The sequence below is a fragment of the Pristis pectinata genome, chromosome 4 (assembly GCF_009764475.1).
Source record: "Pristis pectinata isolate sPriPec2 chromosome 4, sPriPec2.1.pri, whole genome shotgun sequence".
Lineage (NCBI taxonomy): Eukaryota > Metazoa > Chordata > Chondrichthyes > Rhinopristiformes > Pristidae > Pristis > Pristis pectinata.
In genome coordinates, this window is record NC_067408.1 from 58,253,678 (window position 1) to 58,397,856 (window position 144,179).

Sequence of the window (144,179 nt, forward strand, 5' to 3'; positions counted from 1 at the left end):
CTTTATACAGCAGTTGTGTTATCCTAGTAATCAGTGGGTCAGGAGACCAAAACTGCACAGACCACTTTAGGGGTGAGGTCTGACCATCCCTCCCTGCAGGATCTCCCTGCAGATCCTTTCTCCTGTACTCACAGCTGCGAGCCATGGAAGCCAGTGTACCACTTGCTGCCTTAACTGCTTCCTCTCCCTGTGTTTGCTTCCAATGACATGATGTTCAGGTGATGGTTTGAGTTATTAATACTGATGGTAGGACTAGTTTTATGATGTTAGCATTGATTTACTGATGGTGGTGTTGGGGTTAGGGTTTGTATTAACAACGAGAAATATATTGAAGCAGACAATGGAGGAAATGCTGAACAGCTCAGGCATTGTCTGTAGACAGTGAGGCAAGCGCATTGGCTTAGGCTGAGGAACCTACATGAAAAATTACCATTGTTGAGTTATAGAGACACACAGCATGGACACAGGCCCTTTGGCCCACCGAGCCTGTGCTGACCATCAAGGTGTTTCAATGATCTGTTGCTAATCAAAAACTGCAAATGCTGGAATCAAAATAAAAAAATAAAATCATTGGAAGTGCTCATGTTCCACAGACACCACCTGACCTCCTGAGTGTTCCCCACACCCACCGTTCCTCTCTCCTGTTGTTAGATCAGATTTCCAACAACCCAGGGTTTAGACTTTGAATTTTGGAGAGTTCATCACAGTTCTCTGAATTATGAACGTTTTTTAAGCAGTGAGTAGTTATGATATGGAACATGTAAGGGGGAACTAAATCAGCATTGGAGGGAAAATGATTCTGAGGGCTCAGGGCAAGTGTAGGGAATGAAACTAGATGGGTGTTCTACCAAAACTGGGATGAACTCGATGGGGACACCCACATTCATATCACACAGCCATTGTACACACACAATGAGCATTCCAACTGATGTAATGCTGCCAATTACACACCAGTGTTGCATACAGGTGCACATACACACTGCCACAGACTGTTATATACATCACCTCATACACCACGAGTAATATTTCCTGTATGTTTTACAGTTCAATATAAATCTTGTTCTACAATCTGCCCACACATACCACCTCAGGGTGAATGTAGGCGGGGGGGGGGGGGGGGGGGTGCAGATATACAGTGTGGAGATTCACTGTGTGTGGATACAGAGTGCAGATACACAGCAGGGAAAGGGAAGAGGGCGGTTTGTGGAATGGGCAGCTGTATATTAGCTAGCGTGTGTAATATGGTTGAAGTGGGACTGGGGTCAGTGAGGTGTGGGAGTGTGGTCACGTTGAATGGCAGGTGTTGAGCTGTGTATCTCCAACCTGTGACCCAGTAACCGGTGAACTGTAACTGGGTGGTGTGCAGCTGTAGACCCCTAAAGTGGTGATACTGGGACCCTGTGTTTGACTATCTGGGCAGGGCAGGAACAGAGGAATGGGACCCTGAGACCACTTCAGTGACCGTGTGATCACCCCAGTGACGACGTGACCACCCAGTGACCGTGTGACCATCCAGTTTCCCCACATCTCCAGGGACTGACCCCGGGGATAGTGAACCCCAGCCCCTGACCCACAGTGCGATGGGGAGTAATGACTGTCGCTCTGCCCTGACCCCCTCACCTGTACCGGGACTACCTCGTCAACCACCGTCCCCCTCCTGTCCCATTGATTTAACCCGGTCCGGTTCCGCAGGGACTGAGCCGGAACGGGGGTGGGGTGGGGCGGTGAATGCTCGGTCCGCCCGCACCCACAGGATGGGCCGGGGAGGGGGTGTGAGGGGCCGAGTGGGGGGTTGGCCTCGGGCCGGTGGGGGGAGTAGACACGGCGCTCACTCCCATGCGTCAGTCGAGCGGCGCTGACAGTCGCACCGTGCGGCTCCACACCAAATCAACAGCGCGCGGCGTGGCCGGAGCAGTAGGCGGGGGTTCACCGGGTCCGGACCAGGAGCAGAACCAGACCCAGATCCAGTGCAGCGGGCGGGTATTCACTGGGACCAGACTCGAACCGGACCAAACCCGGAGTAGGATCAGGACCCCGTGGTGTGTGTAGTTGCCGCCGCCGCGGGAGCCGGGACGATGGGGGCGGTGATGGGGACGTTGTCCCTACCGACCAGACAGAGAAGACATTCCCGAGGTAGGAGCCGGCGGGTGGTGGGATCTCGGCACTGATGCCTCATTGGGATGGAGAGCACGTTCTTGCTGCCGGGCTGGGCTGGGGGAGCGGAACCCACCTGTGCCCTTCCCCCGTGCCCTCCCCCGGGGTATGTCCCGGCTCGGCAACCGGGCGAGTTGTCCAACCGGATCCCGGACCCGGTACCGAGCTCATGGGAGCACCGTCCGTGCCGCGGTGTGCCGCCCACCCCCGGGTCCCGCTCACGTCCGGTTCACCCCCGGGTCCCGGGAGCGGGCTGGCGGTGTGATGTCTCGTTGTGAACCAGGTGCCGTCCACCCAGATCCGGCGGCGTAAGTGTAGCGGTAGAAACAGGGCGGTCAGTGCCGGGTTCACTGCGCGTCTCTCATTGGAATGCAGAGAACCCTCTCCAAGTTGTCCGAAGGCAAAATACGGGAGATGCTGGGAACGTGTGGTGAAGCAGGTCACTGACCCGACCTGTGAACCCGTCCCTGTGTGGCCGCCTGACCCGCCGAGCGCTCACAACACCCGCTGCCTGTGCACTCCCCGGGTCATGGCGTGAATGTCAATTACTCTGTATTTTTAAAGGATGCTATTCAAAACTTATCAAAAGGCAACAATGGATGTCCCTCTGCCCAGGCGATGTAAACACTGTGGGCTCGCTGGAATTGTGTACAGAGCCGAGGCTCTGCCGGCCGAGTATAGTCACACGTTGTGTGGCTCCTGCAGCCTTCCACCGTGTCCCGGGACCACCGTGCTGCTGGGCTCACACACACAAAGCGGCAGGAGTCACAGGGAGACGGAGCGTGGAATCAAGCCCTTCAGCCCACCGACCGACACACCCGTTTACATTAATCTGACACTGATCCCATTCCGTGTGCAGGATCATCCCGGTGTGTGCCACTGTGAACGTGTCACCAGGCAGCTGGGGGTGTTACTAATGACATCCAGCCCGAGCCAGTGAGCTCAGTGTGTGGATCCTCAGACACAAGCACCGGACCCTGACCTGATCGCTCGCCAACACTCCGCCCCAACACCTGGTGGCAAGACCCCAGCCGGAATTCCAACCCCAAGTCCCCCTCCCCAGCCCTGGATCACAGAACCGTGCAGTGTAGAACCGTGTAATGTGGTGCAGAAATGTGCAGCGTAGCACTATGCATTACAGAAACGTGCAGTGCTGGATGAAACCTGTGTGACGGAGGGAGGGGGGCGATGGGGAGACCAGGGGCTGATGTGACGGGGTTGGGAGGATGGGGAGATGTTCCAAGGAAGCTCAAAGGCAGAGGCATCACTTGGACACCGACAGCACCACCTCTGGGAGACGGTCTGGAGGTGGAATTTGTGATCAGTTTGAATAATGAGACAGCTGGATCACGGGAGCCATGGAATCATGGCGTTACACAGCACGGAAACAGGCCATTCGCCCCAACGGGTCCACGCCGACCAAGTTGTCTTACCTGAGCTAGTTCCATTTGCCCATGTTTGGCCTATATCCCTCTAAACCTTTCCTGTCTATGAACCTGTCCAAATGTCTTTTAAATGCTTTAATTATACCTGCCTCCACCACTTGGACTGGCATCTCATTCCACATCACCACCACCCTCTGTGAAGAACCCCTTTAAATCTTTCACCTCTCACCTTAAACTTTTGCCCGCTAAGTTTTAGACTTCAATACACTCGGAAAAACACTGTCCATCCACCTTATCCGTGCCCCTCATCATTTTATGAAACTCTATAAGGTCACCCCTCAGTCTTCTTTGCTCCAGGGAAAAAAGCCCCAGCTTTTCCAGTCTCTCCTTATAATTCAAGCCCTTCAGTTCCAGTAATATCCTTGTGAATATTTTCTGCACCCTTTCCAGCTTAATGATATTCTTTCTATAGCTGGGCAACTGAACTGTACACAATACTCCAAGTGTGGTCTCACCAAAGACTTGTACAGTTGTAGCATTACGTCCCAATGCCCTGTCCAATGAAGCCAAATGCGGTCTTCACCACCATGGATTGCACAAGCTTTGGGATAACAGCTGATCGCAGGAGCTTCAGGACCACAGCTGGATCACGGGAGCTTCGAGACAACAGCTGGCCCGTCGCAGAGTCTGGAAATGAACTGAGAGGCAAAGGGCTGTGCTGTGGATTGGGACGGGCACAGGCAGGACTGTGTGAGTTCTGGGAGGTGTTTGCTGTCCCAGTGTTTAGTCACTGCAGGGCCTGACTCCTGCAGCTTCGGCTGGATATGTTGAGAGGATGCATTGCCACATGGAGGCAGTTCAAAAGCACTGAAGATGCTCTGTGGGACATCACAGCAGTTGTGGACCTAACATCAGGTCAGGAATGCAGCTGCAGGGAGGAGGCTGAGCTGGGAATGGTTCCGACTCAGATGAAAGCTTCAAGAAGGGAGTTAGAGGAGGTGACTTCAAAAGGCCCAGATGTCTGGTTTCCATAGCGAGTCCATGGGGGTCGGGTGCAAGGTGGTGTGAAAGACACAAAGATGGAGAGCCTTAGGCAACCAAAGGAGAGATTCTCACAACTGGCTTTATGTATCCAGCAAGGTTCCAAATAGTGTGTATTTGTAGCTGCTGTTGTAGGAAGAGGTGTCAGCCTCTGGTTGTATCACAAAATTGTAATGAATTTATAACCTGGAAGGAGGCTACTTGCTCCATCCTGTTCACATTGATTGACCTGGAGGTCCCCATCCTAACCCACTTCCTTTAATGGTCCCATAATCCAAATGTAGGCTGGGTTTTGGCCTCTCCCGCCTTTAAGGCAGTGAGTTCCAGATCTGCACCATCCTTAGTTTCCTCTTCTCCCAAGTCCTTTGATTAGAAATGTGCCCAGTAAAATAGAATCTAACAGGTAATCTACTGTGGAGACACAAGAGACTGCAGATGCTTGAATTTGGAGCAACACTGTGGCTGTGTAATGTACTGAGACTTGGTATGTTATGGAAACTTGACTAATAATCAAACTTGCCCTTTAAAATAAGGAACTTATATTATTAAAAACTGAAACTTCTTAAGAAAATGCCAAAATATACATGCTGCTATATTGACACTTATTTAATATAAAATTGAAGTTACACTATGACATATAATGCAACTTTATCTATCAAACACTGACACTAACATTGTAAAATGCCTTACGTATCTAGTGATATAAGGAGGCTTTCCCAGTAAAATATTGACACAGTTCAGGACTATGAGTTAGCTCTGTAGCTGTTACACTTTATTCTGCATTCTGCATTGCTTCATCTTGTACTACCTCACAATGCACTGTGTAATGAATTGATCTGTACGAACAGTATGCAAGACAAGTTTTTCACTGTACCTCAGTACAAATGACAATAATAAACTAATTCCAATTCCAATTCCATGTAAGGTGTTGAAGATCACCTGGCAACACAGTGTAACTTGTAGATCTGTGGAGTAGCTGGTAAAAGCTCACATCCTGAAATTACGCAATTGGAGATACAGAAGGGTTTGGCAGATCTGGTGGGGAAGGTTCTGAGTTAGGAGAACATCAGACCCCACCATGATAGTGTACAGATTTAAATTTGGTTGGCAAGATCAGATTAGAATAAGAAATTCATTTTTGTAACACATTAGGGTTAGGGTTAAATAACATCACAAGCAGTCCCGGGTTACATAAGATTTCTGTTCCTGAGAATGGTCTGTAAGCGACTCCTCCATAATTCAGAAACCTCCGTTTTCTATCGTAACCCATATCGTATCGCTCTACATACACTTGCTGTAGTTTTATTATATCATTGAATATTTACACTCACACTACCCATAATTAACTAATGTAATATATACCTATCCAGTCATTAATGAACATGACAAAACCTTTTATTATTGTTATTACTATCTTGAAAAATGCTTTAAATATGTAGGGGACAATTTGTGTAAAGTTGGATTGCCATGAGTCGGGTCATCTGTAACCTGGGGAACCCCTGTATTGTCTTGTAAAAATCCAACCAAGGTTCCTGCAGAAGTTGGATCAACCATGGCATTGGTTGGGCTAGACCTGGCTCCAGAACCCCAGTTGCGTGGAGTGAAATCTCTGCCAGGGTTAGGGATGGAGAATTTTTGGCCTGGCATTCACTGTGTGAATGAATATGCTGGGGATCCTTCGTGGGCTAGACACAGCACCCATGGAAAAGGAAACAGGGCTAAGGGTGTGGGTTAACAAGCTTGTTCATTATCTTGGTTGAGATCCCCAGGTTTACTATCTGTTTCTGTGTGTGAATGAAAAATGAAATGGCTAGCAATTCACAAAAGTAGGGCATTTGGGAATGAAGATGTTTTGACAGTGACCAAGTGTGAGTCAACTCTAGTCAAATGTGACATTTAACAATGGCCAGAAGCTGACAGAGCCAAAGTAAAGAAATGGCAGAGGGTGTGGTGGGTAGTGAAACATGATTTCTGAATACTGTTGCGACTCTGGAGAATATTGGGAAGTACCTGAATTCAGCCAAAAATCCACACTGAGTATGAGATTTGAAGCAAAGGTTAGTGTGTGATCTAGACTAGCAGTTGAGAACTGTGCTGGCAAAGGACTGGTGTGCATTGTTTAACTTTAGTTATGGCCTGTTGCAGAGTGGAGTGGATGGAGCTCCACCCAGACACTCACTTTGCTCAGCTCCTTCTTTGTTTCATCTTTTCATCTAACGTCACCTCCAAGTACCTGAGTATTTTTACTTTGCTGCAACTGAATGAAAGGATTCTTATGGATCTTCCTCGGCTAGATGACACACTTCCTTTTCACTTTGTTCTTTACTTTCTAAATCCTACAGTATAAACTAGAACCATAGAACCATAGAACACTACAGCACAGAAAACAGGCCATTCGGCTCTTATAGTCTGTGCCGAAACTTTATTCCGCTAGTCCCATTGACATGTGCCCAGTCCTTAACCCTCCAGACCTCTCCCATCCATGTATCTATCCAATTTATTCTTAAAACTTATGAGTGAGCCCATAATTACCACGTAAGATGGCATCTCATTCCACACTCCCACCACTCTCTGAGTGAAGAAGTTCCCCCTAATGTTCCCCCTTTTACCCTAAAGCCATGTCACAAGATCACAAAACAAGGGAGCAGAAGCAGGCCATTTGGCCCATCGAGTCTGCTCCAAGGGATAGGGGAAAAAAAAGAAATGAGAAATGGGGAATGGGGGGGGGGGGAAGGACAAAAAAAAACCTATTCTAATCCTAATTTCCGGCCTTATCCCCATAGCCCTTGATACCCTGACTATTTAGATATATATCTATCTCCTCCTTGAATGCCCCCACTGATCTGGCCTCCACTGCTGTATGTGGCAAGGAGTTCACAAATTCACCACCCTCTGGCTAAAGAAATTTCTCTTCATCTCTGTTTTGAAACTGTATCCTCTAATTCTGAGATTGTGCCCTCTGGTCCTGGACTCACCCACCAAGGGAAACAGCCTAGCCACATCTACTCTGTCCTTTCCTATCAACATTTTAAATGTCGCTATGAGGTCCCCTCTTATTCTTCTGTACTCCAGTGAGTACAGTCCAAGAGCCGACAAACGCTCATCATACGTAAGCCCTTTCATTCCTGGAATCATCCTCGTAAATCTCCTCTGAACCCTCTCCAACATCAGCACATCCTTCCTAAGATGTGGGGCCCAAAACTGCACACAATATTCCAAATGAAGCCTCACTAGTGCCCCGTAGAGCCTCATCAACACTTCCTTACTTTTATACACTATACCTCTCGAAATGAATGCCAACGTAGCATTCGCTTTCTTTACCACCGATCCGACCTGGTGATTAACCTTTAAGGTATCCTGCACGAGTACCCCCAAGTCCCTTTGTACTTCTGTGCTTTGAATTTTCTCTCCTTCTAGATAATAATCTGCCCGCTTATTTCTGCTTCCAAAGTGTACAACTGCACATTTCTCAACATTGAATCTCATCTGCCATTTCCTTGCCCATTCTCCTAAACTGTCTAGGTCTCTCTGCAACCTTCCTATCTCCTCAATACTCCCTACTCCTCCACCTATCTTGGTGTCATCCACAAACTTAGCCACAAAACCATTTATTCCATCATCCAAATCATTAATGTACAAGGTAAAAAGGAGCGGCCCCAACACCGACCCCTGTGGCACACCACTAGTAACCGGTAGCCGACCAGAACTAGATCCTTTTATTTCCACTCTTTGCTTCCTGCCAACCAGCCAATGCTCCACCCATTCTGTTATCCTACCCGTAATTCCATGACCTCTCATCTTACTAATCAGTCTCTTGTGAGGCACCTTACCGAAGGCCTTTTGAAAGTCTAAATACACAACATCTACCGCCTCTCCCTTATCCACCTTACCTGTGATTTCTTCAAAAAACTCCAATAGGTTGGTCAGGCAGGATCTTCCCTTCACAAAACCATGTTGGCTAGGACCTATCTTGCCTTGCACCTCTAGATATTCCATAACCCCATCCTTGAGGATAGATTCCAATAACTTTCCCACCACTGACGTCAGACTAATAGGTCTGTAATTTCCTTTATGCTGCCTCCCTCCTTCCTTATACAGCAGAACTACATTTGCGACCCTCCAGTCCTCCGGAACCATGCCGGAATCTATCGATTCCTGGAAAATTATCACCAATGCCTCCGCTATCTCTAAAGCCACCTCCTTCAGAACCCGGGGATGCACCTCATCCAGTCCGGGAGACTAATCAGTCTTTAGCCCATTTAGTTTTCCTAGCACCTTCTCCCTAGTAATCTTAACTGAACTCAGTTCCATTTCGTGAGACTCCTGACAAACCGGCACATTGCTGATGTCCTCCATGGTGAAGACCAATGCAAAATATTCATTCAATTCCTCTGCCATCTCTCTATCATCCATTATAATATCTCCTGCACCGTTATCAATTGGTCCTATATCAACCCGTGTCTCTCTTTCACTCCTAATGTATTTAAAAAAACTCTTAGTATCCTCTCGAATGTTATCCACCAACTTCCTTTCATAATTCATCTTTTCTTTCCTAATGACCTTCTTAGTTTCTCTCTGCAGGTTTTTAAAAGCTTCCCAGTCTTCTGTTTTCCCACTAATTTTTGCTTCTTTGTACGCCGCCCCTTTTGCTTTTATTTTAGCCTTCACCTCTCTGGTTATCCACGTTTGTGCCTTTTTTCCATTCAAAAGCTTCTTTTTTCTTGGAATATATCTATCCTGCATTTTCCTTATTTCTTGTAGAATTTCCTTCCATTTCTCCTCCGCCGTCCCTCCAGCCAGCTTACTCTTCCAATCAATTTGGCCGACTCTTCTCTCATACCTATGTAATTTCCTTTGTTCCACTGAAATATCGATATCCTTATTATCAGCTTCTCCTTCTCAAACTTGAAACTGAACTCCATCATATTGTGATCACTGGTTCCCAGTGGTTCCTTTACCTTTAGTTCCCTAATCACCTCCGGTTCATTACACAAGTATGTCCTCTCATACTTATCTCTCCTAATCTAGGTGGAAAGAGCCTACTCGCATTTACTCTGTCTATAACCCTCATAATTTTGTAAACCTTTTTCAAATCTCCCCTCATTCTTCTGTGCTCCAAGGAATAAAGTCCTAACCTGTTCAATCTTTCCCTGTAACTCAACTCCTGAAGACCCGGCAACATTCTAGTAAATCTTCTCTGCACTCTTTCAATCTTACTGATATCTTTCCTATAGTTAGGTGACCAGAACTGCACATAATACTCCAAATTTGGCCTCACCAACGTCTTATACAACCTCACCATAACATCACAACTCCTATACTCAATACTTCAATTTATGAATGCCAGGATGCCAAAACCTTGCTTTACAACCCTGTCTACCTGTGATGCCACTTTCAGGGAATTATGTATCTAAACTCCCAGATCCCTTTGTTCCTCTGCACTCCTCAGTGCCCTACCATTTACTGTGTATGTCCTACCTTGATTTGTCAAAATGCAACACCTCACATTTGTCTGCATTATATTGCATCTGCCATTTTCTGGCCCATTTTTCCAGTTGGTCCAGATCCCTCTGCAAGCTTTGAAGGTCTTCCTCACTGTCCACAACGCCTCCAATATTAGTGGCATCAGCAAACTTGCCGATCCAATTTACCACATTATCATCTAGGTCATTAATATAGACAACAAACAACAATGGCCCCAGCACTGATCCCTGAGGCACACCACTAGGCACAGGCCTCCAGTCTGAGAAACAATCATCCACTACCACTCTCTGTCTTCTCCCACACAGCCAATTTCGAATCCAGTTTACAACCTTTCCATGGATACCTAGTGACTGAACCTTCTGAACTAACCTCCCATGTGGGACCTTGTCAAAGGCCTTACTAAAGTCCATGTAGACAACATCTACAGCCTTTCCTTCATCTACTTTCTTGGTAACCTCCTCGATAAACTCTACAAGATTCGTTAAACACGATCTACCACGCACAAAGCCATGCTGACTATCCTTAACCAGCCCTTGGCTGTACTAATACTTGTATACCCAATCTCTCAGAACACCTTCCAATAATTTACCTCCTACTGATGTCAGGCTCACCGGCCAGTAATTACCTGGTTTACTTTTAGAGCCTTTTTTAAACAATGGAACAACATGAGCTACCCTCCAGTCCTCCGGCACCGCACCCATGGCTAAGGACATTTTAAATATATCTGCTAGGGCCCCTGCAATTTCAACACTAGTCTCTCTCAAGGTCCGAGGAAATATCATGTCAGACCCAGGGGATTTATCTACCTTTATTCTCTGTAAGGCAGCAAGCACCTCCTACTCTTTAATCTCTATATGTTCCGTGACACCACTGTTTGTTTCCCTTCCTTCCATATCCACTATGCCAGTTTCCTGAGAAAATACTGATGCAAAAAAAGCTGTTTAAGATCTCCCCATCTCCTGAGGTTCCACACATAGCCGACCACCCTGATCTTCTGGGGGACTAATTTTGTCCCTTACTATCCTTTTACTCTTCATATACTTGTAGAAACCCTTTGGGTTTACCTTCACATTATCTGCCAAAGCAGACTCATGTCATCTTTTTGCTGTCCTGATTTCATCTTTAGTATTTTCTTACATTTTATATACTCTTCATTTGTTCCTAGTTGCCTATGCCTGCTATACAGCTCTCTCTTTTCCTTAACCAGATCGCCAATATCCCTTGAAACCAAGGTTCCCTATGCCTGTTAGCTTTGCCTTTAATCCTGGCAGGAACATGCAAACTCTGCACTCTCAAAATTTTGCCTTTGAAGGCCTTCCACTTACTGAACACATCCTTGCCAGAAAACAACTTATCCCAATCCACTTTTTCTAGATCCTTTCTCATTTCCAGAAAATTGGCCTTTCTCCAATTTAGAACCTCAACTCGAGGACCAGACCTATCCTTATCCATAATTAACTTGATACTAATGACATTATGGTCACTGAACCCAAAATGTTCACCAATGCATACTTCTGTCACCTGACCTGTCTGGTTCCCTAATAGGAGATCAAGTATTGCATTCTCTCTCATTGGTACCTCTATATGTTGATTTAGAAAACTTTCCTGAACACATTTGACAAATTCCAAGCCATCCAGCCCTTTCACAATGTGGGAGTCCCAGTCAATATGTGGAAAGCTAAAATCCCCTACTATTACAACTTTCTGTTTCTTACATCAGTCTGCTATCTCGCTACAGATTTGCCCCTCCAATTCTCTCTGACTATTGGGCAGTCCACACCTTTCCCGTTCATCAGCTCCACTCATATGGCCTCTGCAGACGAGCCCTCCGGGCTGTCCTGTCTATGCACAGCTGTGATATTTTCCCTGACTAGTAATGCCCCTCCTCCCCCTTTCATCCCTCCTCCTCCATCATGTCTGAAACAACGGAACCCCAGAACATTGTTTGCGAGGGGCATGGGAACCAGAAGAGTAGGTCAGAGGAAAAAGGGGATGGGGAAAAGTCAGATCTAACAGGTAGAGAGGCTTTGAGGAAGGAGAAGCAGAGTACAGGGTATAAAAGTAGTAAGGCAGATGGGCTAAAGTGCATTTACTTAAATGCAAAAAGCATCAGGAATAAGGGAGATGAACTGGGAGCTTGGATAAGTATATGGGACTACGATATTGTGGCTATCACAGAGACATGGATGACATCAGGGCAGGAATGAATATTGAATATTCCTGGTTTTCAGTGTTTTAAAAGGGATAGGCAGGGGGGGAGAAGAGGAGGAGGGGTGGTGATACTGGTCAGGGACACTATTACAGCTGCAGAAAGGGTGGATAATGTGGAAGGATCCTCTCTAGAGTCAATATGGGTGGAAGTTAGGAACAAGAAAGGAGTAGTTACTCCACTGGGAGTATTCCATAGGCCCCCCCGGTAGCAGCAGGGATACTGAGGAGCAGATTGGGAGGCAGATTTTGGAAAGATGCAAAAATAACAGGGTTATTACAGTGGGAGACTTCAACTTCCCAAATATTGATCAGCACCTGCTTAGTGCCAGAGGTTTAGACGGGGCGGAGTTTGTCAAGTGTCTCCAGGACAGATTCCTGTTACAGTATGTTGACAGGCCAACTGGAGGAAATGCCATATTAGATCTAGTTTTAGGTAATGAGCTGGGTCAGGTGACAGATCTATCGGTGGGTGAGCATTTGGGGGACAGTGACCACTGCTCCATAACCTTTAGAATTGTCATGAACAGGGATAAGAGCAAAGAGGATGGGAAGATATTTAATTGGGGAAAGGCGAATCATGAGGCTATAAAGCGAGAGCTTGAGAGTGTGAATTAGGATGACATTTTTGAAGGGAAATGTACTATAGAGATGTGGTCGATGTTAAGGGATCTCTTACAGGATGTTAGAGATAAATTTGTCCTAGTGAGGCAGAGAAGGAATGGCAGGGTGAAAGAACCATGGGTGACAAGAGAGGTGGAACAACTAGTTAGGGAGAAGAAGGCAGCATACATAAGGTGTAAGCAGCAAGGATCAGACAGGGCTCGTGAGGAATACAGAGTAGCAAGGAAGGAACTTAAGAAGGGGCTGAGGAGAGCAAGAAGGGGACATGAAAAGGTTTTGGCGAGTAGGGTTAAGGAGAATCCCAAGGCTTTTTTCTCGTACGTGAAGAGCAGAAGGATAGCCAGGGTAAAGGTAGGTCCGATTAAAGACAAAGGTGGGAAGATGTGCCTGGAAACTGTGGAAGTGGGTGAGATTCTCAATGAATACTTCTCTTCAGTATTCACCAAGGAGAGGCGTCTTGATAACGCTGAGGACAGTGTTGGGAAGGGTAATGTTCTAGAGTATGTGGAAATCAAGAGAGAGGATGTGTTGGACTGTTAGAAAATATTAGGACAGATAAGTCCCCGGGGCCTGATGGAATATTCCCCAGGCTGCTTCACGAGGCTAGGGAGGAGATTGCTGAACTGTTGGCTAGGATCTTTGAGTCCTCGTTGTCCACGGGAATGGTACCGGGGGATTGGAGGGTGGCAAATGTTGTCCCCTTACTCAAAAAAGGTAGTAGAGATAGTCCAGGGAATTACAGACCAGTGAGCCTTATGTCTGTGGTGGTTAAGCTGCTAGAAAGGATTCTAGGAGATAGGATCTGTGATCATTTAGAGAATCATGGACTGATTAGGGACAGCCAGCATGGATTTGTGAAGGGAAGATCTTGCCTCACTCGCATGATAGGGTTCTTTGAGGAGGTGACCAGGAAGATTGATGACGGTAGTGCAATAGATAGAACATAGAACAATTACAGCACAGTTCAGGCCCTTCAACCCACAAAGCTGTGCCGAACATGTCCCTACCCTAGAAATTACTAGGCTTACCCATAGCCCTCTATTTTATTCAGCTCCATATACCAATCTAACAGTCTCTTGAAAGACCATATCGTATCAGCCTCCACCACCGTTTCTGGCAGCCCATTCCACGCACTCACCACTCTCTGAGTAAAAAACTCACACGTGACATCTCCTCTATATCTACTCCCCAGCACCTTAAACCTATGTCCTCTTGTGGCCACCAATTCAGCCCTGGGGAAAAGCCTCTGACTATCTACCCTATCAATACCTCTCATCATCTTATACACCTCTATCAGGTCCCCCCTCATCCTCCATCTCTCCAAGGAGAAAAGGCCGAGTTCCCTCAACCTGCTTTCATAAGGCATGCTCCGCATCCCAGGCAGCATCCTTGTAAATCTCCTCTGCACCCTCTGTATGGCTTCTACATCTTTCCTGTAGTGAGGTGACCAGAACTGAGCACAATACTGCAAGTGGGGTCTGACCAGGGACCTATATAGCTGCGACAATACCTCACGGCTCCTAAATTCAATTCTCTGATTGATGAAGGACAATACACCATATGCCTTCTTAATCACAGAGTCAACCTGCGCTGCCACTTTGAGCGCCCTATGGACTCGGACCCCAAGATCCCTCTGATCCTCCACACTGTCAAGAGTCCTACCATTAAGACTATATTCCGCCAACATATTTGACCTACCAAAATGAACCACTTCACACTTATCTGGGTTGAACTGCATCTGCCAATTCTCAGCCCAACTCTGCATCCTATCTATATCCCTCCAAACTATCCACAACACCCCCAACCTTCGTGTCATCCACAAACTTACTAACCCACCCCTCCACTTCCTCATCCAGGTCATTTATAAAAATCACAAATAGTAAGGGTCCCAGTACAGATCCCTGAGGTACACCACTGGTCACTGACCTCCACTCAGAATACGCCCCCTCAACAACCACTCTTTGCCTTCTGTGGACCAGTCAGTTCTGGATCCACACTGGAATGTCCCCTTGGATCCCATGTCTCCTCACCTTCTCCATAAGCCTCGCATGGGGTACCTGATCAAACGCCTTACTGAAATCCATATACCTACACCTACTGCTCTCCCTTCATCGATGTGCTTAGTCACATCCTCAAAAAATTCAATCAGGCTCGTAAGGCAGGACCTGCCCTTAACAAAGCCATGCTGACTATTCCTAATCATATTATACCTCTCCAAATGTTCATAAATCCTGTCTCTCAGGATCTTCTCCATCAGCTTACCAACCACTGATGTAAGACTCACCAGTCTATAATTTCCTGGGCTATCCCTACACCCCTTCTTGAATAAGGGAACAACATCCGCAACCCTCCAATCTTCCGGAACCTCTCCTGTCTCCATTGATGATGCAAAGATCATCGTCAGAGGCTCCGCAATCTCCTCCTTCGCCTCCCACAGCAACCTGGGGTACATCTCATCCGGTCCTGGTGACTTATCTAACTTGATGCTTTCCAAAAGTTTCAGCACCACCTCTTTTCTAATATCTACATGCTCAAGCTTTTCAGGCCGCTGCAAGTCCCCACTACAATCACCCAGATCTTTTACCGCGGTGAATACTGATGTAAAGTATTCATTAAGTACCTCCGCTATTTCTTCCGGATCCATACACACTTTCCCACTGCTGCACTTGATAGGCCCTATCCTTTCGCATTTCATCCTCTTACTCTGCACATACTTGTAGAACGCCTTGGGGTCTTCCTTGATCCTGCCCGCCAAGGCCTTCTCATGTCCCCTTCTGGCTCTCCTAATCTCTTAAGTTCCTTCCTTTTAGCCTTGTACTCCTCCAGATCTCAAACATTACCTAGCTCTCTGTACCTTTTGTATGCTTTTCTTTTCCTTTTGACTAGATTTATTATAGCCTTTGTACACCACGGTTCCTGTATCCTATCATGACTCCCCTGTCTCATCTGAACATGTCTGTTCAGAGCTCCACACAAATATCCCCTGAATATTTGCCACATATCTTCCGTACTTTTCCCAGAGAACATCTGTTCCCAATTTAATCTTCCAATTTCCTGCCTGAGAGCCTCATAATTCCCCTTAATCCAAGTAAACACCTTTCTAGCCTGTCTATTCTTATCCCTCTCTAGTGCTAACGTAAAGGAGATAGAATTATGATCACTATCACCAAAATGTTCACCCACTGAGAGATCTGACACCTGACCAGGTTCATTTCCCAATATCAAATCAAGCACAGCCTCTTCTCTTGTAGGTCTATCTACATACTGTGTCAAGAACCCATCCTGAACACACCTAACAAACTCCACCCCATCTAAACCCCTCACTGTCTGGAGATGCCAATCGATGTTTGGGAAATTAAAATCCCCCATCACAACAACTCTGTTATTCTCACACCTTTCCAGGATCTGCTTCCCTATCTGCTCCTCAATAACCCTGTCACTATTGGGCGGCCTATAAAAAACACCCAGCACCATTATTGACCCCTTCCTGTTCCTAACCTCCACCCACAGAGACTCTGTAGACAATCCCTCCACAACATCCACCTTTTCCGCAGCCATGACACTATCTCTGATCAACAGTGCCACTCCCCCACCTCTCTTGCCTCCCTCCCTGTCCTTTCTGAAACATCTATAACCCAGCACTTGAATCAACCATTCCAGCCCCAGAGCCATCCAAGTCTCCGTAATGGCCACCACATCATAGCTCCAAGTATTGATCCAAGCTCTAAGCTCATCGCCTTGTTCATAACACTCCTCGCGTTAAAATAGACACATCTCAAGCCTGTCTGAACACGTCCCTTCTCTATCACCTGCCCATGGCACCCACTCCTAGCCTCCTCCACTCGAGAGCCAAACACCTCCTCCCCAGTCTCTCCAATACAGATCCCACCCCCCCCAACAATTCTAGTTTAAACTCTCCCCAGGAGCCTTAGCAAACCTCCCCGCCAGTATGTTGGTCCCCCTGGGATTCAAGTGCAACCCGTCCTCTTTGAACAGGTCATACCTGCCCCAAAAGAGGCCCCAATGATCCAGAAAACTGAATCTCTGCTCCTTACTCCAATCCCTCAGCCACGCATTTAACCTCCTCCTCATTCTATTCCTACACTCACTGTCGCGTGGCACAGGCAGAAATCCTGAAATTACTACCTTTGAGGTCCTGCTTCTCAACTTCCTTCCTAACTCCCTATAGTCTTTTTTCAGGACCTCTTGCCTTTTCCTACCTATGTCATTGGTACCAATATGTACCACGACCTCTGGCTGTTCTCCCTCCCCCTTCAGGATATCTTGGACGCGATCCGAAACATCCCGGACCCTGGCACCTGGGAGGCAAACTACCTTCCGAGTCTCTTTCCTGCATCCACAGAATCGCTTGTCTGCCCACCTAACTATAGAGTCCCCTATCACTAGTGCCCTCCTCACTCCTTCCCTACCCACCTGAGCCACAGGGCCGGACTCTGTGCCAGAGACATTGCCACTGTTGCTTCCCCCAGGTAGGCTGTCTCCCCCAACAGTACTCAAGCAGGAGTACTTATTGTCAAGGGGTACAGCCACAGGAGTACTCTCTAGTACCTGTCTCTTCCCCTTCCCCCTCTTGACTGTGACCCAATTGCCTGATTCTGATGGTCCCGGTGTGACCACCTGCCTATAACTCCTCTCTATCACCTCCTCACTCTCCCTGACCAGACACAGGTCATCGAGCTGCATCTCCAGTTCCCTAACACGGTCCCTCAGGAGCTGCAGCTCGACACACCGGGCGCAGATATAGCCTTCCCAGAGGCAGGGAGACAGAGAGTACAGGAAGCCGCACTCATACTCCTTCCTTAACTCAAGTCACCTACCTTTCCTTGCCCCTTTACGCAGAAGCCCCTTGAGCCAAAGCTCAGAAAACTCTGCTCCCTCTCACTCCGCTAACCGCTCCGACGCTGCCCGCTGGATATGGCAGTTTGCTTTTTAAACTGCCTGCGCCGCGCCTGCGCAGTCCAGCCCCCACTCTACCACTTAAAACTTTTACAACCCTTATAAAAACACCTTATAAAAACACTAACCCTATTAAATTACAACCCTATTAAAAACCAAGCTTTATACTTAAAACCCTAATAAAAAGATAAAGAAAAACTTATCTGCTCCATGTAGATGTGGTCTACATGGATTTTAATAAAGCGTTTGACAAGGTTCCAAATGGTAGGCTTCTTCAGAAGATCGGAGGCCAAGGGATCCAGGGAGGCTTGGCCGTGTGGATTCAGAATTGGCTTGCCTGTAGAAAGCAGAGGGTTGTGGTGGAGAGAGTGCATTCGGATTGGAGGGCTGTGACTAGTCGTGTCCCACAAGGATCGGTTCTGGGACCTCTACTTTTTGTGATATTTGTTAATGACTTAGATGAGGGGGTGGAAGGGTGGGTTAGGAAGTTTGCAGATGACACAAAGAGCGGTGGTGTTGTGGATAGTGTGGAGGGCTGTCGAAGCTTACAGAGGGGTATTGATCGGATGCAGAGCTGGGCTGACAAGTGGCATATGGAGTTCAATCTGGAGAAGTGTGAGGTAGTACACTTTGGAAGGACAAACTCCAAGGCGGAATACAAGGTAAATGGCAGGATTCTGGGCAGTGTAGAGGAGCAGAGGAATCTGGGGGTTCATATCCACAGATCACTGAAAGTTGCCACACAGGTGGATAGGGTAGTTAAGAAAGCTTATGGGATGTTAGCTTTCATAAATCATGGGATCGAGCTTAATAGCCGCGAAGTAATGATGCAACTTTACAAAACTCTGGTTAGACCACACTTAGAGCACTGTGTCCAGTTCTGGTTGCCTCATTATAGGAAGGATGTGGAGGCATTGGAGAGGGTGCAGAGGAGATGTACCAGGATGCTGCTTGGATTAGAGAGTATGGATTATGAGGCAAGACTGAAGGAGCTAGGGCTTTACTCATTAGAGAGAAGGAGGATGAGGGGAGACATGATAGAGGTATACAAAATATTAAGAGGAATAAGAGTGGACAGCCAGTGCCTCTTTCCCAGGGCACCAAACCTTAATACAAGAGGGCATGGCTTTAAGGTAATGTAGGGGGAAGTTCAAGGACGACGTCAGAGGGAGGTTTTTCACCCAGAGAGTGGTTGGTGCATGGAATGCGCTGCCTGGGGTGGTGGTGGAGGCTGATACATTGGTCAAGTTCAAGAGATTGTTAGATAAGCATAAGAAGGAATTTAAGATAGAGGGATATGTGGGAGGAAAGGGTTAAATAGTCTTAGGAGTGGTTTGAAGGTCGGCATGACATGGTAGGCCGAAGGGCCTGTATTGTGCTGTATTGTTCTATGGTTCTATTAAGCTGCCAGTCCTGCCCATCCTGCAACCAAGTCTCACTAATAGCAATAATGTCATAATCACATGCCAATCCATGCCCTAAACTCATCTGCCTTACCTACAATATTCCTTGCATTGAAATAGATGCACCTGAGAACATTTCTATCACGTACAAACCTTTTATTTCTGTCTATACACGCAGCCCTCGCATGACCTTTAACCTCCTCCACTTCACAATCTGCTCTAACACTCTGGTTCCCCAGCCCCTGAAAATCTATTTTAACCTCCCCGGAGCAGCACTAGCAAATCTACCCACAAGTATGTTAGTCCCCCTCCAGTTCAGGTGCAAACCATCCCGTCGGAACAGGTCCCACCTTTCCTGGAACAAAGCCCACTTGTCCAGAAACATGAAGCCCTCCCTCTTGCACCATTTCCTTAGCCACATATTTAGCTGCATTATCTTCCTACTTCTAGCCTCACTAGCTCACGGGTAGCAATCCTGAGATTGCAACCTTGGAGGTCCTGTCCTTCAACTTTGCACCTAACTCTCTATACTCTTTTTGCAGGACCTCCTCCTCCTTCCTATCCACGTCATTGGTCCCTACATGGACCACGACATCTGGCTGCTTACCCTCCCTCCTGAGAATATCGATAACTCGATCCGAGATATCACAGACCCTGGCACCAGGGAGAAGACAGGTGATTTACAAAATTGTCAGCAGCAAACGCTCCCTGGGAACGTGCAGTATGAGCTAATGCTGCACCATTCCATCAACATTCCCAGGATAGAGACTGCAAGGTTTGGTGCAGAGTAAAGCTCCCTCTGCACTGTTCCATCAAACACCAGGACTGCTGGCCACTGCTAGCTCCATCATCAGGGAACTGGAGAGAAGAGGAGACTGGAGCCGCATCTACAGTGTAGCTCTGCTCTCTCTGGATCCATAATGTGAGGATGTGCTGATTCAGTGGGAGGACCTGTTGGAGGTCAGCCCATTGGGTGCCAGTCAATCAGATACAGAGATGACCATTGCCCTCACAGCTCTGCCCAGGGTAAATCCCTGGGGCTGGGTGACTGACCATAGTTATTCAGGGTTTTCTGGGATTACAGAGAAGTACAGCAAGGGTGTGGCCAGGGGGTTCCAGCCGAACCCCCGATCAAACCCTAACTGGAACTGGTCACAGAAACCCTCCTCAAGGACCAGCCCCTCACAAGTTGAGCCATCTCTTGGAAATGTCCTCCATGCTGTTCCACATTGCACAGAAGGTCTCTTGTACAGGGTGCTCCTGTACCCTCTCCACACCTGCTCCTGTACGCTCTCCAAACTCTTCACACCTGCTCCTGCATGCTCTCCACACCCAACGCTGGGACCTCTGCTGTTTGTGATAAATATAAATGACTTGGATGAAAATGTAGAAGGGTGGGTTAGTAAGTTTTCAGATGACACAAAGATTGGTGGAGTTATGGACAGTGTGGAGGGCTGTCAAAGGATACAGCGGGATATAGATCAGTTGCAGATATGAGCAAAGAAATGGCAGATGGATTTAATCCAAGCAAGTATGAGGTGTAAAGGGACAATACACAGTTAATGGCAGGACCTTTAACAGCATTGATGTACAAAGGGACCTTGGGGTCCAAGTCCATAGCTCCCTGAAAGTGGACATGCAAGCAGATAGAGTGGTTAAGAAGGTGTATGGTATGCTTATCTTCATCACAAGGAGCATTTTGTGTAAGAGTCAGAAAGTCATGTTACAGCTGTATAAAACTTTGGTTAGGCTGCACTTGGAGTATTGTGTGCAATTCTAGTTGCCCCATTACAGGAAGGATGTGGAGGCTTTGGAGAAGGTGCAAAAGAGGTTTACCAGGATACTGCCTGGATTAGATATAAAGAGAGGTATTGGTATTGGTTTATTATTGTCACTTGTACTGAGGTACAGTGAAAAGCTTGTCTTACAAACCGACCGTACAGGTCAATTCATTACACAGTGCAGTTACATTGAGTTAGTACAAAGTGCATTGATGTAGTACAGATAAAAACAGTAACAGTACAGAGTAAAGTGTAACAGCTACAGAGAAGGTGCAGTGCAATAAGGTGCAAGGTAACAACAAGGTAGATCGTGAGGTCATAGTCCATCTCATTGTATAAGGGAACCGTTCAATAGTCTTATCACAGTGGGGTAGAAGCTGTCCGTAAGTCTGGTGGTACGTGCCCTCAGGCACCTGTATCTTCTACCCGATGGAAGAGGAGAGAAGAGAGAATGTCCTGGGCGGGTGGGGTCTCTGATTATGCTGGCTGCTACACCAAGACAATGAGAGGTAAAGACAGAGTCCAAGGAGGGAAGGCTGGTGTCCGTGATGCACTGGGCTGTGTCCACAACTCTCTGCAGCTTCTTGCGCTCCTGGGCAGAGCAGTTGCTGTACCAAGCCGTGATACATCCAGATAGGATGCTTTCTATGGTGCATTGGTAAAAGTTGGTGAGAGTCAAAGGGGACAAACCAAATTTCTTTAGCCTCCTGAGGAAGTAGAGGCACTGGTGAGCTTTCTTGGCTGTGGCATCTACGTTATTTGACCAGGACAGGCTGTTGGTGATGTTCACACCCAGGAACTTGAAGCTCTCAATCCTCTCGACCTCAGCACCATTGATGTAGGTGGGTGCATGTACACCTCCCCCTTTCCTGAAGTCAATGACCAGCTCTTTTGCTTTGTTGACATTGAGGGAAAGGTTGTTGTCATGACACCATTCCACTAAGCTCTCTATCTCCTTCCTGTACTCGACTCATCGTTGTTTGAGATACGGCCCACGACAGTGATATCATCTGCAAACTTGTAGATGGAGTTAGAGCAGAATCTGGCCACACAGTCGTGAGTGTATAGGGAGCAGAGTAGAGGGCTGAGGACGTAGCCTTTGGGGCACCAGTGTTGAGAATAATCGTGCCAGAGGTATTGCTGCCTCTCCTCACTGATTGCGGTCTGTTTGTTAGAAAGTCAAGGATCCAGTTACAGATTGGTCAGTCTTGGATTATTTTTTTCTGGAGTGTTGGAGGCTGAGGAGATTCCTAATAGAAGTTTATAAAATGATGAGAAGCATAACTGGGGTAAACAGAGATTTTTCCCAGGGTAGAAATGTCAAATACTGGAGGGTATGCATTTAAGGTGAGGGGGGAAAGTTCAAAAGAGATGTGCAGGGCAAGTTTTTTACACGGAGAATGATGGCTGCCTGGAATGGGCTGCCAGGGATGGTGGTGGAGGCAGATATGATAGAGGCACTTAAGAGGCTTTTAGACAGACACATGACTATGCAAGGAATGGAAGGATATGGATCATGTGCAGGCAGATGGGATTAGTTTAATTTGGCATCACGGGCTGAAGGGCCTGTTCCTGTGCTGTACTGTTCCATGTTATATTCTCCCCCTCCCCCTACAGAATATTTCATTTATGATCCCAAAATAACTTTGGGATTAAAGCCTTAAAAGCAGGCCCTGTCTGCACTGTCCCACCAAACTCTGTCCGGGTAGGGACATCACAGTGTGTTTAATGTAAACTGCCAGTGCACACTATCAAGTAGGGTGCTGTTTGCCACCCACCCTGTTCTCCCCACCCTCTCCCCATCCTGTCCCGCCCTATGTACCCCTCTGGTACCAATCCAATGGAAGGGAAGTTGATGTTGAGCCGTCGATCCACTGATGCCTTTGTCCATGTGCCGGTGGGGGTGGGGCTGGGGCTGGGGTCGAAGTACGGTGTTGGTACAGTGGACAGGGTCGACATTGATCCAGCTGTCTGGTGTTCATTGATGGGACCTGGTGTTGGGTCAATGATGATGGGATTGATGACTCCTGCGGTAGCAGGACTGGGGTATGGAGAGAAGTTGGGATGATTGGGCTGGGATACTGTGGAGGTTGTGAGGAGACATCATTGAAACTGGTAGGGTCCAAATTGGACCAGAGGAGTGAATGCAGAAAAGATGTTCTGTATGGTGGGGAGATCTAGGCTGTGTAGGACTGAGATGAGGAGAATGTGTTGGCCCAGAGATTGGTGAACCTGTGGAGTTCTCCAGCCCACAGAGCAGCTGAGGCTGAAGACAGAATGTTTTCAAGGAGTTGGAGGCTAAAACACCAATTGTGAGGAGGAAGCAGGTGTAGGGACTAGGAGTGGACATGGAAGGTCAGCAGTGATCACGTTGAAGGTGGAGCAGATGAAGGCCAAATGGTCTCCCGCTCCGAATTTCTCTGCTGATGTGATCCAGTGAGATCAGTGGACAGGATTCAATGGGTCACGGAGGTTGGATGGGATCCAGTGGGTCACGGGGGTTAATTGTTGATCCAGATATGAAGTTGAAGATCGTAGGAGTGCTGTTGATTCAGTCAGGGTCGTGTTTGTGCAATGGGGTTGGTGTAGATCCAGGAATCAAATGAAGTTTGATCCACTGATCCAGCCACTAAAGCAGGGTTCCTTTAGGTTGGTGCTGATCCAGTGGTTCGGCACCGATCCAGTGGGATTGGTACTAATCCAGTGGGTTTGGTGCTCATCCAGTGGTTGGGTTGTTGATTATCCACCAACATTCCTCTCGGTCCACCGGGGTTAGTCTTACTCCAGTGGGATTGGGGGTGACCCATTTTGGGTGGTCTGGGGCAATGGAGCTGGTGTTTACCCAGTGATTTGAGTGGGGTTGATGTTGAATCACTAGAATTGGTGATAATCCAGCAGTTCATTCGGCTCAGATTTGGTCTACCGGTTCACAGGTGATAGTCTTGAACCGTTGGGTTGAGGTTGATATTTTGGGAATTACAGTGGGATTGGTATTGATCCAGTGGGGTTATATTTGTCCCATGGGCCTGTTGTTGAACAACAGCCTCTTTTTTAGAGTCATACACCATAGAAACAGGCCATTCGGCCCACCACATCCATGCTGACCATCAAATACCCATTTACACTCGTCCTACTTACCAGCACCTTGGTGATTCAAGTGCTCAACCAGATGCTTCTTCAATTTTGTGAATGTCTCTGCCTCCACCACCCCTCAAGCAGTGTGATCCACATTCCAACCACCCTCATGAAATAAAGGTTCTTCCTCAAATCCCCTCTAATCCTCTTGCTCCTCACCTTAAACCCAAGTGCCCTACTTTTAGATGTCTCTGTTATGGGAAAAAGTTCCTCACTATCACCCTATCTCTGCCCCTCATAATCTTTTACACCTCTGTTAGGTCCCTCCTCCACTCCAGTGAAAACAAACCCAGCCAGTTCCAAACCCATTCCAAATCCAGTGTCTCCTCATAACTGAAATGATCCGTCCCAGGCAGCATCCTGCTCCTATATTCCCTGCGTTGGGCTAATGAAGGCCAGCATGCCGCATTCCTTCTCCACCACCTTATTGACCTGCGCTGCCTCCCTCAGGGATCCTTGGACTTGTATCCCAAGGTCCCTCTGTTCCTCACTACCCCCTAGGGCCCTACTATTCGTCTGTGACCCACCTTGATAAACCCCCACCAAAATGGAGAACCTCACATTCATTGGGATTAAATTCCACTTGCCACTGCTCTGCCCAACTTACATCCTGTAGCCTCACTGTCCTCCTCATTGTCAACTCTACCAATTTTCATGTTATCTGCAAACTTACTCATCATACTTCGCAATTCATATCCAAGTCATTACCATTTAGTTGATGGTAATCTAATGGGATTGGTGGAATTAGTGTTTATCCAGTGGGTTTGTCTTGATCTACAGTGGTCCACCAGGCACTGCAACTCCAATAAGTGGAACTGATGTGGATCCAGTAGGACTGGTGGAGATCCAGTTGTTCTGTGTGACTGATGTTGAATCACTGGATTTGCTGTTGATCCAGTGCTTCGGAGGAATGGGTGGTGGAGAGGAGTTTGGATTTGAGTGGACTGGCTGTGGGTTGTGAGATTCAGCCTGTTCTGTGCAATTGTTACCTGGGCAAGGGTCGACCCGGTTTTCAGATCCTTGTGTTAACGTCAGAGCAGGTTTATGAAAAAATACAAAATAAGTGCAGAATGAAACTCCATGGAGTGCCTGTGACTGAGGTGGGAGTTATTGGGGCTTCAGTGTCAGGTGTAATATTTACTATCATACATGGTGTGTGCCCTGAGTTGTGGGGTGGTTCCACCTTCACTTGGCCTCCTCCTGTTCCTGGCAATGATGGACAATGCCCACTGTGTAACACTGGATTGCATCCAGCTAACGGTGCGGTACAGCCCACTGTGTAATAGGTGGAATTCAGGGGTGATCCCAGCCCATTCAGTAATGGGCTGCATACAGATGCCAACAAGACTGTACATGGGCCTAGTAATGGCACAGTAACACAGCGTTAGTGCAGCTGGTGAGGGGGTGGCTCATCTTGTGGTGAGGACCACACAGTGGAGAGTGAGAGTGAAATGGTGGGGTGTGGATACATGGTGGAGTGTGGATACATGAGGAGTGTGGATACACAGGGGTTGTGGATACAGGGTGGGGTGTGGATACAGGAGGTGTGGATATGGGGGTATGGATATGGGGAGTGTGGATACGGGGGTGTGGGTGCAGGGGGTGTGGATATACGATGAGTGTGGATATGGGGGTGTGGATACATGAAGGGGTGTGGATACAGGATGGGGTGTAGATACATGGTGCGGTGTGGATGCAGGGGAGTGTGGATACATGGTGGGGTGTGGACCCAGAGTGCGGTGTGGATACATAGAGTTCATAGATAGTTATACAGCACGTAAACGGGCCCCTTGGCCCAACTTCTCCATGCTGACCAAGAAGCCCCATCCAAACTAGTCCCATTTGGCAGCGTTTGGGCCATAACCTAAATCTTTCCAATCCATGTACCTGTCCAAATGTCTTTTAAATGTTGTTATTGTATCTGCCTCAACCACTTCCTCCAGCAGCTCGTTCCACATACAGACCACCCTGTGTGTAAAAAAGTTGCCCCTCAAGTTCTCATTAAATCTTTCCCCTTTCACCTTAAACCTATGCCCTCTAGTTCTTGATTCCCAACCCTGGGAAAAAAGACTGTGTGCTATTCACCCTATCTATGCCCCTCATCATTTGATACACCTCTGTAAGATCACCTCTCAGTCTCCTACGCTCCAAGGAATAAAGTCTTAGCCTGTCCAACCTCTCCCTATATCTCAGTCCCTTAAGTCCTGGCAACATCTTTGTAAATCTTTTCTGCACTCTTTCCAGTTTAATAACATCTTTGCTACAGAAGCACAACAAAACTGAACATAATACTCCCAAGTTCGGCCTCAACAGTGTCCTGTACGACCTCACCATGACCTCCCAACTTCTATAGTCGACGGCCTGACTTATGAAGGCCAGCATGCCAAAAGACTTCTACAGCACCCTGTCTACCTGTGACTCCACTTTAAAAGAACCAAGTACTTGTACTTGAACAAGTACCTGTTCTGTAACACTCCCCAGGGCCCTACTGTTTAATGTGAAAGCCCTACCTGGATTTGACTTTCCAAAATGCAACACCTCACACTGATCTGAATTAAACTCCATTTGCCATTCCTCGACCCACTTACCCAGCTGATTAAAATCCCCTGTAGTTTTTGATAACCTTCTTCATCGTCCACTGTACCACCTATTTTAGTGTCATCTGCAAATTTACTAACCATGCCTTGTATATTCTTATCCAACTCATTGCTATAGATGACAAACAACAATGGGCCTAGCTTCGGTGCTAGCGTAGGTCCCTGACGCACACCACTAGTCACAGACCTCCAGTCCAAGCAATAGCCTTCCACCATTACCTTCTGCTTTCTACCATCAAGCCAACTGTGTATCCAATTAACCAGCTCTTCCTGGATTCCATGCGATTTAATCTTCTAGAGCAGTCTACCATGTGGAACCTTATCAAAGGCCTTACTGAAATCCATATAAACCACGTCTACCACCCCGCCCTCATTGACTTTCTTGGTCACGTCATCAAAAAACTCAATCAAGTTCGTAAGACATGATCTCCTGTGCATAAAGCCATGCTGACTGCCCCTAATCAACCCTGTCTTACCAGATGCATATCTATCTTATCCCTCAGAATCCTCTCCAGTGACTTACCTGCCATAGATGTTAGACTTACTGGTCTATAATTCCCATGTTTTTCTTTTCAGCCCTTCTTAAATAAAGGCACAACATTTGCTACCCTCCAGTCTACCGGCATCTCACCTGTGGCTAATGATGATGCAAATTTGTCAACCAGGCATCCTGCAATTTCTTCTCCAGCCTCCCACAGTGTTCTTGGCTATACCTGGTCAGGCCCTGGAGATTTGTGTACCTTCATACCTCTTAAAACATCCCGCACTTCTACTGTAATGCAGACTATCCTCAAGACTTTTCCTAGTTCAGAATTCTTCATGTCTTTCTCCATGGTAAAAACAGAGGAGAAATATTCATTAAGGACCTTGCCCATCTGCAGCTCCACACAAAACTGTTCCCCCCTTGGTCTTTGAAGGCCTTATTCTCTCTCAAGTTACTTTTTTTCCCTTAATATACTTATAAAATCTCTTTGGATTTTCCTTCATCTTCTCTGCCAAAGCTATCTCCTGCCCCCGTTTTGCCTTCCTGATTGTCTTCTTGAGTACACTCCTGCATCCCCTTTATTCGTCCTGGGATTCGCTTGATCCCAGCTGCCTGTACCTGAACCATGCCTCCTTTTTCTTGGTCAAGGCTTCAATATCTCTCGTTGTCCAGGGTTCTCTACTCCTGGCAGCTCTAACAGGAACATGCAGAACTTGAACTCTCACCACTCACCTTTAAAAACACTTGCCTGTGGTCCCTTGGCCTACAAACCACCTGCTCCAATCAATTTTTGCAAGCTCCTGTCTCATACTGTCAAAATTTGCCGTGCCCCAATTTAGAACTTGAACCTGTGGACCAGTTCTGTCCCTTTCCCATAACTATTATAAAACTAATAGAATTATGTTCACTGGTCCCACAGTGTTCTCGCACCGTCACCTCAGTCACTTGCCCCACCCTATTACCCAAGAGTAGGTCGAGCTTTGCCCTCTCCCTGGTAGGGCCCTCTATATATTGCCCAAGGAAACCTTCCTGAACACACTTAAGAAATTCTATCCCACCTAAGCCCTTAGCACTGTGGCAGTTCTAGTCTATGTTAGGAAAATTAAAATCCTCTACTATGACAACCCCATTATTCTTACAACTCTCCATAATCTCCCTGCATATGTATTCTTCTAATTCCTGTTGACTATTAGTGGGCCAAAAGTACAACCTCAACAAGGTGACCACCCCCTTCTTATTTTGCAGATCCACCCATAAAGCCACACTGGACGATCCCTCAGTAATTTCGTCTTTGACTACTGTCGTGATGTTCTCCTTAATCAGAAATGCAACTCCCCCTCCACTCTTCCCTCCACCTCTATCCTACCTATAGCATCTGTACTCTGGAACATTTAGCTGCCAATTCTGTCCAATGGTGGGTGTGGATACACAGAGGGGTGCAAAATGTGTGTGTGGTTGTGCTGGTATAGGGGTGTCTGGGCACTGGGGTGTCTGGGAGGGGACTGATGGAATCAGCCGCTGACACGTCACATTTTGTTGACCAGAAACCTTGAGGCTCCATCTGAGCACAATGGGGAGGGAGAGTTTGGGGATTTCTTCCCCTCCCCCAATCCCCTGGGCTGTTAACCCCTGAGCCAGGGTGGCAGCACCAATCATCTGCCCACCAAGATGACATCTGGTCTGGGTGGAGGAGTGAAGCACCCGAAGGTGGGGTTGGCAGCAACACACCTCCTGCTCTGCACAACCCTCCACCCCCTCAACCCCTTCATTGGGCAGCCTGTGCTTGGAGCTGCCAGAAGGAAGGCCCACTGCCTCCCTCCAGCATTTAATGGAGCAGTTACCCCACCCCAACCCCTCCCTACCACCCCTCCAAGCCCATCCCCTCCCCTTCCCTCATTCCCTCCCCACCCCACCCACTCCTGCCCACTCATCCCCTCCTGCCCCTGCCTCCCTACCCCATCCCCTCTCTACCCCCTCTCCCTCTCTCCTCCCCACCATCCCTCCTCACCCCACCCCACCTCCCTACCTCACCCCCTCCTATCACACCACACCTCCCCCCACCTGTACCCCATCAGTTACTCAGTCCTCCAAGTCGAAATCGATCAACCTGCAGATGCTGCAAACCTGAACAGAGAATGCTGGAAATACTCAGTAGGTCGGACAGCATCTGTGGAGAGAGAAACAGTGTGAACGTTTCAGATGCAAGAGCCTTCCTGTCCCCTGACCAGTATACAGCAGTCTGTCCGTTGGCTTTGGGCTGTAAGGTCTGGGGTGAGTGAATTCCACACTGGGCATTGGGAACAGATGTTGGTGAACACGTCCTGCCAATGGAGAATTTCCATCACTTTGCTGATGTGTGCTGTGTGTGAATGTGTGCGATGTGTGATTGCGAACTGGATTTGCCAAGCTTGTTGTGGACCTTACATCCCTGGGTAATTGTCCACATTGTCAGATTGGTGCCAATAATGTAACTGCACTGGAGCTACTGGTGGAGGTGTGACCGTCCTGGTGCTCACTGGGAGCCGACAAGGTTTGTAGTTCCACTGTCCTGATATCACCCAGTGACTGTTGTGTGCAGACAGGCTGAGAATGTAACAGGACGCAGAGCCCTGGTTATATCAGAATGGAAGAACCACCAGCAGAGGAGCCACCTGTCTCCTGAGCCTGTCCCACCATTCAGCAGGACCACAGCACATCAACCTCAGCACCACTTCGCTGCACCCTCCCGGATCCCTTGATTCCCTTCGTGTACAGAACTGTTTCGGCCTCTGGAATGAAGAGTGATGGAGCTCCAGCACTCTGGGATAGAGAATTCCAGAGTCTTCAGTCCTGAACAACCTGAGCCTTGCCTTGAGAGAGTGACTCCTGGATCTAGCCTCCTCGGTCAGGGGACACACCCTCTCTGCACCCACCCTGTTGAGCCCTGTGAGAGTTTTGTAAGTTTCAGTGGGATCTCTCATTGTTCTAAACTCTGGGAAATTCAGTCCAAGTCCGCTCAATAACTCCTCATCCCTGGAACCCATCTAGTGAATCTTCACTGCACCCATCACTGGCAGCAATTTATAATCTGCTGGAAGAACTCAGTGGTTCAAGCAGCATCTATGAGAGGAAAGGAACTGTTGATGTTTCGGGTCGAAACCCTACATCAGGACAGTGATGTGTGTACAAGTACACTAGCTCCCCTTGTACATCAATTTTGCCCAATCTCTCACCACTTCAAAGGAAACACTCAGTTGCTGTTTCATGTACCAAACTGGACAGCAACACTTTTCCACATAATGCAGCTCCCCCACCCCTGAAGCCACTTCACATCCTCGCCTAGAAACACAATCCCACCTAAATTTTGTACAGTCCGTTAGAGATGTAACATCTGATCCGTCAGCCAAATCACAGAAAGGTGGTGGATCACTGGGGCCCAAGCACTGATCCCACTGGTAGCCCACTAGTCACAGCTGCCAACCTGTAAGGATTCAATTATTCCTTTTATGGATCATGGTGGAAAACTTCTGTTGGTGGCATACAGCCTCTCAAGGATACCAAGTTCTACGACAATAAATACCAACAAGGTGAAGGGTGTCCCCCTGCCACCAACCCAGTCTGGCAGCTCACCTCAGGACTTGGGCAGCTTGGTCCGTGCTGGTGCCACCGAGCTGATGGCCATTGATGTCCCCACCCAAAGCACTCTTTGTGTCCCTGCTACTCTGTGATTCTCCCAAATGTTGCCTGACATAGAGGAGCACTGATACATCAGCTGAAGCAGGATGGGAGGAGGTTTCCTTGCGCACATTTCACCCAGTGCTGAAAATCATGGTGTAATGGGCAGCTCCTTGCTGTGGTTTGACGGTCTCCATTAATGAAAGGAGCTTTTCATTCAAGTTCAAATTCATCATCTGTGGTGGGGGTGGGGGGTGGGGGGTATTGGTATTCAGGAAGCAGGTGACTAACTTAGGTCCTGGATTACCAGTCTGGTAACCTAGTCACCACACGAAGATGAAGACATAAACCCCTGAAACAACATGCGGAGAAGTTTGCCTTTGTTGCAAGCATTGACTTAAGTGGAGCAAGTGTGTGAAGCGGAGAATTCTCTGCAGGGTCTGAGACTGTGTGTTAGTGTTTACCTCAGATAAGGGCTTGACAATGCAGTTTATAAGCTTATTCATGCTCCTGTGCCCTACTTTCATTCTGTTTGCTCACCTGATACATTGCTTTGTAAAAAATCCTAACTATTCTAGGACTCAAGCTGCAAGTTACAAAGTCAAGCTCCCGTGCTGTGCAAGCACATTCAACAACAGTCTCCAAACATTGTGTTCCCAGAGTTTAATGTGAGCAATGAGCTCCAGGAAGCAGTGAGCATTCCCTGAGGAGTGGAGTGTAACAGACCTGTGCTGTGCTTTGTGCTGTGAATCTGGGTCACTCGAGAGCCTGCACACTGTTACATCACATCCACTCCCGAGTGCGAGCAGTGTGTTGAGAAGCTGTCAGTCTCCCCCACCATTGGCATTGGCTTCTACACCATCCATTTCTCCCCCTCACAAACCTGTGCCCTCTAGTTCAAGACTCCCCTGTCCTGGGAAAATTTTACCCCTCATAATTTTGTAAACCTCTATAAGGTCACCCCACAGCCTCTTCCTTTCCAATGAAAATAAATCCAACCAATCCAATCTTGCCTTATAACTACAGCCCTCCATTCCAGGCAACATCTTGGTGAATCTCTTCCACATTCTCTCTATTACTACCATCTCTGTACATCAACGTTCCCAAGTTCCCTGCCATTCACTCTATATGCCCAGAATTTCACCTCCCAAAGTGCATCACCTCACACTTGTCTGGATTAAATTCCATCTGCCACTGCTCCACCCAACTTCCAGCTGATCTGTGTCCACCTGTATCCTTAGATAACCTTCTTCGCTTTCTATGACACTACCAAGTTTCGTGTCATCTGCAAACTTACTAATCATACCCTCTATATTTTCATCCAAGTCATTTACATATACCACAGAACCATAGAACACCACAGCACAGAAAACAGGCCATTCACCCCTTCTAGTCTGTGCTGAAACTTTATTCCACTAGTCACATTGACCTAAACCTAGTCCATAACCCTCCAGACCTCTCCCATCCATGTATCTATCCAATTTATTATTAAAACTTAAGAGTGAGCCTGCATTTACCATGTCAGACGGCAGCTTGTTCCACACTCCCACCACTCTCTGAGTGAAGAAGTTCCCTCTGATGTTCCCCCTAAACCTTTCCCCTTTCACCCTAAAGCCATGTCCTCTCATACTTACCTCTCCTAATCCAGGTGGAAAGAGCCTGCTTGCATTTACTCTGTCTATACCCCTCATAATTTTGTAAACCTCTATCAAATCTCCCCTCATTCTTCTACGCTCTATGGAGTAAAGTCCTAACCTGTTCAATCTTTCCCTGTAACTCAACTCCTGAAGACATGGCAACATTCTAGTAAATCTTCTCTGCACTCTTTCAATCTTACTGATATCCTTCCTACAGTTAGGTGACCAGAACTGCACACAATACTCCAAATTTGGCCTCTCTAATGTCTTATACAACCTCACCATAACATCCCAACTCCTATACTCAATACTTTGATTTATGAATGCCAGGATGCCAAAAGCTTTCTTTACAACCCTGTCTACCACTTTCAGGGAATTATGTATCTGAACTCCCAGATCCCTTTGTTCCTCCACACTCCTCAGTGCCCTACCATTTACTGTGTATGTCCTACCTTGATTTGTCCTTCCAAAATGCAACACCCCACACTTGTCTGCATTAAATTCCATCTGTCATTTTATGGCCCATTTTTCCAGTTGGTCCGGATCCCTCTGCAAGCTTTGAAAGCCTTTGTTGCTGTCCACAACACCTCCAATTTTAGTGTCATCAGCAAACTTGCTGATAACTTACCACATTATCATCAAACAACAATGGTCCCAGTACTGTGCCCTGTACCACTTGTAACAAGTACCACTTGTTACAGACTTCCAGTCAGAAAAACACCCATCCACTAATACCCTCCGCCTCCCATTACCAAGCCAAATTTGGATCCAATTCACCAAAATGCCTTGTAACCCATATGCCTCAAACGTCTGGACCAGACTACAATGTGAGACTTCTCCAAAAGCTTTACTAACACCCATGTACACTGTATCTACTGCTCTGCCTTCATCAATTTTCTTAGTTATCTCCTCAAAAACTCAGATTTGTGAGACATGATCTCCCCCGCACAAAAGCAAAGGTCCAGCTGTTTTCCAACAACTTCCCTACCACCGATGGAAGGGGTAGAACAGGAGGAAGTTGTAAACCAAGCGTTGCAAGGATGTGCTTTAACAAAAATGGATGAGGAGCAGCCCAAAAGATGTGAATCTGTGGTAGAACAGTAGGATGCATTCTACATATAGGGGCAAGAACAGGCCATTTGGCCTCTCGAGTCTGCTCTGCCACCCAATAATGTCATGGCTGATCCTCTACCTCAACACCTTTCCCTTGCCTGATCTCCATAAGAAGGAGCTGGTCAAAAGGGGGAGCTCCCAATTCCGTATCCCCATGGATGTGAGGAACGCACTGGCCAAAATAGAGCAAGAAATGGAGGAATTGGAATTGGTTTATTATTGTCACATGGACTGAGCTACAGTGAAAAACTTTGTTTTGCATGCCATCCATACAGATCATTTCATTACAACAGTACATGGAGGTAGTACAAGGGAAAACAAGTGCGGAATAAAGTGTAACAACTGCACAGAAAGTGCAGTACAGGCAGATAATAAGGTGCAGGGCCATAATGAGGTAGATTGTGAGGTCAAGAGTTCACCTTCACGTACTAGAGGAGCGTTCAATAGTTTTATAACAGCAGGATAGGAGCTGTCCATAAACCTGGTGGTACATGCTTTAAGGCTTTTGTATCTACTGCCTGATGAGAGGGGGGAGAAGAGAGAATGTCTGGGGTGTGGGGGGGGGGGGGGTGTGGTCTTTGATTATGTCGACTGCTTTACCAAGGCAGCAAGAAATATAGAGGAGAGGCTCATTTCAGTGATGTGCTGAGCTGTGTTCACAACTCTCAGCCGTTTCTTGTAGTTTCGGGGAAAGCAGTTGCCATACCAAACCGTGATGCATCCGGGTAGGATGCTTCCTATGGTGCATAAAAATTGATGAGGGTCAAAGACGCCATGCCAAATTTCTTTATCTTCCTGAGGAAGTAGAGGTGACGGTGACCTTTCCTGGCCATGGTGTCAACATGGTTGGACCAGGACAGACTATTGGTGATGTTCACTCCTAGGAACTTGAAGCTCTCAACCCTCTCGACCTCAGCACCATTGATGTAAACAGGAGCATGTGCACTCCCCCCACCACCGCCCCCCCCACCCCACTTCCTGAAGTCAATGGCCAGCTCTTTTGTTTTGCTGACATTGAGGGAAAGGTTGTTGTCATGACACCATGTCACTAGACTCTCTACCTCCTTCACATCATTATTTGAGATCCAGCCTACTACAGAGGTGTCAGCTGCAAACTTGTAGAAGGAGTCAGAGCAGAATCTGGCCAAGCATTCCTGAGTGTATAGGGAGTGGAGTAGTGTCTGAGGACACAGCCTTGTGGGGGATCAGTGTTGAGGATAATCGTGGCAGAGGTGTTACTGCGTATCCTTACTGATTGCAGTCTGTTGGTCAGGAAGTCAAGGATCCAGTTGCAAAGGGAGATGTTGAGTCCCAGGTCAAGGAGATTGGAGATGAGTTTGCTTGGAAATATAGTACTAAAGGTGGAGCTGTAGTCAATAAACAATAGTCTAACATAGGTGTCTTTACCGTCCAGATGCTCCAGAGTGTAAGCCCAGGGAGATGTGGACCTGTTTTGGTGGTAGGCGAATTGCAGTGGGTCAAGGTTGTCAGGAAGGCTGGAGCTGATGTGTGCCATGACCAGCCTCTCGAAGCACTTCATCATGGTGATGGCAGGTACTGAGAGCTCAGCATTACAGAAAGCTGGGAGGGACAGAGTGTGTGGGGGAATTAAAGAGGAAATGGAAATTAGGGAGGCAAAGTTGGTGCCTGAAAAATGGTGAAGCTAAGTACATGGAAAAGCCAAGATGTCTTAATGAATGCACGGAAAGAGGATTAGAAAGCAAAGAGCAGGTTTCACCGGACGTCCAAGGCCAAGAATGGAAGGTGTCTGGAGTCCTGAGTGAACACTTTGCCCCGCCCACACTGGGAGATGTTGTCAGTGGCAGCAAGGAGCTGGCGTGATAAGTGATGGAAGTAATGGGCTGAGACAGCATGTTAATGGAGGTACATCACCAGGCCTGGATTATTACAAGGAGAAGTAGCAGTAATAGTGCAGGATCTGGTGATCATTTACTCATCCCGTGACTACAGGAGTGGTGCCCGAGGGCGGGAAGAACACCAGGGCAGTGTGGTTGTTCAAGAGTGGAGAAAGTTGCAGAGCACAGAAGTGGTCAGGAGCAGCTGGTGGAGTGGGCAATGAAGTTTAGTGTGGAAGAGAAAAGGAGCAGGGACAACATGGATATTGTTGTAAAAGGGGTGCAGGTGCAGAGGGACCTGGGATGTGGGGACACAAATGATTATAAGTGGCAGGGCAGGTTTGAAAGTGGTTAAGAAGGCAGACAGAATTCTGGGCTTTGTGAATAGTGGCATAAAGAAAAAAAGCAAGGTGAAGCTGAACTGTGATGAAACACTGAACTGGAGCATTGTATTCAGTTCTGGTCACTTCATTAGAGGAAGGACATGGAGGCACTGGGGAGGATCCAGAGGGGAATGATGTGAGTGGTTCCTGGGAAGAGGGAGGGCAGTTACAGGAGCAGCCTGTACAGAAGCAGCCCGGGAGACATTGGAGCAGCAGTTCCCTTTCAGGTCCAGTGAGTGTATTTAAAAAGCTTAATGTGGAGGGCAACTGAAGGGTTAAACAGAGTGTTGAGTGGTTGATTAGAAGGAGTGTGTACTTGAGGTAATTGGCAGGGACAAATATAAGCAGGGGTAACTGAAGAGGAGTGGCTAGTATGTGAGTGGCTCAGGGTAGGAGTGGAGCTTTGAGGCTATGGCTTGGGAGGCTTTAGTGAGCAGAGGATGAGCTTGCTCCCAGAGTGGTAAGGCTGGGTAAGTTCTGTTAATTAATTTAATTCACATAGGAATAGGTAATAAAGGCAGGAGTTATGGCAGTTGAGTGCTCTGTATGCAGTATATGGGAAGTCAGGGATGGCACACTTGTCCCTGATGACTACACCTGTAGAAAGTGCATCCACCTGCAGCTCCTGACAAACTGAGTTAGGGAACTGGAGCTGGATGAACTTTAGAGCATTTGTGAGGCAGAAATACAGGAGTTTCAGGGAGATAGTCACCCCTTAAAGGTCATGAGGCAAGTAGCTGGGTGAATGTCAAGAGAGGGAAGGGGTATAGACAAAGAGCAGACCACCCCTGTGGCTGTTCCCACCAACAATAAGTATACTGTTTTAGATACTGCTGGTGGGGATGACCTACCAGGGACAAGTTGTAGTGGTTGTGTCTCTGGCACTGAGACTGGATCCTCAGCTCAAAGGAAGGAGGGAAAAGAGGAGAGTAGTAGTGATAGGGGATTTGATAGGGGGACAGATAGGAGGTTCTGTAGGAGATATTGAGAATCCTGGATGGTCTGTTGCCTCCCTGGTGCCAGGGTCTGTGATATCTCAGATTGAGTTATCGATATTCTCAGGAGGGAGGGTAAGCAGCCAGATGTTGTGGTCCATGTAGGGACTAATGATGGGGATAGGGAGGAGGGGGTCCTGCAAAAAAGAGTATAAAGAGTTAGGTGCAAAGTTGAAGGACAGGACCTCCAAGGTTGCAATCTCAGGATGGCTACCTGTGCCATGTGCTAGTGAGGCTAGAAATAGGAAGATAATGCAGCTAAATATGTGGCTAAGGAGATGGTGCAGGAGGGAGGGCTTTGTTTCTGGACAATTGGGCTTTGTTCCAGGGAAGGTGGGACTTGTTCCAATGGGATGGTTTGCACCTGAACTGGAGGGGGACTAACCTACTTATGGGTAGGTTTGCTAGTGCTGCTCTGGGGGGGGGGGTTTAAACTAGATTTGTGGGGGGAGGGGAACTGGAGTGTTAGAGCAGATTGTGAAGTAGAGGTTAAAGGTCATGTGAGGCTGGCATGTTCTGATGGCAATCAAAGGTTTGTACATGATAAAAATGTTCTCGGGTGCATCTATTTCAATGCAAGGAGTATTGTCGGTAAGGCAGATGAGCTTAGGGTGTGGTTTGGCATGTAGGATTATGACATTATTGTTATTAGTGAGACTTGGTTGCAGGACTGGCAGTTTAATGTTCTGGGGTTCTGTTGTTTCAGATGTGATAGAGGAGGAGGGGTGAAAGGGGAGCTGTGGTGTTACTAGTCAAGGAAAATATCACAGCTGTGCATAGACCAGACAGCCCAGTGGGCTTGTCTACAGACTCCATATGGGTGGAGCTGAGGAACAGGAAAGGTGTGGCCACACTAATAGGGCTGTACTATAGATCGCCCAATAGTCAGAATTGGAGGAACACATCTGTAGTGAGATAGCTGCCTGATGTAAGAAACAAAGTAGTCATAGTAGGGGATTTTAACTTTCCACATATTGACTGGGACTCCCACACTGTAAAAGGGCTGATGGCTTGGAGTTTGTCAAATGTGTTCGGGACAGTTTTCTAAATCAATAGAGGTACCAATGAGCGAGAATGCAATACTTGATCTCCTATTAGGGAACCAGACAGGTCAGGTGACAGAAGTATGTGTAGGTGAGCATTTTGGGTCCAGTGACCATAATGTCATTAGTTTCAAGTTATCTATAGATAAGGATAGGTCTGGTCCTCAAGCTGAGGTTCTAAATTGGAGAAAGGCCCATTTTGTGGAAATGAGAAAGGATCTAGGAAGAGTGGATTGGGATAAGTTGTTTCCTGGCAAGGATGTTCAGTAAGTGGAAGGCCTTCAAAGGTGAAACTTTGAATGCAGAGTTTGCATGTTCCTGTCAAGATCAAAGGCAAAGCTAACGGGCATAGGGAACCTTGGTTTTCAAGGGATGTTGGCAATCTGGTTAAGAAAGAGGTGTATGGCAGGTATAGGCAACTAGGAACAAATGAGGTATTTGAAGAGTATAGAAAATACTAAAGGAAATCAGGAAAGCAAAGTCATGAGGTTGCTGTGGCAGATAATGTGAAGGAAAACCTGAAGGGTTTCTACAAGTATATGAAGAGTAAAAGGATAGCAAGGGACAAAATTGGTCCCCTAGAAGATCAGTGGTCAGTTATGTGTGGAGCCTCGGGGGATGGGGGAGATCTTAAACAGTTTTTTGCATCAGTATACCAGGAAACTGGCATAGTGGATATGGAAGGAAGGGTAACAAGCGGTGTCATGGAACATGAGAAGAGGTGCTTGCTGCCTACAGTAAATAAAGGTAGATAAATCCCCTGGGTCTGACATGATATTTCCCTGGACCTTGAGAGAGTAGTGTGGAAACTGCAGGGGCCCTAGCAGATATATTTAAAATGTCCTTAGCCATGGGTGTGACACTGAAGGGTAGCTCATGTTGTCCTGTTTAAAAAAAAAAGCTCTAAAAGTAAACCAGATGCTAGTGAGCCTGACATCAGTAGGAGGTAAATTATTGGAAGGTGTTCTGAGAGATCAGGTATACAAGTATTTGGACAGCAAAGGGCTGATTGAGGATAGTCAGCATAGCTTTGTGCGTGGTAGATTGTTTAATGAATCTTGCGGAGGTTTTTGAGGAGGTTACCAAGAAAGCAGATGAAGGAAAGGCTGTAGATGTTGTCTACATGAACTTTAGTAAGGCCTTGACAAGGTCCCACATGGGAGGTTAGTTCAGAAGATTCAGACAATAAGTATCTATGGAAAGGTTGTAAACTAGATTTGAAATTGGCTGTGTGGGAGAAGACAGTGGTAGTGGATGATTGTTTCTCGGACTGGAGGCCTGTGACTAGTGTACCTCAGATCTGTGCTGGGTCCATTGTTGTTTGATATCAATATCAATGATCTAGATGTGGTAAACTGGATCAGCAAGTTTGCTGATGACACTAAGATTGGAGGTGTGGACAGTGAGGAAGACTTTCAAAGCTTGCAGAGGGATCTGGACCAACTGGAGAAATGGGCCAGAAAATGACAATTTAATGCAGACAAGTGAGGTGTTGCATTTTGGAAGGACAAATCAAGGTAGGACATACACAGTAAATGGTAGGGCACTGAGGGGTGCAGAGGAACAAAGGGATCTGGGAGTTCAGATACATAATTCCCTGAAAGTGGCATCACAGGTAGACAGGATTGTAAAGAAGGCTTTTGGCATCCTGGCATTCATAAATCGAAGTATTGTGTATAGGAGTTGGGATGTTATGGTGAGGGTTGTATAAGACATTGGTGAGGCCAAATTTGGAGTATTGTGTGCAGTTCTAGTCACCTAACTATAGGAAGGATATCAGTAAAATTGAAAGAGTGGAGAAAATTTACTAGAATGTTGCTAGGTCTTCAGGAGCAGAGTTACAGGGAAAGATTGAACAGGTTAGGACTTTATTCCTTGGAGTGCAGAAGAATGAGGAGATTTGATAAATGTTTACAAAATTGAGGGGTATAGACAGTAAATGCAAGCAGGCTTTTTTCCACCTAGATTAGGAGAGAAGTATGAGAGGACATGACCTTAGGGTGAAAGGGGAAAGATTTGGGGGGGGAGCTTTTCACTCAGTGGTGGGAGTGTGGAATGAGCTGCCACCTGATGTGCTAAATGCAGGCTCACTCAAGTTTTAAGAATAAATTGGATAGATACATGGATGGGAGAGGTCTGGAGGGTTATGGACTAGGTGCAGGTCAATGGGACTAGTGGAATAAAGTTTTGGCACAGACTAGAAGGGCCAAATGGCCTGTTTCCTGTGCTGTAGTGTTCTATGGGATAGACTGCAGAGACTGGGAATGTTCTCTTCAGTGAAGGAAGGGGAAATTTGAGAGGTGTAAAGTGATGTGGGGTCTAAACGGTGAACAATGAGTGGCTGTTCCCTTTGGTGGGTGGGTCAAGGACTAGAAGTAAAGGTATAAAACAGAAGAGAATCCGGAGTGACATGAAATTGGGAATGCACTGTCTGGAGATGTGGTGGGGCAGTTTCCATTGTGGACTTCAGGAGGGAATTGGATAAAAATGTGGCAGAGAAACATTTGCAAGGTCAGAGGGCCAGTAGGTGGACTGAGTTGCTCTGGTGGAGAGCTGGCATGCACACTGGACTAAATGGTTTGTGCTTGCAGCCATTCTGTGATTCAGTGGTGGGGAGGATTGAGGGCACAGTATAATTGGAGGAAGTCAATATGGGTTTAAGGGGAGCAGGCTGTGTGAGTGTGGTTGGGTTTAGCGAGCTGTTTGAGTCCATGGAGTGGGTGGAGGATTCAAGCAGGAGCTCTTGGTGAGTTGGGGTTCCACCAGGCTCAGCATGGTGTGAATGGAGGCCAGGACTGAGGGTGTGGTTCACTGCAAGAGCCCTAGACTGGGAGAACATCAACAGGCAGGGTGTGTACAAATTCAACTAGAGAAGTGTTGCTTTAATGATGGTGAGCAAGAAGGATTACTGATGAATATGGAGGGATTGGGAATGTGGAATCATGATGTAGATTGCTTGAGGTTAAAGACACATAGTTGGGTTCAAAGACAGTTGTTGGGCTGTCAATTACATAGGGAGGTCATGCTGGAAATATATATAAGGCTGTGGCCGTGACATTTTTAAAATGGAGGCCTGGACAGGGTGAATAGGAAGATGTATATTTGTGTTAGAAGGGAGATGAGGGAAGCTTTCCTTACCGGAACAGTAATGGGGCTGTGGGACTGGTGTCACAAGGGCAGTGGAGGCTGGAATCCACGACCTGTTTAGTCATTCCTCAATGGACATGTGCCTATAAGGTGGTAGGCTGAGAGCTGGGGAATGGTATTAACCTTAGTTCCTCCTTTTTCTGGCTAGCATAGACATAATGGGCCAAATGGCTTCCTCCACATTATATGGTTTTATGATACTCCTCCCATCTCCCTTAGTCCATGAACAGTATGCCACAACTTGGTCAAATCAGATTAAGATCTTTGAGGAGGTACCTAAGAACAGTGAAGACAGTGGTAGACATGATTTAACATAGAGTACAGCATGGGACAGGCCATTCAGCCCATGTCAATCTTGATGCCAGCTTGTACTAAATGTCCTCCTGTGTATCATCCATATCACTCCATTCTCTTCATATTCATGTGTCTATCTAAGAGCCTCTTAAACTCCTTAAAACTGCCTGTTTCCACTACTACCCCAGTAACCCATCCCAAGGACCTACCACTGTTTTTAAAAAAAACTTGCCTCTCACATCATATACTTCCCTCCCTCTAACCTTAAGTGTGTCCTCTGGTGTTTGACATTTCTACCCTGGGGAAAAGATTTGGACTGTCTACCTTAATGCCTCTCAATTTTTTAAAAACCTCTGTCAGGTCTCCCCTCAGCCTCTGCTGCTCTAGGCAGAACAATCCAAGTTTGTTCAACCTTTCCTGATAGATCAGACCCATGATTCCAGGCAGCATCCTGGTAAACCTCTTCTGCACCCTCTTTGCAGTCTCCACATCCTTCCTATAATGGGGAAATCAGAACTGCACACAATACTCCAAGTGCAGCCTGACTAAAGTTTCATACAGCTGCAGCATGACTTCCTTGCTCTTGTATTCAACACCCCTACCAATGAAGGCAAGCATTCCATATGCCGCCTTTACCACCTTTATCCACTTGTGTAGCCACTTACAGTGAACTATGGACCTGTACCCCCAAGATCCCTCTGTTCATCTATGCTATTAAGGGCCATTAGTTGCATACTTTCTCCTTTTCATTTGATCAAACTGCAACACCTCACCTGCCCAGATTAAACTCTATCTGCCACTTTTCTGCCCATATCTCTAACTGATCTATATCCTGCTGTATTCTTTGATAGTCCTTTACACTGTCCACAACTCCTCCAGTCTTGGTGTCATCCACAAACTTGCTAATCCACCCATCTACATCATACAATTCATTGAAATATATCACAAACAGCAGAGGTTCCAGCACCGATCCTTGCGGAACACCACTAGTCATAGACCTCCAGCCAGAGTAACAGCCTTCCACCCCTATTGTCTTCTATGGTCAAGCCAGTTTCAAATCCAAACTTGCAATTCACCCTGGATCCCATGCAATCTGAATCTTCTGAACAACCTACCATGAGGGAATTTATCAAGTGCCTTACTAAAGTCCATGTGGATAGTATCCACTGCCTTACCCTCACCAAGCTCCTTTCTCACCTCAAACTCAATTAAGTTTGTAAGCATCACCTGCCCCACAAAGCAATGCTGACTGTCCCTAAGCAGGCCATGCCTTTCCAAATGGGCATATATCCCATCCCTAAGTATCCTCTGCAATAGCTTCCCTACCACTGATGTGAGGCTCACTGGCCTATAGTTACCTGAATTATCCCTATTTTCCTTGAACAAAGGCAGAACATTTGCTCTCTCCAGTCCTCTGGGACCTTGCTTGTTGCTAGTGAGGACATAAAGATCTTTGTCAAAGCCCCAGCAATCTCCTCATCTGCTGCTTTCAGTATTCTGGGATATATACAATCAGGCCCTGGGGACTTATCCATCTTAATGCTTGTCAGAAGACCTAGCACTACCTCCTCCTTCATCTCAATGTCCCAGCACATTAGCATGCCCCATTCTGCCTTCACTATCCTCCTAATCCTTCTCTTTGGTAAATACAACACAAAGTACTCATTTAGTACCTCAGCCACTCCCAGCATAAATTTCCTCCTTTATCCTTGAGTGGACCTATCCTTTCTTAATACAAGTATTAAATGCCTTGGGATTATCCTTGAGCCTGCTCGCCAAGAACATTTTTTGGTCCCTTTTGGCCTTTCTAATTGCCTGATTGAACACTTTCCTGCTGTCTTTGTATTTCATAAGGGCCCAGTCTGATTTTTAGCTTCCTAAATGTTACATATGCTTCCTTTGACTAAATTGGGACCCCTCTGGTCATCCAAAGTTCCCTTACATTACCATCCTTGACTTATTCCTTACCCCTTACCAGAACCTGCTGATCCTGAACTCTGCTCAGCTGGTCTTTAAACAGCTCCCACACATCAGATGAAGATTTGTCTGTCAGCAGCTGCTCCCAATCAATGGCCCTTAGCTCCTGTCTTATCCTATTGTAATTTGCCCTCCCCAATTTGGTATCTTCCCACAAGATCCAATTATATCCTTACTCATAACTATCTTAAAATACAAGTTGTGTTCACTATCAGGTCTGTCACCTGACCTGGCTCATTTCCCAAAACTAGGTCCAGTATGTTCTCTCCTCCAGTTAGACTCTCCACATACTGTTTCAAGAACCCCTCTTGGATGTACTGGAGAAATCCTGCCCCATCTAAGCTTGTATTAAGGAAGTTTCAATCAATGCTGGGAAAGTTGAAGTCCCCCACTATGACAATCCTGTTTCTGCACCTTTCCATAATCTGTCTACACTTCTGTTCTGCCATCTGTCGGTGGCTATTGGGAGGCCTGTGGTATAATTCCATCAGTGTAATTGCACCTGTCCTATTTCTGAGCTCCACCCAAATCCCCTCCATGGATGAGCCCTCCAGTATATCCTTTGAGTACTGCTGTGACACTCCCTTATCAGTAGTGCAACCCCTCCACCTCTTTTACCTCCCTCTCCATCACATCTAACACAACAAAACACAAGAATGTTGAGCTGCCAGTCCTGTCCATCACCAACCAAGTCTCTAATGACAACAACATCACAATTCCATGTACTGATCCAAGCTCTAAGTTCCTCCTCCTCACCCATAATACTCCTAGCATTGAAATAAACACATTTCAACCCATCATGCTTATTAGCCTGCCCCTTTAGATGGACTTCAGTAAGGCTTTTGACCAGGTCCCACATGGTAGGCTGGTCAGGAGGTTAAGACAGAAGGGAATCAAAGCATGTCAGTGAACTAGATCCAAAATTGTCTTGGTGATATGAGGCAGAGTCACGGTGGAAGGTCATTTCTCTGACGAAGTCTGTAAGCAGTGCTGTTCCACAAGGATTAGTTCTGGGACCTTTGTAATATTTTGAAATGACTTGGATGAAAATGTAGGTGGTCCGATTAGTAAGTTTGCAGATGACACAGAAATTAGTGGAATTGTGGATAGTGAAGAAGGCTGTCTAAGGATACAGTGGGACATAGATCAGCTGGAAAGTTGGACTGAGCGATGGCAGATGGAATTTAATCAGACAAGTGTAAACAATCTGCTGGAGGAACTCAATAGGACACAGCACCTATGGGGGGGGGGACATCTATGGACAGTTGATGTTTTGGGTTGAAATCCTTCATCTGGACTGAAAGAGAAAGGGGAGATAGCCAGTATAAGAAGAATGGAGCATGAACTGGCAGTTGATGGGTGGATCCAGGCGAGGAGGGGTGATAGGTTGAAAAGAAGAGTGAAAATAGTGATAGAAGCTTGGAGGTGATAGGTGGAGGCAACAAAGTGCTGCCCATGATGGAATCTGATAGAGGAAGGTGGAGCCTGGAACCAAATAAGGGATGTGAGGAGGGCAAATGGGAACAAGTGGGGTGGGGGGGGGGGGGAGAGATGGGATCAAGTTAGAGGAGTGTGTGGGTGATGGGCAGATGGAGTACACGGGGGAGGGGAATGGTGGGTGAAAGAGGAACTGGATAGATGCGAGGTGATGCATGTTGGGAAGTCAATTCTGATAGGACATATAGAGCAAATGGCAGGGACCTTAGGAGTGTTAACGTACAGAGACCTTGGGGTACAAGTCTGTAGTTCACTGAAAATGATGACACAGGTGAATAGGGTAGTGAAGAAGGCATTTGCTCAGTTTGCCTTCATAGGCCAAGGCATTGAGTATGAGTTGTGATATAATGTTGCAGCTGTTAGACTACACTTGGGGTATTGTCTGGTCACCACACTATGGGAAGGATGTGGTGCCAACAGTGTGGAAGGGATTCACCATGGTGTTGCCTAGAATGGAGGGTTGTATTTATAAGGAGAAGTTGGATTGGCTGGGTTTATTCTCACTGGAAGGTAGGTGACTTTAGAGGTGTATAAAATTAAGGGGATTAAATAGGATAGATAGTCAAATCTTTTTTTCCCAGGGCAGGTGAGTCTAGAGTGCACAGGTTTAAAGTGATGGGAGAAATTTGAAGGAGATCTAACGGGTATGTTTTTCCACAGAGGGTGGTGGGTATAAAGAATGAGCTCCCAGAGGAGGTGGTCGAGGCAGATACAATTAGTGTTTAAATGGCATTTGGACAGTTACTTGGATCAGAAAAGATTGGAGGGATACAAACCTAATGCAGGCAAATGGGATTAGTGTAGAAAGGCATCAGGACAGTATGGATGAGTTGGGCCAAAGGGTCTGTTTCTGTGCTGTACTATTCTGATTCTCAGATTTTCCCAGCAGCTTCCCCAACAGTAGCAAGAAATTCTCCATCCCACATCTCAGTTTGGCCCCACCTGTCCATCCCCGGGACACCATTCCTTTCCCACCTGTCAAACCCAGGGACACAGTTCCCCCCCCTCCCCACCTGTTGACCCCAGGGACACAGTTCCCCCTTTAGTGCCTTTGCTGTACACTACCGTGCCTTTGCTTGGATTTCAGCTCATAGTGAGTTTTTTGTTTGTTGGGGTCTCCTATCTTCCTGCAATGAGTGGACAAACCAGCTGATGCTTCTCACTTTAAAGGGCCAGTCACCCTCTCAATTGTTTACAGCTGGAACCAGTAACAAACCATTGACTAAGCAAGCAGTTATTGACTGTACCCATGATGGAATGTTTCCAAAGTTTTTGATCTCCTTCAAATTCTGAGACAACTGATGGATATGTCAGGTAAAAAATTTCACTGGAAACCACCCATTGTTGGATCCTCCAAGCTGGTGCTAGAAGGGACCATTACAGCTTTCTGCACAGAGAAAGCCATGACTCTCAATGCTGTTCTACCTGGAACCTGGCTCAGTGGCTAGCCAAAACAACAAACTGGTGAAGTCCACTGCTTTATGAATAGAGGGAGGACAAGCCCAAAGCCTTTGTTAAACCTTTGTTATATACTGGATCTGCCTCAGTGTATTGGGGTTCAGTAGCTGAGGGAAGAGAACACCTTATCTGTGGAGCAGAAAAGTGTAGCACGGCAGAGGTAAATCACTTGAGGCCGCAGGGGCTGGGCTGCTCTCCCTCATACACCCAGGGTCAAGGGAACACTGGAAATCTGAAACAAAACTGGAGGTGCTCAGCAGGTCAGGCTGCTCCTGTGGAGGGAGAATGGAAGGTCGTTGACCTGAGACATTAACTCAGTTCCTCTCCCTACAAGTGCTGCCTGATCCACTGAGTATTGGGTTTTGAGATGAGAGAGTGAGAATGTTGGAGTAAATGAAGGGAGTGTTTCTTGTTGAAGGTTGGAAGGAGAATGTGTGAAGGGGTTGGTGGAGGTGATGGGAGTGTGCAGGAATTCCAGGATTGTTGCAAGGCAAAGGAGCAGATTCAGTAGTAAAGATAATTGGAACAAATCCTGAGGCAATGAGACTAGGATTAGCTGGACAACTGAAGCATGGCATTGGTATATTGAGCCAAAAGCTTCCATTTCCCAGTTTGGGATCCCAAACAAGGAAAAATATCCTTTGTGTTGAAGGGCTGCAGGTCCTTAGAGAACTGAACCTGAAACTACTTGCAGCAAAGATGGTTCCAAACCCCTCAAATGCAGCCTAGCTTGGGGAGGGGGGGTTTGGGATTGTGATCTGGGGAGCATGTTGACCAAGCCTTGGAGATGGATGGTTTCACACACAGTGGAGGGAGAGCAGGAGGTGGTGTTGTGGCCCAGACTGCATCAGTGATGGATGGTGGGGCAGGTTGCAGAGACTAATCACCCTCCTGCTCCTGTCTCTGATATGCTGGGCAGTGTCCACTATCAGTGCAGACCAGGAGCAAGTGATGTGGGATCTTCCTGTATTAGGTGACCCCTGACCTTGGCTGCAAATGTCACCCTCTGGAACACATCTGTCTGTAACAGTGTGACTTTGGTGGAAGGACTCAGAACAGAGCTGGCAGCTCAGAGTGCGACATTTGTCAGGCTCTGTTCACCCCCACACTCTGTAACCTCACAGGCCAGTGTAACCCTCACTCCAGAGGGTCTGCTGGGAACAGCACCAGGACTGCTGAAAGATGGAGCTGCCACACTTGACTTAATTTTGCTTTTGTGAGACTTTCCCTTCCAGGTAACTGATCACTTCACTGGTTGGCACAGGCATGGTGGTCCAAAGTGCATCTTTCTTTACTGTAAGTCTCCATAATTAACCAGGCGACAGGTGCTCCTTGCTCTTTGGGCTGCTGGGGAACTTGGCTGATATTCTGGGACATTCCCAGACTGTCTGACAGGAGTTCCCCTTCCCAATGACTTCCTGAGGCTCCAGGATCAGTTTGCCCTTGATCACTGACAGGTGGTAGGTCAGGCAGGGTAGACCCCAGCCCTGACTCCAGGATCAGCCTGCCCTTGGACACTGATGGTGGGCTGGAGTGTGGAAGGGAGAAGGACTAGGTGAATTGGCCATCAGTGCAGCACTGCTTGTTGTTTGATGAGAATCACCATTAACATGCAGTGAGCAGCCTAGCAACTGGTGGTTACCATGCAACAGCTAGCCCAGCAACACTTGTTGCTATGGAAACACAGCTTGGACCAAGGGTATTCTGCTTTAGTGTTCAGGGTAGAGGTAGGGTGGGGGTGTTTTAGGGGATGGTGGGGGGTGTTTTAGGGTTGGGGAGATGTGTTCAGAGGGGGTGAGGTGGGGGTGAGTTGGATGTTTCGGGGGAGAGGTGGGGTTTTTCAGGGGTTGAGGTGGGGGTTGCTCCATAGGCTGAGCTGAGACCAGGTGTGGACTACAACACCCACCTCAGTGTTGGCTGGGAGCTGCCTCACTTCTTCCCCAGCACCCCCCCCCCCCTCCCAAAACCAGCAATGAACCCCAGGTACTGGGGCAGGGCAGACTGATCCAGTCTTTACATCACTAAACCTGTGTTGTGGGCTCCCAGGAAATGAGTCGGAGCAGTAAAATGGGCACTTCAGCCCACCAGGTCTGTACTGACCACTAAACAGCCATTTACACTGATCCCACACTGATCAAGCTTTATTTATTCTCCCCACATTCCCATCACTCCTTACCCCCTTCCCCCTCCTCCCCCCCCCCCCCCCCCCCCCCCCGATTCAACCCATCACCCACACAATGGGGGCAATTTAGTAGCCAATTAACCCACTGACCTGCATGTCTTTGGGAAGTGGGAGGAAACCAGAGCACCCAGAGGAAACCCACACAGTCACAGGGAGAACCTGCAAACTCCACACAGCACCAGAGGTCAGGATTGAACCAGGTTTCAGGCACTGGGAGACGACAGCTCTACTGGCTGCACCACTGCAGCCTCATGCAGCATTTGTAAAAATGGAAGCTTTGCATTTTTAGCACCTTCTGTAACTGTGGCAGCCCAAAGGGGTTTGCAGCCATTCTAAAAAGCAATGATTGAGCACAATGAGATCCCACTAACTGTTTTGAAGTTCATGACTAATTGCATAAAAATTGAACTTCAAACAACTTTGGTGCACAAATGCCACTGAGTTTGCTGCAAAGGCCAAACCTGAGATTACTAATGCAAATCTTTGCTTTAAGAACTTGCCCTGTAGTTTTCTTGCACAGAAGGTGGCTGCTTACTAAGCTTGCAACTGCTATGTCATTTGCACACTGCCCACTGGTAACAGATTAGTGTTTTTTTTAAGTGTATTCAAGACAGCAATATGAGAGAAGAGGGAAAATGGAGAGTGAGCAGGGAAATCAGGAGGAAGGCTTAACTGACAGTGATGCATGATGTAGCTCATGTTGAGGCAGCCCCTCAGGCCCTGTGCCACAATCAGCCTAAACCCACAGTGATCATGGATGAGCACCTCACAGTGGGGGAGACATATCAGTGTTGCCTGTTGCAAAAAAGCAGGGAAATCATTATGGGTGAGTCAGTGTTCATGAAACAGTGGAGATGACTTTAGATCGTGTAGTTCCCCATTTGCTGCATAGTTTGGTCCTTGCTCTGTGAAGTAAAACTGAAGGTCATGGGTCACAAACTTCTGATCTGATTTCTGCTTAAAAGGTCAGAAACAGACCACATACATTAATGGCATCATCTGCATGAAGTACAATGGGGAAATAACATCTGTGCTATGGTAAATCATGGAAGTCCCAATCCAATTTCTCACTGGAAATGGTCAGACAGCTCATTGTACCTGTCCACACTGATCCCATTCCCCAGCACAGGTCAGTAGCCTTCAACTCCCACAACCAGGTGCAAACAAACAGAACACACAGAACCAGGTCCAAAGACACAGGACTAGCTGCAAACACACAGAACACAAAGAACCAGATGTACAAACACAAGTGAAAACACACAATACACAAGACCAGGTGCAATCACACAGAACAGGACCAACTGTAAACACAGAGCCAGGTGCAAACACAGAACCAAGTGTAATCACACAGGATCAGGTGCAAGCACAGAACTAGGTGTGAATGCACTGAACCAAGTGCAAGCACACAGGTACAAACACACAGAACAAGGTGCAATCACACAGGACTAGGAGCAAACCTCTTCTGTGTGATTCACAAGCAGTAGGGACAACTGTTTTTGCTGGCCCAATATTTGGTGATGTTGAGTGAGGGGTGCACCATAGGCAGCAGTGATCCTGACACTCAGCACCTTCCACACATACCTGCGATGAAGTTGAGGGCTGGTCTGCCCAGCCCACCAGGACACCGAGGATTGACCTGAAGATACCAGCTTGTACTCAGGATCCAGACTGGCATTTGGCTTTGGAGAGGGCATATTTCTATAAGGGTATGTTGGACAAATTAGGGTTGTTTTCTGTGGTGTGGCAGAGGTTGAGGGGAGACCTGATAGAAGTTTATAAAATTGAGAGGCATAGATAGATTAAACAGCTGTTATCTTTTTCTCAGGGTCTAAATGTCTAATACTAGAGGGCATGCACTTAAGGTGAGAGGGGGTAGTTCAAAGGAGATGTGCAGGGAAAGTTTTTTTTTACACAGTGGTAGGTGCCTAGAATGCGCTGCCAGGGGTGGTGATGGAGGCCGATTTGATAGAGATGTTTAAGAGGCTCTTAGGCACATGAACATGCAGAGAATGGAGGAAGATGGACCATGTGCAGGCAGAATGGATTAGGTGTCGTTAGCTTAATTAGTTTGGCAAAATGTTGTGGGCTGAAGGGCCTGTTCCTGTGCTGTGTTCTATAGGACTTGAACCCAGGGCCTGGCGAGGCAGATAGGAACACATGGGATTTGTGTTGTCCAGTGTTGTGGACTGTGTGTGTGATGCACAGATACCAGGCCCCCATCTGGAAAAACAGGTTAGCTGGTGGGCCAGTTACTGACCATTCTCAGGCCTGGGGGACAGGCAGCTGGCTGATCTGGAGCCATGTGACCACTCTCCTCACACCTGATAACTAAACATGGAGGTATTAAACATTGCCCATTATCTCCCCATTGTCAGTTGCTTCAACTCCCCTTCCCACACTGTCACTGATATGTCAGTCCTTGGCTTCCCCCACTGCTAGGAGAATTTCAAGCACAGACTGGTGGAACAGTGCCTCATTTTCCGTCTTGGAACCTTGTAGCCTAACAGCATGAAAATTTAATTCTTCCATTTTAGGTAATCCCCATCCCCAAACCCAACCCCCAACCCCCCCCCCCCCCACCCCCAACATGCTTCTCTTCTTCCCTTTCCCAGCCTCCTTTTTTTTCTACCTTTTTTCCTTTCTCCCCTCACCTTTGACCCATCCCCTGGTGGATCTGCTCTCCCCTCCTTCCCTGCACCTGCCTGTCTATCTCTTACCTGCATCTCCCTATCACCACCTTGTGCCCACTCTGCCTCTCCTCTTTTGTCCACCTATCAATGCTCTGCTTTTCCCTCCTATACATTAGGCTTCCCCTTTTCCTATCTTCAGTCCTGAAGAAGGGTCCTGACCTGAAACATTGGCCACCTGCTTTTCTCCATGGATGCTGCCTGGCCTGCTGAGTTCCTCCAGTGTCATCATGTTTTCCATTTTGGGGTTCAACTACCCAGCTGAGTCCTGAGGGTATACTTCAGGCTGACACTCTGGTGTCCCCATACCTTCCATAGATCCATCTGAAACCAAAACCCATCAGGGGTGTAAGGGGTGGAACCGTGGGGCTAAGTAAACTGTACCAAGGAAAGCATCATTTCTGTGCTGAGTGCTGAATACAGGGGCAGCTCTGTGACCCCTCCTGCAGTCATGGGTCATCTGAGAACTAAATAGAATGGTATATGTAACTATTGATTACTGAACAAGTTATAGGAACAAGTTAATCAGGTTATCAGGTAGACACTGACTTCCTTCTGACCTGAAACTCAGGCCAAGGTTTTAACTCAAGCTGGAGTAACACAAATGTGGGGTCTGTGCATGCAGGCAGTACATAGGACAGGTGGTATTGCCTACCTGAGTGCAAGGCTGAGGAGACACTGGAAGTGGAACGTTTCACTGAGCTCGGGAGCCTCCACAAGCTGCTGGCCCATGGGGAGGGAGCTCTGAGTTCAGTGGGTATAAGGGAGCCATGGGGAGCTACCAGGTGGCTCTGGCAGTGATGCTGTGGGGACAAAGGGTGTGGAGGGCAAACCAGGCTGAGGAGGGTCTGGCACCACTGGTGACCTGGCAGGGAAACGGGTGAGCCAGGTATTGCAGCTGGGTCAGTGAAGGAGGATGGGGGATGAGGGTAGGGGTGAGGGGGATGGGGTGGTGGGGATGGTGAGGCAGTAAAGGGCCCATCAGTCCCACCATGTTTATTAGCCTGTCCCCTGTTGTCCTTCCCTTCAGTCTTACTTGTTATGCCACCCTTCTTGCCCTCAACCCTACCACCTGTTGCCCTGCCCCTGTGGTTCCTATCCCTTTGCCACTCCAATTTAAACCCTTCTGAGTAGCATCAGCAAACCTCCCAGTGAGGATATTGGTTCCCCTCTAGTTCAGATGCAAACCATCTTGTTTGTACAGGTCCCACCTGCCCTGGAAGAGAATCCAATGATCCATAATCCTGAAATCCTCCTTCCTGCACCAGCTCCTTCACCACTTGTTGAACTGCACAATGTATCTGTCTCACCTCACTAGCATGTGGCACGGGTAGTACCCTGAGATTACAACCCTGGAAGTCCTGCTGTTTAACTTTCCACCTAGCTCCCTAAAAACACTTTGCAAGACCTCATCCCTGCTCCTGCCTATGTCATTGGTACCTATATGGACCATGACCTCTGGTTACTCACTCTCCACTCTCAATGTCCTGTACCTGCTGCGAGATATCCTTGACCCTGGTACCAGGGAGGCAACACACCATCTGGGAGTGTTGAATGCAGCCACAGAAATGCCTATCTGTGCCCCTTACTATCGAGTCCCCATCACTGTTGCTCTGCCTGACTTTGCCCTTCCCTCCTTTGCCTCAGAGCTGGGCATGGTGCCACTGACCCAGCTTCTGGTACTGGCCTCTGAAAGGTCATTCCCCAACCTCCACCCACCCCCCCCCCCCCAACAGTATCCAAAGGGGTATACCTGTTAGTGAGGGGAATGGCCACAGCAGAATCCTGCACTGTCTGTTTACACCCCTTATTTCCTTTGGTGGTCACCCATCTATCTGCAACCTGCACCTTAGGTGTGACCACCTCAATTAAACTCATCTTTGGTATCCTCAGAATTCCAAACAATCCTGAGTACATTGAACTCCAGCTCCAGTTCTTTGACCTGGTCTGTCAGGAGCTGCAGCTGGGTGCACTTCCCATATCTGTAGTCATCAGGGATGACTAGGCCTTCATTGTAATTGTAGAATCCTAGGAATCGAGGAACCTCTGTGATCTGCACTGCCAATTCATCAGCAGGGCACTGGGTGAAATGGGGACTTCCAAGTAGCACAGGAACACAGTGAAATAGGAGCAGGAATAGGCCATCAGGTGCTTCAAACCTGTCCCACCATTCAATCTGATCATGGCTGATCAATGCTGGCCTTAACTCCTCTGTGCCATTTCTCAATACCCCTCTATTCCTCAATCTTTCAATTATTTATCCACCTTCACTTTAAATACTTCTAATGATCCAACTCCCACCACCTTCCAGGGCAGAGGATTCCAGAGACTCACCACCCTCTGAGCAAAGAAATTTCTATGTATCTCAGTTATGTTCCCTTGTTTGTCAGTCTCCCACTGGTGGAAACGTCCAAATATCTACCCTGACAAATCCCCTTAGGATCTCATGTATGAATAAAGTCACCCCTCATTCTTCTGAACTCCAAGGAATACAACCCAAACTGTCTACCCTCTCTTGCTAGGACAACCCTCTCATCCTGACATCCTTACCTTAGGTAAGGGGACCAAAACTGTAGTCCAGGTGGGATCTCACCAACACCCTGTACAATTACAACAAAACCTTCCTATTCTTAAACTCCAACCCCTTTGCAATGAAGGCCAAAATACCATTTGCCTTCTGAACTACTCATTGGACCTGCCTGCTAACCTTATGTGATTCATGCACTGGAACACCTGGATCCCTCTGAACTTCACTCACTTGCAGTCTCTCTCCATTCAGATGATGATCTGCCTTCTGATTCCTCTTACTGAAGTGCATGACCTCTCAGACACTTCCCCACATTAAACTCTATTAGCCAGTCTTTTGTCTACTCAGTCATTCTATCTGTATCCTGTTGCAGAATCACTGTATCCTGTTTCTACCCACCTCACAGTCTGATGGAGGATCAGCAACCTGAAATGTTAACCCTGTTTCTCTCTCCACAGATCCCACCTGACATGCTGTGAGTTTGCAGCATTCTCTGTTCTTGGTCCTGCAGTATCGTTACCAGGCTGTATGGGAGTCTGGCAGGTTGTCACGGGGATTAGGTCAGCTCTGAGGAGCTGCACAGCTATTGGGGCCACTGGAGAGTTTGGGTTGAGTTTAGGATGTGCTGTTGGAGGAGTCCCCAGCTCCCATCCACCTTCCTCGTCAGTTTCCATGTGACTCTGGTCTCAGCCATGCCCTGCAGAGAATCCTGGTGTCACACCCACTGCAAGACACAGGCCGCTCCCGTTGTGCAGATTCCCATATCCCGCTGGTCCCTACCCCAACAGTGAAAGCTGGTGGTCTGAGCTGCTCTCGAGATGGTCCTTCTGTCTGTGATGTTCTGTCAGTCCGGGGGTAACCTGTGGCCCCGGCACTTCCCGGTCTTACACACATGGGACACCCACTGCCAGAGCCACTCCCAGTCCCCGGTCCAGCTCCTGGACCCACCCCACCCCTGCTCCCGGTTCTGATTTTACACACCCCCCCCACCCCCATCTGCTTCACCTTCTACCTGGGGACTGAGTCGACCTCCTGTTGCACAGAAGTGGGACAGGATCCCAGAACTATGTTGTAGATGAGAGGTTCGGGGCAGAAACCATCTGCCAACGCTGGGAGCAATGGGGACAAACCGGGGTGATTCAGTTCCCCAGGGCGGTGAATGAGGGAGACAAAGATGGGGAAGGAGGCGGGCAGGGTAAGGTGGGAGGGGTTGGATGCTCCTTGTCCATGCAAGGAAGATCAGGATGAGAAAAGTCAGGCAGTGTCTGTGGAGGGGAACGGCCATCCTACACTGCCTTTTCACTAGAACAATATTTTATTGACTTCACACCTAACAGCTGTATCAATGATTGGTGATTCATGCACAGTATGAATCTAGCTCACTGTAAAATCTTGACAGTGCATGGTCCAGCCCGGGGAGAGCTGCCACCTCACAGCTCTAGAGACCGTGGTTTGATCCCGACCTCAGGTGCTGTCTGTGTGGAGTTTGCACGTTCCCCCAGGTGCTCTGTTTCCTCCCACATCCCAACGGCATGCGGGGGTCAGTGGGTTAATTGACTGCTGTGAATTCTGTGTTGGACAAGAGATCGGGACTGAGGAGGTAGTTTGGTAGGATTGGACACCTGCCTGCTAGGCTGGGGCCAGGAGAAGGCCTTTGACAGCATATTGCACACGTACATGATGGACATGCTCTCCAAGATGGGCTTTGGGAGGGAATCGGGAATTGGATCCAACTGATCCACACAGACATCTGTAGCAAAGTCCACATTAATGTGTGGGAAGCTTCCCATCAAACCTGGAATCTGTCTCTCTTCTGTCCTGTGTGCGCTGCATGAAATCCATCAGGAAGGATGCAGGTAAAAGAGGGGTGACAACACCAGGCAGTGGGGGAACTGAGATCAAAGCCTCCTTGTACACAGATGTCACTATCTTCTGCTCAGGCCCATGGGTAGTGCACAGATTGATCTGTATCTGTAACCAGTTTGAACTGGACTCAGGGACGGCATCACTGGCAGCAAGAGTGAGGCCATGTTCTTTGGTAACTATAGAACCATAGAACACTACAGCACAGAAAACAGGCCATTCATCCCTTCTAGTCTGTGCTAAAACAGTATTCCGCTAGTCCCATTTACCTGCACCCAGTCCATAACCCTCCAGACCTCTCCTGTCCATGTATCTATCCAATTTATTCTTAAGAGTGAGCCTGCCTTCACTACATCAGATGGCAGCCCATTCCACACTACCACCACTCTTTGAGTGAAGAAGTTCCCCCTAAACTTTCCCCTTTCACCCTAAAGCCATGTCCTCTCATACTTATCTCTCCTAATCTAGGTGGAAAGAGCCTACTCACATTTACTCTGTCTATACCCCTCATAATTTTGTAAACCTCTATCAAATCTCCCCTCATTCTTCTATGCTCCAAGGAATAAAGTCCTAACCTGTTCAATCTTTCCCTGTAACTCAACTCCTGAAGACCCGGAAACATTCTAGTAAAGCTCCTTTGCACTCTTTCAATCTTACAAATATCCTTCCTATAGTTAGGTGACCAGAACTGCACACAAAACTCCAAATTTGGCCTCACCAATGTCTTATGCAACCTCGCCATAACATCCCAACTCCTATACTCAATACTTTGATTTAAGAATGCCAGGATGCCAAATGCCTTCTTTACAACCCTGTCTACCTGCAATGCCACTTTCAGGGAATTATGTATCTGAACTCCCAGATCCCTTTGTTCCTCTGCATTCCTCAGTGCCCTACCATTTACTGTGTATGTCCTACCTTGATTTGTCCTTCCAAAATGCAACACCTCACACTTGTCTGCATTAAATTCCATCCGCCATTTTCTGGCCCATTCTTCCATTTGGTTCAGATACCTCTGCAAGCTTTGAAAGCCTTCCTTGCTGTCAACTACACCTCCAATCTTAGTATCATCAGTAAACTTACTGATCCAATTTACCACATTATCATCTAGATCATTGATACAGACAACAAACAACAATGGCCCCAGCACAGATCCCTGAGGCACACCACTAGTCACAGGCCTCCAGTCTGAGAAACAATCATCCACTACTACTCTGTCTTCTGCCACACAGCCAATTTTGAATCCAGTTAACAGCCTTTCCATGGATACCTAGTGTCTGAACCTTCTGAACCAACCTCCCATATGGGACATTGTCAAAGGCCTTACTAAAGTCCAACTGACCCAATCGATCCTCTGTTTCCTTCACCATCAGCTGCAGGGGATTTTGAATCAGAGGAGCTGGGACAAGTGGCAAGAACTGGCTGACATGGATAGCCAAGGTAGAACAGGACTGGGAGCAGGGCAAGGTGCACTTGGTGTGGCTGTATTTAGTGTAGGTGTAGTCCATGCCCGTTTCTGCACATAGAATCATAGAACAGTACAGCACAAAACAAGCCCTTCGGCCCACAATGTTGTGCTGACCTTTAAACCTCACCTAAGATTATCTAACACCTTCCTCCCACATATCCCTCTATTTTAAATTCTTCCATATGCTTATCTAGCAATCTCTTGAATTTGACCAATATACCTGCCTCCACCACTGCCCCAGGCAGCGCATTCCATGCACCAACCACTCTCTGGGTAAAAAACCTCCCTCTGATATCTCCCTTGAACTTCCCACCCATTACTTTAAAGCTATGCCCTCTTGTATCGAGCATTGGTGCCCTGGGAAAGAGGTGCTGGCTGTCCACTCTACCTATTCATCTTAATATTTTGTATACCTCTATCATGTCTCCCCTCATCCTCCTTATCCTCCAAAGAGTAAAGCCCTAGCTCCCTTAGTCTCTCCTCATAATCCATACTCTTTAAACCGGACAACGTCCTGGTAAATCTCCTCTGCACCCTTTCCAATGCTTCCACATCCTTCCTATAATGAGGCGACCAGAACTGGACACAGTACTCCAAGTGTGGTCTAACCAGAGTTTTGTAGAGCTGCATCATTACCTCGCGGCTCTTAAACTTGATCCCACGACTTATGAATGCTAACATCCCATAAGCTTTCTTAACTACCCTATCCACCTGTGAGGCAACTTTCAGTGATCTGTGGATATGAACCCCAGATCCCTCTGCTCCTCCACACTCCCCAGAATCCTGCCATTAACCTTGTACTCCGCCTTGGAGTTTGTCCTTCCAAAGTGTACCACTTCATGCTTCTCCAGATTGAACTCCATCTACAACTTCTCAGCCCAGCTCTGCATCCTATCAATGTCCCTCTACAATCTGTGACAGTCCTCCACACTATCCACAACACCAAGAACCTTTGTGTCATCTGCAAACTTGCTAACCCACCCTTCTACCCCCTAATCCAAGTCATTAATAAAAATCACAAAGTAGAGGTCCCAGAACTGATCCTTGTGGGACACCATTAGTCACTCTAAGAATTCTTTCCAACAGCTTGCCCACCACAGATGTAAGGCTCACTAGTCTATGATTCCCTGGACTATCCCTACTACCTTTTTTGAATAAGGGGACATTTGCCAACCTCCAATCCTCTGGTACCATTCCCATAGACAACGAGGACTCAAAGATCCTAGCCAATGGTTCAGCAATCTCCTCCCTCACCTCGCAAAGCAGCCTGGGGACTATTCCATCAGGCCCCGGGAATTATCTCTCTTAATATTTTCTACAACTCCAACACATCCTCCCTCTTGATATCTACAAGCTCTAGGACATTAACCCTACCAACACTGTCTTCAGCGTTATCAAGGCCCCTCTCCTTGGTGAATACTGAAGAGAAGTATTTATTGAGGACCTCACCTATTTCCACAGCTTCCAGGCACATCTTCCCACCTTTGTCTCTAATCGGTCCTACCTTTACTCTCGTCATCCTTCTGCTCTTCACTTAAGTGAAAAAAGCCTTGGGATTTTCCTTAACCCTACTCGCCAAGGCCTTTTCATGTCTCCTTCTTGCTCTCCTCATCCCCTTCTTAAGTTCCTTCCTTGCTACCCTATATTCCTCAAGAGCCCTATCTGATATCTGATCCTTGCTGCCTACACCTTACGTATGCTGCCTTCCTCCTCCTCCTAACTAGTTGTTCCACCTCTCTTGTCACCCATGGTTCCTTCACCCTGCCATTCCTTCTCTGTCTCATCGGGACAAATTTATCCCTAACATCCTGCAAGAGATCCCGGAACAAGGACTACATCTCCATAGTACATTTCCCTTCAAAAATGCCATCCCAATTTACACTCGCAAATTCTAGACTTATAGCCTCATAATTTGCCCTTCCCCAATTTAATATCTTCCCGTCCTCTTTGCTCCTATCCTTGTCCATGACAATGCTAAAGGTTATGGAGCGGTGGTCACTGTCCCCCAAGTGCTCACCCACTGATAGATCTTTCTTTCTTTTTCAATCTTTTTATTAGTTTTCAAATTAATACAGATTAATATATAACATCAATGTTTGTACATGTAATACAAAGAGATCAGGAGAACAATCATGGCATAGATAATCATAAAGAACAATAAAATATAAAAAAATCTGTTGATCTAATGATCTTAGTAAATGAATATAATATAAAGGAAAGGAAAGAAAAAGATTTATTAAATAAATAAATAAAAAGAAAGAGAAAAAAAATCCCCACATCAATAAGAAAAATTATAAACAATATATCAAACCAAACGAAACTAAACAGAAAAATTTCAAAAAAAAAGAAAAAAAGACTGGACTAAAATTTCTCAGTAGAAACAGAGCAATATTATGTTGTCAACTCCGTTCCTCTAAGTTGGAAAGTTATAGAAAGGGGCTCTATATCATGTGAAAATATTGAATAAATGGACTCCAAATATCTTCAAATTTAAGCGAAGGATCAACAGTACCACTCCTAATTTTTTCAAAGTTTAAACATGATATAGTTTGAGAGAACCATTGAAAAATAGTAGGGGGTATTGGATCCTTCCACTTAAGCAAAATGGATTGTTTGGCCATTAATGTAACAAAGGCAATCAGATAGATCTGTCACCTAACTCGGTTCATTACCTAATACTAGATCTAATATGGCATTCCCTCTAGTTGGCACCGTCACACTTACCCTGAGCAGATCCAAGGTGGAGCGTGTTCATCAAGTCTCCAGAGGAAGGGGGGAAGCACACCCAACATCACCCTTGTCCTGTTGGCCCCTCTGTGTGTGGCTGCATCAATCTGTGTGCAGAACTGAGGTACGCAGACACCAGGTGTCACGGTGCTGACGTTCTTCCTCACGGTGTTACAAATGATTGGCCAGGACCTGTGGCTGCACAATGTTCCATTCAGTTGGACGTTGCTTACACAGCCCTGTACACTGGCCCTGTCTGCACACACATCCATGTACACTCACCCTGTCCGTGCACACAGCCACGTACAGCAGCCCTATCCTCACACAGAGCCCCATACGCAGATTCTGCCCTCACACAGCTCTACACACTAGCCCTGTTCAAGCACACAGCCCCGTACACCAACCCTGTCCTAACACACAGCCCCATACACCAACCCTGTCCTCACACACAGTCCCATGCACTGGCCCTGTCCGCATGCACAGCCCCGTACACTGGCCCTGTCTGCACTCAGAGCCACGTCCGCACTATATCCTGTACACTCTCCCTGCCCCACAATGACCCATCTCTCCTGTACACTGACTTGGATATGCCTCTGCGTCATTAAACTGAGGATCTGCTGGGGTCCTGGTTGAGGAGAGGTGGTGATGCTGGCCCACCCCAAGCATGCACTGGGGGCCCTTGTACATCGAGCCGAGGCTGTGGGTTCAAGGCTAGCCCAGTCAGTTGGGCATGGCCCAGGTGGGTCTTTCAGCAGCAAGCCAGAGCTGTCAGTGGCTGCCTGCCCTCACAGGCTGCTATCGAAGATCACACAGCACCTTCTGAAGAGCACCAGCAGTTCCAGATAACATCTCTCCCCGTGCTACTGGAAATAAAACATGATCACTGATGTGGTAGTGGGATCCCACTGAGCATCGACCTGTCACAGTAATTAATTATTTGTGTGCTTTGCCACACCTAGGAAAGATTACACTTGCTCGAAGAATGCCAGTGTTGTTCAGATCTCCAATCCACTGTGTCAGTACAGAGTGCAACAAAGCATTCATTGTTTGGTGAGGGTGATGTCCTGGGTTGACACAGCACATGCACTGAGGTGAAAGGTGAGGTGAGAGGGTAGCTCGCTCCTGCCATTCTGTGACTAACCCACAGGTAAGGTTGGGACGTGGCTCTGCTGCCCTACTCACGATGCATCACCAGCACATCCATTGGCACAGGCTAGGAACCCAGGAAAACCCTGATGATCCTTGGGGGTGGGGGGGGGGGGGGGTGGCAGACATGGGGAACAGGGACTACAGTGAGGAAAGGAATGGCTCAGGGAATGTCAGGGAGAAAGATATAGAGGGGTGGGTAGGGTTAGCACTGGAATTTATGTGCTGGGTTTATGATGCATGGTTAACCTGGAACGGGACACAGCATTAATATTCTGACCATTGACAGGGCTCGTCAGGAGTCAGGTGAACACTCCCCACTTGCCTGGGTGAGTGTAGCTCCAACAATTCTCGAGAAGCTTAACACCATCCAGGACAAAGCAGCCCATTTGATCAGCACCCAAGCGACTCCCCCCCCAACCACTCCCTCCCTCCACCGGTGGCTGTAGTGTCTGCCGTCCACAGAATGCACTGCAGTTACTCAGCCAGGCTGCACCAATACAGCACCTCCCAAACCTGTGACCTCTGCCACCAAGGGTAGAGGACCATGGGAACACCACCACCACACAGGTTCCCCTCCAAGTCACACACCATCCTGACTGGGAAATACATTACTGGTCCTTCATCATGGCTGGATCTAAACTCTGGAACTCCCTCCCCAACAACACTGTGGGAGGATGCTCACCGGAAGGACGACCCCCACCTTCTGAAGGGCAGTTAGGGATGGGCAATAAATGCTGGCCATCGCAGCAATCCCATATCCAAGGGAATGAGGAAGTAAAGGACATCCCATCGCTGCTTCTGCATCCAGACTGGGAAGCAGATTATGAGGGTGACACACACCTGTGCACAAAGACTTGGGGGATTGGGTGAGCAGGCAGCACTCTGCAGAGTCAGTACCATCTGGGGAACTGAGATTTAGTGCTTTGGTTGGGAGAACAGAGGGACAGAACATGGTTTAACCGGAGAGGGAGTGGAACTCTGGAGTATGGAGGACTGTGGAGTCCATGCACATCAAACTCAGGAAGTCAGAGTCAGAGGTGAGTGTGGAGTGGAGACACGGGCTCAGGGTGAGAGACTGGCCCCTTAGACAAATACCTCCTCCCACTGCACTATCAATAGAGTTACAGAGTTGTACAGCAAGACACTAATCCCATTTGCCCGCATTAGGACCATATCCTTCCATGCCTTGCCTATTTCAATGCCTGTCTAAATATGTGAAGTGCATAGTAACTGTGAAGACACAAGGGACTGCAGATTCTGGAATTTGGAGCAAATAAAAAAACAAACTGCTGGAGGAACTCAGCGGGTCAGGCAGCACCTGTGGAGGGAATTGGACAGTCAATATTTCAGGTCAAGGGTCTCGACCTAAAGCCCCAGCTATCCACAGATGCTGCCTGACCCGCTGAGTTCCTCCAGCAGTTTGTTTTTTACATCGTATTTGTATCTGATTCTACCACCTCCTCTGGCAGCAAGTTCCAGATATCAACCACCCTCTCTGTAAAAACCTTGCCCCTCAGATCTCCTTGAAAACTCCTTCCTCTCACTTTAAACTCATGCCCTCTTGTTTTTGATACCCCTACCACGGGAAAAAGATCTTGACCATCTGCCCTATCTATGCCTCTCATAATCCTATATACTTCTTTCAGGTCACCCCTCAACCACCTTCGCTCCAAGGAAAACAAGCCGAGCCTATCCAGTCTCTCTCCATAACTAAACATCTCCAATCTAGGTGACTCTCCTCTACAGTCTCTCCAGCGCAATCACATCCTTCCTATAGTGTGGTGACCAGAACTGCAAGTGTGGCCTAAATAGTGTTTTGTAAAGTTGCAACATAACATTCCAACCCTTATATTCTATACCATGATCTATGAAGGTAAGCATGCCATAAGCCTTCTTCACCATTCTACCTACCTGTGTTGCCACTTTCAGGGAATTATAGACTTGAACCCCAAGGTCCCTCTGTTCATCAACATTCCTTAGTGTCCCACCATTTACTATATATGTCCTAACCTTGTTTAACTTCCCAAAATGCATCACCTTGCACTTGTCAGGATTAAACTTCTGCCTACACTGCAGCCAACTTTCCATCTGATCTGTATCCTGCTGTAGCCTTAGACGATCTTCCTCACTATCCATAACACCAATTTTAGTGTCATCTGCAAACTTACTGATCATCATTGAGAAAAATGTACTCTATAAGATTAGTCCTTGATTAAAAATTGATAGCCCCTCGAATTAGCAGGGAGTTGGTAATACGATACAGCCCAAGGTCAGTGGTAGGATGCAGAGTGAGTTATAGAGCCATACAGCACAGAACCAGGGCCATGCTGACCAAGATTCCCATCTAAGCTAGTCCCAATTTGCCCACGTTTAGCCCATATCCCTCTAAAACCTTTCTTATCCATGTACCTGGCAGTGAGCTGCAAGATAGTTGAAGGTGGTTCAAGAAAAACAAAAAATTCTGGAAACACTTAGCAAATCAGGAGCATCTGTAGAAAGAGAAACAGTTATTGTTTCAGATCTGGGATCATTCACCAAAACTGTCAGATAATCTGCTTTACTTGCAACCTGGGATTTGTTATTCCTTCCAAATTAGTGAACAACCTAATCTTGGGAGAAGGGAGCACCCCATCCACCTCCCCAAACACTGAGTGCCTCCACCGCTGGCATACAGTAGCTGCAGTCTGCACCACCTACAAAACACACTGCGGTTACTCACCTACGCTACTCTGGCAGCACCTCCCAAACCCAAGAGCTCTAATATAAAGGGGAGAAACAAAGGACTGCAGATGCTGGAATCTAGATGAAAGCCACGATGATGCTGGAGGAACTCAGCAGGCCAGGCAGCATCCATGGAGAAAAGCAGGCGGTCAGTGTTCCAGGTCAGGACTCAAGAAGGTCCTGAAGAAGCGTCAGCATCATTGTGTTTTTCAGCTCTAATAGGAAGGAGGACAAGGGCAGTAGGCACACGGGAACACCAGCACCTACAGGTTCCCCTCCATCAAACACCGTCCTGATTTGGAAATATATCACAGGTACTTCAATGTTGCTGGCTCTAAATCCTGGAATTTCCCTCCCCCTCACCCCAACAGAATTGCTTCATCAGAAGTATTGGCTCATCACCACCTTCTCAAAGGCAATTAGGGACAGGTAATAAATGCAGGCCTTGTCAGTGATGGCCAGACCCCATCAATGAGTAGCCCATTCTCCATTCAGCTAATGCCCCCTGCTCTGGTTCAGTTTCCACTCTAGGCCAGACTGTGACCTATGAACCTGTGACCTATGATCTGTCTTTGGCCAGTCCAGCCAGAGTGTGACCTGCGTTTAAGCGGTCCCCCTTTCTCCGGGACATCCACTCTACTTGTTTCCCTTACAGCTTCTCCATCTTCTTCTTGCAGACAAAGTAGAAGATGAGCTGGAAATGGCCACAGTCTGCCATCGGCCCGAAGGTCTAGGACAGTTGCAGGCACAGACCAACTTCACCAGGAGAGAGATCCAGGTGCTGTACAGGGGATTCAAGAACGTAAGTGACCTTTACCCACTCTGCAGTGAGTGCCCTCACCACTGAATCTGTCTGGGTTTAATTTAGCTGAGGAAACACAAACTTGTGTTGCAGTCCACACTTAGAGGCAGCTCATTCCTGGGAAGTGTAAGGAGATCCTGAGATTCTCTGTGACCGCACCAGGAGAGTTAAGTGACAGGGAGATGGTCTCGCTGAGAGCGGCCAGTGGATGGGGATCGGTGCACACAGCTTGAGCCAGTGACATTGGTGGTGTTAATGTCCATGCTGGGGTGACCACAGAGAGGATGTGTGTTGTCTCAGTGTGAATATCCACCACAGAACAACAGGGATCTAACCCCAGGGCAATTCCTAACTGGGGCACCAGTTGCTGTGTGTCTTCCCCTTCCCTGTTCCCTGCAGGTGAATCATTGTCATGGACTAAGACATCAGCTTGGAAACATGCCCTTCAGCCCATCGAGTCTGTGCCAACCATTGACCACCCATTTATACTAATCCCATTTTATTCTCCCCACATTCCCATCAACTCCCCCCAGATTCTACCACTCTAGGGGTAATTTGCAGCAGCCAATTAAGCCACCCATATGTTTTTGGGATGTGGGAGGAAACCAGAGCACCCAGGTGAAATCTACGCGGCCACACGGAGAAAGTGTAAGCTCCACACAGATAGCACCCAAGGTCAGAATTGAACACGTTTCTACTAGCTGCACCACTGTGCTGCCCACTCTGTTTTCTCTAGTCCCCTACCCTGCCGGGGTTCTTATGATGTGGTTTCAAGAGTTTGTGTCACTGTGTGAGGTGGGCACTTGTTTTATTTCCTGGGGTGGTGAAGTTCCTCCCCCTCCAGGATTGGGAGGGTGGACCCTCCACAGCTCTGCTCTTCACTCTCTTCTCTTTCCAGGAATGTCCCAGTGGTGTTGTTAATGAGGACACTTTCAAACAAATCTACTCTCAGTTCTTCCCACACGGAGGTGAGTGGTGGAAGGTGGATCATCCCTATCTGCTGGGGGAGGAGGGGGAGTGAGAGACATGTAGACACTGAAAGAGGCAAGGAGTAGAAGGATTAGTGTAGATGGGTAGGCAAAAAGGTCAGCAGGGACGTGGTGGGCCGAAGGACCTGTTCCTGTGCTGTACAACAACTGTGTTAGCAAGCTGGTGAAGGACGAGAGAAGGATGATGACATTTAGATCCACCCTCACCCTAGTAACTCGAGCACCAGGGTCCTTGAGACTCAGTACCCACCAGACCGAGTGATTGGGACACTGAATGGTCAGGATCCTCTCAAAGGTGTGGGGGCAGGAACAGGGCATTTGGCCCTTCAATCCTGTTCCATTATTCAATGAGATCATAGGGGTGTGTCACTGCCTGCAACACAGCGTGGCACCCCGAGCAGGATCCCTCTCACTACCCGTGTCCCTCTCCCCACCCACCCAGGAAATCTCTCTCCACCCTGGGGTCTCTCTTCCCACCTACCTCGGGACCCTCTCCCACTCACCCAGAGTCTCCCTAACCCCATCCCCATCAGCCGACACTGGAGATCCCCCGGGCCACCCACCTCCCACCTGGGGATGTCCCCTCATCCCCACAGGGAGCTGCTGGGATGTTCCGGGCGTGGGGACAAGTCTTGCCCAAGTGTTCTGTGTAGTGAAGCCCTTTCTGAGACAGCAGGCTGTGACCATGGTAAGGGTAGGAGTCCCAGGGGTTCATCACGGTCAGTCCCATCCACCCCTCAGGACTGGGGATCACATTAACTGAGTCGCACCAGTGGGTGCTAGAGCCTCAGAGTGGACTTTCAGGAATGGTGGTAGAGGCTGACCTGAGATTGGTCTACAGTAGTAGAGACTGACCTGTTATTGGTTTGTGATGGTAGACGCTGACCTGTGATTGGTCTGTAGTGGTAAAGGCTGACCTGTGATTGGTCCATGGTAGTAGAGACTGACCTGTGTTTGGTCGCTGGTGGTAGAGATTGACTTTAATTGGTCTGTGGTTCTAGAGACTGACTAGTGATGGGGCTACAGTTGTAGAGGCTGACCTGAGATTGGTCTGTGCTGGTATAGACCAACCTGTGATTGGTCTAACAGTAGTAGGAACTGATTTGTGATAGATCTGTGCAGGTAGAGACTGTCTTTTGTTTTGTCTGTGTGTGTAGAGACTGACCAGTGATTAGTCTGTGGTGGTAGAGACTGACCTCTGATTGGTCTGTGGTAGTAGGTGCTGACCTGTGATTGGTCTGTGGTTGCAGAGCTTGAGCTGTGATTGGTCTGTTGAGGTAGAGACTGACTTGCGATTGGTCTACCATGGAAGAGACTGCCCTGTATTTGTTCTGTGGTGAAAGAACTTACCTGTGATTGGTTTGCGGTGGTACAAACTAACCTGTCATTAGTCCACGGTGGTAGAGACTGAACTGTGATTGGTCGGTGGTTGCAGAGCTGGACCTGTGATTGGTCTGTAGTGGTAGCGATAAACCTATGATTAACCTCTGAAGATAGAGACTAAACCTGTGGTTGGTCTATGGTAGTGGGGGCTGATCTGTGATTGGTCCATGGTGGTAGAGACTTGCCTGTGTTTGTTCAGTGCTAGTAGAGACTGACCAGAGGTTTGTCTTCAGTGGTTGAGACTGACCAGAGATTTGTATATGATGCAAGTGATTGACCTGGTTATTGGAGCTTGGTGTTAGAGGCTGACCTGTGATTGGTCTGGGCTATAGAGACAAAGCCTTGATTGGTCTCTGTTCATAGACACTGACCTGTGATTGGTTTACAGTAAAAGAAACTGACCTGTAATTGGTCTGTGCTGGTAGAGACTGGCGTGTTATTGGTCTACGGTAGAAGACACTGATCTGTGATTGGTACGTGGTGGCAGCAACTGACCTCTGATTGGTCTGCGGTAGAAGACACTGATATGTGATTGGTCTGTGGTGGTAGAGACTGACCCTTGATTGCTCTCTGCTGATAGACACTGAGCTGTGATTGGTCTGTGCCAGTAGAGACTGATCTGTGTTTGGTCTACGGAGGTAAGGACTGATATGTGATTGGTCTGTGGTGGTAGTAACTGATCTATGATTGATCTAAGGTGGTAGTGACTGACCTGTGATTGGTAGTAGCGGTTGACCAGAGATGCGTCTACGACTGTAGAGGCTGACGTGATTGATATGTGCTATAGAGACTGACACTTAATTGGTCTCTGCTGGCAGAGACTGACCAGTGATTGGTCTGTGCTGGTAGAGACTGACCTGTGATTGCTCTACCGTAATAGGAACTGATCTGTGATTGCTCTGTTCAGGTAGAGTCAGGTATGGTCTGTGCGGGTAGAGGCTCACTTGTCGTTTGTCTACGATGGTCGAGACTGACCTGTGTTTGGTCTGTGCTGGTAGAGGCTGAACTGTGACTGGTCTTCAGTGGCAGACACTGAACTGTGATTGGTCCGTGGTGGTAGAGGCTGACATGTCATTGGTCTATGCTGGTACAGGCTGACCTGTGATTGGTCTGTGGTGGTAGATATGACCTGTGATTGGACTGTGGTGGTAGAGACTGACATGCGATTGGTCCGTGGTAGTGAGGGATGACCTGTGGTTGCAGAGATTGACCTGTGATTTGTCGTTTGTGGTAGACACTGTCCAGTGATTGGTCTCAAGTGGTAGAGACTGCCCTGTGATTGGCCTGTGATGATAGAGACTGTTCTGTGATTGGTCGCAAATGGTCTCAAATACCCCTGTGGCTGTTCCCATCAACAATAAGTATACCATTTTGGATACTGCTGGTGGGGATGACCTACCAGGGACAAGTTGTAGTGGTCACATCTCTGGCACCCAGGTGGTACCCTCAGCTCAGAAAGGAAAGAGGGAAAAAAGGAGAGCAGTAGTGATAGGGGATTCGATAGTTAGGGGGACAGGTAGGAGGTTCTGTGGGAGAGATCGAGAATCCCGAATGGTCTGTTGCCTCCCAGGTGCCAGGGTCCGCAATTATGTCAGATCGAGTTCTCGATATTCTTAGGACGGAGGGTGAACAGCCAGATGTTGTGATCCATGTAGGGACCAATGACGTGGATAGGAAGGAGGAGGAGGTCCTGCAGAGAGAGCTTAGAGAATTAGGTGCAAAGTTGAAGGACAGGACCTCCAGGGTTGCAATCTCAGGATTGCTACCTGTGCAACGTGCTAGTGAGGCTAGAATTAGGAGGATCATGCAGCTAAATACATGGCTAAGAAGATGGTGCAGGAGGGAGGGCTTCATGTTCCTAGACAATTGGGCCTTGTTCCAGGGAAGGTGGGACCTGTTCTGACGGGACGCTTTGCACCTGAACTGGAGGGGGACTAACAGACTTGCGGGTAGGTTTGCTAGTGCTGCTCCTGGGGGTTTAAACTAGATTTGCAGGGGGAGGGGAACTGGAGTGTTAGAGCAGATAGTGAGGTGGAGGAGGAAAATGGTCATGTGAGGACTGCAGGTATAGACAGAGATCAAAAGTTTGTACGTGATAGAAATGTTCTCAGGTGCATCTATTTCAATGCAAGGAGTATTGTAGGTAAGGCAGATGAGCTTAGGGCGTGGATTGGCACGTGGGATTACAAAATTATTGCTATTAGTGAGACCTGGTTGCAGGATGGGCAGGACTGGCAGCTTAATGTTCCGGGGTTCAGTTGTTTTAGACGTGATAGAGGGGGAGGGACTAAAGTGGGAGGAGTGGCATTACTAGTCAGGAAAAATATCACAGCTGTGCAGAGACAGGACAGCCCGGAGGGCTCATCTACAGAGGCCATATGGGTGGAACTGAGGAACAGGAAAGGTGTGGCCACACTAATAGGGTTGTATTGTAGACCGCCCAATAGTCAGAGAAATTGGAGGAACAAATCTGCCGTGAGATAGCAGACCAATGTAAGAAACAGAAAGTAGTCATAGTGGGGGATTTTAACTTTCCACATATTGACTGGGACTCCCACACTGTGAAAGGGCTGGATGGCTTAGAATTTGTCAAATGTGTTCAGGAAAGTTTTCTAAATCAATACATAGAGGTACCGACGAGAGAGAATGCAATACTTGATCTCCTATTACGGAACCAGACAGGTCAGGTGACAGAAGTATGTGTAGGTGAGCATTTTGGGTCCATAATGTCATTAGTTTCAAGTTAATTATGGATAAGGACAGGTCTGGTCCTCGAGTTGAGGTTCTAAATTGGAGAAAGGCCAATTTTGTGGAAATGAGAAAGGATCTAGGAAAAGTGGATTGGGATAAGTTGTTTTCTGGCAAGGATGTGTTCAGTAAGTGGAAGGCCTTCAAAGGCGATATTTTGAGAGTGCAGAGTTTGCATGTTCCTGCCAGGATTAAAGGCAAAGATAACAGGCATAGGGAACCTTGGTTTTCAAGGGATATTGGCGATCTGGTTAAGAAAAAGAGAGAGGTGTATAGCAGGTATAGGCAACTAGGAACAAATGAGGTACTTGAAGAGTATAGGAAATGTAAGAAAATACTAAAAAAGGAAATCAGGAAGGCAAAAAGATGACATGAGGCTGCTTTGGCAGATAATGTGAAGGTAAACCCAAAGGGTTTCTACAAGTATATGAAGAGTAAAAGGATAGTAAGGGACAAAATTGGTCCCCTAGAAGATCAGAGTGGACATCTATGTGTGGAGCCCCAGGAGATGGGGGAGATCTTAAACAGTTTTTTTGCATCAGTATTTACTCAGGAAACGGGCATAGAGGATATGGAAGGAAGGGAAACAAGCAGTAGTGTCATGGAACATATAGAGATTAAAGAGGAGGAGGTGCTTGCTGCTTTACAGTGAATAAAGGTAGATAAATCCGCTGGGCCTGACAAGTTATTTCCTCAGAAAAGAGAGAGACTAGTGTAGAAATTGCAGGGGCCCTGGCAGATATATTTAAAATGTCCTTAGCCACAGGTGCAGTGCCGGAGGATTGGAGGGTAGCTCATGTTGTTCCGTTGTTTAAAAAAGGTTCTAAAAGTAAACCAGGTAATTACAGGCCGGTAAGCCTGACATCAATAGGAGGTAAATTATTGGAAGGTGTTCTGAGAGATCGGATATACAAGTATTTGGACAGCCAAGGGCTGATTAAGGATAGTCAGCATGGCTTTGTGTGTGGTAGATCGTGTTTAACGAATCTTGTAGAGCTTTTTGAGAAGGTTACCAAGAAAGGCTGTGGATGTTGTCTACATGGACTTTAGTAAGGCCTTTGACAAGGTCCCACATGGGAGGTTAGTTCATAAGGTTCAGTCACTAGGTATCCATGGAAAGGTTGTAAACTGGATTCGAAATTGGCTGTGTGGGAGAAGACAGAGAGTGGTAGTGGATAATTGTTCCTCAGACTGGAGGCCTGTGACTAGTGGTGTGCCTCAGGGATCAGTGCTGGGGCCATTGTTGTTTGTTGTCTATATCAATGATCTAGATGATAATGTGGTAAATTGGATCAGCAAGTTTGCTGATGACACTAATATTGGATGCGTAGTGGACAGCAAGGAAGGATTTCAAAGCTTGCAGAGGGATCTGAACCAAATGGAAGAATGGGCCAGAAAATGGCAGATGGAATTTAATGCAGACAAGTGTGAGGTGTTGCATTTTGGAAGGACAAATCAAGGTAGGACATACACAGTAAATGGTAGGGCACTGAGGAGTGCAGATGAACAAAGGGATCTGGGAGATCATATACATAATTCCCTGAAAGTGGCGTCACAGGTAGACAGGGTTATAAAAAAGGCTTTTGGCATCCTGGCATTCATAAATCAAAGTATTGGGTATAGGAGTTGGGATGTTATGGTAAAGTTGTATAAGTCACTGGTGAGGCCAAATTTGGAGTTTTGTGTGCAGTTCTGGTCACCTAACTATAGGAAGGATATCAGTAAGATTGAAAGAGTGCAGAGAAGATTTACTAGAATGTTTCTGGGTCTTCAGGAGTTGAGTTACAGGGAAAGATTGAACAGGTTAGGACTTTATTCCTTGGAGCATAGAAGAATGAGGGGAGATTTGATAGAGGTTTACAAAATTATGAGGGGCATAGACAGACTTAATGCGAGTAGGCTCTTTCCACCTGGATTAGGAGAGATAAGTACGAGAGGACATGGCTTTAGGGTGAAAGGGGAAAAGTTTAGGAGGAACATTAGGGGGAACTTCTTCACTCAGAGAGTGGTGGGAGTGTGGAACAGGCTGCCAGCTGATGTAGTAAATGTGGGCTCACTTAAGCTTTAAGAATAAATTGGATAGATACATGGACAGGAGAGGTCTGGAGGGTTATGGACTGGCTGCAGGTAAGTGAGACTAGCAGAATAATGTTTCAGCACAGACTAGAAGGGTCAAATGGCCTATTTTCTGTGCTGTAGTGTTCTATGGTTCTATGGTAGAGATTGTCTGTGATTGGACTGTTGTAGCAGAGGCTGTCCTGTGATTGGTCTTCAGTGGCAGAAACTGACCAATAATTTGTCACTAGTGGCAGAGATTGACCTGTGATTGGCCTGTGGTGGTACTGACTGTCCTGTGATTGGTCTGTGCTTGTAGAGACTCACTTGTGATTTGTCTATGATGGTAGAGACTGACCTGTGCTTGGTCTTCAGTGGCAGAGAATGACCTGTGATTTATCTACAATGGAAGTGATTGACCTGTGATTTGTCTACTGTGGAAGAGATTGACCTGTAATTCATCCATGGTGGTAGAGATGACCTGTGATTGGACTGTTGTGGTAGAGACTGTCCTGTGATTTGTCTACGTTGGTTGAGAGTGACCTGTGGTTGGTCTGTGGTGATAGATACTGATCTATGATCGCTCTGTGGTGGTGGAATCTGACCTGTGATTGGTATGTTGTCGTAGAGGCTGACCTCTATTTGGTATGTGGTGGTAGAGACTGACGTGTGATTGGACCGTAGTGGTAGAGGCTGTCCTGTGATTAATCTGTTGTGGTAGGTGCTGACCTGTGATTGCTCTGTTGTGGTAGGTGCTGACCTGTGATTGGTCTACGGTAGTGGAGGCTGCCCTGTGATTGGTCTTTGGTGGTAGAGATTAACCTCTGCTAGACCTGTGGTAGTAGAGACTGAACATTGATTGGTATATCATGGTACAGGCTGATCTGTGTTTGGTCTTTTGCGGTAGACACTGACCTGTGATTATTTTTCAGTGGCAGATACTGACCAGAGATTTGTCTATGGTGGCTGAGCATGACCTGTGATTTGACCATGATTGCAGAGACTGACCTATGATTGCTCTACCGTGGTAGTGAGTGCCCTGTAATTGCCCTGTGGCAATAGAGACTGACCTGTGATTGGTCTGCAGTGGTAGAGTCTGACCTGTGATTGGTCTGTACTGGTAGAGACTGACCTGTTATTGGTCTCTGCTATAGAGACTGATCCTTGATTGGTCTCTGCTGGTAGTCTCTGACCTGTGATTGGTCTGTGCTGGGATAGAGTAACCTGTGTTTGGTCAGTGCTAGTAGAGACTGACCTGTGATTGTTCTTCAGTGGACGAGACTGACCAGAGATTTGTCCATGGTGGAATTGATTGACCTGTGATTGAACTGAGGTGGTAGAGGCTAACACGTGAGTGGTCTGTGGTGGTAGAGGCCTATCTGTGATTGGTCTATGCTGGTAGAGACGGACATGTGATTGGTATACGGTGGTAGAGGCTTTCCTTTGTTTGGTCTGTGCAGGTAGAGACTGACCTTTGATTGGTCTCTGGTTGTAGAGGCTAACTTGTGATTGGTCTTTCCTATCTAGACTCACCCTCGATTGTTCTGTGCAGATAGGGACTGACCTGTTCTTGGTCAACCATGGTAGGGACTGATCTGTGATTGGTCTGTGGTGGTAGAGACTGACCTGTGATTGGTAGGTGGTTGTAGAAGCTGATCTGTGATTGGTCTGTTTTGGTAGATACCAACCTGTGATTGGTCTTAGCTGTTAGAGACTGACACGTGATTGGTCTGTTGCTGGTCGAGACTCACCTGTGATTGTTCTGTAACTGTAGAGACTGACCTGTGATTGGTCTGTTGTGGTAGTTGCTTACCTGTGATTGGTCTATGGTGGTAGAGTCTGACTGTGATTGGTCTGCTGTGGTGCAGATTGACCTCTGGTTGGTCTGTGATAGTAGAGACTAACTTATAATTAGTCCATCGTGGTACAGTCTGACCTGTGATTAGTCTTCAGTTGCAGAAACTGACCAGTGATTTGTCTGTGGGGCAGAGATTGACCTGTGTTTGGTCTGTGGTGGTAGAGACTGACCTATTGTTGGTCTACCATGGTAGTGACTGCACTGTGATTGGCCTGTGGTGGTAGAGACTGACCTGTGATTGAGCTTTGGTGATAGAGTTTGACCTCTGATTGGTCCATGGTGGTAGAGACTGTCCTATGTTTGGTCCATCGTGGTACAGGTTGATCTATGCTTTGTCCTTGGTGGGAGAGATTGACCTGTGTTTGGTCTGTGGTGGTAGAGATTGACCTATCATTGGTCTACCATGGTAGTGACTGCTCAAATGTGATTGGTTTGTGGTTGTAGAGACTGACCTTTGATTGGTCTGTGGTGGTAGAATCTGACCTGTGTTGGTGGAGGAGACTGACCTGTGATTGGTCCGTGGTGGTAGAAACCGACATGTGATGTTGGAGCAGACTCACCAGTGATTGGCCTGTGATATTAGAGCCTGGCCGGTGATTGTTCTGTGGTCATCGAGACTCACCTGTGATTTGTCTGTAGTGCTTGAGATTGACCTGCGATTGGGTGATGGTGGTACAGACTGACCTGTAATTGGAATGTGGTGGCAGAGGGTGAGCTGTGATTAGTCTGTCGTACTACAGACTGAACTGTAAATGGAATGTGGTGATAGAAACTGTCCTGTGATTGGTCTAAGATGGTAGAGACTGCCCTGTTATTGGTCTGTTCTGGTAGAGGCTGACCTCTGAATGGTCTTTGGTGGTAGAGACTGACTTGTGATTGGTCTACTGTGTTAGGGGCTGACCTGTGATTGGTCTATGGTGGTAGAGATTGACCACTGATTGGTCCATGGTTGTAGATACAGACCTTTGACTGGTCTGTGGTGGTCGAGGCTGACCTGTGATTGATCTGTGCTGGTATAGACTGATCAGTGACGGATCTATGGCTGTAGAGGCTGACGTGATTGGTCTCTGCTATAGAGACTGACCCTTGGCTGGTCCCTGCTGGTAGTCTCTAACCTGTGATTGGTCTGTGCTGGGTTAGACTAAACGGTGTTTGGTGCACAGTAGTAGGGACTGATCTGTGATTGGTTTGTTGTGTTAGAGACTGACCTGTGTTTGTTCAGTGCTAGTAGAGTCTGACCTGTGATTCATCTTTGGTGGCCGAGACTGACCAGAGATTTGTCCACAGTGGAAGTCATTGACCTGTGATTTGATCATGGTGGTAGAGGCTGTCCTGTGATTGGTCTGTGCTGGTGGAGACTGACCTGTGATTGGTCTGTATTGGTAGAGACTGACATGTGATTGGTCTACAATGGTAGAAACTGCTTTGTTTGATCTGTTGTGGTAAAGTCTGACCTTTGATTAGTCTGTGGTTGTAGAGGCTAACCATTGATTGGTCTACGATTGTAAAGGCTGATTTGTGATTGGTCTGTTGTGGTAGATGTTGGCCTGTGATTGGTCTACAGTTACAGAGACTACCCTGTGGTTGGTCTTCAGTGGTAGAGACTGATATTTAATTGGTCTGTGATGGTAGAGACTCACCTGTGATTGGTTTACAATGGTAGAAACTGACCTGTGTTCAGTCGGTGCTGATAGAGACTGATTTGTGATTGGTCTTCAGTGGCAGAGACTGAACTGTGATTTGTCTACGGTGGAAGTGATTGAGCTGTGATGGTGCCATGGTGGTGGAGGCTGACAGCTGATTGGTGTTAGAGGCTGACTTGTGCTTGGTTTGTACTGGTAGAGACTGACCTGTGATTAGTCTACAGTAGAAGAAGAGACTGACCTGTGATTGGTCTCTACTGGTAGACACTGACCTGTGATTGATCTACTGTGGAAGGGACTGACCTGTAATTGGTCTAGGGTGGTAAAGACTGTCCTGTGATTTGTCTGTGCTGGTAGAGACTGACCAGTGATAGGTCGACAGTAGTAGGGACTTATCTGTGATTGGTCTGTGTTGCTAGAGACTGACCTGTAATTAGACAATGGTGGTTGAGGCTGACCGCTGATTGGTCCGTTGTTGTAGTGACTGACCTGTGATTGGTCTGTGGTGTACAGACTGACCTGTGATTGGACAATGTTGGTCGAAAATGACCAGGCTGATCTTTGTTTGGTCTTTGGAGGTCAAGACTGTCCTGTGATTGGTGTATTTTTATAGAGACTGACCTATGATTGGTCTTAAGTGGCAGAGACTGACCAATAATTGTCTATGGTGGAAGTGATTGACCTGTGATTGGTCAGTTTTGGTACAGGCTGATCTTTGTTTGGTCTTTGGTGGTCAAGACTGCTCTGTGATTGGTGTATGTTCATAGAGACTGACCTGTGATTTATCTAAGGTGGTAGAGACTGACCTGTGTTTGGTTTGTGTTGGTAGGGACTGGTGGAAGTTGGTGAGTAAAATGGACAGTCAGCTTGTTGAATGCTGTTATTACAGCGCGTGCAGTTGAACAGACCCTGTGTTCTTCACTGTGACTCCAACATGACTGTGATCCAGTAACAGACCGCCGTGTATATGAAGATAGCTCCAGGCTGTGGTAAATTGTTTAACAGTTGCAAACCATCCTGAATCAATGCGAAGTTAGTTACAAACCGTGGTGAATTCATCTGAAGATATTTAGAGATCATCATAAATTACTGCACAGCAACAGATGGCAGTAAATGACATGAAGACATTACAAACCATGCTGCGTTGTTTTACAGATAATATGAATTAATATGAAGGTAGTTACAGACACACTCAGGAGCAGGAGTAGGCCAGTTGGACCCTCCAGCCTACCCCACATTCAATATCATTTTGTCTGATCTGCCTCAGGCCTCAACTCCTCTGCTGTGCCAGTTCTCTACACCCTCAGTTCCCTGATTTTTTTCAACAAGTTACCCACCTCCTCTTTAATACCTCCAATGATCTAGGGGTCCTGGTGCATTAAACACAAAGGTTAGCACACAGTTAAGTCAGCTCATGGAATGTTGGCCAGAATTAGAGTGTGTTTATCTTTGATGCAACCTTACAGAGCAGTGGTGAGACCACACCTGGAGCACGGTGTACAGTTCTGGTCTCTGTCTTCAGCATGTGCTTCATTGCGGGCAGTGCAGGGAAGGTTCACTGGGTCAGCTCCTGGGTGAAGGGGGTGACATAGAAAGAGAGGTTGAGCTGGTTGGCGATAGTCATTGGACTGCAGGGAAATGGGAGGGGATTTCATTGACAAATTGAAGATTGTGAGGGGGATTGGCAGGGGCATGCTGAGGGTTGTTCGCCCTTGTCAGGGTATCCAGGATCATCAATTAGTTTCAAGGTGAGATGATTGCAGACAACTGATTCTGTTTGCTTCTTCTCCTAGATGCCAGTATGTACGCCCACTACCTATTCAATGCATTCGACAGTGCACACAATGGATCCATCAAATTCGAGGTATCACCCAATGAATGAAGAACATCTGTGTCTGCTTCCAGAACACTCTCTATTCAACCTTCTTCGATCCGTTTCAGTGAAAAGATGATTTAATGTTTTTCATGAACCATGTTCTTGGCAGGGAGACAGACTGTGAAGGGCAGGGATGTAGTGGAGTTTTAGACATATAGTGTAGAGAGGTTTTACTCAGTGAAAGCTGGAGTCTGTCACTAACCCATGACAGCAACAGTGGGGGCCTTAACCTGTTGAGACTGATCCACAATCTGTGAGATCATGACTGATCTGTGCAATAACTGCACACAACTGTCAGGCTCCACACATTTGCCCAAGGGCTCACTGTAAGCCCGTTCACCTTGTAAACCCACTCATATTGTAAGAGACAACAGATTTCAGTTGCTGGAATTTGGAACAGAAAACAAGATGCTAGAAGAACTCAGCTGCTTAGGCAGCATCTGTAGAGGGAAGTGGACAGTCGACATTTCGGGTAGAGATCCTTCATCAGGACCCTTATCTCCCCTCTATCTTTCAGTCCAAATGAAGGGTCTCAGCTGAAAGCTTGACTGTCTATTTACCTCCATAGATGCTGCCTGACCCACTGAGTACCTCCAGCATTTTATATTTTGCATTGACATTGTAAGCCTGTTCACAATGTAAGACCACTCACATTGTGTGTGTTCACATTGAGGAGTGTTCCCAATGTAAAAGCACTTCTGTTGCAAGAGTTCATGCTGTTGCAACGTTCACACTGCAAACATGTGCAGACTTGGTGTATTTATGTTCAAGTGAATTTGCACTGTGTGTTCACAAAGAACATAGAACACAGAACAGTACAGCACAGGACAGGCCCTTTGTCCCACAATGTTGTGCCGAATTAATTAAACCAATGATTCCTGATTAATCTAATCCCTCTTCCCCGAACATTGACCATATCCCTCCCTTCTTTGCATATTCATGTGCCTATCTAAGAGTCTCTCAAATGCCCCTATGCAATCTGCCTCTACCAGTACCCCTGGCAGTGCATTCTAGGCTCCCACCAGTCTCTGTGTAACTCTCACCTTAAAAACATGCCCTTTTTTCAATCCTGGGAAAAAGATATCGGCTGTCTACTCTATCTATGCCTCATGTAACTTTATAAACTCCCCTCAGCCTCTACCTCTCCAGAGAAAACAGCCCCAGCTTTTCCAACCTCTGCACCCTCTTCAGAGCCTCCATATCCTTCCAATAATGAGGTGACCAAAATTGAATGCAATACTCCAAATGTGGCCAAACCAGAGTTTTATAAAGCTGCAACATAGATTCCTGGCTCTTGAACTCAGTGCTTCAACTAATGTAGGCAAGCATGCCATATGCCTTCCTTATCACCCTATCAACCTTTGCAGCCACTTTTACAGAGCATGTACCTGGACCCCAAGATCCCTCTGTTCATCAAAGCTGTTAAGGATCTTGACATTAACTGTCTATTCTCCCTTTATGATGGATCTCCCAAAGTGTAGCACCTCACACTTGCCTGGATTAAACACCATCTGCCAGTTCTCTGCCTTTATCTGCAACTGATCTATATCCCACTGTATCCCTTGGCAATCTTCCATGCAATGCACAGCGCCACCAATCTTTGTGTCGTCTGCAAACTTCCTCATCCAGCCAACCACATTTTCATCCAAATCATTTATATATATGACAAACAACAGAGGTTCCAGTACAGATCTATGCAGAATGCCACTGGTCACACACGTCCATCTGAAATAAGACCCATCCACCACTACCCTCTGTCTTCTGAATCCAAATGGCAAATTCACTGTGGATCCCGTGCATCCTAATTTCCTGGATGAACCTACCAAGTGGGACCTTGCTGAATGCCTTAATAAAATCCATGTATACAACATCCACTGCTCTACCTCATCGATCACCTTTGTCACCTCCTCCAAAAATTCAATCATGACCTGCCCTGTATAAAGCCATGCTGACTGTCCGTAATTAGACCATGCTTCTCCAAATGCTCATAAGTCCTGTCTCCAAGAATCCTCTCCATTAGTTTCCTACCACTGACGTGAGACTCACCAGTCTATAGTTTCCAAGATTATCCCTATTTCCCTTCTTGAACAAAGGAACAACCTTAGCTACTTACCACATCTGTGGCTGGAGAGGACACAAACATCTTGGTCAAGTCCCCAGCAATCTCATCACTCGCCTCTATCAATAACCTAGAGTCACAGAGTCATAGAAAAACACAGTACAGATACAGGCCCTTCAGCCGAACAAGTCCATGCCAACCACAGTGCCCACATATTTCCTGCATTTGGCCCATATCCCTCTAAACGCGCCTTTCATGTAACTATCCAAGTGCTTCTTAAATGATTCTATTGTACCTGCGTCAACCTCTTCCACTGGCAGCAAGTTCCATGTACTCAACACCCTGGGTGTAAAAAAGTTACTGCTCAGGTCTCTTTTAAATCTTTCCTCTCTCGCCCCCTATGCCCCCTAGTTTTGGACTCCCCTACCCTAGGGAAAGGACTGTTACCATCCACCTTATCAATGCTTCTCATAATTTTAAACGTTTCTGTAAGGTCGCCACTCTTTCTCCTACATTCCAAGGAATAAAGACCTAGCCTGGCTAACCTCCCCTGATAACTCAGGCACTCTGGTCCTGGCAACATCCTCGTAAATCTTTTCAGCACTCCATCCAGTTTAACCACATCTTTCCTATAACAGGGTGACAAAACTGTACACAGTACTCTAAGTGCAGCCTCATCAATGACTTATACAACTGCAACATAATATCCCAACTACTACACTCACTGCCCTGACTGATGAAGGACGACGTGCTATAAATAAAGGCATTTCAATGAACTATGCCACTTTCAATGAACTCTGCACTTGTGCTCTGAGGTCCCTCTGTTCCATTGCACTCTTTAATGCTCTACCATTCATGGTATAAGTCCTACGTTGATTTCATTTTCCAAAATGCATCACCTCACACTTATCTGTATTGAAATCCATTTGCCACTCCTTGGCCCACTTCTCTAACTGATCAAGATCCCCCTGTAATCTCTAATAACCTTCTTGACCATCAACAACACCTCCTAATTTCATGTCATCTGCAAATTTACTGATCCAGCCTTGTGCATTCGCTTCCAAATTGTTTATGTAACTAATGAACAACAAGGGTCCCAACACCGACCCCTGCAGCATATCACTAGTCACTGGTCTCCATTCTGAGAAATAACCTTCAACCACCACCCTCTGCTTCCTACCTCTGAGCCAATTTGGAATACACCTGACCAGTTCTCCCTTGATTCCATGGAATTTACCATGCGGGCCCTTGCTGAAGTCCAAATGGACAACATCCACTGCCCTACCCTCATCTACCTTTTTGGTTACCTCTTCAAAAGACTCTAAAAGATAGGTAAAGCACACATTTCCACACACAAAGCCATGCTGACTCCCCTTGATCAGACTTTATCTGTACAAATTCTGGTGGATCCTGTCCCTCAGAATCCCCTGCAGTAACTTTCCCACCACTGATGTCAGGCTGACAGGCCTGTAGTTCCCTGGCTTGTCCTTGCTACCCTTCGTAAACAATGGAACAACATTAGCCACTTTCCAGTCTTTGGGAACTGCACCAGTGGCTAACAATGAACCAAAAATCTCCACAAGAGCCTCTGCAATTTCTTCCCTAGCCTCCCACGAAGTCCGAGAATGCACTTGGTCAGGCCCTGGGGATTTTTCCACCTTAATGCGCTGTAAGGCTGCAATAATTCCTCCCTGGTAATACGAATGTCCTCCAAAACATCACCGCTTGTTTCCTTTATCTCTTGGGCATCCATGATTTTCTCCTCAGTAAACACCAAGGAGAAATATTTGTTAAATTCCCATCCATCTCCCGCTGATCTCCAAGGGGACCTACTCTCTCCCTAGCCATCCTTTTACTCTTAATATAGCTATAGAACCTTTATCAACTTTATTTATACAGTACAGTAACAGGCCCTTCTGGCCCAGCGAACCCGCGCCACCCAATTACACCCATGTTAACCTACTAACCCTGCATGTGTGACAGAGTACAGGTAAGTGAGGAGAGGGTATTGCCTTTTTGATAAGGGAGGACATAACAGCAGTACTTAGAGGCGAGGTTCTTGGGGGATCGTCCAGTGAGGCCATATGGATAGAACGTAGGAACAAGAAGGGGAGGGTCATGCTAGGGGGAGGTCTTTGAAACCTCTTGGGATTTTCCTTAACTTTACCTGCCAGATCTATCTCATGCCCTCTCTTTGCCCTCCTGATTTCGCTCTTAAGTGTATTCTTAATCTTTTTATAATCATCAAGGAATTCACTCATTCCCGACCTCTTAAACACAAGTATGCTTCCTTCTTTTTCTTGACCAGAGCTTCAATATCCCTCATCAGCCAAGGTTCCCTAAACCTCACCTTAACAGGAACGTGCTGCTCCTGGACTCAATCTCACATTCTTAATAGCCTCCCACTTGCTACTTCTTCCTTCCCTTCAAACAGGGTCACCAAATTGACTGCTAGATCCTGCCTAATTCCCCCAAAATTAGCCCTGCTCCAGTTTAGGACCCTAACCTGTGGAGCTGTCCTATCTTTTTCCATCACTATCTTAAAACTAATAGAATTATGATCACCAGAGCCAAAGTGCTCCCTAACTGCCATTTCTGTTACCTGCCCTACCTCATTCCCTAAAAGGTCTAGTATTGCACCCTCCTGAGTAGGTCCCTCCATATATTGACTCAGGAAACTTTCCCAGACACATTTCACAAATTCAACCCCATCCAAGCCCTTAACACTCTAGGTAGTCCAGTCAATACTGGGAAAATTAAAATCTCCCACTAATATAACCCGATTATTTGCACAACTATGAGTAATTTCTCTAAACAACTGCTCCTCAAGTTCCCACTGACTATTGGGGAGTCTATTGTGCAGCCCACTAGAGTGACCCTCCCCTTCTTGTTCCTAAGTTCTATCCATATGGCCTCACTGGACGATCCCCCAAGAATCTCACCTCTAAGTACTGCTGTTATGTCCTCCCTTATCAAGAAGGCAACACCCTCTCCTCACTTACCTGTACTCTGTCACACATGTAGCATCTGTATCCTGGAATACTGAGCTGCCAGTCATGCCCTTCTCTCAGCCAAGTTTCCACTATGGCTATAACATCCTAGTCCTCAGAGACAATCCACACTCTGAGTTTGTCCACCTTACCTGTTAAACCTCATGCATTGAAATAAACACAGTTTAACTGAGTATTCCTTTCCCTGCCTTTACTGTGCCCTAGGCTAAACTGAGGTATATCCCATCAGGACCTGAAGATTTATCCACCTTAATGTTTTTCGAGAGACCGAAAACTACCTTTTCCCTGCCTTAGCATCTTAGCTACTCCACTCTGATCTCACTATCCTCTACATATTTCTTCTTTGTAAATACTGATGCAAAGTTCTCATTTGGTATCTCACCCACATCCTCCACCCCTAAGCACAAATTCCTCCTTTATTCTTGAGTGGTCCTACGCTCTCCCTTGTTATCTTCTTGCTCTTGATGTATATATAGAATGCCTTGGGATTCTCTTTAATCCTACTTGCCAAGGAATTTTCATGACCCCTTCTAGTCCTCCTGAGTCTCTTCCTGAGTTCCCTTCTGACTCCTTTATAATCCTCAAGTGCTCTATTCGATTTCAGCTTCCTAATATGCTTCCTTCTTCTTGTTGACTAAATTAACTATCTCGTCATCCAAGGTTCTGGTTGCTTGCCATCCTTGTCCTTCCCTCTTACTGGAATAATCTACTCCTGAACTGTTCAGCTGGTCTTTAAGCACCCTCCACATTTCAGACACAGATTTGCCTGAAAACAACTCTTCCCAATTAACTCTCCCTAGCTCCTGTCTGATGCCCTCATAATTTGCCCTACCCCAATTTAATACTTTCCTGCAAGGTCCACTCTTATCCTTATTCATAGCTGTCTTAAAGCTTAAGGAGTTGTGATCACTGTTTCCCAAGTGTTGACCCACTGAAAGGTCAGTCACCTAGCCAGGTTCAGTATAAAACTTAGAACATACAACAATAGAGCACTGGACAGGCCATTCAGCCTATGATGTTGTGCCAATCTTGATGCCGATTTATACTAAATGTCCTCCTGCTGCTTATCATCCCTTTCCCTCTATTGCTTTCATATTCATGCAGCTAACTTAAAGCCTCTTAAACTGCACCAGATTGCCTGCTTCTACTACTACCCCTGGTAACCCATTCCAGGCCCCTACTACTCTCTGTAAAAAAAAACTTGCCCCTCACATCGCCCTTAACTTTCCCCCCTCTAACCTTAAAAGCATGACCTCTGATATTTGACATTTCTACCCTGGGGAAAAGATTCTGAGAGTCTACCTTATCCATGCCTCTCATAATTTAAAAAACCTCTATCATGTCTCCCCTCAGCCTCCGATGCTCTCGGGAGAACAACCCAAGTTTGTCCAACCTAAGTTTGTCCAACTTGTCCTTAAAGCTCATACCCTCTAATCCATGCAGCAGCTGGAAAAACTCTTCTGCACCTTTTCCACAGTTTCCACATCCACAATGGTTCCACAATGGGGCAACCAGAACTGCACACAATACTCCAAGTGTGGTCTGACTAAAGTTTTATATAGCTTCCTTACTCTTATACTCAACACCCCTACCAAAGATTCAATATAGCCTCCCATTTAGTTGGATTATCCACATACTGCTTCAAGAAACCCTCTTGAACACACCTCACAAATTCTGCCCCATTTAAACCTTTTGCATTAAGGAGTTCCCAATCGATTTTAGGGAAGTTGAACTCAACCATGACGACATCCCTGCTGTTTTTGCTCCTTTCCCTAATCTGCCTGTATATCTGCTCCTCAATGTCCTGGTGGTTATTTGGGGTCCACCCATCAGCATGATTGCACCTTTCTTATTTTTGAGTTCTACCCATATAGACTCAGTTGATGAGTTCTTCCCCTCTGAGTGCTGGTGTGACTAGTAACACAAACCCTTCCCCTCTTTTACCTCCCTTCCTATCTCTGCTGAAACATTGAAACCCTGGAACATTAAGCATCCAGTCCTGTCCCTCTCTCAACCAGGTCTCTGTAATAGCCACATCATAGTTCCATGTACTGATCCATGCTCCCAGTTCATCACCCTTATTCTTAATACTCCTTGCATTGAAACAAACATATCTCAATCCATCTGTCATGTTGTTTATATCCCCTAGCTCCTGCCTATCCTTCCTTATAATATTACGACTCACAACATCTAACTTAGCTTCAATCCCTCCATTTTGCAACCTTGTGTTCTGGTTCCCATCCTCCTACCAATCTGGTTCAAACCCTCCCAAACAGCGCTAACGAGCATCCTGGCCAGGATATTGGTTCCTCAGCAGTTCAGGTGTAACCTGTCCCTCTTGTACAGGTCGTCCCTGCCCCAAAAGTGGTTCCAGTGATCCAGAAAAATAAAACCATGCCCCCTGCACCAGCTCCTCAGCCACACATTCATCTGCTCTAACCTTATGTTCCTACTTTCACCACCACATTCACTGGGAGTAATCCTTGAGGTCCTGCTTTTTAGATTCTTTCCTAACTCTCTATACTCACTAAGCAGAACCTCATTCCTCTACATCGTTGTTACCAACATGTACCACAACCTCCGGCTGATTACCCTCCTCCTTCAGAATGTTCTGTAGCTGCTCCAAGGCCCTGACACCTGGGAGGCAATACACCATCCTGGTATCTCTTTTGCAGCCACAGAATCTCCCATCCGCCCCCCCAAATATTGAGTTTCCTATCACTATCGCTCCACCTGACTTCTCCCTTACCAGCATTTGGAGAGACAGGGTCTGATTTGGGACAGTCAGCACAGCTTTGTGCATGGGAAGTCATGTCTGACAAATCTCTAGGAATTCTTCGAGGAGGTAACCAAGAGGGTAGGTGAGGGTAGGGCAGTGGATGTTATCTATATGGACTTTAGCAAGGCCTTTCACAAGGTCCCTCATGGCAGGCTGTTCTGGAAGGTTAGATTGCATGGGATCCGGGGGAAGATAGCGGATTGGATTCATAATTGGTTCAGTGGTAGGAAGCAGAGAGTGATGGTCAAGGGTTGTTTCTCAGACTGGAGGCCTGTGTCTAGTGGTGTGCCAGGGGGGTTGGTGCTGGGATCTTTCTTGTTTGTAATTTATATAAAAATGATGTGAATGTACAAGACACTGTCAGTAAGTTTATGTCTGATACTTAAATAGGTGGTGTTGTAGATAGTGTAGAAAGTTATGAAAAATTACAGGGGGATCTTGATCAGCTAGGTATTTCAAATGGCTTTCGATCCATATAAATGTGAGGTATTGCATTTTGGGAGATCAAACTTATACAGTAAGACTTATACAGTCAATGGTAGAGCCCTGGGGAGTGTTATGGAACAGAGAGGCCTAGGACTCCAAGTGCATAGTTCACTGAAAGTGGCGACACAGGTAGACAGGGTGGTGAAGAAGGCGTTTGGCACTCTGGCCTTCATCAGTCAGGGCATTGGATATACGAGTTGGGAAGTTATGTTGCAGTTGTATAAGACATTGGTGAGGCTGCACTTGGAGTATTGTGTACAGTTTTGGTCACCCTGTTATGGGAAAGATGTTATTAAACTAGAAAGAGTGCAGAAAAGATTTCCCAGGATGTTGCCTGCACTTGGGGGCCCGAGTTACCCAAGTATCTGCCACCCAACTATCTGCCACCTGCACCTTAGGAGTGACCACCTCACTGCAACTCTGGTCTATAATGCTCTCAGCATCCCGTAAGGTCCTCAGTACATCCACCTCCAGCTCTAGTTCCTTAATGTGGTCAGCAAGGAGCTGAAGCCAGGCGCACTTCCCACAGGTGAAGTCCTCAGGAACACTGGGAGTCTCCCTGATCGCTCACATTCTACAGGAGGACCATAGAGGGCTATGGGTCTCTAAGGTAGGGACATGTTCGGCACAGCTTTGTGGGCCGAAGGGCCTGAATTGTGCTGTAGGTTTTCTATGTTCTATGCCACTGACCCCCCAGTGCACTCATTCCGAGAATAAAGTTGAAAAGCAAAACTTACCAGATCTTACCGGTTTCTCTTCTCAGCCTCCTCTCACTGAAGCCTCTCATGCCAAACCCTCAACTCTCCACTCCTACACTGGCCCATTCTCACAATGGCTGCTCCACTTAACCTCACCTTCCTTTTATTGCTTAAGGTGCCCTTCAATTAGCCAATCAATGAGACTTGCCTTTTTAAAGTTCCCGCTCTCACTCTTGCTCCCAACTCCTGTAAAAATGAAACTAAGAACCAACAAGAGTTGTGAGGATTTCTCGCTCAGAGGGTGTTCACACTGTGGGGATGTTCACACTGTGGAAGTGTTCATACTGAGGGTGTTCACACTGTGATGGTGTTCACACAGTGGAGGTGTTCACAGTGTGAGGGTATTCACATTGTGGAGGTGTTCACACTGTGAGGATGTTCACACTGTGAGGATTTTCACATGCTGGTGGTGTTCACACTGTGAGGGTGTTCACACTGTTGGTGTTCACACTATGAAAGTTTTCACAGTCTGGTGGTGTTCACACTGTGAAGGTGTTCACACAGTGGAAATGTTCACACAGTTGTGGTGTTCACACCATGAGGGTGTTCACACTGTGATGGTGTTCAGACTTATAGTGATGTTCACACTGTGAGGGTTTTCACACTGTGAGGGTGTTCACACTGTGAGGGTGTTCCTGAACAGGTAGCAGCTTCAGTCACCAGTTGTTGTCGAAGGCTGCACCTACACCCATTGCTCCTCTCTCTGTTGATACGGAAGCCTCTGGAAACACTCAGCAGTCATCATATCACGTGTGGGTCTTGAGGTCAGAACTCATTGATTGGGTGTTTCTCTCTCCGCTGACACTGCCTGACCTGCTGAGTGTTTCCAGCATTCTCGGTTCAATCTCAGATTCCCAGTGCCTGCTGTTCCTTGTTCCTCTCTGGGGCCCAGTGCGGTGTTGCAGTCACCGCCCTTTCCCCATCCCTGTGTGGTGGGCCCACTCCCTCCTCCCCACCCGCTGGAGGGCACTGTGCTGCAGGGTATGATGTACCAGGGTTGGCTACTGACAGTCGGGTATGGGGGTGAGGAGGGAAGGTGAGGTACCAAGGGCGATCACATACAGTCAGGCACAGGGATTGAGGTTCTAGGGGAGTGAATCATTTGCTGCTTTTGTATCCTCAGGACTTTGTGATGGCTCTTTCAGTGTTGCTGAGAGGAACCGTTCATGAGAAGCTGACATGGACATTTAACCTCTATGACATTAATAAGGATGGATTCATCAATAAAGAGGTAAGTAGCTTGATCTGATCACTGTGTGTGCAGCAGCTGCCTTGTGTTGCTTTGTACTGCAGCCAACTCCATGGGGAGGAGACGCCAGATTCAGTGTGGGCAGCTTGAATAAGAATGTGCCCCAGAAATGGGTGTCATCCAGAGGAGGTGCAAAGGACAGCTTTGGTGGACAGAGAGCAGCAAGACATGTGTTCACTGGTATGAGGGGTTTTGTTCTCAATGACGGGTTCAATTGGTTAGTTCCATGGGAGGGTTCATGTAATACTGACCAGGTTAGTTACAGAGCAGTGGGCAGTGAGACGGAGAGTGCAGTGGTGTTACGTGGGACCGTGCACGAGGGATTGGCTGTAGTGGAGGGGTTTGTGTGATAGAGATCTGGGCTTTGATGTGAAGGAGTATGCACTAACTTGGTGGCCATGCGGCAGACAGATTTGCATCATAAGTTGTGGAGAATTCATTCGGGTTCAGTTCGGGGGGAGTGAATATGTGCTGTGTAGTTCAGTGTGGTCTGAACTCTCTTGCGAGGGTTTCTGTAATGTTACTCTTAGACAGGATAAGGAGATTGGACAAATCCAGTCCTTGTTGCCCTCTCCTGTCTGACAGTGGGAAGTGGTGGCCTGATCCCGACACCTCCGGGTGAAGCCATGACCACAGCAGAGTTCGGTTCATGGTGACAGGATCTTGACCCAGCAACAAGGAAAGATTAGCAATTGGTATCTAAGTCAGGAAGGGGTGTGCCTTGGGGAGCAACTTGTCAATAGTGATCCCATCTGTTTTCTGCCTTCGGCGGGGTTGAGGATTTGGCAGGTGCCTCACAAAAGCCTTGCCCAGTTACTGCATTGCATCTTGTCAGTGGTGTGCACTGCAGCATGGTGCACTCATGGTGGAGGGAGTGCTGATCCAGTGGGCTGCCATTCCCTGGATGGTTGAAGGGCAATATATCTATAGATATGAAATAAAAACACATGGCAAAGTCTGTGGAGAGAGCAGGCTCATCACATTGAAATCCAATCCCTGCTCTGCCCCCCAACTGCTACTTGACCTGCCCAGCACCAACCCCAACATTCCTGGATCCAACACCATGACTGGCCAGTTCAAGCACAAACTGGAATGGTTGGTTATCTAAAGTTGTTGAACTCTATACTGAGGGCTGCAGTGTGTATGGGCAGAAGGTGAGGATCTCCAAGCTTCCACTCACCTTCACTGGAACAGTGAATGGGGCAAAGACAGAGAGGGCAGAGAGGGAGTGAGCTGGGGAATTAAAGTGACTGGCAACTGGGAGCTCAGTGTCACCCTTGTGGACTGAGTGTTCACCCAATCTATGTCCAGATCTCCAGTGTCGGGAAGGCCACATCGTAAGCACCAAATTCAACGCATGAAATGAAGTGAATGGCTGGTTCACCTGGATGGACTGGGGAACACTGCCCTCACTCTGGATGGGTGAGACCAGCAATGTGGGATATCGTCAATGCTCAGGGCACAGTTGGACACTGTGCACAGTACTAGTCTCCTCAGTGAATGTGAATGCACCAGGAGCAGTTCAGGGAACATTAACCGGAATGGACGGGTTGTCCTGTTGGACAGGCTGGAGTGAGAAGGGAGATTAAAGCACATAAAATCCTGAGGGGTCTTGACAGGGTGGGTGTGGACAGGATGTGTCGTCTTGTGGGAAAGTCTAGAACTAAGTGTCAGCTTAAAAAAAAGAAATAATTGCCCATGTAGGACAGGACTGAGGCAGAATGTTTCCCGAGGGTGTTGAGTCCCTCACGGTGGAGCAGCCTTTGAATAGTTTTAAGCCAGAGGTAATAGATTCTCCATAAGTGAGGGGTGAAAGGGTGGATGGGAATGCAGAGGAGGTTATACTCTGATCAGCTGTGATCTTATTAAATGGAAGGCTCAGGGGGCTGACTCCTGCTCCAACGAGTGTTTGGGTGGAGCCCTGTCAATGTGGCAGAAGAGAAGCAACAGGTTAAGGAAAAACAGGAAACATCTCAGGGGTCTAGAAGTTTCTGAAGTGAATAACAGAGGATGTAGAAGAGGAGGGGGAAATCACACTACTGTTCAGGGAGAACATCACTGCAATACTTAGAGAGGATATTCCGCAGGGATCATCCAGTGAGGCCATAATGAGTAGAACAGGAATATGTGAGGGGCGATCAATTTGCTGAGGTTATACTTCATACTCAGCACAGGCATGTTGGGCTGAAGGACCTGTTCCTGTGCTGTACGCTTCTGTATTCTATAGGCCTCTCTATAGTCAACGGGAATTAGACGAATCGCAGAAAGGTATGGGAGCAATTGGTTTATAGTAGTGGGGAGTTTTAATTTTCCCAGTATGGACCACATGCAGACAGAAGAGACTAGGTGTAATTAGCTTAGCTCAGCACAGCATTGTGGGTCGGAGGGCATGTTCCCGTGCTGTGCTGTGCTGTTCTATGTTCTATGACTGGCATTGCCTTAGTGCAAGGGGCGTAGATGGGGTGGACTTTGTTAAGTGTGTCCAAGAGAGTTTTTCGAGACTATGTGTAGAGTCCTACTAGAGAAAGGGAGTACTCCGACCTTATCTCAGGAAATTAAATCAGGCAGGTGGTGGAAGTGCTGGTGGGGGAACACTTTGGCATCTGTGACTATAATTCTGCAAGTTTCAAGGGGTAAGTGTGGTCCTCATGTGAAGGTGTTGAATTGGAAGAAGACTGATTGCAATAGCCCGAGAGAGGTCCTGGTGAAAGTGGATTGGGAGCAGATGCTTGCGGGTAAAACAACATCTGACAAGTGGGAGTCTTTTAAAAGAGAGCTGACAAGGGTTCAGGGGCAACATGGTCCAGGATGGCCAAATATTGCAAGATCAGTGAACCTTGCATGACAAAGGTTTTTGAAGGTTATCTCAGAAATAAAAAATGAAGCATATAATAGGTATAGGCAACTGGAATTGAGTGAGTCCCTTGAGAAATATAGAGTGTGCAGAAAAGAAGAAAGGAATTAGGAGAGCAAAAAGAGGCCATGAAATATCCTTGGCAAGTAAGTGAATCCCTAGTCATTCTATCAGTATATAAGGAGGGGAGCTGGGGAAAGAGTGAGTCCCCTTAGGAACCAAAGAGATAATCTATATGTGAAGCCAAGTGATGTGAGTGAGGTCCTAAATGTCTGTTTTATCATCTTTATTCATCAAGGAGGATAGTGAGATCAGAAAGAGGTACAGTGAATGTCTGGAACAGGTCAGTATTAAGAAGGTGGAATGCACCAGTGTGGATAAATCCCCAGGGCCGGATGAGATCCATCCCAAAATGCTATTGAAACAAGGGAGGAGATAGATAGGGTCCTGATGGAGATTTTCAAGATTTTGAAGACTGGAGGATAGCTAATGTTGTTGCCTTATTAAAGAAGGACAGCAGGGATAAGCCAGAGAACTGCAGGTCATAGAGTTATACAGCACAGAAACAGGCCCTTTGGCCCAACTGGTCCATGCCAACAAAGTTGCCTTCCTGAGCTTGTCCCATTTGCCAGCACTTGGCCCTTATCCCTCTAAACTTTTCCTGTCCGTGTACCTATCAAAATGCCTTTTAAAAATTGTAATTGTACCCACCTCAACCACTTCTTCTGGCAGCTTGTTCCATGCACCTACCAATCTCTGTGTGAAAAAATTGCCCCTCAAGTCCCCTTTAAATTTTTCCCTTTTCACTTTAAACCTATGCCCTCTAGTTTTAGACTCCCCTACCCTGGGGAAAAGACAGTGAGCATTCACCCGTATCTATGACCATCAAGATTTTATACACCTCTATAAGGTCATCCCTCAGCCTCCTACACTCCAGGGCCGGCTATCCTTACATCAGTGGTAGAGTAATTGCTGGAGAGAATACCAAGGAACACGATTTACATACATTTGGAAGTCAGGGACTGATCAGGGATAGTCAGCATGGCTTTGTGTGGGAGAAATCCTGTCTCATGTATTTGATTGAGGTTTTTGAAGAGATAACAAATGAGATTGGGGCAGGGAGGTAGATATTGTCTAGAAAGACTTTTGACAAGATCCTGCATGGTAGAAGGTTAAGGCACGTGGGACCCAATGCAAGCTGGCTAATTGGATCCATAATTGGCTTGGTTGTAGGAGGCAGAGGGTCATGTGGAAGGATGTTTTCTGATTAGAAATCTGTGACCAGTGGTGTACCACAGGGATCGGTACTGGAACCTTCATTGTTTGTGATATATGCCAACGACTTAGATGTGAATGTAGGAAGTATGTTCAGTAAATTTACACATGGGATGAAAATTGTTGGCATTGTGGATAGTGAGGAAGGTTGTCTAAGGATACAGCAGGATATAGATCTGATGAAAAGTTGGACAGAGCATTGACAGATGGAATTCAATCCCAACAAGTATGAGGTGATGCACTTTGGGAAGTCAAATAGGGGTAGGCCACACAAAATAAATGGTAGGGCACTGTAATGTTGTTGAACAGAAGGACCTTGGGGTTCAATTCCATGGTTCCCTGAATGTGACAACACGAGTAGATAGGGTAGTGAAGAAGGCATATGGCATGCTTGCCTTCATAGGTCAGAGCATAGGATATGCGAGTGGGGATGTTATGTTTCAACTTGACAAAACATAGGTTAGACCACACTTGGAATGTTACGTGCAGTTCTGGATACCACCCTTTACAAGGATTGTGCTTATACTGGAGAGTGTGCCAAGGAGATTCACCAGGATATTGCCTGGATTGGAAGACTAATTATGGGGAGAGATTGGATAGGCTGAGCTTGTTTTCCCAGGAGCAAAGGAAGCTGTGGGGTGAGCTGATGGAAGTATATAAAATTACAAGTTTATAGGGGGGATAGTTGGGATGATTTTCCATGGTAGGAGTATCAAAAACAAGAGGGCATAGGTTTAAGATGAGAGGAAGAAGATTTAATGGGGATCTGAGGGGTAAGTTTTTTATACAGAGTGTGGTTGATATCTGGAACTCACTGCCAGAGGAGGTGGTGAAATCAGACACAATCAGTACATTTAAGAGACATTTAGACAAACACTTTAATAGGCAAGGCATAGAGGGATATGGTCCTAATGTGGGCAAATGGGATCAGTGTAGATGGGCAGAAAGGTCAGCATGGATATTTGGGTCGAAGGGCTTGTTCCTGTGCTGTGTGACTCTGATTCACTGGTGTGGAAGCTATCCGGAGTAACTGGTAGAGTGGAATTGAGAACTTACAGTAAGCAGGGAGGGAGGAGATGTGGGAGTCACCAGACTTGTGTTGGTACAACTCCATTTCTCTCTCCACAGACATTGGGTTATTTCAGATTTCCAGCTCCTGCTGAGTTCTGTCTTTTCTGGGGCCTGCAGGTTGCTTTCTCAGAGAGTCATAGAGTCATACAGCACTGAGCTGTGGGCTGAAGGGCCTGTTCCTGTGCTCTACTGTTCTATGTTCTGTAACGTCACCCCTCAGTCTCCCGTGCTCCAGGAAATAAGGACCTAGCCTACCCCACCTCTCCCTATAACTCAGGCCCTCGAGTCCTGGCAACATCCTCGTAAACTTTCTCAGCACTTTCCAGATTAATAATGTCTTTCCGATAACAGGGTGACCAAAACTGAACATGTTCCTCCAGGTGCAGACTCACCAACGTCTTGTACAACTGCAATATAACCTCTCAACTCCTGTACTCAATGCCCTGACTGATGAAGGACAGTATGACAAATGCCTTTTTCACCACCCTGGCTACCTGGGACTCCACTTTCAGGGAAAGACTCTTGTGTCCTCCATCTATTTATATCTCCTCCGGACAGGTTCATTGCTTTCATCAGTCGACACGTGACATTCCTCTGCCTCCACCCTATCACAGATGTTCCCTCCACATTCTCTGCAACTTAGAAAGTGCCTGTTCTCAAAACTTCCCCACTTCTGACAAAGGGGCATTGACCCAAAGTCTTGCTCTGTCTCTCTCCTCACAGATGCTGCCAGACCTGACCTGACCAGCTTAGGGTTCACAGCATTTCCTCGTTTCATTGTCCTGAATGGTGTTGTTGGATCTGTACTCAGTCAGGAGAGAAGAGAGTGTTCCTTCACCTCTGTCTTGTGGATGGCAGAAAAGGCTGTGGGGTGTCAGGGAGTGCTTCAGTGCTTCTGATCAATAGGAACTCCAGGATGGGATGGGCCTTAGCGATGGGCGCGCCTTTAGATGGCAAGGAGAAGTGGCTGGCTGCCCCTCCTTGACTCATTGCCTGGTACTGCAGAGCAAATGGTGTCTGTGACAACAGTTGAGGTCTTTCTGTACACAGACTATGTTCTCTGAAGAGCTGCAAATGGAATCAAGCAATTTTCATCAAACTTCCTCTGTCTCCTTCTAAGGAGAGTCACACCACACTGTCCTACACAGCCACAGTCAGTGCACTAACCAGTTTGCTGAAGTTCTTTGATATCCCTTGGTTGAGTGGTGTCCCTCTCATTCATCCTTCAAGTTCAGTGTGTATCCCCATGTTTGAAGGCAGGCAGCATCAAGGTGGTCCTGGGGGATTCTGACAGAGATCAGTGAGCAGAATACTCATTGATACTCACTGGGTGACCCCCTTCATCTTGACATCTCAGTGACATCTTCCTTCACAAGGATGATGGGCAGACATTAGCTGGACTGGATTTGTCCTGCTTCTTGTGGACAGGACATACTTGGGTAATATTCCACATTGTTGGTAGATACCAGTGTTGTACCAGTACTGGAACAGCTTGGCTAGAGGTGTTGTTTGTTCTGGAGTATGCAGCCTGATCATTGATAGATTTTTCTCTGTATCTGGTCTGCTCAGTCGCTTGTCACTAGGACAGGTCATAAACTGGCTTCTGCTCTGGCCAAAATGTATCAAGCACCAGCATTCAGTTGAAGGTGATGTAACCTTCCTCATACTCATCACTGCTGGGGACAGAGTATCCGTGGTGCGTGCACCTTCCCATGGCTGTTTAATTGTTGCAGTTTGTTTGCTCTAGTACATGCAGAGTCTTGCTTCCAACATTTATCCTTGCCCTAGTGCATTGTGTCATCCTTCACTTTGTACCACTGGAGTTGTGGAGCTGCAGATCCAGCAGTTGACACTCTTTCTGGCTGCTCTGCTCCTTCACAGGCCCACAAGGTCATGTACCTCTCCGCTGCTGTTCCTCAGGATACAGCCGGACAGGTCTGTGGAACTCATAGGTGACTACTGGCGCCATCATAGAATCCTAAATGGTATAAAAGGTTCTGGAAACACTCAGCAGATCAGGCAGCATCTGTGGAAAGAGGAACAGATCTCGCGTTTCAGGACGAGGACCCTTCTTCAGAAAGGGGATGAGAGAACAAAAGGAGGTAAAATGACAAAAGGTGAAAAGCTGACTGGTTGGTGAACCTGGTCAGCAAGGTGAAAACCAACAGGCTCCATTGAGGCCAGGATGCCTGGTGAGGTGACATGAGGAACCCACCCCACTTTAGATAACACAGCACAACAAAGGGTGAACACTGGACATTATCACAAGGATTCCATGCTGCTGTCAACAACCCACCTGTCATGGGAAGATGCATTAGCACAGGTAATTTGGCAAAGACCAAGTCCGCTGGGTTCCTCTCTTCTGTTGGTTCCCTTCCACACACTGCAGATCTGATCTGGCAACTCTGTCCTTCAGGGCAGCCAACTTGGTCAGGGCGTACAATGGGTGGTTGGTATTGGTTTATTATTGTCACGCGTACTGACGTATAGTGAAAAACTTTTGTTTGCTTGCCATTCAGACAGATTATTCCATCCATATGTACATCGAGGTAGTACAAAAGGAAAACAGAATGCAGAATATAGCGTTACAGTTACAGAGAAAGTGCAGTGCAGGCAGACAAGGCCATAACGAGGTAGATTGAGAGATCAAGAGTTCAACTATAGCACAGGAGAAGTCCATTCAAGAGTCTTATGACAGGGGGCTAGAAGCTGTCCCCGAGCCTGGTGGTGTGTGCTTTCAAGCTTTTATATCTTCTGCCCAATGGAAAGGGGGAAGAAGAGAGAATAACCAGGATGGGAGGGGTCATTGATTATGCTGTCTGCTTTCCAGAGGCAGCAAGAAGTGCAGACAGAGTAAATGGAGGGGAGGCTAGTTTGCGCGATGGACTGGGCTGTGTTCACAACTCTGCAATTTCTTGCAATCTTGGGCAGAGAAGCTGCCTATCTAAGCCATGCTATCCATGCTAAGCTAAGCTGGATAGGATGCTTTCTATGGTGCATCTGTAAAAATTGGTAAGCATCATTGGGGGCATGCTGAATTTCATAGAACATTGAACTTAGGACAACGCAGGACAGGCCCTTCAGCCCATAATGTCTGTGCTGAATATGATGCCGAATTAAACTAATTCTCTTCTGCCTGCACATGATCCATATCCCTCCATTCCCTGCATACTCATGTGTCTGTCTAACAGCCTCTTAAATGCCACTATTGTATCTACTTCCACCACTCCTCCAGCAGCCCATTCCAGGAACCCACCATTCTCTGTGTAAAAGACCTGCCCACACATGTCCTTTAAACTTTCCCCCTCTCAGCTTAAATGCATGTCCTCTAGTACTTGACATTTCTACCCTAAGAAAAAGATTCTGACTGTCTCCTCTCATAATCTTATAAGCTTCTATCTGGTCTCCCCTCAGCCTTTGCCGCTGCAGAGAAAACATAGTTTGCCCAACCTCTCCTCATAGAACCTGCCCTCTAATCCAGGTAGCATCCTGATAAACCTCTTCTGTACCCTTTCAAAAGCCTCCACATCCTTCCTGTAATGGGGTGGTCACACAATACTCCGTGTGGCCTAACCGAGATGCAACATGACTTCCTGACTCTTATATTCAATGCCCCAACCAATGAAGGTAAACATGCCATATGCCTTCTTTATCACCCTATCTACTTGCATGGCCACTGTCAGTGAGCCATGGCCTTGGACCCTAAGGTCCCTCTGTACATTAATGCTGTTAAAGGTCCTGCCATTAACTCTATACATCCCCCTTACATTTAACCTCCCAAAGTACAACATGTCACACTTGCTTGGATTAACCTCTATCTGCCATTTCTCTGCCCATATTTGTAACTGATCTACAGTCTGCTGTATTGTTTAACAGTCCTCTACATTGTCCACAATTCCACCAATCTTTGTATCATCTGCAAACATACTAACTCAACCATCTACATTTTCATAGATCCGTGCGGAACACCACTAGTCACAGACCTCTAGCCGGAATAAATCTCATCTTCCATGGGCAAGCCAATTCTGATTCCAAACAGCCAAGTCATGGTGGACCCCATGTATCTCAATCTTCTGGATGAGCCTACCTTGTCGAATGCCTAACTAAAATCCAGGTAGATGAAATCGACAGCTTTACTTTCACTGATCACCTTCATCACCTCCTTGAAAAACTCAATCAAGTTAGTAAGATGTGACTGCCCCACACAAAGCCATGCTGATTATCCCTAAAAAGGCCATGGTTTTCCAAATGCACGTAAATCCTATCCCAAAGAATCTTCTCCGAAGCTCACCAGTCTATAAATTCCTGGAGTATCCCCATTTTCCTTCCTGAACAAAGGAAAACCTTTGGCTAATTTCCAGTCCTCCAGGACCTTGCCTGTGGCTAAAGAGGCAAAGATCTTCATAAAGGCCCCAGCAGTCTCCTCTCTTGCCTCTTTCAATAACCCGGGACAGATCCCATTAGACCCTGCAGACTTATCCACCTTGATGCTCTCCAGCACCACCTCTTTCCTAATCTCAACATGTCCTCGCACATTACCATGCCCCACACTGCTCTCATTTCCTCCATATCCTTCTCCTTGGTGAATACTGATGTAAAGTACTCATTTAGTACCTTGTCCACATCCTCTGACTCCAAGCATAAATTCCCTCCTTTATCCTTGACTGGTCCTATTCTCTCCTAAGTCATCCTCTCATTTTTAATGTTAAGTATAGAATGCCTTAGGATTCTCTTTAATCCTTGCCAAGGACATTTCATGGCCCCTTTTGCCCTTCCTAATTCCCTGCTTGAGCAATGTTCCTCAAAGGTCCTGTCTGAATTTAGTTTCCTGAACCTTACATACACTTCTCTTTTTCTTTTGACCAAGTTCATCACCTCTCTTGTAATCAAAGGTTCCATGACCCTGCCATCCTTCTTACTGGAACATACCAGTCCTGAGCTCTGGTCAGTTGGTCTTTAAACACCTCCTACATGTCAGACATGGACTTGCCCAACAAACAGCTGTCCCAATTAAGTCCCCCAGTTCCTATCTGATACTCTCACATTTTGCCCTCCCCCACTTTAGTACTTTCCCACAATGACCAGATTTAAGGGTGGATAATGTAGAAGGATCCTCTCTAGAGTCAATATGGGTGGAAGTTAGGAACAAGAAAGGAGCAGTTACTCTACTGGGAGTATTCTATAGGCCCCCTGGTAGCAGTAGGGATACTGAGGAGCGGATTGGGAGGCAGATTTTGGAAAGATGCAAAAATAACAGGGTTATTATCGTGGGAGACTTCAACTTCCCAAATATTGATTGGCACCTGCTTAGTGCCAAAGGTTTAGATGGGGCGGAGTTTTGTTAAGTGTGTCCAGGACGGATTCCTGTCACAGTATGTTGACAGACCAACTAGAGGGGATGCCATATTAGATCTAGTTTTAGGTAATGAACCGGGTCAGGTGACACCCACTGGGTCGGTGGGTGAGCATCTGGGGGACAGCGACCACTGCTCAATAACCTTTAGCATTGTCATGGACAGGGATAGGAGCAAAGAGGACGGGAAGATATTTAATTGAGGAAAGGTGAATTGTGAGGCTATAAGGCGAGAACTTGAGAGTATAAATTGGGATGACATCTTTGAAGGGAAATGTACTATGGAGATGTGGTCGATGTTCAGGGATCTCTTGTAGGATGTTAGGGATAAATTTGTCCCGGTGAGGCAGAGAAGGAATGGCAGGATGAAGGAACCATGGGTGACAAGAGAGGTGGAACAACTAGTTAGAAAGAAGAAGGCAGCACACATAAGGTGTAAGCAGCAAGGATCAGATAGGGCTCGTGAGGAATATAGAGTAGCAAGGAAGGAACTTAAGAAGGGGCTGAGGAGAGCAAGAAGGGGACATGAAAAGGCTTTGGCAAGTAGGGTTAAGGAGAATCCCAAGGCTTTTTACTCATACGTGAAGAGCAGAAGGATGGCTAGAGTAAAGGTAGGTCCGATTAAAGACAAAGGTGGGAAGATGTGCCTGGAAGCTGTGGAAGTGGGTGAGGTTCTCAATGAATACTTCTCTTCAGTTTTCACCAAGGAGAGGGGTCTTGATGAAGCTGAGGACAGTGTTGGTAAGGGTAATGTTTTAGAGCAGAGGTTTTCAACCTGTGGTCCGCAGACCCCCAGCCGGTTGCCGGGGTTCCGCGAGCAAGCCAAGAAAAAAATGGAAAAGCGACCTGGTACAAAGACGTAGCTTACTTGCTTGCTCCGGTTTTCCACTATTCAGAAAATCGGCCATATCTATTCCATCTGTTATAGGCGACAATCTTGGAGACTTAGACGGTGTTCCCTTCTGGTAAGCTGCCGCTTAATATTCGATTTGTGTAGTCAGAGTAGTCAGTAGTGTTCACTACTCACTACCATTCTGTTGTGCACTGTAGGGTTAGCGAGACTGAGTGACGTTGTTGGTGTGCCTTAATAATATTGCTTACTTACAGTGCATTTACGCCACTGTTAAATGAAAAGTGCGCAAGCATGTAAATTTTAGATTAGTTTTGATAATTTTGTTTATCAGTAATAGTAATTAAACTGTCCAGCGTGTATTGCTGAGTATGGAGAAATTTCTGAAGAGAAAAGCTGACCAGAAACTGGAAGATTCTGATGAAGAAGGGGATAAGGGTGACCGAAAGAGAAAACAACGCAAGTACGTTCCAGAATACATTTCATATGGCTTCATCGCAGTGGGGACAAATGTGGACCAACCTCTCTGTGTTGTGTGTTTGCAAACACTGTCCAACGATGCAATGAAACCAGCGAAATTGAAGCGTCATTTAACAACAGTGCATCCAGATATTGCCAGTAAGCCGAAGGAATATTTTGAGCGGCAAAAGGAGCTGAACCTCAAGCAGAAAGGCAAAATGACAGCCTGTGCCACTGTAAATGAGAAGGCTCTTCGTGCATCATATTTGGTAGCTTTACGAATAGCACGTTCCAGAAAGCCTCACACAATTGGAGAAGAGCATATACTGCCTGCAGCAGTAGATATGTGCGAAGTTGTACTGGGAAAAGAATCCAGTCAAAAACTGAAAGCCATTCCACTGTCTGATAACACAGTAAGCAGAAGAATTGGTGAAATGGCGGAAGATATACAAAGCCAGCTGATAGCACGTCTTCAGCAAGTCAGATTTGCGATTCAGCTTGATGAAAGTACTGATGTTGCCAGTGCTGCGCAGTTGTTGGTTTATGTTCGATATTGCTGGGAAGGAGAGGCTTTGGAAGACTTTTTGTTTTGCAAGGTGCTCCCAGGGCATACAACCGGTGAAGAACTTTTCCGTGTGCTTGACACTTTTTTTGTACAATCGGCATTGGCGTGGACACAGTGTATTGGAGTATGCACGGATGGTGCTGCCGCAATGACGGGACGGAAGTCGGGTCTAGTCGCACGAGTGAAAGAAGTAGCTCCACATGTAGCAGCAACCCACTGCATGATTCACCGTGAGGCTTTGGCTGCAAAGGATGTGGATGAAAGTCTTGTGGATGTGTTTTCCACGTGCATTAAAATCATTAACTTTATCAAAGCCAGGCCACTCGATCATCGTTTGTTTGAAAACATATGCTGTGAAATGGAAGCCGAGCATAAGCATTTGTTGCTACATACAGAAGTCAGATGGCTGTCACGAGGCTGCGTTGTGCAGCCTGTATCTGAATTACGAGATGAACTGCTCATTTTTCTAAATGAGCATAGCGGATCATTGGCACAGTTCTTGACAGATGAGACATGGGTTGCCAGATTGGCTTATCTTGCAGATATTTTCAACATTTTGAACAGCTTAAATCTATCATTGCAAGGACCTGGCTCAAATGTTCTGAAAACGCATGACAAAATCAATGCCTTCCAGAAAAAACTCTGTATCTGGAAGGGAATATGCAAGCAAGGCGTCTATGATATGTTTCCGTTGCTGGCTGACTTTTTGACAGTGAACGAGACTAAGACAGAGGCCATTGCGAGCACCGTTTTGAACCATATTCAACAGCTGTCACATTATTTCCATGAGTATTTCGGCAACGATGACACGAGCATGTTTGATTGGATTCAAAATTCATTTGAATGCATGCTTACTGATTTAATTGGATGCAAACAAGAAGAATTGGCTGAACTGTCATCCGACAGGACTTTGCGCTTGCAGTTCAACCGAATGTCACTGTTGTCGTTCTGGATAGCATGTTCCCAGGAGTATCCACTGCTGGCCGGCAAAGCCGTCAATGTTCTGTTACCATTTGCAACCACTTGTGCGAAATAGCATTTTCTGCAGTCACTGCCATGAAAACCAAATACAGATCAAGACTGAATATTGAGGATGACATACGCGTACGTTTGTCGCACATACCAGCACGTTTGGACAAACTCTGCAGTGCAAAACAGGCACAGCCTTCACATTGAACTGAACACAGAAAGACACCTCTGGTAATTATCAGTGCTTGAAATAGTCACTATTTCCATAGGGCCTATGTGCAGTAATTTAAGTGTCATATGCATGAATTATCGATTGTTTGATTTTGTGGGCTTTGGGGGTCCGCCATCTAACAAGGCCATGTTCTGGGGGGCCGCAGCATGAAAAAAGGTTGAAAACCACTGTTCTAGAGTATGTAGATATCAAGAGAGAAGATGTGTTGGAGCTGTTAGAAAATACTGTGACAGATAAGTCCCCGGGGCCTGACAGAATATTCCCCAGGCTGCTTTGGGAGGTGAGGGAGGAGATTGCTGGACCGTTGGTTAGGATCTTTAAGTCCTCGTTGTCCACAGGAATGGTACCGGAGGATTGGAAGGTGGCGAATGTTGTCCCCTTATTCAAAAAAGGTAGTAGGGATAGTCCAGGGAATTACAGACCAGTGAGCCTTACATCTCTGGTGGGTAAGCTGCTAGAAAGGATGCTAAGAGATAGGATCTATGATCATTTAAAGAATCATGGACTGATTAGGGACAGCCAGCATGGATTTATGAAGGGAAGATCTTGCCTCACTAGCCTGATAGGGTTCTTTGAGGAGGTGACCAGGAAGATTGATGAGGGTAGTGTTGTAGATGTGGTCTACATGGATTTTCGTAAGGCGTTTGACAAGGTTCCATATGGTAGACTTCTTCAGAAGGTCAAAGGCCAAGGGACGCTTGGCCGTGTGGGTTCAGAATTGGCTTGCCTGTAGAAAGCAGAGGGTTGTGGTGGAGGGAGTGCATTCAGATTGGAGGGCTGTGACTAGTGGTGTCCCACAGGGATCGGTTCTGGGACCTCTACTTTTTGTGATATTTATTAATGACTTAGATGAGGGGGTGGAAGGGTGGGTTGGAAAGTTTGCAGATGACACAAAGATCGGTGGTGTTGTGGATAGTGTGGAGGGCTGTCGAAGCTTACAGAGGGATATTGATAGGATGCAGAGCTGGGCTGAGAAGTGGCAGATGGAGTTCAATCCAGAGAAGTGTGAGGTGGTACACTTTGGAAGGACAAACTCCAAGGCGGAATACAAGGTAAATGGCAGGATTCTGGGCAGTGCAGAGGAGCAGAGAGATCTGGGGGTTCATATCCACAGATCACTGAAAGTTGCCACACAGGTGGATAGGGTAGTTAAGAAAGCTTATGGGATGTTAGCTTTCATAAATCGTGGGATTGAGTTTAAGAGCCGTGAAGTAATGATGCAGCTTTACAAAACTCTGGTTAGACCACACTTAGAGTACTATGTCCAGTTCTGGTCGCCTCGTTATAGGAAGGATGTGGAGGCGTTAGAGAGGGTGCAGAGGAGATTTACCAGGATGCTGCCTGAATTAGAGAGTATGGATTATGAGGAGAGACTAAAGGAGCTAGGGCTGTTCTCATTGGAGAGAAGGAGGATGAGGGGAGACATGATAGAGGTATACAAAATATTAAGAGGAATAGATAGAGTAGACAGCCAGCACCTCTTTCCCAGGGCACCAATGCTCAATACAAGAGGGCATGGCTTTAAGTTGGGAAGTTCAAGGGAGACGTCAGAGGGAGGTTTTTCACCCAGAGAGTGGTTGGTGCATGGAATGCGCTGCCTGGGGTGGTGGTGGAGGCTGATACGTTGGTCAAGTTCAAGAGATTGTTAGATAGGGATATGTGGGAGGAAGGGGTTAGATAGTCTTTGGAGTGGTTTGAAGGTCGGCACAACATGGTGGGCCGAAGTGCCTGTATTGTGCTGTATTGTTCTATGGTTCTATGGTTGTATGGTTATCCTTATTCATAATTATCTTAAAACCTAAGGAGTTGTAATCACTGTTTCCCAAATGTTCTCCCACTGAAAGGTCAGTCACCTGGCCAGGCTCATTTGCCAAAACCAAGTCCGCTAGTTGGACTATCTACATACTGTTTCAAGAAACCCTCTTGAATTCACTGAAGAAATTCTGCCCCAGCTAAACTAAGGAAGTCCCAGTCAATATTGGGGAAGTTAAAATCACCCGCTCTGACAACCCTATTGTTTTTACATCCTTCCATAATCCATCTACATATCTTATTCTCTATCTCCCGGTGGCTATTGGTGGGTCTGTTGTATAATCCCATCAGAGTGATTGCACCTTTCTTATTTTTGTGTCCTACCCATACAGACTCAGTGGGTGAGCCCTCCATTATGTCCCTCTGAATGCAGCTTTGATATTGTCCCTGATTAATAGTGCAACTCCGCCCTCCCTTTTACCTCCCTCTCTATCTTTTCTACAACATTGAAACCCAGGAATGTTGAGCTGTCAGTCCGTCCCTCTTGCAACCAAGTCTCCGTAATGGCCACAGCATCATGGTTCCATGCTCTGTCTTACCCTTAATACTCCTAGCGTTGAAATAAATACACTTTATTTCAATAAATACAGCTCTTCACTCCCTCCATGTTCATTAACCTGTCCTTCCCTTCAGACTTACTTCATGACATTACCATCTCCTCAATTCTTCCACTTGCTGCCTTGCTGCTGTTTCCCCCTCAGCCTCCCCCCCCCACCCCCGGCACTCTAGTTTAAACTCTTCCAAGTAGCACTAGCGAACCTCCCTGCCATGATATTGGTTCCCCTCCAGTTCAGATGCAACCCGTCCCTCTTGTACGGGTCCCACCTGCCCTGGAAGGGAACCCAATGATCCATAAATCTGAAGCTCTCCCTCCTGCACCAGCTCCTTGGCCACATATTGAACTGGACTATCCTCCTATTTCTTGCCTCACAAGCATGTGGCATGGGTAGTAATCCTAAGATTACAATCCTGCTTTCTAATTTACTACGTAACTCCCTAAAATCACTTTGCAGGACCTCACCTCCCTTCCTGCCTATGTCATTGGTACTAGTATGGACTATGACCTCTGGCTCCAGCAATATCCAAAGGGGGATGATCACATGGGAATCCTGCACTACCTGTCTAATCCCTCTATCTTTCCGGTGGTCACCTAACTACCTGCAGCCTGCACCTTAGGTGTGACCGCCTCACCAAAACTCCTGTCCATGATGCCCCTGATGATCATAAGTGCACCCAGTTCCAGCTCCAGCTCCTTGACAGTAGTCAGTCAGGAGCTGCAGCTGGGCACACTTCCCACAGGTGTAGTCCTCAGGAACACTGGAAGTCTCCCTGATCTCCCCACATCCTGCAGGAGGAGCATGCCACTGCCCTAACTGCCATCCTGGTGCACCAAGTGTGAATAATAAAGTTAAATGACCTCACCTGTTCTTTCCTCTATTCTTCCTTTGTTCAGCCTCTTCACCAAAGTCTCACAGCTCAATCCTCAAAACCTTAACCACAAAGACACCACTTAGAACTCACACTCTCAAAATGGCTGCTACAAAATGACCGCTCCTCCAGAGCCTGATCTCATTTTATTCACTTGCAGGGGCTGTGACATAACTGTTCTTTTTCAAACCTCCTGCTCCTCTTCCTTGTTTATTTGCTCAAACAGGCACTGCTGACACAAACACACTCGTAACTGTCCTTTTTAAGCCTTCCTTATTTCCTTAGCCTTCTGAGGAAGTTAGAGGCACCAGTGTGCTTTCTTGGCCATGGCATCCACATGGATGGACTAGAACAATTTTTTGGTTATGTTTACACGTAGGAACTTGAAGGTCTCAACCATCTCCACCTCAGCACCATTGATACAGACAGGGTTGTGTACACAGGCATTTTGTTTTGCTGACAGTGCAGAGGGGCTGCTGCCATGACACCCTGTCACCAGGCCCTCTGTCTCCCTGTGTTCCATCTCATGGTTATTTGAGATACATCTCACTACAGGTGTCTTATCTTTAAATCCGTAAATGGAGTTAGAGCAGAATCTGGCCACACAGTCATAACTGTATAGGGAGTAGAGTGGGGGCTGAGGACACAGCTTTGTGAGGCACCAGTGTTGAGGAGAACTATGGTGGAGGTGTTGCTGCCTATCCTTACTGATTGTGGTTTGTTGCTCAGGAAGTCAAGGATCCAGTTGCAAAGAGGGGTGCCAAGTCCTAGCTTTGGGAGACTGGGGGTGAGTTTGTCTGGAATTCTGGCACTGAAGGAGTAGCAATAGTCAACAAGTAGGAGTCTGGCATGGATATCTTTGTTGTCCAGATGCTCCAGAGAAGAGTGTAGGGCCAGGGAGATTGCATTTGCCATGGGTGGTCCCTTATACTATTGCAGGGTGTACTGTACAATGGGTAGGTTGGTATACTAATATAGGATGTACAGTGGGTGGGTTGGTATACTGATACAGGGTGTACACTGGGTGGTTTTGTATACAGGTGATATGAAAGATAAGGAGAAGCAAGGTACAGGAGTGTGGTAAAGATCAGGTGGTTGGAGAGTGAGGTCATATGGTTGATGCATGTGGCACAGAGCCTGATTAATGGGGAGTACTGGGAATGGAACAGGCACTGGACAGACACTGAGAACGGGACTGGTGTGATAGAGACAGGGAGAGTACAGCAGTCTGTGGTGGTAGGGACATGGGCTGTGTACCCGTATGTTACTGGGGACGGGGAAGGCTGTGAGGGGCTTGTGAGGTATTTAGACACCAGGTGGGATGTGCTGGTAGGGAGTGGGGAGGGGCTGTGTGGGGAGGTGTTTGAGCACCAGGTGGGGTGTGCTGGGAAGGGTGGAGAGGGACCGTTTGAGGGGGTGATAAGGTGTGCACTAGGTAGGATGTGCTGGGAGGGTGGGGAGGGACCATGTGGGGGGTGGTGAGGTGTGCACTAGGTGGGATGTGCTGGGAGGGGTGGGGAGGGACCGTGTTGGGGGAGGTGAGGTGGGCACTAGGTGGGATGTGCTGGGAGGGGTGGGGAGGGGCTGTGTGGGGAGGTGGTGAGGTGTTGGTGTTGCTGACCCTACAGGAGATGACAGACATTGTGAGGGCCATCTACGACATGATGGGAAAGTACACCTACCCAGTGCTGAAGGATGATGCTCCCAGGCATCACGTGGACGTCTTCTTTCAGGTAGGACCTGGATCTGAAGTCTTTGCAGAGAAACCCGTTGATTTCAGGAGGGGCACAAGCCCAAGGTCTGCCACGTATGAGCCCAGGTGGGGGTGCTGGTAAAAGGACACATTGGTCTTGGATTGGTTGAGTACATGTCGTGCCCAGGGTGATGTGTCTGAGTCGGGGCACCAGGTGAGGAGGGTGCAGCCTCAGGCTCTGTCACACACACCTTGCAGCACCCTGAGCAGCACCATGGCACCGGTTACAGCAGGTGGTGTCTGCATGTGGCAGGAGCAAGGTGATCACCTGCCTTGAGGCATCTCAGGACATCCCAAGGTCACGAGGCTGCCAAAACATCTTCTCCTTCACCCAACAGTGATCAGCCAACTATTCAAGGGCTCTGTCCTCAGACATCCCTCTCTCTGCAGCTCAGAGTGACTGTACCAGTTCACCCACAGGAGAACCCACCAACTGATTTCTATGAGGGAGCAGGACTAGCCGAGTCTCTGCAGATGATTTTGATCTGTGAGAGAGTTGTAGATTTGTGGACAATCTTGGTATTTTCCATGGGACAGTGTAAACCCCCCTATAATCCGGTGTGAGTTTATACCAGACTGGCTTATAATTCAGACCGTTGCTGAGTTTCTGTGAACCCTGTGGTGGCAGCTCCTCATGAACTTTAATATCTTTACCTTCCACAGAAAATGGACCAAAACAAAGATGGTGTGGTGACTCTGGATGAGTTTATAGAATCCTGCCTACAGGTAAGTGTCTTGTCACTGTGACCACTGGTCACACCTGCACATTTCCAGCTCACTCCCTGGGGATCCACTGGTCATGGTCAGTAGGCCACTGCTCCCAGTGACGAAGGGAATCAAGGCCAGATGTAGTCAGCTGGAGAAAGCTTATTGGAAAGGAAGCATAGTCCTTATTCCACCACCACCACCACCATCATCATCATCGTCATCGTCAAGTCATAGAGTAATATGACACGGAAACAGGCCCTTTGCCCCAACTGGTTCCTGCCGACCAAGGTGCCCACCTAAACTAGTCCCATTTGCTTGCATTTGGCCCATGTCCCACTAGACCTTTGCAATCCATATACCTATCTAAATGTCTTTTAAATATCATTATTGTACTCGCCTCAACTATTTTCTCTGGCAGCTCGTTCCACATACCCACCACCCTCTGTGTGAAGAAGTTGCCCCTCGGGTCCCTTATAATCTTTCTCCTCTCACCTTAAACCTATGCCCTCTGGCTTTTGATCCACTTTCTCTGGGAAAAAGACTGTGTGAATTCACCCTATCTATGCCATTTGTGATCTTGTACACCTCTATAAGGTGTACAAGATCATAATCTTGGCAGAGGTTGGGCAGGTCCTGACCTGCCCAACCTCTGCCTATAATTCAGGCCCTACAGTCCTAGCAAAATTCTCATAAATCTTCTTTGCACTCTTTCCAGCTTTATGACATCTTTCCTATTACAGATGACCAAAACTGTACACAGTAGTTCAGATACAGCCTCACCAACATCTTGTACAACCACAACATAATGTCCTAACTTCTATACCCAATGTCCTACTGATGAATGTCTGTGTGCCAAAAGCCTTCTTCACCACGCTGTCAACCTGTAGTGCCACCTTCAGTGAACTCTGTACCTGTATTCCTAGGTCCCTCTGTTCTGCAACACTCCCCAGGGCCCTACTGTTCACTGTGAAAGTTTGACTTCCCAAAAAGCAACACCTCACACTTATCTGGATTGAACACCATTTGCCATACCTCGGCCTACTCACCTAACTGATTTTTGATAACTTTCTTCACAGTCTCCGATACCACTTATTTTAGTATCATCCACAAACTTACCAATTGTGCCTTGTACATTCTCATCCAAATCATTTATATAAATAACGAACAACAAAGGTCCCAGCATCGACCCCTGGGGAACATCATGAGTCACAGGCCTCCAGTCCGTGAAACAACCTACCATGATCACCCTCTGCTTCCCACCATCAAGCCAATTATGAATCCAGTTAGCAAACTCTCCCTGGATCCTATGCCTTCTATGTGGGAGTTTGTCAAATGCCTTGCTAAAGTCCATATGCCCACTGACCTGCCCTCAGCTAACCCTTGGTTGCATCTTCATAAAATTCTAACAGATTTGTGGGACATGATTTCCCACACACAAAGCCATGCTGATTATCCTAATCAGACCTTGTCTATCCAAATGCTGCTAGATCCTGTCCCTCAGAATTCCCTCCAGTAACTAACCAGCCTGTAGTTCCCGGGCTTGTCTTTGCTGCCCTTCTTAAATAATGGTACAATGTTAGCCACCCTCCAGTCTTCTGAAACTTCAATCGTGGCTGAAGATGAAGGAAATATCTCTGCAAGAGCCCCTGCAATTTCTTCCCAAGCTTCCCACAGGGTCCCAAGATGCACTTGGATTTATTCATCTTAATGTACTTTAAGCCTGTCAATACCTTCTCCTTGGTAATTTGTATATGGTCCAGGACATCACAACTCATTTGTCTCAGTCCTTTTGCATCCATGATCTTCTCCACAGTAAAAACTGATGAGAAATACTCATTAAAAATCTCACCCGTCTCCTGCAGCTCCACACATAGACAGCCATATTGATCTTTAAGGGGACCTATTCTATCCCTAGCCATCCTTTTACTCTTAATATACCTGTAGAATCTCTTGGGATTTTCCTAACCTTGCCTGCCAGATCCATTCTTTTTGCCCTTCCCATTTCCCCCTTAAGTTTACTCCCACACTTCTTATACACATCAAGGGATTTGCTTGTTCCCGGTTGCCTAAACCTGACGTATTCCTCCTTCTTTTTCCTGGCCAGAGCCTCAATATCTCACATCAGTCAGGGTTCCCTAAACTTGCCAGGTTTACCCTTCATCCTGACAGAAATGTGCTACCCCAAACTCTTGATAGCACACTTTTAAAAGCCTCGCATCTGCCAGATGTCCCTTTACTTGCAAACAGTCTCACCCAATCAATCTCTGCAAGAGCCTGTCTAGTGCCTCCAAAATTGACCCTGCCCCAGTTAAAACTATAGAACCGTAGAACAATACGGCACAATACAGGCCCTTCGGCCCACCATGTTGTGCCGCCCTTCAAACCACACCTAAAACCATCTAATCCCTTCCTCCCACATATCCCTCTAACTTAAATTCCTCGATAAGCTTATCTAACAATCTCTTGAACTTGTCCAATGTATCAGCCTCCACCACCACCCCAGGCAGCGCATTCCATGCACCAACCACTCTCTGGGTGAAAAACCTCCCTCTGACATCACCCTTGAACTTCCCACCCAATACCTTAAAGCCATCTCCTCTTGTTTTGAGCATTGGTGCCCTGGGAAAGAGGCCCTGGCTGTCCACTCTATCTATTCCTCTCAATATTTTGTATATCATGTTTCCCCTCATCCTCCTTCTCTCCAATGAGAACAGCCCTAGCTTGTTTAGTCTCTCCTCATAATCCATACTCTCTAATCCAGGCAGCATCCTGGCAAATCTCCTCTGCACCCTTTCCAATGCCTCCACATCCTTCCTATAATGAGGCAACCAGAACTGGACACAGTACTCTAAGTGTGGTCTAACCAGAGTTTTGTAAAGCTGCATCATCACTTCGCGGCTCTTAAACTCAATCCCCCGATTTATGAAAGCAAACATCCCAATAAGCTTTCTTAACTACCCTATCCACCTACAAGGCAACTTTCAGTGATCTCTGGATATGAACCCCCAAATCCCTCTGCTCCTCTACACTGCCCCCAGAATCCTGCCATTTACTTTGTACTCCGCCTTGGAGTTTGTCCTTCCAAAGTGTACCACCTCACACTTCTCTGGATTGAACTCCATCTGCCACTTGTCAGCCCAGCTCTGCGTCCTATCAATATCCCTCTGCAAGCTTCTACAGCCCTCCACACTATCCACAACACCACCAATCTTTGTGTCATCTGCAAACTTGCTAACCCAGCCTTCCACCCTGCTCATCTAAGTCATTAATAAATATCACAAAAAGTAGAGGTCCCAGAACCGATCCCTGCGGGACACCACTAGTCACTGCCTTCCAATCCGAGGGCACTCCTTCCACCACAACCCTCTGCTTTCTACAGGCAAGCCAATTTTGAATCCACATGGCCAAGCTTCCCCGGATCCCTTGGCCTCTGACCTTCTGAAGAAGCCTACCATGTGGAACCTTGTCAAACGCCTTACTAAAATCCATATAGACCACATCTACTGTACTACCCTCATCAATCTTCCTGGTCACCTCCTCAAAGAACCCTATCAGGCTTGTGAGGCAAGATCTTCCCTTCACAAAGGCCCTCTTTATATTGATTAAGGAAACTTTCTTGGACACATTTAACAAATTCCACCCCATCCAAGCCCTTTGCACTAAGGGTGACTGAGTCAATATTAGTGAAGTTAAAATCTCCCATTAATATTACCCTATTATTCTTACAACTATATGTGACCTCCCTACACATATGCTCCTCTAATTCCCACTGACTATTGATTGCCTATAATACAGTCCCATTAATGTCACCATCCCCTTCTTGTTTCTAAGTTCTACCCATAAGGCCTCATTAGATGATCCTCCAAGAATTTCCTCTCTGAGGACCGTTATTACGTCCTCCCTCATCAAAAAGACAACTCCCCCCCACCTCTACCTCTGTCACATCTGTAGGTGCACCCTGAAATATTGAGCTGCCAATCCTGCCCTTCTCTCAGCCATGTTTCTGTTATGGCTATAACATCCCAGTCCCTAGAGCCAATCCACACCTTGCCTGTTAAGCCTTGTGCATTGAAATAAATTCAGTTTAAACCACCGGTCTTTCTCTTTGCCATGCACCTACTGTCTTGTCTACTAACCTTACTCTCGTTGACTGCAGTATTTGCCCCAGAAAAGATCCCAATGATTAAAGAACCCGAATCCCTGCCCCCTGGACCAACGTTTTAGCCATGTATTCATCTGAGCTATCTTTCAATGTCTTCCCTCACTAGCATGTGGCACTGGGAGTAATCCAGAGATTACCACCCAAAGTCCTGCTTTTTAACCTCTTTCCTATCTCCCTATAATCACCACGCAGGACCTCATACCTTTCTCTACCTATGTTGTTTGTACCAGAGTGCACAACAACTTCCAGCCGCTCACCCTCCCCCTTGAGAATCCTCCTCCTCCTCCTCCTCCCCCTCTCCATCCTCCTATTTATGTTCTCTGTAGAGTTTAATTACCTTTTATTCTGCTTCATTATAGGATGAAAACATCATGAGATCCCTGCAGCTCTTTGAAAATGTCATGTAACCACTCAGATGCAGCAGAAGTGCTATTCTCACGGGGGGGGGGGGGGGTTGACTGCAATCGGAGACAACTCCTTGGCGTTGCCTGGTCTTCATCTGGTGCATGTGTCCTGTTGGGGCAGAGTGTGGAAGTGATTTCTAGACAATGGTTTTCTACTATCAACCTACAAAGTGTCGACAACCTCTTAAAGAGCCATTTTTCATTTTGTAAAGCATGCTTCACTGTGGAAGTTAGTAATGATGAAGCCATGATTTATCTGTGATCACTTGCACAGCTGGTGTGTTGACAGTCTGATGAGTACTGCTTCAAAGTTCACTGTGAGCACCAGCAACACATGGGTCCTCCCCTCCACAGTGTTTGCCTCTTTGTCCTATGTTCCTTCCTCCTTTAGATTTACTTCTCATTTCTCTCTATCCCTTTCGTCCACCTGGTTTTCCTCTTCCCCAGTCCCCACAGATCTATTCAGTTTCTGTCCTCCCTTTCCCTCCCCCACTCCTCTCTGCTTTATTCTCCCACCTCCCCCCACCCCTGTCCCTTGAACCTCCTGCCTCTGCCTGTCCCTTTGTCCCAGTCCCTCCACCTCCCATCACTGCCCTCCATCTCCACACTCAACTGCCCTCCTCCTCCCCAGCTCCATGTCTCTGAACAATTAGCAGTTTCACTGTTAAATGGTTTAATTCTGGTTTTGAGACCTGCTTTGGTCACTTCGGCACCTTGTATAAATCCATCTCTCCAGCCAGACTGGAGTAACGTACAGCTAGGAATTCGCACGTGACTCCCAGACCCAGGAGCCAGGCTGGGGGTGAGCCTGCTCCACACATAAAGTAAGGAGGAGTGGGAAATGCTATGGGTGCTGTGGTGTCAGTAATTACCAGTAAATACATCATTACATCAATAAATTCTCGGAATGTTGATTAAAGATGAGGCCATTAACTCAATAAAGATGCAATTTTGTGGTTGGGGTGGGAATTTGGGCAGAATTAGCCCAGGAGATCACTCTATGTTCCCTGCTGTCCTGATCTGTTGTAACAGGTGATCCCTGAAACTCTCCCAACTTCACCTGATGGAATACCGGAAAATGTGTGAGACGGAGTCCCGCCCACTTCTGTTCATATCCCTCCCACTGTCATCGTCCACTTCCTAAGTACAGCACCTCAGCATTTGCAGCCAATATTACACTTCATACATTGCCTAAACTTACATTTCCTTTCCAAAGTACTCCTGGAGCTGTCGTCACCACCTCAGCACTGAAGATTTCAGATCCACTACTGAACTTCTCATAGACTCATAAAAGGAAGGAGACAGCACGGAAACAGGCTCTTTGGCCCGATGAGTCTAGGCTGACTATCAACCAGTCATTTACATTAATCCTATTTCATTTTCCCCACATTAGAACATAGAACAGTACAGCACAGGAACAGGCCCTTCGGCCCATGATGTTGTGCTGAACTAATTAGTAATTAAACACCTAACTGAACTATTCCCTTCTGCCTACACAATGTCCATATCCCTCCATTCTCCACCCCAAGCAACACATTCCAGGCACCCACCACTCACTGTGTAAAAAACTTGCCCTGCACATCTCCTTTGTACATATCCCCTCTCAGTATTGGACATTTCAACCCTTGGGAAAAGATACGGCTGTCTACTCTGTCTATTCCTCTCATAATTTTATAAACATCTATCAGGTCTCCCCTCAGCCTCCCACTCCAGAGAAAACAACCCAAGTCTTCAACCTCTCCTTATAGCATCCTGGTAAACCTCTCCTGCACCCTGTCCAAAGCCTCCACATCCTTCCTATAATGGGACGACCAGTACTAAATGCAATACTCCAGATGCGGCCTAACCAGAGTTTTATAAAGCTGCAACATAATTTCCTGACTCTTGAATTCAGTGCCTTGACTAATAAAGGCAAGCATGCCATATGCTTTCCTTACCACCTTATCAACCTGTGCAGCCACTTTCAGGGAGCTGTGGACTTGGAGCCCAGGATCCCTCTGAACATCAACACTGTTAAGGGCCTTGCCATTAGCAGTGTACTGTCCCTTTACATTTGATCTCCCAAAGTGCAACACCTCGCCTGGGCTAGAGAGGACATGAAGATCTTGTTTAAGGCTCCAGCAGTCTCATCTCTAGCCTCTCTTAATAACCTGGGGTACATCCCATCAGGCCCTGGGAATTTAACCACCTTAATGTTCTTCAAGAGACCCAACACTATTACTTTATCTCAAGATGCCCTAGCATATCAGCATGCTCCATACTGACCTCACAATCTTCCACGCCCTTCTCGTTGGTAAATACTGATGCAAAGTACTCACTTAGGACCTCGCCCACATCCTCCACCTCCAAGCACATGTTCCCTCCTTTATACTTGAGTGGTCCTACCCTCTCCCTAGTAATCCTCTTGCTCTTGTTGTATGTATAACATGCCTTGAGATTCTCTTTAATCCTACTTGCCAAGAACGTTTCATGGCCACTCTAATTCCCTTCTTTTCTAGCTTCTTTATAATCCTCAAGGGCCTGTTTGAGTTTAGCTTCCTAAACCTTTCATATACTTCCATTTTCTTGGCTATTAAATCTTGCCCCATTCACCTATGTCCTCTAGTTCTTGATTCTCCAACCCTGGGAAAAAGACTGTGTGCATTCACCTTATCTATGCCCCTCATAATTTTAAACACCTCTAGAAGATCACCCCTCATTCTCCTGCACTCCAATGAAAAAAGTCCTAACCTACTCAACCTCTCTTCATAACTCAGTCCCTTGAATCCGAGAAACATCCTTATAATCTCCTCTGCACTCTTTCCAGCTTAAGGGCATCTTTCCTATAGCAGGGTGAGCAAAATTGAATGCAATATTCCAAATGTGGCCTCACCAACGTTTTGTACAGCTGCAACATAACATCCCAACTTCTATACTCAGTGCCCTGACTGATGGAGGCCAGCGTGCCAAAAGCCTTCTTCACCATCCTGTCTACCTGCAATGCCACTTTCTGGGAACCATGTACTTATACTCCTAGGTCCCTCTGTTCTACAATACCACCCAGGGCCTGACTATACACTCTGAAAGTCCTACACTCGTTTGTCTTCTCAAAATGTAACACCTCGCACTTATCCAAATTAAATTCCATATACCATACCTTGACCCCCTTACCCAACTGATCAAGATCACTCTGTAAATTCTGATAACCATCTTCACTGTCAATGACACAAACTATTTTAGTGTCATCTGCAAACTTACTAACCATGCCTTGTACATTCTCATCCAAATCATTGATATAGATGACAAATAGCAATAAGCCCTGGGGAATACCGCTAGTCACGGGCCTCTAGTCCGAGAAACAACCTTCCACCATCAGCCTCTGCTTCCTACCATCAATCCAGTTAGCTAGCTCTCCCTGGATCCCATGTGATCTAAATTTCCAAAGTAGCCTATCTTGTGGTACCTTATCAAAGGCCTTACTTGAGTCCATATAGACCACATCTACCACACTGTCCTCATTGACCTACTTGGTTACTTTTTCAATGGACTCAATCAATTTCCTGAGATGTGATCTCTCGTGCAACTAGCCATGCTGACTATCCCTAATCAACCCATCTTCCTAAATGCTTGTATACATTATCCCTCAGAATCCCCTTGAGTAACTAACCTACCCCACTGATCTATAGTTCCAAGGTTTTTCTTTGCGACCCTTCTTTGCCTTTCCTTCTTCCTCGAACATACTGATCCTTTACTCTGTGCAGTTGGTCTTCAAACAACCTCCACGTGTCAGATGTGGACTTGCCCAAAAACAGCTATACCAAATTAACTCCCCTAGTTCCTGCCTAATACTCTTGTAATTTGCCCTGCCCCAACTTAATACTCTCTCTCAATGTCCATACCTATTCATAGCAATCTCCAAAGTTAAGGAGTTGTGATCATTGTTCCTGAAACATTCCCCCACTCAAAGTTCAGTCACCTGACCAGGATCATTTCCCAATACCAGGTCCAATATGGCCCCTCCTCTAGTTGGAATATCTACCTACTGATTTAAGAAACCCTCCTGGATATACCTAACAAATTCTGCCCCATCTAAACCTTTCGCACTCTGGAGGTCCCAGTCTATATTGGGGAAGTTGAAGTCACTCATGACAACAACCCTGTTGTTTTTACACCTTTCCCTAATCTGCCTGCCTATCTGTTCCTCAATATCCCAGAGGCTATTAGGGTCTGTAGTATAATCCCATTAGAGTGATTGCACCTTTCTTATTTTTGAATTCTACCCATATAGACTCAGTGGATGAGCCCTCCATTATGTCCCCCCTGAGAGCAGCTATGATATTGTCTCTGATTAATAGTGCAACATCCCCAACCCCCTCTACCTCCCTCTCTACCTTTAGAAAATCCCTGGAACATTAAGCATCAGGTCCTGACCCTCTCCCAACCAAGTCTCTGTAATGGCCACAACATCATAGTTCCAAGTCCTGATCCACACTCTGAGTTCATCGCAATAGTACTCCTGGCATTAAAATAAACACACTTCAACCCATCCGTCCCATCACGTCTATTACCTTGCTCCTGCCTGTCCTTCCCTTCAGCCTTACTGGTCATGGATCTACCTTCCTCTCAATCCCTCCCTGTTCTGACCTGGTGCTCTGGTTCCCATCCCCCTGGCAAACTAGCTTAAGCCCTCCTGAGTAGCACTGGTGAACCTCCCAGCCAGGATATTGGTTCCCCTCCTGTTAAGGTGCAGTCCTTCCCTCTTGTGCAGGTCACCCCTGCCCCAGAAGTGGTTCCAATGATCCAAGAACTTAAAACCCTGCCCCCTGCACCAGTTCCTCAGTCACACATTCACCTGTTCTACCTTTCTATTCCTGTCCTGACCAGCACGTGGCACTGGGAGTAATTCAGAAATTACCACCTTCGAGGTCCTACTTTTCATCCCCTTTCCTAACCTCCTGCACAGGACTTCATCCCCCTTTCTACCTATGTCATTGGTGCCAATGTGCACCACGACCTCTGGCTGCTCACCCTCCCCCTTGAGAATGTTCTGCAACCGCTCTGAGACATCCTCGACCCTGGCACCCAAGAGGAAACAACCCAGTCTCTTTCATGGTCACAGAATCTCCCATCTGTCCCCCCCAACTCAGGTCTCCTATCACTATTACTCTGCCTGACTTAACCCTTCCCAGCTGAGCCTCAGAGCCAGTCACAGTGCCACCTCCCCCCCACTCCCAGATTCTATTCCTCTCCTGCACATTAGGCATAATTTACAGCAGCCAATTAACCCATCAAACCTGCAATACGTGGGAGGAATACGAACTTGCATTGTGGACAGTGAAGAAGGTTATCAAAAATTACATGGGGATCTTGATCTGTTGGGTCAGTGGGCCAAGGATTGGCAAATGGTGTTCAATCCAGGTAAGTGCAAGGTGTTGCATTTTGGGAAGTCAAACCAGCGTAAGACTTACACAGTGAACAGTAGGGTCCTGGGGAATGTTGTAGAGCATTTGGAGTACTTCCCTGGCACCTGGTTCCCCGAAGGTGGCATCACAGATAGACAGGGTGATGAAGAAAGCTTTTGGCATGCCGGCCTTCATCAGTCAGGGTACTGAGTATAGGAGTTGGGATGTTATGTCACAGTTGTACAAGACATTGGTGAACCTGCACAGAGTATTGTGTGCCATTTTGGTCATCATTAAATTGGAGAGAGTGCAGAGAAGATTTATGAGAATGATGCCAGGACTCAAGGGACTGAGTTATAGGGAGAGGTTGGGCAAGCTAGGACTTCACTCCTTGGAGCACAGGCTAGGACTTTATTCATTGGAGACTGAGGTATATAAAATCATGCGGGGTATAGGTAGGGTGAACACACATAGTCTTTTTTGCAGGGAAGGGTAACTTAAAAATTGAGGGCATAGGTTTAAGGTAAGAGGTGAAAGATTTAAAAGGGACCTGAGGGCACACTTCTTCATGCAGAGGGTGGTGCTTATATGGAATGAGCTGCCAGAGAAAATGGTTGAGGCAGGAACAACATTTAAAAGACATTTGGATAAGTACAGAGATGGGTGGGGGGGGGGGGGGGTTGGAGGGATATGGGCCAAATGCAGGCAGATGGGACTAGTTTGGTGGGCACCATGGTTGGCATTCATGAGTTGGGCTGAAGGGCCTGTTTTTATGCTGTATTTCTCTGTGACTTTACCTCATCCATAAGATGGGAAGTGGCTAGGAATGTAGGGAGAATGATTACAGGGAAAATTAGTACGGGGAGTGGGATTGCTCTGTGAGTTAGCATCAACTCAGTGGGCCAAATAGCCTCTTATGTCTTATGGAACTATTTCCTCATATGGAAAACATGCCAACCCTGGACTCAGTCTAGTGAATCTTCACTGCACTCCCTTACAGCAATCTTCCACACAATACTCCAGCTGCAGTCTCACCAAACCCTATAGCTTTGTAGCTAGGCATCTTTATTCTTGTACGCAGATCCTCTCGTAATAAAGGCCAACATAACATTTGCCTTCCTACTCACTTACTGTAACTTGCCTGTGACTTGCATGCAAGGATCCCTTTGAACAAAAACACTCTACAATCTGTTACAATTTAAAATTACTTTTTGGTTATGTGCACCTTTCCACATTATATTCCATCTGCCGTGTTCTCACTCACTCACCTTGTCCACATCCCCTTGAAGCCTCTTCACACCCTCTGCTGTCATCAACTAACACACTGCATAAGGTGAAACCATAAAGAGGGAACTTTCACTTGGTCTCCATTTTTAAGACTATGCTTGAATATTCAAAATTGATTCATTATAAAATATTTCTTTTCGTCCTCCATTGATGATCTACCATCATCATGTTTAATCTGTGCTTGTGGAATCACAGAAAATCTATGGCACAAAGGGGATCATTGAGTCCTATGTTAAAAGGCACAACCCCACCTTTCGGTATCAGTCTGTAGACTCTGCTGATTCACACCTGCACTGGGGAGGGTTTCTGCTTCTCCCACCCTGAACCCCACCCCCTCTAGGTAATAAGAACCTTCCTCATCTTGTCGTGGATGCTACCAATTACTGCAAATCTCTGCTGCCTTGTTTTTGAACCCTCTTAAGGGAAATTGCTTCTTTTTACTGGGCTCCTAATTTTAAACCCTCAACGTCTTCTGTTCCAAAGAAGACAACTACAACCTCCCCAGTCTTTCCTCATTGCCACTGTTTTCCAATCCTGGCAACATCCTCATAAATCACCTCTGCCTCTCTCCAGTGCAATTACATCCTTCCTGTAACATGCTGACAAGAGCTGTACACACTACTTGAGCTGTGGTCTAACTCCTGTAGTAATGTTCCCACATAACCTTCTTGTTATTACATTCTATGACATCTAAAAAGGGAAAGGATCCCATGTGCCCTTTCAAACACCTTAGTGACCTGACCTGTTCTGCTACATTGAAGGATATTTGAATACACACTCCAGGGTCCCTCTGCCCCCAGACCCCTCAATATTCTCCCATTTATCCTGCACCTCACAATCTCGGGATTAAATTCCATTTACAATTTTTCTGTTGAATTTACTAGACCACCTGCAGTCCAAAGCTTTCCACACACTCATCCTTCTGACCACTAAGCCAATTTGGACCCATTTTGCTACTCTCCTCTGGGTTCCAGAAGCTTCATTATAACTGGGCTGCCATATGGGACCCCGTCGTAAACCTTGCAAGAATCCATGTGGACGACATTCAAAACACCACCCCCTGGTCTTGTTATATCCTCAAAACAATCCAATTCTTGGTTTCAAAATAAGGACTCAGCCATTCAGGAATGAGATGCAAGGAAATTTCTGCACCGAGTGAACGGAAAAGATTTCCAGAGATTCAGCAGCTCAGTCACTTTGATTGGTGATTTAGTGGAATCCAGAGATATAGGCAAGTGGTGCAAACGGGGAAAAAATTAGCCACGATGTGAATGAATGGTGGAACAGACATGAGACCAAACAGCCACTCCTGCTCCTATCTCTCGTGCCGGGAACGTTCCCAACCCACCCTCTGCCAACCCTCCCCTTGCACCCAAGCTTTTGCCTTTATTCACGGTAAAGTGAAAATAACAAATGCTGTGAACAGGCAGTAGATCGGCCAGCACCTGTGGAAGGGGAACGGTTAACAGTTCGGGTTCAGCCACAGTAAATGTGCGCGGGCCCCGAGAGGGATGAGGTGAGCTGACCACACTGTCCTTTGTCAAGCTTGTTAAAATAAAGCTGATCCCACTGAGACTCCATCAGCTGGTTCTTTCTCGCCCCTATGCATTACCTCTTCCTGTGTTGTTGTTTTAACCGCCTTCCAGCACCGCTGGGTGTGAAGACCTACTCCACCCCCAGGGGTTCAGCCCGTGAACCGGCCCGCCTTGGACGGTGTGGGTACCAGGACTGTGTGCGGCTTTGTGCGCGTATACACGGTACGATACGGCGGTGGGGTCAACCGCGCATTCCTCGCCCCCGCCGCTATCCCTGCCCTGCTCGGTCTCCAGACTGGATTTCACCGTCCCGTCCCGGGGTTTCCCTCCCCTCTCCAGTCGGCGGAAGATGCAGGGCGCAGCAGTGGGAAGCAGGGACTGTACGCCCAGTCCCGGGAAAGGTGGGCTCTTTCCCCCATTGGACGGTCTCTCGCCGCACGGGCTCCCGTGCGTGGGGTAAGAATGACGGGTTTGGGGCAGGAGTCGGCGGGGAGCCTTTGGATTTGCCCAGGGAGTGCTGCCGAGGGACCCCCGTAAGCAGTCGGATCCTGGCGCTGCATGTGAGCGCCGCGCTCGGTATTCCCTTGAACAGGATTCTCCAGCTTCGACTGCCAGCTCAGCCAACTGCGCATATCAATAATGGATGAGTCGAGGACCTGGATGGATGCGGGGGCGAGCAGCCTGCCCGGGAACCCCGCACAGACACAGTGACGCATGACTCGCTGTTCACACGGTAGCAAGCAGGTGCCCGCGGCTGGAGCGCGCAGCCGCACTGCAATCTGACTGCGTCTAAAGCCAGGGCTGGCAACGCGCCAGCTGTAGCAAGGAAAACAGTGCAGAGAGTTAGCTGGGCAATACGGTGTTAGTGCTGGGAGCTCTGACTGTTGGGGCAGTCTGACTGTAGTGAAGAGAGTCCCCCTCTGGGGGAGTCTGTAGTGAGGAGTCTCTCTCTGGGATAGTCTGACTGTGGAGAGGAGTCTCTCTCTCTGGGGTAGTCTGACTGTAGAAAGGAGTCTCTCTCTCTCTCTGGGGTAGTCTGTATGAGGAGAGTCTCTGTGGGTAGACTGTAGCAAGGAGAGTCTCTAGGGATAGTCAGATTTAGTGAAGAGAGTCTCTGGGGGTTGTCGATATTGAGGATAGTTTATCTGGGGTAGTCCGACTGTATGAGGAGTTGACTGTAGTGAGAATCTCTGGGGTAGTCTGATTGTAGTGAGGCGAGTCTTTCTCTGGGGGAGGTTGACTGTAGTGAGGAAGAGTCTCTGGGGTAGTCTGACTGTAAAGAGAAGACTGGGGGTAGTCTGACTGTACTGAGGAGAGTCTCTCTGTGGATAGTTTGACTGTAGCGAAGCCATTGTCTGACAGTCCTGCGGATACTCTTCATACCAGCTATCTCTCCTCTTCACTGTCCGTTCTGATGTAGGGTGGGGGGAAACAATTCCTCCCCCTCCTCCCACAGATGCCGTCCGACCCGCCGAGTTTTCCTCCAACAGTTTGTTTTTTGAGCCCTAGGGTGTGTACAGTGTACAACGGTCGTGATGGATCCTGAAAGGAGGAGACCCCCAACTTACTGTACCGAGGGATTCGGTCTGACTGTCCCAGGAGTGCTGTGTTGGCGGGGGGGAGGGGGGGGGTTCAATCCATTTGTTTTGAGTACCGACTCGAGCGGCGACCGCGTACATTGAAAGCAGATTCCCCTGAACCTGCCAGCCGGGGTTCGCACCGCCCAACGCAGCTCTACGTAAATTGGGTGTCTGCAGTGATTTAATGGGAATCGCGGGGGCTGCTGCAGGAAAGCCGGAGACTGGCATAGGGACCGACAGCTGGCAGCACACTGACTGGGAACTCCCTCTCACAGCGCACAGGCTCCCTCATCTCCTCCTCTCCTTCTCAAGCATCCATCCCTCTCTCTCTTTCTGCCTCCCTCTCCCCTTGCCCCGTTTCACCCCACCTCCCTCTTTCTCCCCCTCCCTCCCTTATCCCCTTCCCTGCCTCCCTCCTTTCCCTCCTCCCCCCCGACAGTGTTTTCTGCCTATAGCTGCTTATTTCTGCTTCTGTTTCCATTCATTATTTATTGATCAGGAAATAGGAACGTGGGCTATCAGAGTTGGGATCTCTGTCCCAGCTTCCGTTAAGATGGTCGCTGATGCGATCTGTAGGAATCCCGTGCTGACAGAGCCGGCAGTCCCGCCTCACGGGGTGTCTGAGACAGCGCCCACGCTCCGCAGTTGGGATTAAATGTGAAAGTTTGGTTAATATTCATCCTGCGTGTACAGGGCGAGGGAAGGAGGGAGGAAATGGGAGAGAGGTTGAGAGGCAGAGCGCGGGCAGAAGGAGCACGGGGGGCACCAGGAGCTGTTACATAAACCCCGCCGGCTCACGTTCCAGTCCGAGCACCAACACAGGGCACCACTGACCTCCGCACCAGCACCAAACCACAACGCCGCTGCGGCCAGGATCCCGTGGCCGCCGGGACGGGGGGCGGGAGCCTCAATGGGACGGAGGCGGGGCCGGGTCCCGACATGGAAGGGGCGGGGTTTCAGGGACCGAGTCCCGTCAGTGGTCGGGCGGGACAGGGTCCGGGTTCCGGCAGACTTTGGGAGCTGGACTGGGCCGCCGGGATCCCCGGGGCTCCGGAGTCTCCTTGCCCCAGGCCCTGCCCCTGCCTGAGCGCCAGGTGATTGGCAGCCGCCGGCGCCGCTCGGCTCCTCCTCAGCCTGCCCGGCGGAAGCTCCATATTTGGTGCGGGTCCGGGACCCGCCGGATGCCCAAATATGGTTCGGGGAGCGGCGTGACCAAATTTGGGCAGGCGGCGCCCGGGGGCTTCCGGGAAGCTCCCCCGGCAGGCGGGCAACGGGGGTCGAAACCAGGCGGCGGGCGGAGGTATCCCGGCCCGTGAAGGGGTCTCCCTGCCCGGCCCGGGGCTCCCCCTCCGGCCGCGACGTCACGGGGTGCCGGCGCTGGAACGGGCGCTGCCCAAACATGGGCTTCCTGCGCTCCATATTTGGGCATGTACGTCAGCGGCGGGGCGGGGCCGAGCCCGCTAAATAGCGGCGGCTGCCGGGGAAAGCATTCATCCCGCGGGGAGAGAGCGCAGCGGAGCGGCTTGGAGCGGAGCGAGGAGGAGGAGGAGGCGGCGGCGGCGGCGGCGGAGGAGGAGGAGGAGGAGGAGGAGGAGGAGGAGGCGGTGCCCAGCCTGGCAACCTCTGCCCACCGGTCCCGCTCTGCCCCCGGAGCCCTGCCTATAGCCCGCCAGCGAGCCAGAATGGTGACCAAGGCGGAGATCAGCCTGCCGCCCCTGCTGCCCGAGCCGCTGTACCAGGCTCTGGACTCTTACCCGAAGCTGGACGATGTGATGATGACGGGCACGTTTGTCACCGCCTCCACCGACCAGCCGTTCTATGGGGAACCCCTCGAGCAGTTCGAGCATCTGCCGGCAGGTGAGTCCCGGCCGCCCCGCGGAAATCCCTCTCCGCACCCAGCACCGGGCGGCTCTCCCTCAGCCGCAGTCCGTGCAGCGCCAGCGGACAGACCAGCTGCCTCCCCTTCCCCCAGGACTGTCACACGGGGGATGTGCGGTGTCTGCTCCTATGCCGAGGACGCGCAGTGAGAGGGCAGGGAATACCTGGGGAAGACACAGCACTGACATGCACAGGAAAATCCAAACGCGGGCTTGCACGCAGATTCGGGCACCACGCACGGGCAACAACTCGCCGAAATAAACAAGAGGCGCACACACATATACACGGAATTGATGAGGCTCAGAAAGATACACAGGGAACTACACACAGCAATGAACGAAGTGCAGTGAAATATACAGACAATGAATATGGGACTCGGAAATATACCCCGAATGGACAAGAGGGAATCTACTCAGACCGGGACCGGTACACAGAAATAAAGGAGCTTGATGAAATAACACAGAAATGGACAAAGGGGCGCGGAAATAAACGAGTACAGTGATATATACACGTGAACTACGGCCACAACCAAGGGCTGCTGAGAGATATATACACAAAAAATAAAATCTGGACACAAATCTCCACAGCTAAACACGCAGAATGAAATAAACACAAACAGTAAGTGCAGCGAAATGTACACAGAAATAAACAAAGGGAGAAACCCCTACAAGATCTAATCCTCGAGCCCCACCAACTTGTGGTAATTTCAGCTGTCGAGGCCTTGAACTCTAAAATTCCCACCTTCAGCTGCTCCGCTATCCCTGGGCATTCCGTAATACGTTTTTGACTAAGTATTGGGTCGTCAGTCCCAGTATCTCCATACCTAGCAGTTTGTTTCAATATCCCTGTGACAATATTAAAAGTGCTGCAAAAACAGAAGCTATTCCCCAACAATATAGTTACCAAGACGAGAATGCAGTGAAATGTTTCTCTGTGTTGACAGAGGCACATTCCCACAAATACAATGTAGATATACATGCAGAAATATACACCTATTACATAATGTCAGATCTATCTTCCTGGTTTGTTATAATGATGCCTGTTTGATGCAATTGATTAAAATGATTTTGTTTTCTCTTCCCAGACACGTTCACGGATATTTCACCCAGCGGAGATAAGTCTCTGATCGAGTCGTATGCAGCCCAGAACTGCAGGCTTCCATCGGTCACTTACACCGGCCGCTTCTCACTGGAGCCCGCTTCCAGCAACAACAGTCTGTGGCCCGAGCCGCTCTTCAGCCTGGTCAGCGGGATCGTTAGCATGAGCGCACCTTGCTCAAATACGGCCTCGTCCAGCCAGCCCATCAGCTGCTCCGTCCAGCAAAGCCAGTCCAGTGCCGTCTACTCTGCCCCTTCCACCTTCACCAACTCCAGCTCCGATATCTTCACTGAGGCACAGTCTCCGGGCTTCCCCAGCCCCGGCGGCTCTGTCCAATATCCTCCTCCCAGCTACTCCAACACTAAGAACTGCAGCTCAAACTTCCAGCTGCCAATGATCCCAGACTATATGTTTTCCCAACAGGAAGACATCACTATGAGCAGCTCTGAGCAAAAACCTTTCCAGACACTGGAACCCAGAGCTCAGCCTTCTCTCATTCCACTGTCCACCATCAAAGCGATCGCCACCCAGACCAGCTGCCCCGAGCTCAAGAACATAAATACCTACCACTCTCAGCTGATCAAACCCTCCCGGTTAAGGAAGTACCCCAACCGACCCAGCAAGACCCCGCCTCACGAGCGGCCGTACGCCTGCCCGATGGAAACCTGCGACCGGCGCTTCTCCCGGTCTGATGAACTCACTCGCCACATCCGGATCCACACCGGCCAGAAGCCCTTCCAGTGCCGCATCTGCATGAGGAACTTCAGCAGAAGCGACCACCTAACCACACACATCCGCACACACACCGGCGAGAAGCCTTTCGCCTGCGAAATCTGTGGCAGGAAGTTTGCAAGGAGCGATGAAAGGAAAAGGCACACTAAAATCCACCTCCGGCAGAAGGAGAAGAAAGCTGACAAGGCCATGTGTATTTCCAGCTCCAGTGCCCCGACAGTTTCCTACCAGTCCCCTGTCACCAGCACCTATCCCTCGGCAATAGTGAGCACCTCCTTTGACTCCTCGGTCACTAGTGGTTACCTTTCTGCAGTAGTGAGCACCTCCTTTGACACCCCTGTCACCAGCACGTATCCCTCGGCAGTAGTGAGTACCTTTGACTCCCCTGACACCAGCACGTATCCCTCCGCAGTAGTGAGCACCTCCTTTGACTCCCCTGTCACCAGCACGTATCCCTCCGCAGTAGTGAGCACCTCCTTTGACTCCCCTGTCACCAGCACGTATCCCTCCGCAGTAGTGAGCACCTCTTTTGAGTCCTCAGTCACCAGCACGTATCCCTCCGCAGTAGTGAGCACCTCCTTTGACTCCCCTGTCACCAGCACGTATCCCTCCGCAGTAGTGAGCACCTCTTTTGAGTCCTCAGTCACCAGCACGTATCCCTCCGCAGTAGTGAGCACCTCCTTTGACTCCCCTGTCACCAGCACGTATCCCTCCCCAGTGGTGAGCACCTCTTTCGACTCCCCAGTCACCAGCACTTTCCCTTCAGTGACTCCAGCTTCCTCAGAGATGTCATCAACCCTTACACCAAGGACAATTGAAATCTGAAGTTGTTGGCATCTCCAGAAATGGACATGTTTTTATATAAATAGACCACCGTGCTATTGTGTACATGTTGCCAAGCTGTACCCCTCTCAGCGTCTGCAGGTACGGTTGCCTAATTCGAGGGGGGTATGCCTTTTCGTGATCCATCCTGTATTGCCTGGAACTGACAGGGGAAATTGGTAAATGTCTCTATCGTGCAATGCTGTCATCGATCCCTTTAAACAAATGAGATGCAGTTGGAATGCCTTGCTGCCAGCATGTACCGGAGATGTTCTTTATGCTGGGGAAGTTCCCTGGTGGTTGCCAAGTGGCTGAACTTTGCTTTGTCCTTTGGTTGGTTTTAAAGTTCTGATAAGTCTGTGTGCCTTTTATGTGCAGCTTGCTAACATGTATTTCTGTTAGTGGATGTGACGCATCAAAGCCTTAAAGGTGAAAAGGAAGACATGGTCACTAAAGGCACTTTGCAGTTGGAGGGAAGGGAAGAAATGCCAAAGCATTTCTCTCGAAAGTAAGCAAAAAATATCTAAAGTATATTTTTGTAATCTGTGTAAATAGATTCAGAGCCAGGATGTTGCTGTTACCTACCGAGTAGGCGGTGTATTTTTTTGTATGTTCTCAATTTGCGTTTAACTGGTGGATACATTTCAATGTAGAGTGTTTGTAAACGGAGCACCTGCCTGTTCACGCTTCTTACACAATGGAATGCGCTTTACTGCCGAGCGGATATTTGGTGTACAATATACCCTGAAGAAAAATAAATCTTTAAAAGATTTCTCTTAAGTTTGTTGGGTTATGGCTATTTTTTTTAGAAAATGGAATCCTTCAATCAAAGTTTTGCTTAGCAATCAAGTGCTTTCACTCTGTAGAGAAGATGTTTTTGCTTTATCAATATATTCTTTTTGATAACCCAAACATCTATTAAAAAGAAATTCGATCTCAAAAAGCATACTTCCCAGTCAAGTACTTTCACTTTCCAAACAGACACAGTTTCCAAATGAATGCATTCTCTCCCTCAGCAGAGACAGTTACTCCTCAGGCATAACTATTCACTCCACAAACCATCAGCAAATTAAGAGATACAGTTGCACACTGTCTGACCTTTCCAAGCTCTACAATGGCTAACAATGAAAGATTCAACCACCAGTTGCATAATGTAGATGTACTCAAAGATCACACTGTCAATTGTACCATGCACATATAATGCCATACCTTGGGAATCAGCATAAAAGTGTTGGTTAGGCACAGGAAACCGGTTAAATTACTGCACGTTGGTGTGGTGAGATGCAGTTGGAATGCTTTGCTGCCAGCATGTACCAGAGGTGTTCTTTATGCCAGGGAAGTTCCCTGGTGGTTGCCAAGTGGCTGAACTTTGCTTTGTCCTTTGGTTGGTTTTAAAGTTCTGATAAGTCTGTGTGCCTTTTATGTGCAGCTTGCTAACATGTATTTCTGTTAGTGGATGTGATGCATCAAAGCCTTGAAGGTGAAAGGGAAGACATGGTCACTTCAGGTGGAGCTGCTTGAAGTGCAAAGTGCCACAGTGGCAACGTTTGTGTTCTGCCCATTTGCAGGGTGAAGCTTGCTATCTGTGCAATGTGGAGCAGGAGAGTCCAGAACACACAGAAGCAAGTCCTGACCAAAAGGGCCCAGAAGTCTTCTGGAAGCAACTCTGACCATTCCCATATGGAGAAACACTGATGTCACAACAACTGGCTCTGATGCACAGCAGCAGAGGATAGAGACAGCTGCAGTGAAAGCAGACTCAATAGGTGGGGTACAGGTAGGAGAATCTCTGGCTGCAAACAAGACCCCACAATGGTGTGTTGCTTCCCAGGTGCCAGGGTCAGGGATGTCCCTAAGTGATTGCAGTCATTCTCAAGGGGGAGAGTGAGCAGCCAGAGGTCGTAAACATTGGTACCAATGGTATAGGTAGAAAGGGGAATGAGATCCTGCAGAGTGAATATAGGGAGTTAGTAATGGGGTTAAAAAGAAGAACCTGAAGGGTAGTAATCACCACACACCAGTGAGGATAGGAATAGGAGGACAGGCCTGATGAATGTGTGGCTGTGGAGCTGGTGCAGGAGGAAGGGATTGACTTTTGGAACAATGGGATCTCTCCTGGGGCAGAGGTGACCTACACAAGAATTGCACTTGGAACTGGAGGGGGACCAATATCCTGGCAGGGAGATTTGCAAGAGCTACTTGGGTTTATATTTGTCTTCCAGGTGGGTTGGACCCAAAGTAGTGGTGTAACTGATGGGAAAGCTGAGGCAAGTAATGAAGTTAAAGCAAGCAAGTTCACTAGGCAGAGGTAGGACAGGGAGTGAGGAAGGTCTGATAGACTAAACTGCATTTATTTTAATGCAAGAAGCCTGACAGGTAAGACAGATGGACTCAGGGCATGGATAAGTACATGGAACTGAGATATTATAGCCATAAACAGACACATGGTTGGGGGAGGGGCAGGACTGGGAGCTCAATGTTCTGAGGTACAAATGCTACAGGCACGATCATGGTGGCAGTAAGGGAGGAGGGAGAGCTGCATTTTTGATTCAGGGAACATCACAACAGTACTTAGAGAGGATATTCCTGGGGGATCACCCAGCAAGGCTATAAGTGTGGAACTCAGAAATTTGAAGTGTTATATAAATAACACACACAAAATGCTGCAGGAACTTAACAGCATCTATGGAGGGAAATAAGCAGTCAACGTTTTGGGTTGAGACCCTTCATCAGGACTTCATCTGCTGCCTGACCTGGTGAGTTCCTCCAGCATTTTGTGTGTGTTGCTCCAGATTCCAGCATCTGCAGAATCTCTTGTGTCTACTAAGTAGTGGGTGATCACTTTGATGGGACAATGTATTATCGGCCCCCCCCAATAGACAGCAGGAATTACAGGAACAAATATGTAGGGAGATCATTATAGGGAGAATGTGGAAGCTTTAGAGACGGTGCAGAGATTTACCAGGATGCTGCCTAGATTGGAGAGCACATTTTATGAGGATAAGTTGAGTGAGCTAGGGCTTTTCTCTTTGGAGCAAAGGAGGATGAGAGGTGACTTGATAGTGGTGTACAAGATGATAAGAGGCATAGATTGAGTGGACAGTCAGAGACTTTTTCCCAGGGTGAAAATGGCTAACACAAGGGGGCATAATTTTAAGGTGATTGGAGGAAGATATAGTGGGGAACGTCAGAGGTAAGTTTTTTACACAGAGAGTGGCGGGTGCGTGAAACGCACTGCCGGCAGAGGTCGTAGAGGCATTTACATTAGGGACATTTATGAGACTCTTAGATAGGCACATGGATGCTAGAAAAATGGAGGGCTATGTGGCAGGGAAGGGTTAGATAGATCTTAGAGTAGCATAAAATGTCAGCACAATATCATGGGCTAAAGGTCCTGTACTGTGTTGTAATGTTCTATGTTCTATCACAGATAGCTAGAGGAATAATAGGGTTGTAATATAGGTAATTTTACCTTCCCTAATATTGATTGGGAGTTCCATTGTGCTAAGGACTTGGATGGGGCAGAGTTTGTCCAGTTTTCTCAAGCAATATGTAGAATGGCCTGACTAGGGAGGGGGCAACCCTGGACCTCCTTTTGGGAAATTAGGCTGGGAAAGTGGCTGAAATGTCAGTGGGGAAAGCATTTTGGAACCAGTGACCAGAATTCTATTAGTTTTAAAATTAGTATGGAAAAAGATAGTTCTGGACAGGAACTTTCAAAGGTTGATTACGAGAAGCTGTTTGCAGTAAAGGATGTCTGGCAAGTGGAAAGCTTTTAATAATGAGACAGGGAGAGTTTAGAGCCAACGTGTTCCTGTTAGAGTGAAGGGCAAGGGATTAGGGAACTCTGGCTGATGAGGGATGTTGAGACTCTGCTCAGGAAAAATGAGGCATTTGTCAGGGATAAGCAGCTGGGATCAAGCAAATCCCTTGGAGCACAAGGGAAATCAGGAGGGCAAAAAGAGGACATGAGATAGCTTTGGCAGGTAAGGTAAGGGAGTGGATGAGAATGTAAGTTGGCAGATAACACTAAAATAGGTGGTATCATGGACAGTGAAGAAAGTTATCAAGAATTACAGTGGGGTCTTGATCAGCTGAGTAAGTGGGCCAAGGAATGGCAAATGGAGTTTAATTCAGAGAAGTGCAAAGTGTTGCGTTTTGGAAAGGCAGCTCCTACATAGTGAATGGTAGGGCCCTGGAGAGTGTTGTAGGAAAGAGGGATCTTGGAGTTCAGGCACATGGTTCCCTGAAAGTGGAGTCACAGATAGACAGGGTGGTGAAGGAGGCTGTTGGCAAGCTGGCCTTCAGTCAGGGCATAGATTATAGGAGTAAGGAGGTTACGTTGCAGATGTTGGCAACAAGATGCTGGTGAGGCCACACTTGGAGTAGTGTGTTATGTTTTGGTCAGCCTGCTATGGGAAAGATGTTATTAAACTGGAAAGATTGCATAAAATATTTACAAGGATGTTGCCAATACTTGAGGGACTGAGTAAAAGGGAGCAATTGGACAGGCTAGGACTTCGTTCCTTGAAATGTAGGAGACAGAGGGCTGATTTTATAGAGGTGTATAAAGTCATGAGGGGCATAGATAGGGGGAATTCACAGTCTTTTCCCCCCAGAATTGGGGAATCAAGAATTAGAGGGCATAGGTTTAAGGTGAGATGGGAAAGATTTCATAGGAAACTGAGGAGCAATTTTTTTTTACACAGAGCACGGTAAGTATATAGAATGAGCTGCCAGAGGAAGTAGTTGAGGCAGGTACAATAACAACTTTTTAAGGACAGTTGGACAGGTATATGGACAGAACATAAAACATCAAACAGTACAGCACAGGAACAGGCTCTTCAACCCGTGATGTTGTGCTGAACCAATTAAGCTAATGACACGTAATCCCTTCTGCTTGCACATGGTCCATATCCCTCCATTCTCTGCACATTCATGTGCCTATCCAATAGCCTCAAATACCTCTATCTTATCTGCCTCCACTACCACCCCTGGCAGTGCATTCCAGGCACTCACCACTCTGTGTAAAACAAGCCTGCCCTGCACATCTCCTTTGTACTTTCTCCCTCTAGTATTAGACATTTTGATCCTGGGAAAAAGATACTGCCATCTATCTATGCCTTTCATAATTTTATAGACTTCTATCAGGTCTTCCCTCGCCCTCTGCCGCTCCAGAGAAAACAACCCTAGCTTGTCCAGCCTCTCCTGAGAGCAATGCCCTCTAATCCAGGTAGTATCCTAGTAAACCTCTCCTGCGTCCTCTCCATAGCCTCCACATCCTTCCCATAAAGGGGTGACCAGAAGTGAATGCAATAGTCCAGATGTGGCCGAACCAGAGTTTTATAAAGCTGCAATATAACTTCCTGAATCTTGAACTCAATGCCTTGACTAATAAAAGCAAGCATGTCATATACCTTCTTTACTACCCTGTTGACTTGTGCAGCCACTTTCAGGGAGCTATGGACTTGGACCCCAAGATCCCTCTGCACATCAATGCTGTAAAGGGTACTGACATTAACTGTGTACTTTCCCTTTACATTTGATCTCCCAAAGTGCAACACCTCACACTTGGCTGGATTACATCTGCCATTTCTCCAGCCATATCTGCAAATGATCTATATCCTGCTGTATCCTTTGGCAACCTTCTACACTATCCACAATGCCACCAATCTTTGTGTCATCTGCAAATTTACTAATCCACCCATTCACGTTTTCATCCATCACTTATATATATATATATATATATATATATATATATATCACAAACAGCAGAGTTCCCAATATGGATCCCTGTGGAACACCTCTAGTCATAGACCTCCAGCCAAAATAAGACCCATCGACTACCTTAGTAAAATCTATGTAGACAACATCCACAGCTTTACCTTCACTGATTATCTTCATCACTTACTCGAAAAACTCAATTAAGTTAGCAAGTCATGTATTGATCCATTCCATACTCTAAGTTCATCTCCCTTAAGTGGAAAGGTTTAGAAGGATATGGGCCAACCATGGACAAACAGGACTAACTTGGATGGACTAACCTGGTCAGCATGGACTAGTTGGGCCAAAGGGCCTTTTCCATGCTGTACGACTCTATGACTCTAGTACATTAAGAGCAAAAGGATAACTAGGGAATAACTAGGTCCCCTTAAGGATCAGTGTGGTTGTCTATGTGCGGAGCCACAAGAGCCAGGCAAGGTCTTAAATGAATATTTCTCATACATATTTACAGTGGAGAAGGTCATAGAAGATAGGGAGTTCAGAGAAGACAATAGTGATGTCTTGAAACATATCCACATTGCAGAAAAGGAGGTGCTGGCAGTCTTAAAGCGCACAAAGGTGCATAAATCCCCGAGGCCTGACCAAGTGTATCCTAGGACATTGTGGGAGGCCAGGGAAAAAAATTGTGGGGGCTCTGACAGAGATAATTATACATTTGTTAGCCAGAGGTGAGGTACCAGAAGACTGGATGGAAGTTTACATCACATGTGATCCAGGGAGGGCTAGCCAACTGGATACAAAATTGGCTTGGTGGAAGGAGTCGGAGGGTGGTCGTGGAGGGCATGTGACCGGCGGTGTGCTGCAGGGACCCGCGCTAGGTTCCCTGTTGTTTGTCGATTTGGATGAAAATGTAGGTGGCATGGTTAGTATGTTTGCTGATGACATAAAAGTTGGTGGTACAGTGGGCAGTGAAGGAAGTTATCGCAGTTTGTCAACTAGGAAAGTGGGCCAGGGATCGGCAGATTGAATTTAACTTGGATAAGTGCAAAATATTGCATTTTGGTAAGTTAAACCAGGGCTGGACATACACAGAGAATGCCAGCACCCTAGAGTGTTGTGGAACAGAGAGACTATGGGGTACAAGTGCTATGTGCCTTTATGCTGCTACAGTTAAATTTTTCATAGCACCTGTGCATACATGACCTTGAGCACATGACAATAAACTTGACTTTGACATTGTTCCCTGAAAGTAGTGACACTGGTAGACAAGGCGTTTGCAATGCTTGTTTTCAAAGGATAGGGATTGAGTACAAGATTTGGGACATCATGTTACAGCTATACAAGACATTGTGTGCAGTTCAGGTCACCCAGGATGTCATTAGGCTAGAAAGGGTGCAGAAAAGACTCAGACAATGTTACTGGGACTGGAGGGCTTGAGTTATAAGGAGACATGATAGGCTGGGGCTGTTTTCCCTGAAGCACAGGAAGCTGAGGGGTGACCTTATAGAAATTTACAAAATCATGAGGAGCATAGATAAGGTGGATGGCCACAGTCTTTTTTCCAGCAAACTAGATTTAAGGTGAGAGAGGAAAGATGTAAAGAGGACCTGAGGGGCAAATTTTTCCACACGAAGAGTGGTGGTTATATGGAATGAGCTGCCAGAGGAAATGTAGAGGTGGGTACAATTACAACATTCAAAAGAGATTTGGACAGGTACATGGAAAGGAAAGGCAGCTGCAAAGACAATAAGAACCCTTTCTTTTTGTGGTATGAGTGGAGCTCCGAAGAAATTGCTCTGCACTTACCTCTTTGAATGCAGCTCTAAAGACATGATAGTATGCTCCATCCTTGCCTCTCTGAGTGCAGGTCCAAACATGCCCTCTTTCTGGACCTATTACAGTTATAAAGACCCTCAACAATGCTCTCTAGTTGACACTTTGTATATTGCTTCAAGGGTATTCTTTGTTCATTCTGCAGCTCGAAATGCACAGAGGGATGATCTCCATGTGCAGTGGTGACACAAGAGGTTTCCCTCCACTTGCAGCTCTGAAGGTGGTGGAGAATGTTCTTTTATTGCTTCTGACACACTGAAGAGCTGGATTCAGACAGGTAAGCAGAGAACATTCTTTAAAGTCTTTCAAGTATATTCAAACAAGGACTGAGGCTTTGTATGGCTACAGCACCTTGCACAGTGCAAGTCCTGTCACCCTTGTTGGAGGCATGCATGGCTGTCTGGCAAAATCTCTGTTATAGCATTTGTCTGAACATATGAAAGCCTCAGTGCAACAGATGGACTGGCTTCTGCTGCAGTTTCCCACTTGGGAAAATCATGTAAAGATGAACTTCAGGAGTCAGTGGCAGCATGCTACTGCCTATAAATTTTGGACGAGAAAATGATTTTTTCTTCAGTCTGTTAATGCAAATAAAAAGAAAATGCTTTCCTGCCTCTATGAGCACAGGTCCACCCATACTTTTCTTCATGGCTCAACGTCTGCAGCTGCAAGCACTTTCTTTTCAGTATGTGCACTCCAAAGCTACTAATAAACACCCTACTCCATTCTGTCCAGCTCCAGAGACACTAAGGTTGCTCTCCACTTGCCTCTCTAAGCACAAAAAAATGTACAGAATGGTCTCTCTTACTCTAAGTGCAGCAGCAAAGACACTAAAGAAACTGAGTCAATGAATGAGGCTTCACTGAGTGCAACACCAAATAGTGGCCTCCACATCCCTCCAAGTCCACAACAAAACCACTGAAGAATGCTCTCTTCTTGTGTCTGTGAATTGCAATATGAATACCCTTTCCTATTTGAAGGCAGCTTCAATGACATCCAAGAATGCTCTCTTCCTGCCTTTATGTGAGCAACTGCAGGGAAGAATGAGTTGAATTCCATTGATAACCACAATACTTGTCTAAGTCTGTCATCAAACATGTGCATAAAATCTCCCCTTGATGTTCAAAGAGTTTTGCCGATTTCCATTGGCCTTATGAATTCTGTGGCTACAAGATGATGTTAGAAGCTGAGCTCCACATGTGACTTCTGATGTCTCTGCTTCATCCACATGGAACATATGATGGATAAGTGCAACTCTGACAACTCACAAAACTCGAATCCATCCAGGACAAGGCAATTGATTAGCTCCCCATCCACCACACTTTGAATATACTCCCTCACTACACTGAAGCTGCAGTGTGTAGCATCTATCAAACACATAGAATTATACAAAGTCATTCACTCCATCCTGTTCACATATGGAATGTTAAGGTTACTCTGCCAAACGCAATGTGTAATTCTGTCTCCACCATCCTTTTGGGCAGTGAGCTTCAGACCCCCACTACTCACTGAACGAAAATATGTTCTCTCAAGTCCCCTCTCATCCTCTGCCAACGAACTTCAACCCACTGTATGTCTCTCAGTAGGTCTGTCTTCTCCAATTTGCCCAGAATGCTTCTCATAATCTTAAGTTTCTCAATTAAGTCTCCCCTCACTACACTCCGAGCCAAATCAGTCTCTCATATTCCCTGATAAACATAAATCTCCTTGACACTCTCCTACAGCCTATCATTCCTGTAGTGAACCCTATACAGAACCCTACACAGTGCACTAGTTGTGGTCCAACTAGTTTAACTTTTTTTAGTGTAAGCTCTCTATAGACTATGGCTCAGCTGATGAAGGCTCCATTTGCCTCCTTTTAATGTCCTGTGCTATCCTCGGGAGGTTCACTCCCTCCCATTCTAAGTATTCTGTCATTTATTGTGTATTCTCTCACCTTGTTGCCCTCTCCAAAGGCATTACCTCACTCCTCTGGCCTATCATTGCTACCTTCCTTAAGTGTACAACTTTGTTCCTCGTTAACAAATACTGTCAATCTTGGTATTTATGGCAAACTTTGTAATCATACCCCAGATACTTAAATCCAGGTAATTAATACACAAAAATCAAGATTCCTTCTACTGAGCCCCATTGTACATGTAACCTTCAGTCACTAAAACTTCTGTGGACATTACCCTTTGTTTCTCCCACTGAGCCAATTACTAATCCTGTTTGTGAAAATCAAAATACTGCATATGCTGGAAATCTAAAACAAAAACAAAAAATGCTGGAAATACTCAGCAGGTCAGGACATATCTGTGGGAAAGAAAAACAGAGTTAATGTTTCAGGGTGAAGACTCTTTGTAAGAACCTGACAAAGAACCTGGCTTGTTTTCATATTAATCCAGTTTACCATTTTACCTTGGATTCCATAAGCTTTTTATTTTTCTAACTAACCTACCACATGGGTCTGCATCAAATACCTTTGCCAGAACTCATGTAGATGCACTACTTCAAATCTGCTACCTTCATTGACCTTCTTTGTTATCTCCTCAAAAATTCATTGTCATTGATTATCTGTCTCTCTCTAACTTCTTATTTATATTGTCTCTTAAACTGTCCACTTAAAGTAGACATCATCAGTGGTCAGCTGATTGGCTCCTTCCTCCTTTTTTAAAACACCAGTATCACATTGGCTGTTTTCCACCCTTCACAAATTGATCAGGATTTCTTCAGCAACCCCTTCCAAACCCAAGGCTGCCCCACCTGGAAGGGCAAGCAGCAGATAAATCAGGACACCTCCTGCTGAGCTCCTCTCCAAGATGCACCTCATCCACCTGGATCTCTCCGCCTCACTAAATGCAGTTGAAGGAATGGCAGAGCTGGCAGCTTAATGTTCTGGGGTATAGGAGTTTCAGGCATGACAGGGTAGGGTACAAAAGGGGAGGGGATATTGCACTGCTGATTCGGGAGAGCATCACAGCAGTACTCAGGGAGGATATCCTGGAGGGATCATACAAAGATGAGTAGAACTTAGGAATAAGAAGAGGGTGATCACTTTGCTGGTGTTATACTAGAGGCTTCCCGATAGTCAGCGGGAACTGGAAGAAGAGATATGTAAGCAAACCATAGAAAGGTGTAAGGGCAATAGGGTTATAATAGTGAGAAGTTTTCACTTTTCCTGTTTTGATTGGGATTGCCTTAGTGCAGGGAGCTTATATGCGGCAGAATTTGTTAAGTGCTTCCAAGATGTTTTGTTTGAGAACACATTGAGATAATCCTACCAGCGGATAGGCTGTACTTGATCTCATCTTAGGAAATGAAACAGCATAGGTAGTGGAAGTGTCGGTGCAGGATCACTTTGGAAATAGTGACCATAATTCTGTAAGCTTCAAGGCAGGTATGGAAAGGGATAAGGTTGGTCCTCAAGTTAATGTGTTAAATTAGGGAGAAGACTGATTTATAAAGCACAAGAGAGGATCTGGTGAAAGTGGATTAGCAGCAGATGCTTGCGGATGAAACAACATCTGACAAGTGGGAGTCTTTTAAAAGAGAGTTTACAAGAGTTTGGGAACAGGTTTATATTGAGAGGGGAAAGATTTAAAAGGGTCTTGAGGGGCAACATTTTCCACACAGAGGGTGGTGCATATATGGATTGAGCTGCTGGAGGATGTGGTAGAGGGAGGTACAATGATGACATTTAAAAGACACTTGGCCAGGTACATGGATACGAAAGGTTTAGAGAAATATGGTCCAAGCGCAGATAAATGGGACTCGCTCAGCTGGGCAACTTGTTGGGCATGGACGAGTTGTGCAGAAGTACCTGTTTCTGTGCTGTATAGCTGTATGACTCTATGACAGCATGTTCCAGTAGGGGTGAAAGGAAAAGATGGCAAGATTATATATCAGGAGCAAGATGGTAGTCAGGAAAAGACTGGGTCCCTTTAGGGGTAATCTATATGTGGAACCATGGAATGCGGACAAGGTCCTAAATGAAAAACATCAGAGAAGGTGAAGGACATGAAGGATAGTGAGTTCAGGGAGGGCTACGTTGATTGTCTGGACCATCTAGGCTTTAAGAAGGTGGAGGTGTTAGATATCTTGGAATGCATAAGGGTGGATAAATCCTCAGGGCTGGATAAGATCCCTCCTAGAATGCTATGAGAAACAAGGGAGGAGATTGCTGGGGCCCTGACAGAGAAATTTGCAATTTCATTAGCCACAGATGAGGTACCAGAAGACTGGAGGATAGTGAAGAGCAACAGTGATAAGATATGTAACTGTGGGCTGGTGAGCCTTATGTCAGTGGTAGGGAAGTTATTGGAGAAAGTTCAAAGGGACATAATTTATGTACATTTGCTAGGCAGCGACTGATGAGGTCAGCTTGGCTTTGTGCATGGGAAATCCTTTCTCACTAATTTGATTGATTTTTGAGGAGGTAACAAAGGAGATTGATGAAGGCAGGGAGGCAGTCTATATGGACTTTAGTAAGGAATTTGACAAGGTTCTGCATGGTATGCTGGTCCAGAAGGTTAAGGTACAAGGGATCCAAAGTGAGCTGGCTAACTGGATACAAAATAGACTTGGTGATAGGAGGCAGAAGAATGCTTTACTGATTGGAAGTCTGTGACAAGTGGTGTACCACAGAGATCAATGATGGTGGATTCTTTGCTATTTGTGAAATATATTAGCAACTTGGATTAAAATGTAGGAGGTATGATGAATAAGTTTGTGGATGGCATGAAAATTGGTAGTGTTGTAGATGGAGAGGGAGGTTGGCTACAGCAGGATATAGATCAGGTGGAAAGTTGGGTGCAGTGTTGGCAGATGGAATTTAATCCTAACCAGTGTGAGGTGATGCATTTTGGAAAGTCAAATAGGGATAGGACATACACAGTGCTAAGGAATAAAACTTTATCAAACTTTATTTATACACCACAGTAACAGGCCCTTCTGGCCCAACGAGCCCGCACTGCCCAATTACACCCATGTTAACCTACTAACTCGTATGTCTTTGGAATGTGGGAGAAAACTGGAGCACCCGGAGGAAACCCACGCAGTCATGGGGAGAACGTACAAACTCCTTACAGTAAGCAGTGGGAATTGAAGCCCAATCGTTGGTGCTGTAATAGCGTTACACTAACTATTGTTCTCTGAAAGTGGTAACACAGATGGATAGAGTGGTGAAGAAGGCATATGGCATGCTTGGATTCACAGGTCTAGGCACAGAATCTAAAAGTTGGGACATTATGTTGCATATTTACAAAACTGTGGTTAGACCACACTTGGAGAAGTCTGTACAGCTTTGGTTGCCACACTTTGGGAAAGATATGGCTATGACAGTGCAGAGGAAATTCACCAGGATGTTGCCTGGATTGGAGGACTTTGATTATGGGCAGAGATTGGATAGGCTGGGTTTGTTTTCCCTGGAGTGAAGGGGGCTGAGTGGTATATAAGATCATGAGAGGCTTAGATAAGGTAGACTCTCTTTTTCCCATGGTAGGGGTATCAAAAACAAGAGGGCATCAACTTAAGGTAAGGGTTAAGAGTTTTAAGGGGATCTGAGGGCTAATTTTTTTTTACATAGAGAGTTTTTGATGTCTGGAACATACTGCCAGAAAAGGTGGTGGAATCAGATACAATCACTGTGAAACATTTAGACAGCACTTGCATAGCTAAGGCATGGAAAGATACAGTTCTAATGTGGGCCAATAGGATTAGCGTAGGTGGGCAGAAAGGTCGGCATGGACGTGGTGGGCCAAAGGGATGTTTCTGTACTGCACGACTCTGTGACTCTATATGGGAGGATCTTCACCTCAAGGACTGCAGCAATTTCAGAAAATCTATCAGCATCACTTCTCAAGCATGTTTCAGCATTGAGACCACATGCTGTTGACCATGATACAATCCAGGTCCCAATGCCCAGAAAAAAACTCAGCTCCTGCTTGTCCAATTCAATCCAGGTCTCTCTGTCCAGGTTCAATTGTAGTTCAGTACCCAGGATCCTGAAATAATCCTGATCCCACTTTCCCACTATAATTATCTGACAGTCTCAGGGTTCTACTCTCCCAAAGTAATCAAGGTTCTAAGTACAGGGACAATCAAGTTCCAACCATAATAACAGAAAGGAGGAGCATGTGTTGCTACAGAAGTCCTGCTGCCTCATAAATCCAAGTCCAAACAGAACTAAGCTCCCATTGCACTTGAGCTCCACCACCAGAGCTCCTACCATGTTGCCCTCACCCAAGTAACATGGGGTTCCCCAAGTGACTGGAGTAATGGGAGGTACCCCATGTTACTCGAGTAAAGGAAAATGCCCCAGGATAACAGAAGTAATCAAGGTAATAGCTGGTACTCTAAGTCAGAAACAGAAGAAACCCCATGTTACTGGAGTAACAGAAGGAACTACATGTTAGAACATAGAAAAGTGCAGGAACAGGACCTACGGCCCACAATGTTGTTCCAGACTAATTAAGCAAATAGATGCCTAATTAAACTAATCCCTTCTAATTAATGGTCCATATCCCTCCATTCACTGCATTTTCATGTGCCTAAGAGCCTCTTAAACGCCTCTATCGTATCTGCCACCACCACTAACACATTCCAGGCACTCACCACTCTGTGTAAAAAAACTTGCCCCACACATCTCCTTTGAACTTTCCCCCTCTCACTTTAAATGCATGCCCTCTAATATGAGACACTTCAACTCTGGGAAAAAGATACTGGCTGTCTATTCCATGTCTGTCATAACTTTATAAACTTCTAAGGTTCTCCCCTCAGCCTCTGCCACTCCAAAGAAAACAATCATAGTTTGTCCAAACTCTCCTTATAGAGCATGCCCTCTAATCCAGGCAACATCCTGGTAAACCCCTCCAAAGCCTCTACATCCTTCCTATAATGGGGCGACCAGAATTGAACACAATACTCCAGATGCGGCCTAACCAGAGCTTTATAAACCTGCAACATAACTTTCTAACTCTTGAACTCAATGCCTCAACCAATCAAGGCAAGCATGCCATGTGCCTTCTTTACCACCCTATCAACTTGTGCGACCACTTTCAGTGAGCTCTGGACTTGGACCCCAAGATCCCTCTGTGTATCAATGCTGTTAAGGGTCCTGCCATTAACTGTGTACTGTCCCTTTACATTTGATCTCCCAAGGTGCAATATCTTACACTTGACTCTTACACTTGAACCTACCATGAGGGACCTTTCAAATGCCTCACTAAAATCCATGTAGACTACATCCACTGCTCTACCTCATCAATCACCTTCGTCACCTCCTCGAAAAACTCAATCAAGTTATTAAGATGTGATCTGTCCCACACAAAGCCATGCAGACTCTTCCTAATTAGGCCATGCTATTCCAAATGCTGATAAATCCTATCCCGAAGAATCCTCTCCAACAGCTTCCCTACCACTGATGTGAGATTCACCAGTCTACAGTTTCCAGGAGTAACGGAAGGAACCCAAGGTTACTGGAATAACAGAAGGAACTGTGATACTGGAGTAACAGAACGAAGTGTGTGTTACTGGAGTAATTGAAGGGCCCCATATTCATATGAGGCTCTTCTTTGGAAAAGCAAGTGCAGTCTCACCTTTGTTTTGTACAGTTAGGACTTTATGTTCCAATTCTTATACTCACTGCCTCGGCGTATGAAGGCAAGCATACCAAATGCCTTCTTCACTACCCTATCCACCTGTGTTACCACTTCCAGCGAGCTATGAGCTTGCACCCACGGTCTCTGCACATCACTGCTCCTCAGATCTCTGCCATTTGCTCTATATGTCCCAACAGAATTTGACTTCCTAAAATGCATTACCTCACACTTGTCTGGAATAAACTCAAACCACCTACCTTCTCATCCATTTATACTGTATATATTACAAACAAAGGTTCCAGCACTGATCCCTGTGGTGCATCACTTGTTTCAGACTTCCAGTCAGAAAAGCACTCATCCACCACTGTCGTTCACCTCTCCCTTCTCCTCTAGTGGTTCCCATTCTCACCTCCTTTACTTATCCAAATCCAGCACTGGTAGTGCTTTGTGTTCCTGCTTATCTCCTTCCTACAGCTATGCTGAGCTCATCAATTTCATCAACTTTGTCTCCAAATTCCACCCTGCCCTCAGATTCACCTGGTCCATCTCCAACACCTTGCTCCCCTTTCTGCATCTCTCTGTCTCCATCTCTGGAGACAGATTAACCACAGATATCTTCTACAACACCTCATATTCCTCCTTGGAGGAACAACTCCTTATATTCTACCTCATATCCAACCTGATGGCCTCAACATCGATTTCTCTAACTTCTGGTAATCCCACCCCTCCTTTTTCTTCCCCCCCCCCCATTCCTTTGTATTCCCTTTTTCCTGTGGCTCCCTTTCCCCCGCCTTTATGACCTGCCCATCTCCTTTCCTCCCCTCCTCCATCCTCTATTCTATGGTCCACTGCCCTCTCCAAACGGATTCCTCCTTCTTCAGCCCTTTGCCTCTTCTACCTATCACCTTACAGCTTACTACATCTTCTCCCATCCCTCCCCACCCACCTACAATCCCCCTCTCACCTGGACTCACCTATCACCTGAACTCACCTATCACCTGCCTGTGTGTGCTCCTCCCCCTCCCCCCATCTTCCTATTCTGGCTTCTGCCCTCTTCCTTTCCAGTCCTGATGAAGGGTCTCGGCCTGAAACGTCAACTGTTTATTTCCCTCTGAGGATGCTGCCTGACCTGCTGATTTCCTCCAGCACTTTTTGTTTATTGCTCCAGATTCCAGCATCTGCAGAATTTTTTGTGTCTCCAGCAGCTGTCTTTCTCTTTGTCTGCCTCCATCTATCATTCACCTGCCACAGTCTTCCAATTCTGCCCCCGCACACCTCCCCAACCTGGCGCTACCTGCCTATCATCTTATACCTCTCCTCGGTCCACCATTTGCCTCAGAATCCTTTCTTGCCATTTCCTTTCTCCTCGCTAAGCTGGCCATCTCGCCTCTCCACTGTCAGTCCTAATGCAGGATTTTGGCCCAAAACATCGACAGTTTCTTTCCTCCCACAGATGCTACTCGACCTGCTGAGTTCCTCCAGCAGATTGTTTGTTGCTCCAGATTCCAGCCTCTTGTGTCTCCACTCATACAACACTACTCCCTGTCTCCTATCACCAAGCCAATTTTGGATTGTTTCCCGCCGCTGTCTGTAAGGAGTTTGTATGTTCTCCCTGTGACTGCATGGGTTCCCTCCAGGTGCTCTGGTTTCCTCCCACATTCCAAAGATGTACGGGTTAGGAAGTTGTGGTACTGGAAGCATGGCGACACTTGCGGGCTGCCCCCAGAACATTCTACGCAAAGATGCATTTCACTGTGTGTTTTGATGTACATGTGACTATAAAGATCTTATCTTACCTTACATACCTTGGATCCCTTGTGACTTAAACTTAAGGACAAGCCTACCATGTGTGACCTTGTCAAAAACTTTACTGATGTGCATGTAAACCAAATGCTGCCTTCATCAGTTTTTTTTAGTTACCATAGAACCATAGAACCATGGAAAAATACAGCACAATACAGGCCCTTCGGCCCACCATGTTGTGCCGACCTTTAAACCACGCCTGTCTATCTAACCCCTTCCTCCCACATATCCCCCTATTTTAAATTCCTCCATATGCTTATCTAGCAATCTCTTGAACTTGACCAATGTATCTGCCTCCACCACCACCCCAGGTAGCGCATTCCATGCACCAACCACTCTCTGGGTGAAAAACCCTCCTCTGATATCTCCCTTGAACTTCCCACCCATTACTTTAAAGCCATGCCCTCTTGTATTGAGCATTGGTGCCCTGGGAAGGAGGCGCTAGCTGTCCACTCTATCTATTCCTCTTAATATTTTGTATAACTCTTATCAAGTCTCCTCTCATCCTCCTTCTCGCCAAAGAGTAAAGCCCTAGCTCCCTTAGTCTCTCTTGATAATCCATACTCTCCAATCCAGGCAGCATCCTGGTAAATCTCCTCTGCACTCTTTCCAACATTTCCACATCCTTCCTATAATGAGGCGACCAGAACTGGACACAGTACTCCAAGTGTGGTCTAACCAGAGTTTTGTAGAGTTGCATCATTACCTCGTGCTCTTAAACTCGATCTCACGACTTATGAAAGCTAACATCCCATAAGCTTTCTTAACTACCCTATCCACCTGTGAGGCAACTTTCAGTGATCTGTGAATGTGAACCCCCAGATCCCTCTGCTCCTCCACACTACCCAGTATCCTGCCATTAACCTTGTGCTCCGCCTTGGAGTTTGTCCTTCCAAAGTGTACCACCTCACGCTTGTCTGGATTGAACTCCATCTTCCACTTCTCAGCCCAGCTCTGCATCCTATCAATATCCCTCTGTAAGCTCTGACAGCCATCCACACTATCCACAACACCACTGAACTTTGTGTCATCTGCAAACTTGCTAACCCAGCCTTCCACCCCCTCATCCAAGTCATTAATAAATATCACAAAAAGTCGAGGTCCCAGAACCAATCGTTGTGGGACACCACCACTCACAGCCCTCCAATCTGAATGCACTCCCTCTACCACAACCCTCTGCTTTCTACAGGCAAGCCAATTCTGAATCCACACGGCCAAGCTCCCCTGGATCCCTCCTCATAAGAGAATCCCTCCATCATGAGAATACCTCCTCAAAAAATTCAGTCAGATTTGTGAGACATGATTTCCCATGCACAAAACCAAAAGTCCCTACCTTTCTCAGTGAACATAAATACTGTCCCTCAAAATCTTCTCCAACAACTTTCCTATCAATCAGTGGCTTACATTTTCCAGGCTTGTCACTACTGCCCTTTTTGAACAATGTTAGCTATCCTCCAGTTTTCTGCTACCTCACCTGAAGCTAATGAAGTTTCAAAAATCTCCGTCAAAGCCCCAGCAGTCTCCTCTATTGTTTCCTTTAGCATCTCGTCAACCCTAGGGATTTATCCACCTTTAAGTGTGCTAATATCTTTAACAATTCCTCCTTCCTGATACAGATGTGCTCCAGAATTTCAATGTATCCTGCCCAGAACTCTCCAGCTTCCTCATCCCTCTCCATGGTGAATACTGATGAAAAGTATATTGGAATAATGGAAGGCACCCCAGGTTATTGGAGTAACCCCAG

General features: G+C 47.0%; 2 protein-coding genes across 2 annotated transcripts; both read left to right on the forward strand.

Annotated features, from left to right (window-relative positions):
• Positions 1-1,918: 1,918 nt before the first annotated feature.
• Positions 1,919-111,211, forward strand: LOC127569019 (Kv channel-interacting protein 1-like). Its single transcript, XM_052013276.1, has 8 exons — positions 1,919-2,133; positions 64,269-64,393; positions 65,292-65,361; positions 76,863-76,933; positions 87,162-87,269; positions 105,784-105,888; positions 106,572-106,634; positions 111,138-111,211. The coding sequence occupies exons 1-8, from the start codon at positions 2,076-2,078 to the stop codon at positions 111,183-111,185; spliced, it is 648 nt and encodes a 215-aa protein (XP_051869236.1). The 5' UTR covers positions 1,919-2,075; the 3' UTR covers positions 111,186-111,211.
• Positions 111,212-122,377: 11,166 nt separating this feature from the next.
• On the forward strand, positions 122,378-126,275 carry LOC127569016 (early growth response protein 1-like). The gene is made up of 2 exons (XM_052013272.1): positions 122,378-122,822; positions 123,928-126,275. Exons 1-2 carry the CDS (start codon positions 122,393-122,395, stop codon positions 125,496-125,498), a joined length of 2,001 nt encoding a protein of 666 aa, XP_051869232.1. The 5' UTR covers positions 122,378-122,392; the 3' UTR covers positions 125,499-126,275.
• Positions 126,276-144,179: the final 17,904 nt, after the last annotated feature.

Excerpts from the sequence above, each read along its gene's own strand:
- LOC127569019 (XM_052013276.1), top strand. The coding sequence starts at position 2,076 with ATGGGGGCGGTGATGGGGACGTTGTCCCTACCGACCAGACAGAGAAGA. Across the intron at positions 2,134-64,268 it reads ACAGAGAAGACATTCCCGAG|ACAAAGTAGAAGATGAGCTG; the intron begins GTAGGAGCCGGC and ends TTCTTCTTGCAG. Across the intron at positions 64,394-65,291 it reads TGTACAGGGGATTCAAGAAC|GAATGTCCCAGTGGTGTTGT; the intron begins GTAAGTGACCTT and ends TTCTCTTTCCAG.
- LOC127569016 (XM_052013272.1), top strand. The coding sequence starts at position 122,393 with ATGTACGTCAGCGGCGGGGCGGGGCCGAGCCCGCTAAATAGCGGCGGC. Across the intron at positions 122,823-123,927 it reads GTTCGAGCATCTGCCGGCAG|ACACGTTCACGGATATTTCA; the intron begins GTGAGTCCCGGC and ends TTCTCTTCCCAG.